At 36.4% G+C, this 122240-nt stretch overlaps 9 protein-coding genes and 2 long non-coding RNA genes across 25 annotated transcripts; 7 read left to right on the top strand and 4 right to left on the bottom strand.

The window, feature by feature from the left end:
• Positions 1 to 4332: 4332 nt before the first annotated feature.
• LOC105183092 (uncharacterized) lies at positions 4333 to 8455 on the top strand. The gene has a single exon (XM_011140959.3). The coding sequence runs from the start codon at positions 5352 to 5354 to the stop codon at positions 7110 to 7112; it is 1761 nt and encodes a 586-aa protein (XP_011139261.1). The 5' UTR covers positions 4333 to 5351; the 3' UTR covers positions 7113 to 8455.
• Positions 8456 to 8698: 243 nt separating this feature from the next.
• LOC105183093 (uncharacterized) lies at positions 8699 to 31371 on the top strand. 2 transcript variants are annotated; one of them, XM_011140961.3, is made up of 3 exons: positions 8699 to 10726; positions 28332 to 28516; positions 29946 to 31371. In XM_011140961.3, exons 2-3 carry the CDS (start codon positions 28367 to 28369, stop codon positions 30162 to 30164), a joined length of 369 nt encoding a protein of 122 aa, XP_011139263.1. In that variant the 5' UTR covers positions 8699 to 10726; positions 28332 to 28366; the 3' UTR covers positions 30165 to 31371. The 2 variants fall into 2 exon arrangements, with proteins under 2 accessions (XP_011139263.1, XP_011139262.1); XM_011140960.2 differs by lacking the exon at positions 8699 to 10726 and having other exon boundaries at positions 27934 to 28516.
• Positions 31372 to 49930: 18559 nt separating this feature from the next.
• Root (ciliary rootlet coiled-coil, rootletin) lies at positions 49931 to 62914 on the top strand. 3 transcript variants are annotated; one of them, XM_025306840.1, is made up of 15 exons: positions 49931 to 50028; positions 51812 to 52033; positions 52123 to 52328; positions 52442 to 52826; positions 52929 to 53084; positions 53158 to 53460; positions 53537 to 53773; positions 53997 to 54133; positions 54211 to 54371; positions 54430 to 54560; positions 54625 to 54987; positions 55093 to 55452; positions 55547 to 55739; positions 55842 to 58531; positions 61078 to 62914. In XM_025306840.1, the coding sequence occupies exons 1-15, from the start codon at positions 49978 to 49980 to the stop codon at positions 61357 to 61359; spliced, it is 5877 nt and encodes a 1958-aa protein (XP_025162625.1). In that variant the 5' UTR covers positions 49931 to 49977; the 3' UTR covers positions 61360 to 62914. The 3 variants fall into 3 exon arrangements, with proteins under 3 accessions (XP_025162625.1, XP_019696930.1, XP_011139266.1); XM_019841371.2 differs by lacking the exon at positions 49931 to 50028 and adding an exon at positions 51314 to 51708; XM_011140964.3 differs by lacking the exon at positions 49931 to 50028 and adding an exon at positions 51315 to 51598.
• A 1134-nt stretch (positions 62915 to 64048) lies between these two features.
• On the top strand, positions 64049 to 75600 carry LOC105183095 (kinesin-related protein 4). The gene is made up of 10 exons (XM_025306839.1): positions 64049 to 64505; positions 64861 to 65095; positions 65236 to 65467; positions 65593 to 65924; positions 66012 to 66129; positions 67100 to 67433; positions 67524 to 67740; positions 67820 to 73868; positions 73959 to 74129; positions 74310 to 75600. The coding sequence occupies exons 1-10, from the start codon at positions 64352 to 64354 to the stop codon at positions 74439 to 74441; spliced, it is 7974 nt and encodes a 2657-aa protein (XP_025162624.1). The 5' UTR covers positions 64049 to 64351; the 3' UTR covers positions 74442 to 75600.
• ppan (Brix domain-containing protein peter pan) lies at positions 74629 to 77740 on the bottom strand. Its single transcript, XM_011140967.3, has 7 exons — positions 77661 to 77740; positions 77482 to 77538; positions 76992 to 77272; positions 76628 to 76838; positions 76233 to 76559; positions 75811 to 76141; positions 74629 to 75695 (listed from the first exon to the last, which is right to left on the bottom strand). The coding sequence occupies exons 2-7, from the start codon at positions 77497 to 77499 to the stop codon at positions 75607 to 75609; spliced, it is 1257 nt and encodes a 418-aa protein (XP_011139269.1). The 5' UTR covers positions 77500 to 77538; positions 77661 to 77740; the 3' UTR covers positions 74629 to 75606.
• A 2001-nt stretch (positions 77741 to 79741) lies between these two features.
• On the top strand, positions 79742 to 81941 carry LOC105183098 (uncharacterized). Of its 5 annotated transcripts, none has more exons than XR_003114209.1 (6): positions 79742 to 79854; positions 80113 to 80284; positions 80369 to 80599; positions 80943 to 81098; positions 81558 to 81770; positions 81851 to 81941. It is a non-coding gene; the product is annotated as an uncharacterized LOC105183098 (long non-coding RNA). The 5 variants fall into 5 exon arrangements; XR_003114207.1 differs by having other exon boundaries at positions 80938 to 81098; XR_003114208.1 differs by adding an exon at positions 81289 to 81348 and having other exon boundaries at positions 80369 to 81098.
• A 15031-nt stretch (positions 81942 to 96972) lies between these two features.
• On the bottom strand, positions 96973 to 99826 carry LOC105183102 (uncharacterized). Of its 6 annotated transcripts, none has more exons than XR_003114201.1 (4): positions 98599 to 99826; positions 98043 to 98466; positions 97697 to 97883; positions 96973 to 97587 (listed from the first exon to the last, which is right to left on the bottom strand). It is a non-coding gene; the product is annotated as an uncharacterized LOC105183102 (long non-coding RNA). The 6 variants fall into 6 exon arrangements; XR_003114200.1 differs by having other exon boundaries at positions 98043 to 98452; positions 98599 to 99825; XR_003114203.1 differs by having other exon boundaries at positions 96975 to 97587; positions 98081 to 98452; positions 98599 to 99503.
• A 1023-nt stretch (positions 99827 to 100849) lies between these two features.
• On the bottom strand, positions 100850 to 102668 carry LOC105183103 (uncharacterized). The gene is made up of 4 exons (XM_025306848.1): positions 102453 to 102668; positions 102185 to 102348; positions 101363 to 101507; positions 100850 to 101216 (listed from the first exon to the last, which is right to left on the bottom strand). The coding sequence occupies exons 1-3, from the start codon at positions 102599 to 102601 to the stop codon at positions 101389 to 101391; spliced, it is 432 nt and encodes a 143-aa protein (XP_025162633.1). The 5' UTR covers positions 102602 to 102668; the 3' UTR covers positions 100850 to 101216; positions 101363 to 101388.
• Positions 102669 to 106067: 3399 nt separating this feature from the next.
• Positions 106068 to 114321, top strand: LOC105183104 (double-stranded RNA-specific editase 1). 3 transcript variants are annotated; one of them, XM_011140975.2, is made up of 7 exons: positions 106068 to 106479; positions 107153 to 107199; positions 111145 to 111550; positions 111632 to 111745; positions 112346 to 112515; positions 113570 to 114110; positions 114194 to 114321. In XM_011140975.2, exons 1-7 carry the CDS (start codon positions 106377 to 106379, stop codon positions 114301 to 114303), a joined length of 1491 nt encoding a protein of 496 aa, XP_011139277.1. In that variant the 5' UTR covers positions 106068 to 106376; the 3' UTR covers positions 114304 to 114321. The 3 variants fall into 3 exon arrangements, with proteins under 3 accessions (XP_011139277.1, XP_011139275.1, XP_011139276.1); XM_011140973.3 differs by having other exon boundaries at positions 111145 to 111745; XM_011140974.3 differs by lacking the exon at positions 106068 to 106479 and adding an exon at positions 106499 to 106702 and having other exon boundaries at positions 111145 to 111745.
• Positions 114322 to 115873: 1552 nt separating this feature from the next.
• Positions 115874 to 117182, top strand: LOC105183105 (intraflagellar transport protein 22 homolog). The gene is made up of 4 exons (XM_011140976.3): positions 115874 to 116092; positions 116218 to 116387; positions 116476 to 116675; positions 116809 to 117182. Exons 1-4 carry the CDS (start codon positions 116009 to 116011, stop codon positions 116970 to 116972), a joined length of 618 nt encoding a protein of 205 aa, XP_011139278.2. The 5' UTR covers positions 115874 to 116008; the 3' UTR covers positions 116973 to 117182.
• A 2067-nt stretch (positions 117183 to 119249) lies between these two features.
• Positions 119250 to 122036, bottom strand: Ppat-Dpck (Bifunctional Phosphopantetheine adenylyltransferase - Dephospho-CoA kinase). The gene is made up of 5 exons (XM_011140977.3): positions 121125 to 122036; positions 120641 to 120984; positions 120262 to 120516; positions 119992 to 120174; positions 119250 to 119767 (listed from the first exon to the last, which is right to left on the bottom strand). The coding sequence occupies exons 1-5, from the start codon at positions 121714 to 121716 to the stop codon at positions 119561 to 119563; spliced, it is 1581 nt and encodes a 526-aa protein (XP_011139279.1). The 5' UTR covers positions 121717 to 122036; the 3' UTR covers positions 119250 to 119560.
• Between the last annotated feature and the right edge of the window lie 204 nt (positions 122037 to 122240).

Genomic DNA, 122240 nt, shown 5'->3' with positions numbered 1-122240 from the left:
CATTAGCAGTGACATAAATGTGAAATACAAGTGATTGTTTACAAGTTAATGTATCGTGAACCTTATGTATAGAACTAATTATGCGATTTATTTTCATGATGAATTATATATACATATATACATACACATGTATGTATATATATGTATATATAAGTCCTCGTACGGACTTAATAAATTTACGAAGTTCACTATATTCGACGCTTATAAGTATAGACACCTTCTATATAAAAGTTTAAGTTTCTTATGATACGAAAAAAAAGCAGATTAACAAAAGGAAGAGACAAAGAAAGAGAGAGAGAAAGAGAGTGTGTGTATTTTGGAGAGTTTTATAAATATCTGGGCCGACTTTGAAACATCAAATGTGAAATTTATATTGTCATTCGAAATAATTAACATTACTGTTTGTATTCTCTATTAATACATCTCCACTTCCTTGAAAGCACAAATTTTATAGCGAACATAAATTGAGGTGAAAACGATATAATTACAAGCCGCATGCAAATGCGTATCTCGATCGGATTATTTTTAGCATCATTTTATGTTAATAGATTGATATATCAAAAGCACAATGCTGTCAAGTGTGAGCAACAAATGTACACACACGAGACAAAGGAATCGAAATAGCCAATGTACATGGTATACAATCCGAAGAAATATTAGGATTCTAACATGTGAATTGTGCATACGCGTCTGAGGGTTACCATTTATCGTGCATGAATAATCACATTCGTGTTTACCATGCGCGTCAATTCAAATTTATAGACCGTCAATTTACATATTCTACTTCTCACTTGAAAAGAAAATGTATCAAAAATATAGCGAGAAACTAAACGAGGTATATAATTTAATGACATATTTTCTCAATGACGGAGGGCTTTGAGAATAATTAAGTGAGTCAATATTCGTTACTGTAAAGATAAAATTTATGCCAAAGGGATTGTGAAAACGTTTTTGATAAAACGAATTAGGTGATTACGTTGCAAATGATTGTGAGAATATATTATTTCGTTATTTTGTAACAATATATGTATAATTTAAAGCAGAAATCACTATGGCATTATCAGATTTATCTGATTTCTAGTCATATATACACACACACACAAAATATAGATAATTTTATTTCCACTCGAGGAAATTTTACTTTATTATTTTATTATAAGAAAAATATTATTTTTAATTACAAATCGAGTACATAACTGCGTTTGGATATTTCATGGATTTTGGACACAGTTGAACATAGTTGATTACATAGTTTACCTGAAGAATAAAAGTAAAATGTTCTCGTGAGACATTCTACATTGTACTGTTGTTATGCAACAATACAAATTATTTACTCATGCAATGCGTTTTGGCGTTATTATACGTAAAAATGTATGACTTATAGTTTATTACACGAACAAAAATATTCCGACAAAATAATATATTTATGATTTCATTTATGTGAAACTGCATTCTCTTTTAATCTCTCGATATATTTCGTATATGCATATATATACATATATATATGCATATATATACACATATGTATATATATTTATGTATATGTATGTATATATGTATGATATACCGTTATAGTATAACAACCGTACAATTTTTTCGTAGAATAACATCCGCGAGGAGAGATTGTTTCATTGCGATATTGTATTAGCAAATTATATTTTCTCAATATTTTTTTAAACAGCGTATATATACAGAGGAAATTTTCACGATGCAACGTCACTTCATTCGAACGATTGCTATCCACCGAGATGGATTTGATAGAATAATAAGAAAACTGTGCATTATACAGTTAGACCTCAAATTGTATATAAGTAGAAAACGAAAAGAGAAGCATATAAAAATATTTATTGCTTAAAAATGTATGATAAAATATAGATCATAGAGAGCGATATATATATATATATATATATATATATATATAAAAGAAAATATTGTAATACCCGATACACGTGTGTGTGCATGCGCGACGAATGTATGTGAATCTTTATGAATGTGTTTGTGCGCATGTATGTAGGTATACATTTGCCACCCCTGCGTATAGAAATTATATACATGTATACATACCAATCATTATATATATATAATGATTGAAACATACTATATATATACATATATATATATACATATATATATATATACATATATATATATGTATGTATATATAATATGTAGTTAGAGCGACTGTACTGTTAGATGATATTCGAATAATGTTGTATAGTAGATTTTGATTGCTATAATTATATTGAATGGGCCAAAGTTGTAACAAATTGTCTTTATTTGACTAATCAATTGAGATAAGTGAAATATAATAATTTATCAAACGTCGCATATATATGTGTGTGTGTATATACATATGCATATATATATATATATATATGCATATATATAAAGCAGAATTTACGATAATTCATGCTGAATTGCAAGACCACTGATTTTTAGTACAACTGCCGTCACTTATTTTGTAGTTCGAAATTATATGCATTCTCCAAAATAAATAACAATGCGAATTTTTCTTTTTTGTTTGTTATCGTTATAACGATCAGCGCACGCGCAAATAATGGAGTAATATATGAAAAAAAAGTGAATGTACATTTAATATTAAGAAAGTCAATTCAATGTCTTGCCTTTCGACGGACTCTCCTCGAGGAAAAGTGTAATCTTCTAACTGAAATTTTGGATAAACGTGAAAATTCTACAGGATTGGTACTTTCGTTTACATAGAACAGTGGACGAGACTATATTTACTGGCTTAAATGCCGTAACAGCAAAAAGAAGATAAACAAATTCTAAAGATAACAAATTATTGTATTTCATTAAGCCAAATAAGACCATAACGTATTATACAATTTACAAGATAAGTATATTCTAAATGTATGAAATAAAGTTGTATTCAAAACGAACGTCATTCCTTAAGAATCTCGGATCTTGTAGGGGGGGATCTTTCTTTTCCTCTCAGTTTTGTAGTGCAGTAATAAAGAACCAGTTGGTATATATATATATATATATATATATGCTGTTGATAATAATATTATTACAATAATATTAAACATATTAATTCAAGTGGCAGCAAATAAGATCGAAAGCTTCATCACTTTTTTCATTATAAATAATTGTTGAAACATGTGTGTGAGATTCACTTCGATTGGATGATAATATATCGACGAATGCAGGCCTTCAGGCTTTTCGATTAATACCGACGCATCACTTTTAGTAATATACAGGGTGTTCCATTTTAAAGGACCCACTGAAATATCTCAGAAACACTGCGTTAAATCGAAAAATGCTTAAGACGAAAGTTGTTTAGCTTGAAGGGAGACATAGGACAGCGATAGCATTTTGTTTATAGATGGCGCCACTTTCGAGATATTCACTGATCATCAATTTTCTTAAATGGAAATCCAGTTTTTTATTATATCACCTTTTCCTACCAATTAATTTAAACAACTTTTGTCTGAAACATTTTTCTATTTGCTTAATATATTTTGAGATATTTAAGGAAAACTTGGTAACTTTTCCAACATTTACCTTACGATATCTCACTAACTATTCGTCGAAAGAAAAAATAGTATTAGACTTTTTTACTTTATTTACTATCAAGAATATATTACTATAATAGTGCCCTAACTTTTATTAATTTAATAATTTTGAAATTTCCAAAGGTCGATAAGTTAATAAAAGTTAGGGCACTATTATAGTAATATATTCTTGATAGTAAATAAAGTAAAAAAGTCTAATACTATTTTTTCTTTCGACGAATAGTTAATGAGATATCGTAAAGTAAACGTTGGAAAAGTTATTAAGTTTTTCTTAAATATCTCAATAAATATTAGACAAAAAAAATATTTCAGACGAAAGTTGTTTAAATTAATTGGTAGGAAAAGGTGATATGATAAAAATTTGGGATTTCCATTTAAGAAAATTGATGATCAGTGAATATCTCGAAAGTGGCGCCATCTATAAAATGCTATCGCTGTCCCCTATGTCCCCCTTCAAGCTAAACAACTTTTGTCTTAAGCATTTTTCGATTTAACGAAGTGTTTCTGAGATATATATTTCAGTGGGTCCTTTAAAATGGGACACCCTGTATATTGACTAATTTTATATCGTTAATTTGACAGATGACGCCAGAGGCGATAAATTATTGCGTGCCAGCATTATTTCGTGCCAGCATCTGAGATCTCCTCTGGAAGACTCTACAGCTGCTAGAAAGCGCATGATGTCGTGCCTTTGACAGTTTATTTCTCGTATAATTGTAAATTATTGTTTCATCTTGATTTTTCGTTTTTTATCAAAGATAACTGTTGTACTATTTATCGAAATAATCATTGCAATTGCTTGGTGGAAAGTCAAAATTTTTCAGATTAGATCCAATATTAATATCGAAGACAATCTTGTGAAAACGAATCCAACAAAATTCAAATTTGTGGACAACTTGAAGATCCGGAAATGTATTTTCGTTACCGTAAATTGTACGATTGTCTCAACTGACTATAATAAATACAACGGAAGAAAATGACCATACTCGACGACTTTTAACGGCGCATGATTCTCGCGACGCTCGAGTCGATCGAGTTGTTTGTCGGAAAATAAGCGGGGCTCAACGAACGAGTAGCTTTTCGGGCTAGTGAATTCGACGTTTCTCGGGAAACCCTTGTGAAAAAACGGCGAATAAAGCAAACGAGAGGAAACGACGAGACCAGACGACATATTTTGCGACTCCTTCTTTCTTTCCGTCGCGATGTCTGAAGCGTAACGATTAGATAAGGCCTCCGGTTCATAGTGCGTCCGAGATGCAACCTCATAAGAGACCGAGATGCCTGTGGATCGGCCTCAGTTAAAGCTGCGTGTGCAAACCGGCAATTATTAAGCGGACGGTGGTCGTCCGCGAGTCACTTCTTCTCCCCGAGCTGTCGTCGTCGCCGATCCCTGCATGCGGTGCGCGCCGCCACTACGATTTCTCGTCTCTCCTCACATCCGCCTCTGCTACCGCGGAGATCCGCGATAATCCATCCGATCCGGAAAGAAGAAGCGATCGATAGCGCGCCACGCGACCAAGAGCGCGAGAAAAACAAGAAGAAGAAGAAGAAGAAGAAGAAGAAGAAGAAGAAGAAGAAGAAGAAGAAGAAGAAGAAGAAGAAGAAGAAGAAGAAGCCGAGAAAAGCCGCGTCGTTTCTTCTGGCTGCTTCTTTGCCGCGGAGTTCACGTAACTTCGTCCTCGCAATTCCGTCCGTCCTCGAGAGATCGAAGTATGATTCCTGAGCAGAAAGATTTCCACAAATCGACTCGGCCTCGCGACTCGTGAACCAAGGCTCACCGCTGGACCGTCTCGGAGACGCGGCAAGGAGAGCAAGATGCCCGCCTGCTCCAGCGAGAATACCTCGAGATGGTCATCCAGTCCGCCGATGTCGCGGAGCAACAGCGTGTCGCCGCCGCTACCCAGCTCACCGTTGTCCACGTCGCCGCTCAGGATGTCGCCGGTGGCCACGTTAAAGCGCTCGACATCGTCGAACGTGTTCGCCTCGACGTCGCACGCACCACCGATCAGCCTGTTATCACGGGCATCATCCGCTTCGAACATGCCGATGCCGGTGATATTGTCGCAGAGACGGCAGCAGCAGTCGCACCAGCACCAGAATCATCATCAGCAGAGGACACAGACCGCAACGACGGATCGTCGCAATGTCGTGCAGGGCAACGGCTCCCCGCTGACGTGGATCTTCTCCTGGTACTTCGGCTTGCTGGCCGGCCTTTTCCGAGGTATCCTCAACGTCATCAGCTACGCCATTTGGGCACCAGCCCTTTGGGCCTCGGCCTGGGTATGCCTGTTCTGGGTGATCCTGCAGCTGCCACTGACCGCCCTCAAGTGGTTCATCACGGTGCTGCACACCCCGGCATACGAGCGCTCCCGTAACAAGCGCTGCGTGCTCATCAGCGGTGGTAGCACGGTGCAGGCGGTGCACCTGGCGCGGAACTTCTACAGGGCTGGCGCCCGCGTGGTCGTGTGCGAGCACGAGGGCCTCTTCGGCCTGGCCAGATTCTCCACAGCCTGCTCCAAGTTCTACACGATTCCGCAGCCGGGCGCCCGGAACGTCGTCGAGTACATCAAGGCGCTGCGCGACATCGTGCAGCGCGAGAAGGTCGCTTACTACATACCGGTGAGTGCCGCCAACACTGCCTATTACGACGCCTTGGCGAAGCCGCACCTCGAGATCATGGGCTGCGAATGCTTCGTGCCGGACGCCAGCGAGGTCACCGCGCTGGATGACCCGTTGGAGCTGCTGCGACGCTGCCGACTGCTCGGCTTGGCGAATCCTCAGCACTTCCTCCTGCGCTCCATGCAGGACCTGTCCACGTTGTACGATCAGAACACCTTCCGCACCGGCCGCTACGTCATGCTGGCCGCCGGCCCCGCCGGGATGCGCGATCGCGCCAAGGTCCTGCTACCACCGACCGCGCGCGAGTTCCGCAATCAGCAACACGAGATCAGCGAGATCCGGCCATGGGTGGTGATCCGTGACCCCGGCGGGGATCACTTCATCACATGCACCACCTTGAAGGAATCCCGCATTGTTGCGAACGTCACCTGCCGCGTAGATGAGGCGCGAGGGCTCATACCTGAGGAACGCCCGGAGGTGACGTGCTGGCTCGAACGCTTCTTCGCCCGCTCCTTCGGCAGTCGCGTCAACGGCCACGTGAGTTTCCGCCTGGCGGTGTCAGAGCAGACGGGCGAGCTGGTGTCCATCGGCTGCCGCGTCGGCGTCAGTTTACCGTACATCTGCCACACTGGCATACACCCTCGTCTGGTCTGGAAGCCCTGCAGACACTTCTCCAGGCAGAACTCAGCGGTGCTGGCGGCCACCGGCGGCGGTGGCGGCCCAGACAGGCATCCGCTGCTGTCGGACGCCGTGGCGAGCGTGTTCAAGCGGCAGAACAGCGAGGTGGCGAGCCACTTGCTGGGCACGGTGCTGGACAAGCGGGAGGCGCTCTTCGTCTATTGGGACCCGTTGCCCTATTGCGCTTATTATCACCTGCAGTTGCCCTTCGGCCGCATCGCCGCGATCATCAGAGCGCAACCCGCGCAGCACAATCCGCTGCTGACGGTGGTGCAGTAAAGAAGAGAGATTGTCACCCTTGGCTGGAGCCTCCGTAACCTCTTGGGAATATCCGCGCTTTCACGGACTGAGCGAGAGACCGTCTTCGTGAACTGGAAGTCAGGACACTGTCACGAGGGGATTCCGAGTGTGTACAGCTGGCTGACTGGCTGGCTGGCTGGCCGGCAGCCATTTGGCTGTCCGTAATCTCATCGACTTAGACAGTTTCGCGCATCGTCGTTGAGAGCAACGTAACCAAACGTGCCAAGAAGGTGATGATCTGAAAACGCTACTCGAGAGATGAGAGTTCGTACTTATTTTTTCATTGTGAGTAATTGTGCGGAGAGTGTGACGTTTATTTATTAGAGAGACGCTGTCACCTCACAGCGCGGCACCTCTTGCCGAGGCAGTCATCGGCAGAGAGTTATGTGCGACACGAGCGAATGTAAGAGACTTTTAGACGACTTAGTCGAAGTGTGAAGGGTGTGAGAGGAGCAGAAAGATAGAAGGAAAGAGAATGAGAGAGAAAGGGAGAGCATGTATATATGTGTACACGTACGCAAGTATGCTAATCCTACTTTACTAATTAACTACATACTAGTTGATAATCGTTAATATCTCATCCATGGGGATCGCGTTGAGATTCGAAGAGCGAGAAGTATATCCAGACGTCTTCCGACTCGTGCATAAGGAAAAAGGACAACGTTCAAAGTCGCAAAGTGAAACATTACGATCGCAGAGCAGATGATCGCGGTCGCTCGTAAAAGTCTCGAATGAAACTTAAATGACACCGCGAGAGTGAATGAAAAATAAGTGCAAAGGTCAAGTTCAACTGTATCGCGTTAAAAATACGCTGCTCTTCTCGGCGCCTCATCATCGTTGCGCTCGCTCCGGTCCGGTTCGGATTAGTCGGGGCAACCTGTCACGATCGCGCAAAAGCGACATGCACGGATAAAGGAGAAATAAAAAAAAGCATACGTGTGGATCGCGCATCAAATAAACGATTAGATATACGTTATAAAATAAACGATTAAGTAAGAGCGGAGACTTTATTTGCGCGTGGAAATGTTTTTGTAATAGGCTAAAACACGTCTAGCGGCCGGCGCTCTTCTGCTTCTCGACATTCCTGCGCGAACTTTAACCGACCATTAAGATATACGGGTATTGACAAAATGAGTAATTGAAAAATGATCAATAAATAATTAATGAGTCCCCATACACCTTATATTTTAATAAAAAGTGATAGAACGCCGGCTACCTGTCTCCTTCTTGAAATTGTTTAAGGGGGGAGTTACATGCGAAGCAAGCCGTTTTCAAGGGTATGTTTATGAATTTTTTTAACACAAACAGTAGGATCAATGGATTTGAAATTTTCACAATGTATTCATTAATGTTCAAAGTATAAAATAAATTTGTTACCATCTGTATAGAAAGTACACATAAAACTTTAAACACGTTTATCTGGAAACACCATTTTCTTAAACTGTCGACACGATTACGCAAAAGCTATTGAACCGAATAACTTGAAATTTTTATACACAATATACAGTAGACATGTAATTTTCGCCCCTATCTCGAACACAGTTATATTTTATTTTATTCATTTTTTTAAACATGATTACAAGTTGAGAAAAGTTTTATTTTCGATACCTTTTTTTGTACAGTCATTATTTTTTCAAACTTGGCTTCACTGTCATTTTAGTGCGGGCTATAATGTGGTAACCGTATATTTTCAAAATCTTTTTTAGTTTTTCGGTTTTAGAGTAGTGAGAGGCCCGGAATTGTGTGGACAGCAAACATAGAGCTCGCAAACGGATAACTGCATTTTTATCTGTAATTACAAATTGGATCGGTTCTTGTGATTCAATAAAATTTATTTTATACTTTGAACACATTAATGAATACACTGTGAAAATTTCAAATCTATTGATCTTACCCGTTTCTGTTAAAAAAATTCATAAAAATAGCCTTGAAAACAGCCTTCCGCATGTAATTCCTCTCTTAAGGAGCAGAATCGCAAAGGCTGTTTGTGATCGGCCACTGTGCGTTTTACCATATTCTTCGATCGGTTGCACATATTTCCGAGCAACGAACGTTTTCATAAGTATTCGTGAACAAATACAGCCGGTTGAAGTCGATTCTGCGACGATCAGTGACTCAATCAAGATCGCCGGATGTGAAAGAAAGACCAAAGTTAGTAGAGATCGAAATAGTACTCGATGAATCAGACTGGAAGAATTTGCACGAATGACACCTGCGACTTCTTTGCCTCTCTGTTTCCATTTTCTTTCCTTTTTCTTATTTTCTTTTTAGAGCAGAGTACAGAAGGATAATTTTGTGGTTGCACGACATCCAAGTTGCCCGTTGCATCATCGAGTTCCGGATTGCGTTCTAAAAGAGCAATGACCAACATATGTCATTATGCGATCGTATCGTCGATCAGGTCGGGATTCGTTCGAGAAATCGCATTGTTTGCTCCTCGCTTACGCACGCATTAGCGAGCACGCGCTGGGTGCAGACAAATGCGTTTCACGAGTGTGTGAGACGCTGGTTGGCTGACGGAATTCATAATCTCCTTGCGATGCGAGATGTACGCGTGCGAGGCTGTAAATAATACCCGTTATAGATAGAATGACCCGGGGGCAACACTGGCTGACGGACTTTGACAGCTTGGGGTCGCTAGTTCGCGGAGAGAGAGAGAGAGAGAGAGAGAGGGTGAGAGCAAGGGTGAGGACGAGAAAGAGATGCCAGCTCGTTGCCGGTATCATCTGCCTTTCTTCTCCTTTTTTCACCACTTCTCTCCCTTCGACCTCTCTCCTCCCAGATGCATTTCACTCTCGTCGGCCACTTCTTTCCACAAGGAGATAGACACTCGCGCCGACGTTGTCGAGAACAATCGATTCAGCAACGTCAAATTGCAACCCCCCGTTGCTAACTGTCCGTGGTTCGAGTAATTAATCTCGAGTAGAGATAGCACCGGTCTCTCATCACGATTCTGTGTTGCGTTCGCGCTGCGTTGCAGATATAAACCAAAGGAAAAATCGTGAATGAACTCTCGCCGATGCTTTGGTTTAACTTTTATTTAAATCTGGTGTAATTAAAAGAAACACTATGTAGTTATGAGCAACTTTGTTTTCCTATTCTCGGCGCCTCGCGTACTTCGCCTTCGGAATAGTTTTCGGTGATCGTAGGAACAGTCGAGGGATTGTGGCAAGCGAGTGGAAATGCCAGCGGCAGTGGAAAACTCCGGTCTGATAAGACGCGAAAACTGTTTGGCAATAATTTTATCTCGTCGTCACGTGGCTATGTGTGGTGTCAAAAATTACGCTAACTCAGACGGAACAGCCGGGCAGCGCCGGCAGTTCCAGATACGAAGATCGTATTGACGGCTGCGACTCGTCGCTAAGCATCGTGTAAAACACGAAGCGTGTGAATCAAAGTTATTTTTAAATAGGGAAGATTATCAAGTACGAACGAACCGTTCCAAATTAACGCGAAGCACCGGTCCGTTCTTCGTCTCGAAGGGGTGACAGATGAAATTAAACTCGCTTTGCGAGTCTTGTTTGAGCAAGCTGCGTTCTATTAACGCGACGAGCGAGATTTATGGCATTTTACAGCTGTTTCAATATTTCTACGTAAGTATAATTTTGATTAATTATAATTAATACACGTACACACTCACACAAATATGTGACGAGAGAGGCTTGTTCGATTGTCCTGCGATCTTTCTCGAGATTGGAATCTCCTTCCGCCTACATGTTAATTAATACAAACGATTCTCGATAAATCCATGCAACATCGCTGTGCGATCAATGAAAATAGAAACACGAGCAACGCATTTTTTTCTCTCTCCTTCCTCTTCGAGACAGGAAGCCGGAGATTCGGACAACGGCGGCAATAAAGTGTGTAACGCAATCTTATCATGCGATAATATTGAAATGCAGTTCCTTGACGACGGCCGGTGAAATAAATCGATATGCCGTTTCCCTTCCCTCATTTTTTACTCTCTTTCAAGAGAAACATGCGATAAAGACGTCTATCTTTCTCATGGGCATACACGAGCTCTCATTCACGCGGCTCTCACGTTCGCCTTGCTGCCATCTGGTTTTAGTTGAGAAACCAGCTCAGCGCTCGCTCAAAGATCCACCTTAAGGAGGTTAACCCTTTAATGATTGATGTTCTATTTTTATAATAAAAATTATAAGATTGAGAAATCACTTCGATGGCAATATAAGAAGCACTCTAGCAAAATCAGACAGAATGATAATAATAATTTATTAATAATATTGATCCCTTTGACTTACGTAGCGGCCGCAAGCGATGGAGATTGAAAGAGCACTAGTGTGCAAAGAATTTTCACATGCTACGTCTTCTGATGAAGCAATTATATAAAAAATAAACTGAACAGGACACAGAAGATCGACGAACTTCTGCTTGCTGTCATGGAACAGTGAGAATTCAGCCATAGTTGACGCTTCTATCGAAAATATTAATCTTTCAGAGAACAAAGTCCCGATCGTCAGGTGTTCTATTTATTATTATGATTCGTTAAAGTTAAGTTCTCGTACCGATTGGTCGATTGAATTCTTAGAGTTGGAACTTGAAGGAAACCACAACTGCGGCTTGAAACGGCGGAACGTAAAACACAAAAGTTACGTATATCCTCGCGCTTCACCAGACCGATTCGGGACAAGGCCTCGAACGAGATCCTCGCGCGACTCTTTGCCACTTCGATAAAGTAACGATAGTTTCGGCTTTTCTTCCGTGGATTTCGCTGTAACAAAGCCCACGATCCGTAAAAGGACTCGCTAAAAGCCACTAACTCGGCTTAGCGGTGTGGAATGAGAAGTAAAGTCATTTCCTTGGGCAAGGCGCGCGCCGCGTGGTTCCAGGCACGGCATTGTGTGGGAACGGATTCACCTGGCTGGCTGGCATACCTACGATGTCCGCTTACTGCCAACCAGCTACTTATTATTTACCGCCCATGGGAAAAATTTTTATTGAATATATATACCACATTGTGTACCGCATAACTGAGATATATTCATGCCAAAGTCCAAACTTATATATCATCTCGCGTAGAAAAATTAATAGGGCTCTGGTAAGGGCCTAATTATTTTTCTCTAACATCAATCAGGTCCTAGTAGGGATAGAAAGACAAGGGCCCTACAAGATGTGTAACATAAATGGATTAACGAGTTCTTACAAGGCAATATTATAAAGGCTTTATAAGACAATATCAACAAGCCTTTATAAGACAACATTAATAGGGCCTTGTAAGGAAATATTTTTATTATTGCTGTAGTAAAAATATTCGTTCTTTTCATTCCAAAAAATTTAAACTATAATTTCTTTATTTTTTTATAATCTTGTTAGTATACAATAAGAATTTTTTATTTTAAAAATATACATTACAATACATACTTTACAATAAAATATAGCATTCTTTACACATAAAAATCCTGCTACTGTTTTTATTAAAGTTTTCTACATTTCAAAACGAAGGCAATATTAGAAAAATTCTTGGAAGAGACTAATGAATATGGCAGCTAATAGAATTAATAAAATTTGTTTTTAATTGCGGTATAATTAAAAATATTTAAAAGAACCAGACAGAGCGTACCTACTAAAACAATACTAAACTATGACAATTTTATTACACGCTTCAAATCTTATTAATTTTCTATAACAATACTTGATTTTGTATATCTAAAGCATCCTTAAAAGATCCTTCTAAGGCCTACATCAGTTTTCCATGTTAAAGCGTTATTTCATAAAATCTAAGGCATCCTTAGAAAATTCTTCTAAGGCTCTTATCAATTTTCCCTCTATCAAAGTCTTATTTATTCGATCTAAGGCATCCTTAAAAAATCCTTCTAAGATCCTTCTCAGATTTCCCTACCAAAGCTTCATTTATTAAATATAAGGCATCCCTGAAAGATCCTTCTAAGGTTTTTATCAGTTTTCTTATCAAAGCCTTATTTATTAAATCTACACTGAGAAAAATATCCGAAATATCCGATTGTTAATTTCGTTATCCGGTCAAATATCCAGTGTATTTAATCGGATATTTGATCGGATAACAAAATTAACAGTCGGATATTTCTGATATTTTTCTCCGTGTAAGGTATTCCTAAAAGATCCATCTCAGAGCCTGATATGGTGCGAGGCACTTTTTTAGGGTATCCTATTTTTAGCCTAATTGGGACCTTATGCTTCATGAGGATGACCCTAACAATTTTTTGCTCGGAATGTAGTTTCTCATATTACTCTCATAAATTTCGAATAATATGAGTATATCTTAGTTGGACAAGGTAGTATGATATTCTTCAATATGTATATATATGTTGATATCTTCTAGAAAATTTCTCTTCGTATACTGTGTAGGTTGATGATAATACGAGATTCAGTGTCATATCTTCTTCTTTTCTCTCTCCACTCCTGGCGCCGCACTTTTCGCGTCGACACAACCTGGAGGAGATACTTATACTTCGCCAGAGAGACATAGAAATATCACGCACAATGTTTATCGTCAATTAATCCACGTACAATAAATCGCAATTGCGAAGATTATCGTAATTTTATGTAATTATTGTGCAGGATATAGAGAGAGGCACACAAGTCGAAATATTGCAAGCCTTTTGCGACTCGATTCGAGTTTCGCTGCGTGCTCTCGCTTATTGCTAGGAGATTGTTGTCGAGAGAGAATTGCTAAAATTGTCGGCAACGTGGCGACGAGCAATTTCCAACAAAGACTGCACCCTCTCTCTCTCGCTTTGACTTGTCATAAACTTCTGCCCCTATACCGGCTCCTCCTCATTTCCTGCGGCAAACGTCCTGAATCACCCTTACGCGGCTGCATGAACTAAAATCACGATCGTTGGGGTATGGAATAATTGTGTATACGCGTGTCCGTAGGATATACAGCAATACAGTCGATTTAACATCGAATTTGCAAGTTCCTTACTTACCTTCCGGTATATCAATTCGACGATTAAGTTACACGGAAAAAAAAACGGTTAAATTAACGTGACAATACATGAAACAAAATTCAGAGAAATCGGATTTCTGCTTCTTGTGAAACAAGTTTGGTCCCAAAATCCCAAGTAGAAAAAGACAAGTAGAAAAATTACTAGGGCTCTGATAAGGGCTTGATTATTTTTCCCTAGTATTAATCGGGCCCTAGTAGGGATAGAAAGACAAGGACCCTACAAGATAGGTAACAAATAGCTTAACGGGTCCTTACAAGACAATATTATGAGGGCTTTATAAGGCAATATTAACAGAGCCTTATAAGGCAATATTAAGAGAGCCTTATAAGGAAATATTTTTATTATTACTTGAGTAAAAATATTCGTTCTTTTTATTCCAAGAAATTTAGATTGTAATTTCTTTATTTGTTTATAACCTTGTTAGTACACAACAAGAATTTTTTATTTTAAAAATATAAAGTAATTTACAATAAAATATAGCATTCTTTACACATGTTACGTCCTGGAGGAGGAACGCAACTTGACGCTTGCTTTCACAAGTTCCGACGTACTCACAAATCTGCGGTGCAGATCAAGAATCGGAATGATTCCTTTATCTGGCGCGAACGTACGTCAGTGGTCCTTTATTTACCAGGTATGTCGGTAATTACTTTCCGGTAACAGATATCACTAGCCATAAGTATGCAATGTTATGATTTGATACATATGTCATTTTATTCTACTGACATTAACCTCAAAACTACACAAATTACGTTCCGCCAAAATAACAGCGTTATAGATTAATAATTTTTTGAAAATGTCGAGTTTTGTACCTGAAAAGTAATGCGTGCATTTGCGGCACGCATTACTTTTCTTGCTTAATCAAAAGAAAGAAGCCGCTGAAAGTCATCGTTTGCTGGTAGAGACTTACGGTGAGCATGCTCCAACCATAAGAACATGTGAAACGTGGTTTCGACAATTCAAATGTGGTGATTTCAACGTTCAAGACAAAAAACGTCCTGGTAGGCCGAAAACGTTTGAAGATGCGGAATTGCAGGAGTTATTGGATGAAGACCCAACACAAACTCAAAAACAATTGGCAGAAAAGTTGAATGTGAGCCGAGTAGCAATTTGTGAACGATTACAAGCGATGGGAAAGATCCAAAAGATGGGAAGATGGGTGCCACATGAATTGAATGACAGGCAATTGGAAAATCCAAAAATCGTCAGTGAAGCTGCTTCAAAGGTATGAAAGGAAGTCATTTCTGCATCGAATAGTAATGGGTGATGAAAAATGGATTTATTTCGAAAATCCCAAGCGAAAAAAATCATGGTTATCACCTGGCGAAGGCGGCCCATCGACTGCAAGGCCAAATCGCTTTGGTCGCAAGACCATGCTCTGTGTCTGGTGGGACCAGGTTGGTGTCGTATATTATGAACTGTTGAAACCTGGAGAAACAGTTAATATTGATCGCTACCAACAACAAATGATCAATTTGAACTGTGCATTGATCGAAAAACGTTCACAATACGCTCAAAGACATGATAAGGTGATTTTGCAGCATGACAACGCGCCGTCTCATACAGCAAAACCAGTCAAAGAAGTGTTGAAATCACTTGGATGGGAAGTTTTATCGCACCCGCCGTACTCTCCAGACCTGGCTCCATCCGACTACCACCTTTTCGCATCGATGGGGCACACGCTTGCAGAGCAGTACTTCGCCGATTTCGAAGAAGTTAAAAAATGGCTCGATGAATGGTTTAGCTCAAAGGAGAAACAGTTCTTTTGGAATGGCATCCATAAATTGCCTGAGAGATGGGCAAAATGTATAGAATCAAATGGCCAATACTTTGAATAAATATATTTTAACTATCCATTGTAAATAACGTGTTTTCTTTAGCGAAAAACCGGAAAGGAATTACCGACACACCTGGTAGTCCTATCAAGGAACTGAATTCTTTTACCTGGGATAGGATCGTGAGCGACAGTTGAGGGAGGGGAGAATTTTTATTGTGAATAATTAGTTGGAAAACGTGATTGACTTACAATTACAAATAACTTGTTTCATTAATGATTAGACGGAAGTTCACAATGAAATAAAATTTGTAAGATTTTATAATGTATACGTATACATATATGTATAAATAATCGCGGTCTGAGCAAAATTCGTTATGTCGTATTGTATATTCGTATTGTTCGTTATGTCCGATTGAGATCGACAATATTGGGCCACTGACACCGGATTTCACAATTAACCCCTTCCGTGGCACGGACGCACCGGTGCGTCCAGCCAAAACCGTGCCGTAAGTGACACGGTTAAACATTTAGTGAATTTCTATATTTTGACCTCAAATTCGGCTTCAGCGACCGAAAAACTGAAGTATACAAATTATTGAAAAAATCCGCCCCGTCATTTTTTTTGGGGCGGTTTCAATGCATTTTACTGAATTTTGCTCTGCCACGGAAGGGGTTAAGGAGGAATGCCAAGGGGGATAGAAAAAAGGAAGAAAAAAGAAAGGAAAAGAAAAGAGAGAGAAGAAAAGAAGAAAAATGAAAAGAAAGGGGTCACTCAGGCAAAAGAAAGTATAAATAATTTACTGCTGGTTCTATGCTATTTGTCGAAAATGAAGAGTGTAATTGCTGCGTGTCGGTGAGGGCGGATGACTCAAGTTCTGCGCCAAGAATAGGAAGCTAGTTTCGGCTGGATTGCTCACAATGGTCCAAAAATGTGCACGAGGTCGTTGCACAGAATAATTAACTGGAGAAACACTGATCTGTCTAAGCCACTTAGGCTAGATTGTTAGGAGACTCTGAAGGGGTGCTGAAGAGAAGCTTCTGTCCTGGCTGCGAGTCGGTCGAGAAGTGTCTTGGCCTTTTAGCTTTTCTCAAAACTCGGTTTAGCTCGGTTGAAAGAGTGGGGTTTTAGGAAAATGTTTCGGAAATCTAATTTTTATGCCCAGATATGGTCATAGGACTGTGCTTCGAATGTTTTTTAGAGGTGGGGGTCAAGAGTTGCGTTGCAATATCTCTAAGATAATTATTATAAAGGATGGGGTATCTATGGCGATAAGAGATTTCATCATTTCGTTAGGTTTAGTGAGAGTTATTGGGTAACATACTTTATAAAGGGACGTGGAAAAGCTGTGAGTTCTTGGAGATTAACAAAATCAGATATCGACTGGTCAGTCCGAGAAGTGACTCAGCGGATCTTCCTGACAAACAACTAGAGGACTTTGGTCTAGGGGGAGATAAAAAAAGAGAAATCGGTATGTGGCGTCATCGTGCTCGAAGGGTCGCGGAACATGTTCGTTGAATATAACATTTGAACTATAGCGAACAACATAAAATCAATTCGCTCTATTTATAAAATAATCTAGAATACGCGGAGTCCGCAGGACGTAACACACATAAAAATCCTGCTACTGGTTTTATTAAAGTTTGCTGCATTTCAAAACGAAGGTAATACTAGAAAAATTCTTGGAAGAGACTAATGAATATGGCAACTAATAAAACTAATAAAATTTGTTTTTAATTGCGGTATAATTAAAAATCTTTAAAAGAGCCAAATAAATCATACCTTCTAAAACAATACTAAACTATAACAATTTTATTATACGCTTCATATCGTATTAATTTTCTATAGCAAAATTTGATTTTATATTAGGTGTACAAATTTGTTTCCACCGTTTTTTTCCGAAATCCGAGGCTTTATTGTAAAAAACTGGTTATACATTTATGATTCAAAATATTGTCCATCGCTGGCCACTACTTTCTCTCATCTTTCGGGCAGCGTACGAATCCCGCGTTGAAAAAACTGATCATCTTTTGAAGCGATCCACGAATCGATCCAATTTCTTACTTCTTCATAAGACCGGAAGTGCTGGTCAACCAGGCCGTGTGCCATTGATTGAAACAAGTGATAGTCAGAGGGAGCAACGTCTGGAGAATACGGCGGGTGGGGTAGGACTTCCCATTTCAACGTTTCCAAGTATGTCCACTTTCGCAACATGGGGTCGAGCATTGTCATGCTGCAAAATCACTTTATCGTGTCTCTCGTTGTATTACGGCCGTTTGTCTTTCAATGCTCGGCTCAAACGCATTAATTGCGTTCGATAATGATCGCCTGTGATTGTTTCAATCGGTTTTAACAGCTCATAATACACTACGCCGAGCTGGTCCCACCAAATACAAAGCATGACCTTGGAGCCGTGAATATTCGGTTTGGCCGTCGACATGGAAGCATGGCTGGGATATGCCCATGATTTTCTGCGCTTGGGGTTATCGTAATGAACCCATTTCTCGTCCCCAGTCACAATGCGATGCAGAAATCCCTTCCGTCTTTGCCTTTCAAGCAACTATTCACAAGCAAACTAACGCCGTTCAACATCTCTCGGTTTCAACTCGTACGGCACCCAATTTCCTTACTTCTGAATCATTCCCATGTCTTTGAGGCGTTTTGAAATTGCTTGTTGAGTCACTCCCAATGATCGTGCCAATTCTTCTTGACTTTGACACGAGTCTTCATTAAGTAATGCCTTCAATTCTGTATCTTCGAAAACCTTCTCTCTTCCACCGCTATGCCGGTCTTCGACATGAAAATCACCGTTCTTGAAGCGTTGAAACCACTCACGACAAGTTCTTTCACTAATAGCGGCCTCACCATAAGTATTTGAGAGCATTCGACGAGCCTCAGCCGCAGATTTCTTCATATTAAAGCAGAAAATTAAAACCTCTCGCAAATGACGAGAATTTGGCTCGTAAGCTGACATTTTCAATCGAGAATAACTTTATGATGCAGACACAAAGCAACTGATGTTTCTATGGGGTTATGTTGACAGATGCCCAAGTTTATTGCATGACGTCTATGATCTATTTCTTTCGACCACTACTTACCGCTAAAGCCATCTATAGAAAAACGGCGGAAGCAAAGTTGTACACCTAATATATCTAAAGCATCCTTAAAGATCCTTCTAGCTCACATCAGTTTTCCATGTTAAAGCGTTATTTCATAAAATCTAAGGTATCCCTAATAAATCCTTCTAAGACCCTTCTCACAAAAGAATGGCACACCTTTATAAATTCAGATTGCCTTCAAATTGATATGTATCGATAGAGCATGGTCCCAAGAGTTCTGCTATTAAGCCGTTTGCATCGGTTTTTCCCGGAACCCGAGAAAAAAGTCGTTTTTTAATATATACATATATGTATAATATAGCATATCGGCGGCTTCTGAATTAAAATAAACCGCGCAAAATGACAGACTCCCTAAGGCAGTTCTGTTATCAGTCTCCGTGATACTCTATGATCCCCTCTTACCCCCACCTCCCATCCCTCACCTCCACATTCTCAGAAAAATTAACTAAATGGCGCGAAGCGTCAGCCGATCAGTTCACCTGAGTAGAATACCAACTCGCTTCTGATAGTTTCGTATCCAATCGTAATCCTTAATTCTTCACATGAAGACGCCACCGAAGTTCAAATAGACCGCGCAAATTTGTGCTTTTCAAATAGCGCCGAACAATTCTTATTGTTATTCGCTTATTTTCTTTCTGTGCTCGTCGAGATAGTTTGCACACAACTCTGATTTTCTAAATTGCCCAATTCAAATGACTTAATTGTCTAGTTTTGGTCATCAATCTTTCCCGAATGTTTTGACAACTCTATTTCCAAACTGTTTGTTGTCGCGTTTTCCACTACGAATTGCTGTTCCGTCGAAGTAATTTGTATTGTCTCTGTTTTGAACAACACTCTCGTGCCATTCACTATTTTTTTCTAGAAACTGTTCTAGCTCATTATAAAAAGTAGCCACCTTCAACGAAACTCATACCATTGGAATCATCAACGTGATTGCCCTCCTCTGCCGCAAGCACTCTGTGTCTCTGGCTACTCTCGATACCATCATCAAGGATGAGTCGTATGAGTTCAACTTTGCCGAACTTGCGATGGCAGAGAAGTTGAACAATCAGCTAGTTGAGGAAGAAACTCTTGTCGAGATGGAATCCTTCGATTTTCTCAATATTGACCAAGCGATCAATCCTTCCATTTCCGAGCCTGACGATGACTTCAAAGATGCAGACGATAACCATCAGCCAAGGCCAAAATAGCGAGCCCGGCTTGGCTCAAGTCGATGTAGTTATGATTTCAAACGATGATCCAGATTACAAGGATGAAGTCATTCAAGTAAAACGTCGATTCTCTGAAGATATCCCACGCGAAAGGTGGGAATCTACCTTTCACTACTGGACGAGGCAAGATGATCGGTCAAAACCGATCGAAATCTCAAAAGAAATGCTCGATAAACCAGTTAAAAGAAGCGCAAAGAATGTCATAAGTAAATGTGGCTTGTTTGTGGGTACTAACTTGCAGAATTTTCGCAACTGGGCCAGCAAAATCACCGCTGGTCGAATCGGATCTGTTTAACTAATTAATAAGCGCGTAATGGAGCTCTTTTGTGAAAGGCGGAGCCGAAATGAAATCGTCCATGATATGATACTCCACAAATGGGCGATCGATGTAAAGAATCAGATTGATCCGACTATGAAATTCAAAGCATCATCGAGATGGGCGACTAAATTCAAGCGTAAATATAACATTGTCTCCCGCAATATCATCCACAAGGTCGGCAAGGAGTACTGGAAACGGGAACTCGATATGAAAGCGAAAGCAACTGAATTCGTGAATGAAGTGAAACTAACAAGGGACATTCGGCAACGCGGAAATTCAAAAAAATCTGAAACTCTGCATAATTGTAGAGCAGATATACCTAATAACAAAACAATTTTTCGTTGGTGCCCAAAAACGGTTTTAAGGGTGGAAACAACCCCTTGAACAAAGTTGATTTTTGTCTTTCTAAGCGAATATTATCGAAACTATTAAAGATATGAAAAAATGTTTTAGACAAAAGTTTTATGGTTTTAAAAGTACTTTATTATGCTATATTTAGATTTTTAAAAAATGTAAAATTGTGTATAAAATACCCCCCCTCCTTCTCTTTTTTCAAATTGTTAAAATCAATTGTCCAACCAAAATAAAACTTATTTTATGACAAATTCAACCATATATAATAACATTATGTTTGGAGAAGGTAATATTGAAAAAAAAATTAAACATGCTCTTATATGTATGCTACGCGTACCAAACTTAAGGATTCGCTACTTGACGATGGCATTTCTTTCTTCCTCAAATCTTCCTCATAATTGCAAACTGTAAAAGATAAGGAAGGAAGAAAATAGAAAATCTAAAAAAGCAATAAAGTTGATGTTAAGAAGTAAGTAGGAGAAAAATAGCATGATAAGGATACAGTCACTAATATTTAAAAATGTTATAAATTATAAAATTTCACGTAATAGACGTTTATTTTGCCAACATTGCGGCTACCTTTTTCATTAATTTAAACGACACGCGTAAATATAAATAAATATGTGTGTGTGTGTATGTGTGTTTTTGTACGTGCGCACGTGTGTGTACATCATGGCAACATGCAAAACACTTGTCACAAGTTTTATGACTGTGCGACCAAAATAGCACTCTTTATCAAGTACAGTGCAATCAAGGTTCATTATATTGACATATGTTATCTTCATTCATTTGCATATAAAAGCTGTCCATTTTGGAATACATTTCAGTGTTATTGAAGCAGTTATTGAAGCAGTACGTATATTATTATTGCTGTGAGAAATGTTTAATTAAAATATCCTTAAGATTTGTATCATAATGTCAGTAATAAATCCAGCTAATGTTATTAATTTATTAATTGCGACATTTCATTTCACAAATATTACAATAACTCCTGTTAATCATCAAGAGGTGGAACTCCATGATACAATTACTGATTTAATAAAGAGTGCTATACATCACGATATTACGATCGAACATGAGTGGGGACTTGATTTTGACGATCCATCAGAACCGCATGACGTACAATTTGTAGATGTGTACGATATTGATGCTGAAGAAGATAATTATGGAAATGAAGTTTGCACTGTGGATGATGAAGGTGGAAATGTAAACTTAAATTATAAGAAAAAGGCAATCGAATTTTGGAAGAGTGGAAAGAAAGGACATTTATCTCTTACTTCTGTACAACAGTTTTAGAAAAGTAAAGTTTAATTAAAAAATAAGAAGAATAATATATAGTAAAATACTTGAGGCTTTTACGGTGTACAGTGACTGGCAGTGATTCGTTCCGCGACAGAGAGAACTCTATTTCCCCTCTCGCGGAACGCATCATTGTCGGTCATTGTACATACAGCTTTGACTATAAGTATAAAGCATCCCAAAAAATTTATTTAAATTGTGTAACAAAAACATACTATATGAATATATGGAGAACATAATATAGTATACGAGTATATGGAAAAATAATATAATAAAAAAATATAATATAAGAATATGTGGAAAATAATATTTATTTTACAATATTTATTGTAATATAATATAATATTAATATAATATAAATTATAATATAAATATAATATACATAAATATAATATACACATTATATTATAAAATATTAATATAATATTTATTGTAAAGAGATTATATATTTACTATGAGTATATGCATTGATTTCTAGGAAAATACAATGAGTTAGAGATGCTTTATACTTATGACCAAAGCTGTAAATTATATAGTTAGAGTCGCGTTGTTTTTTATTTTAAGTTTTACAATTTGATGTTTCGTGAACATTTAATTCGTATATAACTTCTTTTATTTTTGAATTCGAATTGTTTAATATTGAAATTTGTTTTCTTCTAGGTAAAATCTATTCAACAATTGCACAGATGGCAAGAACATGTAATGCGTGGGGGTTCAAATACAGACAAACTTGTAGTTATTGCTGAATATGTTCTTATAAAATTCCAAGAAGCTGTTAATAGAGGACTTATTATTCATGATATAAATCTGCGAAAATGGGCACTAAAAGCAAAGGAACAAGTGGATTTTTCTTCATTTAAAGCAGGAAATTGGTGGATATGGAATTTTAAAAAGGCACATCGTATTACATCACGTAAAATAACTGCATTTAAAACGCGGTCTTCTCATTTAACTGATCTAACTATACGTCAAAACGCTGAGGAATTTGTAAATACAGTAAAGCCACATATTAATGTAATCGGTGCTGAATCAACTTATAATGCGGACGAAAGTGGCTTTAATTTAGAAATACATGCAGGAAGAACATTAGCTAATGTAGGAGTGAAGACAGTTGGAGCTACTATCCAATCTTTATCTGCTATGACTCATAGCTACACCATTATGCCTATTATATCTGCAGATGGACATCTCCTTTCGCCTTTGTATATAGTATTAAAAGAATCTACTGGTGTTTTTGGACCACAAGTAGAACAAACTCTTTTTAGACCAGTGAATATTTACATTGCGGCTTCAAAATCAGGGAAATTGACAACTGAACATTTCAAAAATTGGTTCCAAGAAGTGTATCTACCAAACACTGGAGAGAAAAGTATACTACTGCTTGATTCATGGACAGGACATTGCCCGAACCAATTGGAAGAACTTGTACCAAAAGACAAACATGTAAATATTCTAACAATACCAAAAGAAACAACTGCTTTTATACAGCCATTAGATGTTTTTGGTTTCAGAATCTGGAAAAATTTTGTTCGAAGCTTTTCTGATAGTGTTATTATAAATAATTATGACATAAATTTACATTTACGTAATAACATAATAAAATTGCAATCTTTAACACACAATCAACTGTCTTCTCCAAGATTTCGAAATTTATTTAGATATAGCTGGTATAAAAGTGGTTATTTATCAACACGGCCTGAAAAATTTTATAATCCAATCGATTATTGTTATTTTAAAGAAGAAAAACGTATACCAAAATGTAGCATTTGTGGTAAAATGGCTTTTATACGTTGTGCATGGTGCAAGCAATATTTTTGTTTTGAACATTTCTTTGAGCAATATCATTATTGTAATAATTATATAGAATAAATAATATTTTACTGTCCTCAATTCCTGTAAAATTTGTATATATTATAATCCATACCAAAATATAAGATATCTTTCACTCGAATATCTATATCGACTACTTAATTAATAAAACCTATATACTGAATGAAGCAAAACACATACACACAAATGTACACTGAATAAATTTATAAATTATATTTTTCATTATTAAATCCGTGTGTGTTCTCCTTTTTTCTTCATATCATTCATTTCCTTATTTGTTCTTTACAATTGAATTTAAAAGATTATCTATATTAGGGTTATATACACTCTCTCTGCGTCCTCCTTATCATGCTGTTCTTCTTCAACTTACTTCTTAACATCAACTTTATTCTTTTCTTAGATTACCTGTTTTTATTCCTTCCTTACCTTTTACAGTCAGTAATTATGAGGGAGAAAGAAATGCCATTGTCAAGCAGCGAACCCATAAGTTTGGTACGCGTAGCATATATATAAGAGCATTTTTAATTTTTTTTTCAATATTGCCTTTTCCAAACATAATGTTATTATATATGGTTGAATTTGTCATAAAATAAGTTTTATTTTGGTTGGACAATTGATTTTAACAATTTGAAAAAAGAGAAGGAGGGGGGGTATTTTATACACAATTTTACATTTTTTAAAAATCTAAATATAGCATAATAAAGTACTTTTAAAACCATAAAACTTTTGTCTAAAACATTTTTTCATATCTTTAATAGTTTCGATAATATTCGCTTAGAAAGACAAAAATCAACTTTGTTCAAGGGGTTGTTTCCACCCTTAAAACCGTTTTTGGGCACCAACGAAAAATTGTTTTGTTATTAGGTATATCTGCTCTACAATTATGCAGAGTTTCAGATTTTTTTGAATTTCCGCGTTGCCGAATGTCCCTTGTAAGTCATTCAGGAGAAAGGCTACCAGACTCGCGAAATTATAAACTTCCATCAATCAAGCTTCAACAAAGAAATACACAGCTTCCGGACTCTCACCCATAAAAGAGAGAAACAAGTTTATGTTACCGTAGGCTTCAAAAATGCCATAACTCACTCTTATATGATCATGCCGTTCATCGATGCTGCAGATGGACTTTCACCAATCCTCTACTTGAAAATTCAAGAAACTACTGGTAAGTTTCCGATAGCTCGCCCTCCTGTCATTCCAGATAACATCAAAGCATATCCTGGAACATCAGCCATGATGAACACCAATGACTTGAAGATTTTCACGGAATGGCTCGTCGAAAACCTCATTTTTCGCGACTATGCAAAGGCGTTATTTCTAGCCAACAGCTGGAGTTCGAACAAGAACGAGGAAGTATGAAACAAACTCGTGAGGAAATACAAAGATCAAATCCAACTTGAGAAGATGATAATTCCGGCTGGAACGACTGGTAAGATTCAGCTCTGTGACGTTTTCTTCTTTCGTCAATGGAAGCAATTCACGCGCCACATCTCGGATTCTCTTGAAATTACCAATAAGATTTGGCAACGCGATAACATCTTTGCTCTGCAAGCAGTCATACATTTCCAATTTCATGGCACCCATCTTCTGCGACATGATCAAATATATCTTTCACAAAGTAGGTTATTACGATAAACGACCAAATCATTTCAAAACGCCATATAAAATGTGTTTCTCCTTCGACCAGTTAACCATGTGTTCGCATCCAAATTATGACTCTGTGGCCGATGTGCGGTGTGCTCACTGTTTGCACTGTCTTTGTTTCAACTATTCGTTTCTAAAGTTTTTACATATTAATTGCACGCAAAACTAATGAGATTGAGTTTGTCCCATTATCGAGTTTGTTTCATTCCCAGTTCGTCTGACTTCCGATTTGTTTTACTTTTTTCGATTAGTTTCACTTTTGGGCCCGTCCCAAAAGATGCGTGGTCTTGCTTTGATTGGCCGGTACACTTTGAATAATGCTAATGCCGGCACATATTGTAATATTCAATCCTCATAAATCGAAAAGTTCTTAATGAAAAATGCTTTATCATAGTGTTTTGGAAAGCTCTCTAGGTAAGCTACAATAATATGTAATAATATATAGGGTATTCTGTTTAAGAAATTCAAGGTAACTTTTATACGACCTTCAAACAATTATTTAAAGTTAAATCATTAGCGCCATCTTATGTCCCTCTTGAAACCATACAATTTTTCTCCGAAACATTTTTTCATATTTTCCATATTTTTCGAGATATTTGTCTGGGGGTGATTAAAATGAAATACTCTGTATATCAAAACTTTACCGGCTTTTTTCTCGGGTTCCGGGAAAAACCGATGCAAACGGCTTAATAGCAGAACTCTTGGGACCATGCTCTATCGATACATATCAATTTGAAGGCAATCTGAATTTATAAAGATGTGCCGTTTCCTTGTCAGCCCGAGTAGAAATTAAATACGGCAATTTTTTATGCCTGATATGGTATGACTATCATCTTTAAAAGATCCATCTCAAGACCTAATAATGGTAATAATGAGGCATTCTTTTTTAGGGCATCCTATTTTCCGCCTTATCGGAGCAGCCTTATGCTTTATGAGGATGGCCCTAATAATTTCTTGCTCGGATTAGAGATTCTATTTCCTTGAACTAAAACGCGCTTTTCTCTGAACGCGCTGATTCTCTCATTATCGCGTTAATTCAACCAATCCTTTTTGCTTTTATTCGTTTTAGCAATGACGTTATTTCTTTTTCTCGTTGATAACGAAAATGACAATGCAATGGCATTTTTCGGGCAACGGTAATAAACATAACTGTCGCTCCAAGAAGCCTTTAAAAAAATTAATGAGGAAGGTAAGGATGGTTATAATGACTCGTTGCTCCTTGGATAACGATAACGGTAATGAGTTATTTTTCAAAGTATTCAACGGAGTAACGTAAACGATTTACTTTTGAAAGACAACTTTTTCTCTCGATCCTATTAATAATATTAATGATATCGAGACGAGTTATACGCACGCGGTTATCAGCAACAACTGAAGCAGACGTGCGCTCGGGCGCACCGCTTTCGCGAATTCGTGCGTCGAACAGATGATGATAAGCGTGCTTCGTGTTTTACACAAACAGAATAAATATAACCAGGAGGTGAGATACGCAGAATGCAGAAATGATACCGCCCACAGGGTCAGGGATGACGAGATTGATTCTGTGCGTGCGATGCCGATTAATGATGCTCGTGATTTATTGCTTTGCGGTATCGAGCTATTTCTGGAAATGCCAAAATTCGGTCAAAAATATTTTCGATTGATGATCGCGACGATGTTGCGGCAATTTTCGGTGAATTCTTCAGCGACTCGTTCGGAAATTCGGCAATTTCTTCGCCGAATATTTATGCGTTTACACGCAAGAAAAGGAGAAGCAGAAGGAGAAGAAGAAAAAGGAGAGCTCGAGTATATCTCGACGTTGTGATATAAAAGAAAAAGCGAAAACATAAAACTAATTATATTATCCTTGTATTATTTCTCGTAGTCTTCTTAACGATCAAAGCCAGGTCCAGATTGAGTCGCCGAATATCTTTCGATCCGCAGAATTTCCTACACGATTTATCTATGACTCGTTCTTTCGAGAACTACCGTTCCCAGTTATTTCCCAGTTATCAAATCAAATGTCTATCGCGCGACACTTTGTGTAACCGATCTATTTAATAGTCTCGAGAAAGCTGACGAACGAGTCTACGTCGTTCCAACGTAGGCGATTGCCCAACTCATGGAACAGGCAGCCGGTGCGTTTGTATACACGCTCTTCGCCGCCCCTCGAGTTTAATCATTTCGAGCGCTCGTCACGAAATCCACGCTGCATACGTCCAATTTGGACGAGTGTGTTGTAATTTCGAGGAGGAGGAGGAGGAGAAAAAGAGGAGACCTTCCCTCGTCGATACGGTCTCTCTCTCTCTCTCTCTCTCTCTCTCTCTCTCTCTTTGAAATAATACCGCGGGTGAGAGAGCATGCGAGAGAGCGGCCGATGCACGATACAGTTGTATCTAATCTCCCTCGGAGGAGCGTATGTGCAGCGCGAGTATAGCGAGTAAATATTATGGCAAAAGGGAGTACTTTCGGTGTAGTCGGTGTATCGGCTATTGAATGTCGTTTAGTACTCGCTCCCGACCGCCTCTCCTTTTGACCTGCTACCAACGATAAACGCGCACGTCGGACTCACTCACTGTCTGGCGCGAGTGAAGTCGCGAGTAGATAAATCGTGAAGAACGACGAAGCGTTTCATTGTGCATCGACGTCGTCCGTTGACAGTTGACGGGCCTTCTTCTCCTTCTTCTCTTTCTTCTTCTTCTTCTTCTCTTTCGTTAGTGCTGTCGAGAACATCCCGTGAACGTCAGAATACGATGCGCTTCCGCTCGCCGGTGTTCCTGCTTATCGTCTGCATCGTCTCGACAACGGCACGGAGGCTACCAGAGGAGTGCGATCAGGTTCTCGGCGACGGGCTAATCTGGCAATATGACGTCAGGAGGCCGTATCGGAGCGATGGTTATCAAGTGCGTGTTACCAATTACGTTCGAGAAATAGTAATCCCTCCCTCCCTCTCTCGCTTTCTCTCTCTTTCTCTCCCTCTATTTTCCTCCCTCTCTCTCTCTCTCTCTCTCTCTCTCTCTCTCTCTCTCTCTCTCTCTCTCTCTTCCCCCCTTCTCTCTCGCTCTTGATCACTTTTGAGCTCTTGCAACATATACCGATCTATTCTTTATAAGGCAGATTGCTCTAATTCCTTGGTAAATTAACTGATAGTTAAATCATATGTCAGTCTTTGTCTAAATTAAAGGAAAAACAAAGACAAACGTATTAATTTAACAATCAGTTAACTTACCAAGAAATTGGAACTTACCCTTAGTTCTATAGATCCATAGATATAATATATTTTTTTTACCTTCAGTCGTGCATTATTAACCCCCATACATGCTTAACCCTCGTATATGTTTAACCCCCCTGCGCAAGAGTTTCCTGACTTGAACGTTACCAAAATACACGAATTTTTTTAGAAAGTGTTACAAAGTAAACGGTCATTTCTAAGGCTTTTAGGGTCGTAGATTACGAATCTGAAGTTAGAATTTCAAAATTTTAAATAGTGAATCCAATATGGCGGTCACGTGCCCAAAATTCAATAAATTTTTAATTTTCTTGCTACGATTGACCTGAAAACTATTACTCGGGGGTTTTTGAGATCACTGAAAATGGTGGATCTAAAGTCAGATTTTGAGATGACGGGTCCAATATGGCGGCCATATGTACGTTTTCCCGTAAAAATTAGGAGATTCTCGTCTGGTAAACTTGAAAACTACTACTCCAAAGTTTGAGAAATTACTACGAATTTGATTACAAATCTGAACTCAACAATTGAAGATACAAAAAAATGAGAAAAAAACAAAAAATAAAAGGAATATAAAATCTGACTTGGAGTCTCCACGTGGCGCATCCTGAGTACATTTTATCAAACGGAAACTATAGCAAATCCTAGTCCTAGTATGAATGTTAACGCAATTGAATCCGCCATTTTGAATTTTAAAATACTGACCTCAGATTTGTAGTCAGCAACCTCTGAAACCCCCCAGTAAGAATTTCCAGACCGATTTATGTACTTTTAGGGCACTTTTGTAAGGACGAAAAATTGGAAAATTATTACATAAATTTTCTCTTTTTTTTTCAATTTTCAATCCAAGTTTTTATAATAATATGTGCAAAATTCGATACCGCAAGTCGATCTATCTTAAAATGCTAGTCTCAAGCTTTAATTTGCGAGGTCACAGGCCTCTCTAAGTGATTTCGTTCAGGAGTTTTAAAAGAAAATGTTTGGGCGAGTATACTCATCATCGCGCATACGGGAACAACTCGACGAGGGACGAGTATATTCGGAATAATGCGCAGGGGGGTTAAGCGTGAACATTTTTCCTCAAACTTATCTACCAATCGTAGGAGGTCGAAGCGGAGTACGGGCCAACGGATGCGAATATCACCGGCATAAGGATCGACTCATTATCGAAGAGGGACAATGACGCCGCGTGGGTGACGTCTGGTGGGATTGGTCACAACTACGTGAAGCTCAAGTTCCGCTCCAAGAGATCGCGGGGTCTTCACTACAGGGTCTGTCTCTACGGCTTGCGTCTGTCTACTCTGATGCAAGCTCCTGCGTAGCACCTTTGATAAAGACCTCAACAATCTTACCGGATCACCACCTCTCGTACGCGAGCATCTCGTTCTGTCTGTTTCCACCTTTAGATATTTCATCATCTCCTGACATGAACTAAGTTGAAACGAGTCTCAAAACTATTATGTGAAAAGAAAGACGTTTATACATATCTTAATATGTTCTTACTATATTTTTTTACATTATTACAACTTACTATATGTGTGTGTGTGTGTATGTATGTGTGTGCGTGTGGATAATTGGGTTTATTTCTACATGTGATGATCCATAGAATGATGATAGAGATGATCGTAGAAAAAAGAATCCTGTTAAAGTGTTGGAATTTTCTGTTGCTGAGAGTCAGACGATAACTCGATCGTAAGAACAAAAAGATGCTTACAAAAGATTTTTAGTCATTAAACTTGCTCTTATCTCAACAGAGTTTTAATACAACTGAATGTTTTCGGCCACAGTCGCAGAGGTATTGTTCTTCATCATTGAGTTCTCGTCCGGTCATCAACTGACAAGGAATATCCGCGAAGTATGTGTCTCTAATTTCGACGAAACTTGACATATTCGTAGAGTAGCCAAAAATAAGAGACATATCTTTTTATCGGCAATAGTTCAGATCTAAAAGGTAAAACTGTCCCTCAAAGTTTTATTCCTTTTATCTCGATAATTGCTAATTAAAAAATGGGAAAAAACTTTTTAAACAAAAATTGTACAGCATAAAAAACTGTACAATTTTTGCTTGAAAAGTTTTTTCTATCTGCAATAATTATCGAGATAAAAGGGATGAAACTTTGAGAGGCTGTTTCATCCTTTAAACTTAAACTATTACCGATAAAAAAATATACATATGTCTCTTATTTTTGGCGACTCTGTAAATATGCCAAGTTCCGTCAAAATCGCAAATACACACTTCGCGGATATTCCTTGTGAGATCTTTTTCTCATGTACTACAATTTATTGAATTTATATCCTAAACTCCAATGAAGTTTGCGATTGTAACGTTCCATTTTCACCGACGAAGAAGCTTTTAAGCTAGAATTGTAGTAACAGGCGCAATAGTTACGTGGAAAAGAAATCTGTAAGCGCATATAGACATGTTTATGTATGCTCAGCAGAAATGAATGGATTAAATAATAATAATAACGTGCTTTCACGTAAGGTTAATTGAGATAATTATCTGTGTAATAAATTCGAACGAAAGGAAGCAGAGAGAAAGAGTTCATCTATTTAAATAAACTCATAATTTATGTGGTCTCGTTAATTTTTCCCAGTTGACGAAGCGCCAGCGACGCGTCGCACGAATCCTCGCGATCGACGCTGTCGTCCGCGTAATAAATCTGCGGATTTATCGCCCGTCTAATTTAGGACGTTCACCCTTCGCGTGCCCCGATAATACAGACAGAGGAACGGAAACGCCTCGCAACAGGAAACAACGGATCTTCCTCGGAATTCGCCTACGACGAATTCGAAATAACGATATGTTCGACGTGACGATTCGAAGACTCGATTTTGCGCTCGAAGAATAACAAAAAAAAAGAGGGAAAAAACAGGAAGAGGGAAGGTGAGTTTAATTTTCGAATGCGGCTGGACGTAACTGACATCTTATTGGGTTGTTCGGAAAGAAATTTCGATTTTTTTTATATAATTACTTTTATTAATTTTTTATAATTTTTCATATAATTATAATAGATGGTGTTAATTGCCTTTTTAAGCAGTTAACTTCTAAACCAGAAAATCATTTTACATTTTTACAACGCACATTTCAAACTTCATTTGAAGAAAAAGTTGTTGCGGAGTCTGTCAAGTTGTTTTTATTTGGCGTCGGATCAAAAATGAAAAACGTGAGCATTTTCGTCACATTTTGCTTTTTTATTACTGTAAAGGCAAAAATGCAACGTAAGCAAGAAAAAAATTGTGTGCCGTGTGTGAGGAGGATTTGTTGACTGAATGCCAGAATGTCAGAATTGGCTTTCGAAATTTCGTTCTGGAAATTTCGACCTTAAAGATTCCACCATGTTCTGGAAGATCAGTTGAGGCTGATAAAGAGCAAACAAAGGCATTGGTGGACGCAAACCGTCATTTAACAACACGAAAAATTGCTGAGAGATTGAATTTATCGAATTCGACCGTGCATGAGTATTTGAAACAACTTGGTTTCATTTCAAAATTCATTTAAAAAAAAAATATTTGGGTTCCACACGTTCTCAAAGAAAGAGATTTGATTCGTCGCATTACCATCTGCGATTTGCCGTTGAAACGTGAAGAAAACGATCCATTTCTGAAGCAACTCATAATTAGAGATAAAAATGGAATATGTACAACAATATTAAACACAAAAGATTATGGAGCAGACGTGATGAACCAACTCAAAGCACATCGAAAGCTAATATCCATCAAAAGAAGGTGATGCTCTCTGTTTGGTGGGATTCAAAAGGAATGGTTTCTTTGAGCTGCTACCAAACAACCAAACGATTGATTCGAACGTGTATTGTCATCAATTGGACAAACTGGATTCCATCAAGCAGAAGAGACCAGAATTGGCGAACAGAAAAGGTGTTGTGTTTTATCATGACAACGCTAGACCTGACACAAGTTTAATAACTCGCCAGGAGCTGTTAGCGCTTGGATGGAATTTGCTACCGCATCCACCATGTTCACCACCTGATCTGGCATTATCCGATTATCATTTATTTCGGTCACTGCAAAATTCCTTGGATGGTAAAAATTTCGATTCAAAAGATGTGAAAAACCACGTAATTCAGTCCTTTGCCAATAAGGACCAGAAGTTCAACGAGTGGAATCATGTTATTACCTCAAAGATGACAAAAGATGTTAGAACAAAGTGGTCAATACTTAACAGAACAAAACTTTTCTTCCTATTAAAAATATCGTCTTTCAGTTTCATGCAAAAAACCGAAATTACTTTCCAAACAACCCGATATATTCGCTCTCGAATCGGGCCGAATTCTGAAACTAAACTGACGTGACCACGGCGATAAGCTCGCGGAGAACGGATAAAAGCGTCGAATTCCACGTGCAAAGGCGCGGGGACCCTCGAGATTGGAAAAGCATAACATGAGCGGATCACTAGCGGGAGGGAGGGGGCGGAGAGTAGGTACCATCCGCGGATTGCCTCCGCATCGAATACGAATCTGGACGAAAGAAATATATTTTCCCTGCGTGCAGGAAATAATTACGTAGTCGAACATGCGAAGCGATATCCGCTGTTCCTTCGGGCAATTACACGAAAAGAAAGTTTGATCGGCTTTCGGGAGAGCGGGCGAGCGGTTTCCATTCGGAAAGTGGAAGAATTTCCTGTTCGTCACTTTATCGATTACAAGAGGACAATTTCGATGTCGAGATTGACTTCACATTGAACGTGATATCTAGCGGCGAAAAAATATATCAGGGCAACTGTTTCTTATTTCCTTCGCTGTCATTCACTTTCATCTCGTTATTTTCAATGCAGAATCTTGTGCAGTATTCTTCAAATTTCTTGAACTGAACTCTCACTCGAAACGTGCGAAAATTCACTGGAAGCGAATTTTGAATTTCATAATTGTATATAGCTTAACCCTTTAACGCCCGACTTTTTTATAAGTGTCTTAAGAATAAAATTTGAGTTTTTTTGAACTGAGACTATAAGTAGTGATAACCAAAAAAAATATCAGAATTTTATATTGATTTTTTTTATCGTTCGTATTTTGTTTATTGGTAAATATGACTTGGATCCTAAAAGCATATACGAAATAAGCAACCTATACAGAGAAAAGTGAAGGGTAACCTATACGACATAACTGATAGTCAGCTTGACATTTTTGAGCTGAAACTTTGCTATATTTGTGAGTGAAGTTTATTATTCAGAACGTCAAGCTTATTATTTCAGAAGAATATCTTATAGATCATCATTTAGATAGTCAATCATCCCTTAATTTTTCGCCGCATAAAAATTGTAGGTCACCAGGTTTCACGAAAATAGGTTGATTTCTTGATCTTCGTGTCCATCATATTGGATTCGCCATTTTGAATTTCTGTATTCTTTTAATTTCACATTTTGCATCTGAGAAAGCTTCCAAATATATAAAATTATAACAGATACCAATCTTCATTCAAATACCAATTCATTTATAGTGCACTTCTAGATGTCAGTAACAATGTTAACTATGCCTACTTGGAATTTGACAAAACATGTTATTATTAAAACTGAGCTAAAAACAAACTAAACCGAATCTACATACAATCTATATACCATTTTTTAAAAGAAGAATTCACCTTAACAATGGTGCAAAGAAAACGAAAATATCTCCTTTTTTAACTAAGTTATGGATTCTTAAATGCGTTTCTGGTAATCCTAGTTATCAGTAGACGTTAAAGGATTAAGCAGATATACAGCCAGGAGTCGATGTCTGTATCCTAAGCGAGTAAGGGTTGAAACGTATCGGGTTTGATTCATTTCTCTTCTCTCATATTATTTATTGCGCATTCCCGAGTAGAAAAATTAATAGGACTGTGGTAAGGGCCTGATTATTTTTTTCTAACTTTATTATTTTTCTCTTAATTGGGCCCTAGTAGCGATAGAAAGACAAGAGCCCTACAAGATGTGTAACAAATGGTTTGACGGATTCTTATAAGGCAATATTATAACGGCCTTATAAGGCAATATAGGGCCTTATAAGATAATATAGGGCCTTATAAAGAAATATTTTTATTACTGCTTGAGTAAAATTATTCGTTCTTTTCATTCCAAGAAATTTAGACTGTAATTTCTTTATTTCCTTGTAACCTTGTTAGTATACAACAAGAATTTTTTATTTTAAAAATATAGCGTACTTTATAATAAAATATAGCATTCTTTACACATAAAAATCCTGCTACTTACTTTTTATCGAAGTTTGCTACATTTCGAAACGAAGGCAATATTAGAAAAGAATATGGCAATTAATAACACTAATAAAATTTAAATACTTAATTATTAAATAATTATTAAATGCTTAATTTAAATACTTAATTAATAAAACTTGTTTTTAATTGCAATATAATTAAAAAATCTTTAAAAGAACCAGATAGGGCGTACCTACTATAACAATACTAAACTATGACAATTGTATTATATGCTTCAGATCATATTAATTTTCTAAAGCATCCTTAAAGATCCTTTTAAGACTCACAGTTTTCTATTAGGTGTGTGAATTAATTCGGTCCATCTGGCGGTCAATTGCTGTACTATGTAATTTTCTAACCTCTAATGTCTGCAAAAGGCTTTATTTTTTAGTTTTGATATCTGGCAATAATATTCAGTTGATAAACGTTTGGGTTTGTAACAATAACATCGTGTTTATCTGATTCGAAAATGTCGAAATTCGAGCCAAAAAAGCATCATTTCCGGAAGTTCTTATTTTCTGTTTTCATTTGAAGAAAACAGCCGCTGAAACTCATCGAATACTCGTAGAAGCTTATGTAAAATGTAAAAGGTAAAAGTAAGGTAAAAGTGCTCTCACCGATAAATCATGCAGAGAATGGTTTTGACGTTTCAAAAGTGATGATTTCAGTGTCGATGACAAATCTCATCCAGGTCAGCCGAAGAAGTTCGAGGACGAGGAATTACAGGCGCTAATCGATGAAGATCCGTGTCAATTAACATGAGCTCGCGCAATTGTTGAATGTTGATCGATCAACAATTTCTGTACGTTTGGCAGCCATGGGAAAGATTTACAAAGAAGGAAGATGGGTGCCATACGGACTGAAAGAAAGAGACATCGAGAGGCGAAAAGCCATGTCTGAAATCTTGCTTGCCAGGCAAAAAAGAAAAGGTTTTTTGCATCGTATTGTGACTGGAGACGAAAAGTGGATATTTCGGTAATCCCAAACGAAGGAAATCCATTAGCGACCAGGAAAACCATTCACATCGATACCAAAGCGGAATATTCACGGCAAGAAAGTAATGCTCTGTATATGATGGGACCAGAAGGGTGCAGTATATCATGAACTATTAAAACAGAGCCAAACCATCACTGCCAAACTTTACCAACAACAATTGATCCGTTTAAACAACGCATTGAAAAATAAGCGGCCGGACTATGCAAAGAGACACGACAAAATGACCTTCCAGCACGATAACGCTCGGCCACATGTTGGAAAGATTATGAAGGCCGCCTTGGAAGCACTTGGCTGGGACGTTTTATCTCACCTGCCGTATTCACCAGACATTGCTCCATTCGATTATCATTTGTTCAGATCGATGGCACATGGTCTTTCGGACCAGCACTTCAACAATTATGAAGAGATAGAGAAATGGCTCAATGAATGGATCGCTTCGAAGGACGAGTCATTTTTCCGTCACGGAATGCAACAACTACCAGACAGATGGGAAAAAATAATAGCAAGCGATGGCAAATACTTTGATTAGTGTACTTTTTCATGTTTTTCATACTAAAGTCTTTTTTGGAAGAAAAAAATGGACCGAATTAATTCCACGCCTAATATATTAAAGCGTTATTTCGTAAAATCTAAGGTGTCCCTAAAAAATTCTTCTAAAGTCCTTCTCAGCTTTCCCTATCAAAGCTTTATTCATTAGATCTAAGGTATCACTAAAAAATCCTTTTAAGGCTCTTCTCAGCCTTTCCTATCAAAACCTTATTTCGTAAAATCTAAAGCATTCCTAAAAGATCCTTCTAAGCTTTTTATCAGTTTTCCCTATCAAAGTCTTATTTATTAAATCTAAGGCACCCATAATAAATCCTTCTAAGGCCCTGATTAATTTTCCTTATGAAAGCCTTATTTCGTAAAATCTAAGATATATCCCTAAAAGGTCCATCTCGGGGTTTGATGTGGTAATAATGAAGCATCCCATTTTTGGGCATCCTATTTTCAGCCGTATCGGAACCTTATGCTTCATGAGGATAGCACTAACAATCTTTTGTTTGGGTTATTATTTATTTTCTTATTTATCTCTATTTTCTACACATGAAGACATGCACGTGACGCACTCGATCCAGAATTTCCATCGCTAAATATCGCCTTGCTATCCTCATAGGGGATGTGTTTGGGGCGCTTCCGTGGTAAGGCGCACCCTTCAGCACCCCCCGGCCGTGGGGACCGCGCTTAGGCGCCGCGGTGGCACGCGATCGCGGAATCAACGGCGGCAGAAACGTCGCGATACCGGCGTCGCCGGCGCTTTAGTGGAGACCGGCCGCTCGTGGTGAAAGCAACCCCAGCTGTAGCACCCTCGTTCTCGTCGGGCTGTGCTGAGTCGAGAAGCCCTGAGGAAAGAGAATCGCCGCCAGCCATCCTCCTCGCCCTCCTCATCCATCGCCGAAGAAAATATTCGCAGCCTTTACTTCCCCAAAGGAACGAAAATTTTGGACGTCGGGACGAAATATGCCGCGGGTGAGTTACACTGATTTCTCTTTTAACTTTTCTTTCGTTTTATACGTTTTATATACGTATGCTTTAAGCATCTCGCGTTTTACATATTTGAAATGACCACATCTTTATTCAGGACAATAGATAAGTAATATTTAATAATGTTGACGTTTTCAATATTAGTCGGATGTTGATCTGAATATTTAGCTGAGATCTGGACGTCTGGCAACCCCATTTAGACTGGATTCTCGCTATCCGCCTAAACGATGGCAGACAGGATTCCACGTGAAACTCTTTTTATTTTGAGTAATCGAGATGTGACGGTGATGTGGATACTGTAAATATTCCAAACAGAGGCATAGAAAAATGTTTCGGGCAGACAACCGACGGACTTCTCTCTACCGTTGCTTGTTATTCGTTGATTGATTCCCGAATTCAACTAGATTTCTAATGGACCGAATCTATCAACGCGGCATCGATTCTCGATGTCTAATCGCGCGCTACGCTCTTATCGTGTAATTGATCAGTGGGATGTTCCAGCAAGAGGGGTGGTTCCCGCACGGTTTCGTTAACACGCGGTGTAGAAATGAAATCGTTAGCAATATCGGTTAACTAGTTCCGCGCTGAGCGAGAGTTGATTGACTCCTTCCATTAAGTGGGAACTATACTGCAACGCTGACACGTACGAGGAGAAATGCCTGTAGTTTACCACTGTTTCTGTCACGATCGTGGAATCGCAGGTCGTAAAAGTTAATAGGCGTTTGTATTTTACATCCTTCGAAATCGCAAGCGATAGTAATTTGTCGCGTGACGCATATGTCTATTCAAGTATACAGTTTAATTTACGTATCACTGCGTATGTATGATTTCGCGCGATCTAGATTGTCGAAAAATGCGCACAGTCATCGAATCGAGAACGACCACTGGACTGGCTCACCAAGTATGACGCATTCCTCGCGGCGATATGAAATCATAATAATCTATTCACGAGCCGAGGGTGACCCTGTCACGTATCGCGACTTCCTTCGTCGGCCGCGCGCTGCGTCCACTCCATCACACTTATTTCTTTATTTGTTTAAACGGGAAAGATGTCCTTTTGGTATACTAGATAATAATAAACAAATACAAAGTAACACAAAAGAGGGAAAAAGAAAGGCATAAAATGCGAATGAAGAAAAGCTCGTTTTCTACAAAAAGAAGTCTTCTATCCAAGTAGAAAAATTAATAGGGCTCTGGTAAGGGTCTGGTTATTTTTCCCTAACATTAATCGGGTCCTAGTAAGGACAGAAAGACAAAGAGCCCTATAAGATGTGTAACAAATGGTTTAACGTAATGACCTTCATAATATTGCCTTATAAGGCAATATCAACAGGGCCTTATAAAGCAATATTAATAGGGACTTATAAAGAAATATTTTTATTATTGCTTGAGTAAAAATATTCGTTCTTTTTATTCCAAGAAATTTAGACTATAATTGTTTTATTTTTTTATAACCTTGTTACTATACAACAAGAATTTCTTTATTTTAAAGTATGCTATTTATAGCATACTTTACAATAAAATATAGCATTCTGTACACATAAAAATCCTGTTACTGTTTTTATTAAAGTTTGCTGCATTTCAAAACGAAGGCAATACTAGAAAAATCCTTGGAAGAGACTAATGAATATCGCAACTAATAAAACTAATAAAATTTGTTTTTAATTGCGATATGATTAAGAAATCTTTAAAAGAGCCAAAACATACTTACTAAAATAATATTAAACTATGATAATTTTATTACACGCTTTAGATCTTATTAATTTTTCTATAACAATACTTGATTTTGTATATCTAAACTCTAAAGCATCCTTAAAAGATCCTTCCAAGCCCCACATCAGTTTTCTATTAAAGCGTTAATTGTTTCGTAAAATCTAAGGCACCCTTAATAAATCTTCCTAAGGCCCTTGTCAGCTTTCCTTATCAAAGCCTTATTTCGTAAAATCTTAGATATCCCTAAAAGATCCCATCTCGGGGCCTGATGTGGTAATAATGAGATATTCCTTTTTAGAGCATCCTATTTTCAGCCTTATCGGGGCCTTCTTCATGAGGATGGCTCTAACAATCTTTTGCTCAGATATTTCGCGTGCGTAGACGACTTCCGAGTTCGCAAAACGTACGCGATTGAGAAAAGGAAAAAAGCGTAATGTGTCTCTTACATTTCCCCATACATAGATTGTGCTCGAAATACAGATCTCCCGAACATAACATTCAGAAATTGCACGTTTCACGAGAAAGAAAGACAGAGGGGGATTGGCGGTGGTGAGGCAAGCATACAACATATGCCGCAAACGTACTGCGTGCGTAATAACACGCGTACTTACTTCACATGCGTGCATTTGCATAAAACGCATCCGCGATGGTGCGCACTTTAACACGTGCACCGACACATTCGCCACCGTGAAGTCACACGACTCACACGATCGATACAACGACGCGAGCACTCCCCAGCGTGGTTTCTCCTAAGACCGATTTCTCTCACCTTCCAAGAAGATCCGGTGATTCGGAACTTCCCGAGCTGCTCCACGATCGGGATAACCTTCGCGCGTGACAAAATCACGTATCCACGTATTTATCAGCGCGAAAAAAAACCAAGACGAACGCTATCTAGACGTGATTCTGAAAATACTGCGATTTGCAATTTCACGGGCACAATGTCCATCACAATTATATAATCGGGTCAGAGCATATGCTGATGCAATGTTACGATTGATATTCAACTTTTGACGGCAAATATATATGTATACATATATATATAGATATATATATATGAGTATATTGAACTTTGAATCCTGAATCTTGAACCTGTCGCTGGGCACAATAGCTGTCATATAATTGCATATAATTGCAGGCATTTTGAATATAAAAGTCCCTTACCGTTTTGCAAATTACGCAAATTTTCAAGTTATCAATTAAAAGAGCTTCCAGATATGGTCATTTTCAGTCATAATTTGATAATTATTGCGATTTTTGCAGAATGTTACCTGACTTTTCTTCAGTTTGATCTGATTAATCTTCACAATTTTTCGTTTCCATAAGATCCCGGACATCCTACACACACACACACGTGCGCGCGCGCGCGCACGTACGCACGCACGCATATATATATATATATATATTATTCCTTTTATTAAATTATATACATAAATATATGTGTGTGTGTATGCACATATATATATATATATATATATATATGTATTTATGTATACATATGTGACCGACAATAAATATTTGCGAGATTCCCCGTTATCAGAAAAAGAAAGATGTTTAACAACATAATATTTATGTGTGTACGATGTCGCACCGTATGTTGGTGTAATTCGTTACTTTCTCTTTGTATTCATCGGCTATTTCTATATGATGTTGCGTCTCAGCATGAGCGATTATAACGCCGTGACTTGTGTGACTTGCGTGACATTTCAACTACAGCGCTAGACTTCGGATCTTAGCCAAACTTAATCATTGGACATTGATCACGGGTGGTTTCCGTGTGCAAGAGGCGGCTGTTTTTTTTCCTCTCGCTCTTACGAGATTACAATCATCACATGAAACTGAGCTGAAATTGTTGTGAAATTGAACTGATAACGTAACAATTTCAAAATCTCTGCCGGAGATATAATCGAAGAATTACATTTTTTTTATAAACGGATGCAGTTAATTAGCTGTAAACGTCCGATAAAAATCGCAGGCGTTCATATGGCGCTTCGCGGGATCTATCTCGCAACCGAGAGGAGAGAGAGAAGAGAGAGAGAGAGAGAGAGAGAGAGAGAAAGGGAAAAAGGAGAGAGGGGGAGGGATACAAAGGTTGATATGTTAGAAAAATATGTGACATGCAACAAAATCATCGTTCAGTGCGTAATAATCTAACAGCATATAAGCGCCACCCGGACTCATAATCTTCGATACGAGCGATTTTTTCGCATAGCGCGTATGATAGCGATGTCATCTCGCGGGACACATAATCGCGCAAAACAGGTCGAAACGGTATCATTCATTTTTTCGACAGTGGGTGTTAATTTTATGATAGTTAATCTTAATAAAGTTCACGACACGCCTGATAACGCTTGGGACGAGAAAATTGCGAATCCGAATTCATAATGGCATGGACTCGCGAGAAGAATCGACAGAAAAAGTCACCTTCTCGAAGCAATGTTGGGCGTTGATCAATTAAAAAACATCGGTTGACTAAAATAAACAGCAAATCAATAATCAATACTAGTCAATTGTCATAAATGTAATAGTGAATAATTTAATTAACTCAATTAACTTTATTAACTTAATTAATTTAATTTAATTAATAAATTAATTACTAATCGGTGTATATATACAATGAATGAAATTCACCATGTAATCATGATTTATTCAATTTGTCTGTTTTTATTTTCAGCTAGAGAATTTTTGAAATAAAATAGAATTTTTTGATCGATTATTGTTCGACATTGTTCCCGTAAAATAACTCGTTACCGATAACAGTAACGCTGTTGCAACCAAGACGTTACTTTCCAAATCTGCGAATCGAGATGCACTTTGCGAGTATATGACGTCTTTCTTCAGTCGTACACGTTTGTATTATTATTACGAATTAATAATTAAAAATTTGAAATTTGAAATTAAAATGTAAAACTTAATTAAAACGAAATGTAGACTCTGTCGTTATCTCGAATTTTCGAGTACATTATGCATATTCAGTTGATAAAGTCTGCACGTAGTCGAGAGCGAGGCTGAGTGTTCTTCGTGAAGGACCACGTGGCCACGTGGCCGTCGCGTTGACGCGAATTCCCTCACTCCACAAGCTGGTGGACTGCGATCGGCCGCATTTCTTATCGCACGTTTATATGTTCCTTACAAACGTTACATATCCGTGACCACCGAAATCCGCATAACATTTAGATCGTAAATTTTGTACGACGCAATAGGCTACGTGACTTTCGCAGCGTCGACCTCTCTCGACGTCGCCCCCGTCGTGCGAAACTTCTCGGAACAACGTATTACAGTATCGTAATCTGCATATATTTCGACTTTGTCCTGTCTGCTGCTAGGCAGAGAAGGAAGGGGCAGGGAGTGAAAAGAAAAAATAAATTAATACAGACTCCCCTACAAAGCCGGTTAAAAAGCCGCGCGCACGCGTGCGATTCTCCACGACTAGTGGTGCCGGTCTTTTTCCTTATCGTCGTCAAGATGAAGCGAGAAAGCCGAGAGAAAGAGGGTAAAGGAGATATGGTCTCGTTGACCCACGAAGCCATAGTCTGCAAAAACTTATACACTTAGATATCGACACAGACGAGTCCGATCCGGCCTGATCACCCGCTCGCCTGTCGCGAAACGCGGGGAGGTTTACGATGGAAATTCCACAGCCGTCTGATTAAGAGACGACGAGCCAAAGGGAAAGTAACGAAGGGTTGCAACTGACGAGTATCTTTCCTTCCCGAGCGATCTCGCATGCGTTTCGATCTTTACTCTTCTGACTCGCTCGCGCGGCTACGCGGACTTCCGTTCCTTCGGAGAAACTGAGATCGAATTGGCGTTTTGTTTATGTTTATTAGAAACGGTGAAAAAGGGACCGCAAAAAATATCCTTTATAATGAAAAATATAATTTATAATAAAAAATTTATAATAAAAATGTCCTTTTTAATAAAAATATAATAAAAAATATATTAAAAATAATAAAAAAAAAAGAGAAATGTCCGATTTCTTTTAATAGTCGAATCAATCCTCGAGCACCTCGAAATTTTAATATATATTAATATGTGTTAATATATTTTCCGTTACGAGTGAATAAATTCACTTGAACCTTGAATAGCAACAGTGGAATTAATTAGATCGTATATAATTTTAATCAGCCGCTTAATAATAGCTATAACGTAATAGACATTATTTTTAAATAGTTCCCCTTAATAATAGCTATAAAAAAATTAATAAACTTATGTGACTAAATTATTAGTTAAAGTGAAACTTTCCACAGGGAGGAGAGGTTGCGTGATACGATATGCTACTTTACGTAACAAAACTAATTTTTATTGATAAAATTATTGAAAACGAACATATAGACGAACGAGATAAAATCTATGCAAACACAATTTTCTGTCATTTTCTTACGAAATCACGTAATTTCGCGAAAGTTGCAATAATGTCGACCATGTAAGCCCAATAATCTTGCAGACAACCAGCTACGACAAAAAAAACTCTTCCCAGAGCAACTTTTCTAACTCTTCTTTTCGACTTTGAATTTCACACCAAAATTTTAATTATGTCGTTTATTACACGAATTCTGTTGATTTTTCGCGCTTGAAAATGTATGCGGGAAATAACCGGTACATTGTCGTGTCTGATACGTAGGAAGTATATGTTAAAGAAACAACATTTATGTTGTGTCTGGGGACGACCTTCCATCGCGACTATCAGTTAACACGAAAACTGCATACGATGGACTTTAAAACCGGATATTTTTATTCGTCAGTTGTAAAAAATGCTATTACCTACAAGATATACGCTATCGTGTGAGGATGCGTAATAATGAAGACGCTCTTTCTCTCTTTCTGTCTGGGTCGCCGTTGATACCGAAACATGAAGATTTGTACTTTGAGTTTGACATTTCCACACTTCATTTGTCACTTCTGACAAATGCAAATTATCTGAAGTCTCTCTCATTGTCGATCTCAAAGTCCAGCGTTAAACTACGCGCTACGCGCGACGCGTCTGCGGCGGGAATAAACGGTCGAGCTTGCGTTTGTTATTGTGTTTACTTTTAATATTGGGTAACATATCTGTAATCCTGGACTTTAAACATGGACACTAACAAATGAGTTGATAGTCGAAAAAAGATCATTTACGCTAATGACATCGAATATCAGTGACATGTCGATCGACTGCGACGCGAGAGTCGAGTAACAATGTAGACCGCGCGTTTCCGACTCTAGAAATAGTCTAATTGATCGTCGGACAGCGACAATGAAATTAATTAGCTCATATATGATTTTAATTAGCCACCCGATGACTTAGCTATAGCATAACAGTTGTAATTTTTAATTAATCTGTCTAATAAACAAGAACTAAAGGCGGCAACAAGATTCCAATCAGGGAATTCTACAGAGGATCGGCTGATCGATTCTCTACATCATGTTCATTAAGCTTATTAATATCACGACGTCGATAATGAGTTAATATAAACCTTGGCTCTGGCGTGTCAAACGGCGCAACAATTTCTCAACTCGCTTCGTAAAGAAGCGAACGCTCCGATGCCCCTTATGCAAGGAGAACTTTTTTATCGAAGTGATATTCCGAGGAAAATTTCAGATTCCGAGATATCGCGCTGACAGCAGCATTAAATATAGCAGAATTAAATATAGTAGTTACGCGAATCGCGGGAGAGAGAGAGAGAGAGAGAGAAGTCCGGACGATCTAATGCCGCCTCACCGTTCCCGCCGTCCACTCCTGAAGGATCTTCCCTCCCTTTTTTCCATCCTCTCGCGGAAATCGGATCCCGCTCATCGCAAGTGGTGTGTTCGCTCGAGCCCTGAGGAGGAACGGCCGGTGTCTAATTTCTGTCTTCCCTACGAAGGGCTTCCGGTATCTGACATCTGAGGGCGAATGGAAGTAGAAGAAGCTCGGAGTCACACTACCAGGCACTGAATGGCACCAATCGATATATGCCCAGTCTGGTAGCCTGGTATCCGCCAGGATATCACCGCCGAATATACCCGCGGCTTGACTTTCGCCTACGAAAACCTCTTTCTCTTCCGTCATCGTGAGACTCCAAGTCGTCCACGATGACTCGACGTGCCGCCGTGAATCGCGGCGACACGCCACCGCACTCTTTGCGCCGTCCGGGACGTCAGCCAGCCCTACGGGGGCGAACTTTGCCCTACTGGCAGTTTAATAAAATTCGCGTGTTAACTGTACAATCGCAATTTTCACCGCGGAACTCTCTCTGCGGTCTTTTATCAATATCGCCTGCTCCTCCTCCATCTCATTGTCGCTCTGTCTCTCGCTTCTATCACAAGCTAAATGCACGAAACGCCATTGAGAGACTTTCAATTTGCAATTTGTCGAGGCTTCTTTCACAGAGTGAATGAATGAGTGCTGTGTAGAACGAGAATTAAAAGCTGCGCGGGAAGCCGTGATGCAGCGAAAGTTGCTTGTGTCGAGCTTGGAGTCGTTGCAGTGCTCACAAAGAGAACCGCGATTCAACGCTGTGAAGGCAATTTAAGATGAGAATTACATTGGATTTTTATTTATGGGGACATCTTAAGAGACTCTCTTTATGATATTCCTGTTGCTACTGTGGAAATACTCCGAAATAGTATTGTCGCTTCGTGTGACAAAATACGAAATACTCCGGGAACTTTTGAACGTCTTCGACAATCTATGCGACGTCGACACGAGGCATGCATCAATGCGGAAAGAAATCATTGCCAGCAATTTATGTAATGAAATGTTCTTGCGGTTCAAATGTTGTTAAAATCTGTAAGTAAAGTAAACAAGAAATGTTTATAACTTGGAAAGGAAGCCATGTTTATATAACTTTTTTTCATCCTTACAATGAGTGGAATATGCTCTTAAAGTTTGGTCAACTATTTCTGAAGCATCCTGTATAAGTTATTTATTCCGAAGAATTATGTCATTTACGCATACATTACGTGTATCATCTATCTTTTCTATTAAGCTTTGTTGACTACATTATGTTTTTTTTATTCGGGTGTATATATCGTTATATATCATTATTATATTAATTATATTTATAGCATTATATTTGTTTAATTAAATTTTTATTAAAATATAATAATATACTAATGCACTGTTATTTAGCAATTTACTTGATTATATATACATACAGAATATTTCTTCTCACTTTACTTTAATTTTACCCAGAAGTTTTCTAAGCAAATTGAGGGCAATTGCTCTTCATCTAAAATCGAAGAAAATCGTTATTCATTTTTCAATTTTTAGCATATCTTTGTAACCAAGTCCTAAAATAAAATTTTGTTGACGTGGGAATTACATGCGGAGCAGGCCGTTTTCAAAACTACTTTTACGAATTTTTTTAACAGAAACGGTAGGATCAATGGACTTGAAATTTTTACAGTGCATTAATGTATCATTAATATTCAAAGCATAAAATAAATTTTATTGAATCACAAGAACAATTTAATTTGTAATTACAGATAAAAATACAGTCATCCATTTGCGAGTTCTATGTTGGCTGTCGACGTAATTCCAAGCCTCTCATTACTCTGAAACCAAAAACTGAGAAAGATTTTTAAAATATACGATTGCCATTATAGCTCGTACTAAAATGAAGGCAGTGAAGCCAAGTTTGAAAAAATAATGACTATGAAAAAAAAAGTATCAAAAATGAAACTTTTCTCAACTTGTAATCATGTTTAAAAAAATGAGTAAAATAAAATATAACTGTGTTCGAGGAGCGAAAATTACATGTCTACTATATATTGTGTAAAAATTTCAAGTTATTCGGTTCAATAGTTTTCGCGTAATCGAGTCGACAGTTTAAAAAAATGGTGTTTCCAGATAAACACGTTTAAAGTTTTATGTGTACTTCCCATGTAGATAATAACAAATTTTCATCGATTGTATGAAAATGTGATTGCTGATCGAATCATTAACTCTTTCGATACAAGCGTCAACTATAATCGACAGCCGCTCAGCATTCACTTTTTTATTTTATTGTTAATAGTGATTTACGTCTCAAAATGATCTCTCATCTTTTTCCAGCAACAATTTCTATATTGTTTCATCAGAAGATGAAACACATGAAAATGCTTCACAGACATAACCTAATCAGAAAAAAAATATTTAAAAAACATTTAAAAGACATTTTTGAAACGGAAAAAATAATTTTAAACATATTATTAATGTAAAATAAATATTAAATAATCGTTAAATAAATATTTTTTCTTCATCATTATTTTAAATAAAAAATTAATATAAAATAAACGTTAAATAAATGTTGAATAAACGTTAAACAAATATTTTTTGTACAATGAATAGAAGAAACCATAAAAAAGAATATAAAATAAATATTTGAAAAACGTTAAAAAATATTGCCCGCTGAGTGGGAAGTGCTCTCGCGTTTTCGATGCGTTGGCTAACTTGTGTCATAAAAACCCACCGTATCGAAAAAGTTTTAAAGATACGATAAAGGAATATAATTTGCATAGACGCATCATTGCGAGATTTACGACGCGATTGAACCGTGGCGACCGTTCATTCTCGCGACCGATTGCGTGCAGTTACCGAAGTCGACCCATGAGAATCCCGCAGCTGGACTAACAGTCGTCACGAGGTGAACCGCAGGTGCGAGCCGGCGATTTCAACGCTTCGATACGCGCAACATTCGAGCGAATAATTAGCGATCTTTGCCGGAGCGATGAACGTATTTCATCGAATTATCACACGTTATCATAATGTAACGCATCGTTACATTAACGCGAACATTAAATGGCGCATGATCCATTTTGCTACCAATCGTCGCGAGACGATGAAATCAAGCTGTTTGATTTGAGAATCGTATTGATTTGCCATTAACAATTTCCTTCTTGTCTCATGCGAGACATTCGTCGCGAACGAGGAGCGCGAACATTTTTCTCATCTTATTACGTTTATTATCCGCGAGGGATATTATCTCGCGATGTTTGCACCCTGAAAACGATACGGTCAAGATGAAGAAGTAATAATGGCGGCCGATTATGCACGGTACATGTATATGTATGTTTACCGGCGAGATCCTGCGCACATCAGCACATAGTCATAATTTAATTATGATAACCCGTCCATATACACTTTTTTCGAAAGACGCAATGAAAGAGAAAGAAGACGATGTGTTTTTCTTCCCTCGCGAGGAGCATTGTGACGATTGCGCTTATCGTTCCTCGATAAACAACAGTCGCCAGCACGGCTAATTATTTAACAGCAAAATCGGTACGACTGCACGACTTGTAATTCGTAGCTCGCGCGAGTTTAAACCGCGCTTGCTGATAAGACTCTATAAGTTTGGACTCTATAAGCGGTTGGAGATACACCGGTGCCGCTTGCCGATGATAACGCTCTGTGGTAATGACCGAATGTTTCATTCGCCCGTAATTATATCAGCTTTCCACGTGATTCGGCAACGTGAATTTGCTCGCATTAATCGCGGATCGATTATCACCGCGTTAAGAAGTTTCTACTCCCGTGAATCCTTGACGTCGCGTCGCGCGCGATTACAATCGTTAATTGATGTTTTTATTTTACAGATTATTAACAGATCATGCGTGACGCGAGACAAAACACCGCGAGCGTGTTTAGAATCCTATTACGCGAATTTGTTTTGTCTTCGCGCGACGGCGATGATAGCGGCGATATTTTAGTGTTACATACAGAGATGTCGAAGAGTCCTCATGCCATAATTAACGAATACGCTGACCTATCGTAACTGTCGAACATGTTGAAACGCTCATCGGGGGCCACGAGTTCAGCTATTACGACGATAAAGATCTACGAAAGAAAGAAAAAGCCGAGCGCGCGCGCGCTTAATATAGATTAGTAACGTCGTGGTTGTTTTACCGCTTAATGGGTTTTAATCTCTGCTCGTAAATTATTTCCGACAAAAACAGATTATTGTCCCTGTAAATAATTCGTGCTTATTAACACGATGGTGACTCTTTGGAAATTGGACAAGACAATTAATTGTGCATATAATATAATACAGAGAGATACTGCGTAAAAATACACCAAATCTTAAAGTAATATTTCTGCAAAGATAGAATTCATGACTAAAAAAGTTATTTGATAATGAAAAAATTAAGTTCGACTTCAAGAAAAAATTATATTTAACTCCATTTTTGGAACGTTATTAAAAATCCAAAAGCAACTTTGCGTACAAATATCACGATTGTTGATATGTTTGACTCCTGTTTTTGTGTTAATCTTTTAAAATCTCTTTACCGTTTAATGGGTTTTAATCTTTGTTCGTAAATTATTTTCAACAAAAACAGATTATTATCCCTGTAAATAATTGTGCTTATTAGCACGATGGTGACTCGTTGGAAATTGGACAAGACAATTAATTGTATTATATAATATAATACAGAGAGATACTGCGTAAAAATACGCCGAATCCTAAAGTAATATTTCTGCAAAGATAGAATTCATGACTGAAAAAGTTATTTGATAATAAAAAAAATTAAGTGCGACTTCGGGAAAAAATTATATTCAACTCCATTTTTGAAGCGTTATTAAAAATACAGCAACTTTACGTGCAAATATCACGATTGTTGATATGTTTGACTCCTGTTTTTGCGTCAATCTCTTAAAATCTCTTAAAATGTTATATACGTTAAATTTAAATGGGGATTACATATGCGTTGCAGCCAGTTTCTAAAGGAACTCTGCAATTATCGGCACGAGGACAGATGGAAAGGCGGCGGCCACCGTTTCTCAGAGCTTCCAGCAAAGCCAAGGAGGTAAGAAACAATTATTGTTATAATTGTAAGTTATATAGATTAAGATTAAGATATAGATTAAGATATAGATTAAGATTATATAGAATAACTATGATAGTACAGAGAAGATTAACGAAATGTAAATCTTAAAATGTAAATCTCAAAATTTCAATCGCCTAATTACGTTTGAAAGATCACAATATTTGAAAATAATATAATTCCAAATTAGCTAAGAAATTTGCAGATCAAAGAAATTACAATCGATCTTATACATTCTGTGTGTTGAAACACTTGAATAGAAAGCAATGACGCTTACTTGTAATTTTTCGAAAAAGGAAAAAGAGAGAGAATGGACTGATGAGATCAGAAAGCAAATCTCGAAAAATTATTGTCCGTTTCTGTGAAAAAAAATTATAAAACATATGTAATAATTATGAAAATATATATGAATGAATACTATGGCCCATATTCAGAACGTGCTTATAACTATGTTAGCGCGCTATTAACCAATGAAACCAATGAAAAGCCACGTAATATGCCTTCTGATTGGTTAACAGCGCACTAACATAGTTATAAGCACGTTTTGAATATGGGTCTATAAATTTTATATTAAATACGATTAACTTTAAATGTTTAACGTACTTAATATATGCTTATGTATTTTATTATTTGGATATTTACAGAATCGCAAACGATATTAAATGAAAATTTAATTTCATTATATACGTTCGTTTATGTACTATCGTAATATATATTGCTATTTTAGATAGCAGATTAGAAATAAGTGATTTGTTATTGAAAAGGCAAGGTTAGAACAATCAAGATTAGAACCAACAAGATTAACTAATAAGGTTAACTAACAAGCTTATAAGGCTTGTAATATTCCGTTCCTTTATTTTATTTAATGAACTATCAACATTGTTCATGGCTCGTTGATTAGCCGCTCTCTTTATACAAGTTACCTGATAATTTTATTAAGTTCGTTATTTATTATTAATACTTACCACAATTATCCAATTATCAAAGTTGCCTCGTACATAATATTCAAAGATACGTCCCATAATGCAATGGTTTGTTCCTCCCAAATGTACTATGTTACACTTTTGGTACTTACCAGCTTGGTACACAGCTGACAGACCTATGGTCTGTTCTTTTCAGCTGCACTACGGAACTAGTGCAATAAGTTAGAATGAGACAACTATATTTTTTCTCACTTTAACTTATTGCACCAGTTCAGTAGTGCAGCTAAAAAGAACAGACCATATATATTCACGGAACAAATCGTACATTACTACGTTCATCGATGTCATAGCAACTGGCGATAAACAATAAACAGAAACCTAACCAAATTAAAAATGCGCAACGTGTTCTTAACGATATTAACGATCTTCCTCTACACTTGTCGTATATTTGCATTCTATATCAATATGATATTTATACATACCATTATGTATATTTCTAAAGTAATACTGTAATATGAATTATATACATATGCAGAGAATATATGGAATCATATCAATGATATGAAACATGACTAGCGATTTAGAAGTAGACGATGAAAGCATTACTATAACGTAAAAATGATTTCTTGGTAAGAACTATATATCACTTGTACTTTTTACTTACAACTTCATATGTGAGAGGTTGTCCTAAAACATTGAATTAGAAAAATGAAATTTGGCAGTACCTTAGACTTAGAAGGTAGAATAATTGTTTAAGTACATGATTGTGCAACAATGACGTGCACAGTCATAATGTAAAAAAGAAATTAATTATATTTCAAGAAAATTATGCATTTTTGTAGACAGAACGAGGTAGCGGAACTAAGATGGATTCTGCACGCAGTGGGGGTGTTATAGAGGAGCAAGGCAGTGATGAAGATCTATCACCTGATGCATTGGTTAGACAAAATTATGAACTCCGTCACCGGTTGGAAGAAGAGGCTGCAAGTTACAAAAGACGTTTGGACACATATCGACAGGCCCAGCAACATCAAGCAGCTCTTGTTTCACGTTTACAAGCTAAAGTAAACATTATGAATATTTCTCATCACATATATTAGTATAAGCTGCAGGTACCTGTAATAAAACAAGTAGTAATTGAGTGATTTTGTAGGTTTTGCAATATAAACAGAGATGTTCAGAACTGGAAAATCAAATGGCAGAAACTATTCCGTGTGACACTACTAGCAAATTAACAGCTGCTACTGTATCTTCTACTTCTGTGTTAGATGCTGCCCATCAGACACTCCGGGACTTACGTGAGGAACAAATTCATGACTTGGATACTGCTTTAAAAAAACTTGGAGAAGAACAGCGAAAGTATGTAGAAATACAATTTAAATTGACATTGAATATCTTTTAATTAATAACAATTATTGATCAATAAGTGTGAAAGATGTGCTGTAGTGGAAATACATTTTTTTCTATTGCAGGTGTGAAAAGCTTTTGCAGTTGAATGCATCCTTGAAAGACCAGCTAGAAGAATCTCACCAAACGAACGAGACGTTAACTAATGACCTGCAAAAACTAAGCAACGACTGGGATATATTGCGCGAGGAATTGGCAATTAAGGAGGATGAGTGGAAAGAAGAAGAACAGGCATTCAACGAATATTACACTTCTGAGCATAACAGACTACTGAATCTTTGGCGTGATGTTGTGTCTGTTAAAAGATTGTTTGCGGAAATGAAATCTGCTACTGAAAGAGACTTGTCTAAACTACGCAATAAAATCATCACATCATCTAATGAGATTACATCGGCATGCAATACTACAAGCTTTGCCATAAAACTGCAAGCAAATACAATGCAACCTATGGTAAATTATTACATAATTACAAACTGTCAGTACATTGAACTCAATTTATTTCTGCTTTTAATGATATTCTTTTATATCATGTTTGCTCTCTTTTATTTTCAGCCGTATCAGAAGATACAACAACAAGAAGAAGGACAAACTACGTCTGATTTGAAAATAGAAATTGCGGCACTTAAACAACAATATGATACTGCTCAACATGAAATTCGTACGAAGGAAGACCGAATAAATCAACTCATTCGAGAAATCCATAATTTAGTAAATATCGCTTTTACTTCATGTCCTAATCTTGGCTAAACCTATATGGTAGTATCAATTTTGATATATACAGGAAGAAAGATGCGGTGTTTCGGAAGCAGCAGTGACCCAAACTGCGCGAATGCAGGAAGACATCGAAGTTCTGCAAACAGCATTAAGAGATATAGCGCATGCCGTGATTCAGGATGCCGAATCTCGGGATATCGATGCCAAACAGGCACCTCCACACATTCACCTATCACCTAGTGGGCCAATCCCGCAGAGATCGCCGAAGAGAGGTGCAAGAAGTAGTACCATACCTGCATTTGCTGAAAGTACCATAAGCGCGGTACAAGCAGCTCTGCACAAGTATCAATTGACTATACACGAGTTACAAGTAAACATACATTCACTATATATCCTATCAAAAGAAAGATCGGTGAATTGGTTATTTACGAGTTTTTTCGCATTAGGTAAAACTGCAAATGAACAAGGAGCAGCTTTTAGCAATGCGCAAACAGTGCGACACGGCGGAGGAGAACGCTAAATCTCTAAACGTAAAAGTTGCAGAGCTGATCTCTCAATTGGATACATGTCGTTCGCAATGTACTCAGCTGAATCAAGAGAAAGAAATGTTGCAGAAGGGTCTTGACACAATAAGATTGGAGAAGAACGCGTTGGATAAAAATAGGGTGGAACTTAATAGTATGGTAAGACTTAAGCTCGGTTGCACCAACATTATTTTGATTTTAAGCGACACTTGAACGTGCGTCTATTTCTTTATCTTTCTTTTTAAATAAATAAAGACATGCATGTTCAAATCTCGCTTAAAGCCAAACTAACATTGGTGTAATCGAGCCTTAAAACATCAATATACTGTTTTGATTATTCTAACAGTGAATATGATGGCGACAATACATGTTTATGTTATAGGTAGAAGCCCTTAATAACGATTATGATAAACTTCAGAAGACAAACAATAAATTGCAGAAAATGTGCGACAGTTTGGAAGATGAGAAATTGTATCTGCAAAATGAGCTTAGTAGAGTATCAAAGGATGCTGACTTAAGGTAAACAAACTAACGACGATCTATTCTCTCTTTCTCCTCTTGCACAATAAGTATTGTTTGCAAAATGATATCTCCAGGGAATTAAGTTTACGGTCAGAGGAAGATAGATGCAGTAAAATGAGAGAGGAACTACTGACATTGCGAGAAGATTTAAGTAAGGCTTATCTTGCCAAGGATATGTTGGAACAGCAAAAATTGGAAACTGACGGATTAATTTCTCAGATAGAAAAAAGCAAAGGTATTGTAACTTATAGATCATAAATAGAAGCGTCATTAATGTCATGTAAATAATTTAGGTGATCTTGAATTGGAACTGGAGCGGATATTGCTCGAAAAGTCGGACGTACAGGAAATTCTGATAAAAATAGAAACAATGTGCTCTAATCACGAGCAGGATAAGCAAAGATTGCAAGAAGAATTAAAAAAGGTAACGTCTTGCATTATCCATGCGATAATGAACATTTGATACTAATTATAGATATTTGCTGTAGATGACAGACGAAAAAAATAAGCTCGCGAGTCAGTGTATCGACCAACAGGGCGATTTGAATTCATTGAGAAAAGAGTTGCTACAAGCAGAGCAAACTCGGCTTGATATAGAATCTGAGAAAGTCACATTGAACGAAAAGATTAAATTTCTCGAGATAGAAAAAGAAAAGGTCGAGATAGAGCTGGGTCAAGTGACCCGCGAACGTGGGGATTTGAGTAATCAATTGTCAGTTTTGGCGCGAAAAAAGGAAACGTTAAATGAAGAGCTTATGAGAATTAGGCAAAGACTAGAACAATCCAACGAGATGAATGCGCGAATAAATAGAAATTTGGAGGATCTCGTGAAAGATAACGAGGAAAAACAGGCAAGGGCAATTATTTATATATATATTGAATATTATTTTACCGTATGTTTCTCCGCTAGTATGTATTAATGTCGTGAAAGACGATCATCTGTTTCATCTTTACAGGTGCTTCTGGAGACAAATGAGAAGGAATTTCAAAGGTTGCAGGAGCAACTTGCATCAATGCGCACCGAGAAGGAAACATTAGAAGGGGTATTGTTTGACACCCAAACCAACTTGGAAGCTACACACGTGAGGAAGACGCAATTGGAGAAAGAACAAAAGGAGTTGTTGATAAAACAGGAAAGTTTGAAGGGACAAATCGCACGATTAACGAAAGAATTAGAAAACAGCGAGAAACGTGCGCAGGATATCAAACAATCGCTCACGCAACAGAGTGGCGATCAGGTTGCAGAATTTCAACAAATTATATCCAATATGAAGAAGCAATCTGAAGACAATATCAAAAAAGTGAACGACGAAAAGGTATTTCTTTATATAATCCTCTATAGAAATCATTATTCTAGAACTGCTTTTGAACACATTTCTATTCTCAATTTGTCACTCTTATCTTCACAAGGAACAAGTAAGGATGAGCTTGGAAAAACGTCTGCAGCAGTCTTTGTTGCAACTCGAGGGAGAGAAGAACGAAGAGATTAATCAGTTGCAACAGAGAATCGAGGAGTTGCAACAACACATAGAGAATTTATGCAAACAACACGAAGAAGTGCTCCTTAGAGCCGAAAATGATAAGCAACAAGCGCTCCTTATAGGTACGTGAACGTTCTTTATTAACTTTCGTAAGACTAACATCTGTAACAGATATCAAGTATAATCCCTGCAACAGATATCAGTTATATTTTAATCTGTTCCAGCTCATCATGATCAGCAGGCTTTGCTAGAAAAACTGGAAACTATCATACGTGAATTAGAGGAAGAGAAGAGCAACTTGGATCGTGTTAAAAGGGATGCCGCGTCGCGTGCCGAGCAAGAACGTAATAATACAAATCAACTGCGTGACGAGTTAAATCGCCTCAGGACGAAATTAGACGAGACGAAGTTGAGAGCAGATGAGGAGAAGATGAAACTCGATCTGAAGATAGAGGAGCTTTGGAAAGAGCGCGAATCCATACAGAGAGAAGCCGAAGAGCTGCAAGTTCAGTTGCACATGGCGGAGGATAAAGTAGATGGACTGCAAAATCAGTTGCACGACACCATCAGAAAACTGAAAGACGCCGATAATATCAACGAAACGCTACGTAAGGAGCTGGTGGATATAAGAAGGCAATTGGCAGACACCACGTATGAAAAGGAGAAATACAACAACAGCAATAAGGAGTTGCGGGAACACGTGAAACGAATCGAGAGCGAAAAAAGAGAACAGGGGAGAACGTTGGAGGAACTATACCAGAAGATATCGGCGCTGGAGGACGCGAGAACAAACATGGACGTCGAGAGGACGCGTCTGCAGACGCAAGTGCGCGACATGGAACGCGACGCGCTGCAGTTGCAGCAACAACTTCGCTTCACGCAGGATGAATTGCAGAAGTGCCACGAGAACAACGCTCAGGCTCAAAACGAGGAAAAAGAGTTGCAATCGAGATTGGCCAACGAGACCGAGGAAAGGGAGCGAATACAGCTGCAGCTGCATCAAGTGAAGAAACAGGTGGTTGACTTGGACAACAGTTTGGAGGTCACACGGCAAGAACTGGGACGATTGCGCACACGAGCAGACGAGGAAGACGAGAGGTGGCACGCCCGTGAACAAGAGTTGTTGGTGCGCCTCGAAGATAGCCGTTGTCGCGAGAGGAAGCTGGAAGATCAAAAGCACAATCTGGAAGTATGTCTAGCCGACGCGACGCAGCAACTACAAGAGCTGAAGGCACGTCTTGGCGGGTCCGAAGGCAGAGTAAGAGCTCTCGACGCTCAATTGTCGCAGTTGGAAAGCTCGAAGAAGGAGGTGGAGCAGAAGTTGAGCAGCGTGGGCTCCACGTTGCGTCGTATCGCTGGCATTCAGATGGATGGGAGTGTGAACATGCCGTTCAAGCTGATGAGTCCTTCGCGGCGATGGAGCCCGGCACGCGCGCAGGATCATGGTGACACCAGCAGGGATGTCATAGTGGACGTTGATCCTGAAGCCGTCAGGAAAGGCGTACGGTCGCTGATGCAGCAAGTCGCCCAGATCGAGCGTGAGAGGGATGACTATAAGACGGAATTATGCAGCATGAAAAAGCAACTGACGGAATCGCAGGAGAATCAAAGCAACACAGACATTAAAGTGAACAGTCTTCTGGCTAACATCCGTACGCTCCAGGAGGAGAAGAACTCCTTGGAGGCGAAACTGACTCAGAAGCAAACCGGTTATCAAGCCCAACTCGAAGTGCTCCAACAGAAAACAGAAGAATGTGAACAGTTATATGAGAAACTTACAACTCTCGAATTAAAGATCAGCACGGAAACAGAAGAGAAATCTCAGTATGAGGACAAGCTAGAAAAGATGAAACAAGCGTTAAGCAGATTGGAAACGGAAAAACGCGCTCTTCAGGAAGAGGTTGGCCGCAGCGAGTCCCGCGCGACCAAATTGGAGTTACAGAGAATGTCCATGGAGGGGGATCTCCAGAGGTTGCAGATGATGCTGCAGGAGAAAGACGTGCAAGTCCAGAAACTGCAGGATCGCACGGATGCACAAAGCCGCACCATGGCGAGTTTGGAAGAGCGCTGCGTGTCCTTGAAATCCACCATAGAGCAACTGAATCTGGCATTGGAGAAAGCGTCGGCGACGGAAAGCGAACTTAAGGGTGAGATCAATCTACTGCAACGTAATATCATGGAAATCACCACTTCCTCGCAGAACAACAACGAAAGGCTGAAGCAGCTGCAGAAACAACTCTCGAACACGGAGAACGATCGCAGAGTATTATCCGAGCGTTTGGAGACCGCTCAACAAACCCTGAGCGACTTGAGACACACGAACCAATCGTTGACTGATCAGAACGCCCGATTGCAGAACGAGTTGGCGAACAACGAAGTACAACGATCAGCTTTGGAGTCGCAGTTAAGGTTATCCAGCTGGCCGCAAGAAGGCAGCGTGAGTAAAGATGAAGAGCTGCTGCGCCAGTTGCAAACTGCTCAGAGGGAGAGAAGCGAGATGAGAGGAAAGGTGGATGCTCTAAGCGATAAGGTGAAGCTGCTGGAAGCTGACAAGCGTAACTTGGAGCGCCAAATCGCCTCAGCCAAGACCAACATCATCCGCAGTAAGAGCTACGAACGTCCTGAAAAAGCGCATGTGGAGCTTCTGGGTACAAGTTACAGCCTCGACAACTTGGAACATGAGAATAGAGAGCTGAGATTGAAGGTACGCAGACTGGAGACCCAACTGGCGGAGAAGGAAGCCGAACTGATACGAGTGAAATCGACGCACGTCCACTCGCACTCGCTGTTAGACAGTAGTCGAGACAGAAGCGGCGAGTTGGAGCGAATCAGAGCCGCGCAGTTGCAGGCAGAAAAACTGCTGGAAGCGAGAGAACAGAGCCACCGTCAGCAGGTGTTGCGTTTGGAGAATCAGGCATGTATTTTATATATGTTATATATGATATCTTCTCCTTTTTCGACTTACTTTAGGACTCAGTCCTGTATCCTATCCACTATGCCTTTCCTTCTGTCATGTTGACGTCCAGCTCTCATACCATCGCTTTGGCAGTCGTCCCGGAAGTCTAAAGGATCTCACTTTTCCGTTTTTGGCAATCTTTGCAAGCCGATCAACGTGCATCCTCTCCACATGGTCCCTCCATGCTCATCTTCTGACGAGCAGGGCGCTACCGATAATACATCTCAGGATTCTCATTTCTGTTGTTCTTAAGAGACGTTTAGTAGCGGTAGTCTCTGCTCTTGTTTCTATGGCGTATGTCATTACCGGCAGTACGCAAGTTTTGTATATTCTAATCTTGCTTTTCAGTCTCATGTGTTTACTTCTCCATATTAAGTCAAATAGGTAGCCTGATATCATGGCGGCTTTGGTCACTTGCTTTTGTACTTCCTCGTTCAGGTTCCTGTTGCTTGTGATGTGCGCTCAGAGATACCTGAAAGTCATGTTTGTTCCACACCCTTGTCATATATTACCAATTTGCATCGCCTCGGTTCTAAAGATGTGCGAATCAAAAATTTTTATATCGAATCGAATCTCATTTTTTAAATTCGAATTGAATCGAATCTATGAAATTTCATTCGAATTCGAATCGAATCATTAAAAAATTTAATATGACTATTAAACATGCAAATAATGATCGAAGATTTTTATATGAAAGGGAATATTGATATTGTAATATCATCTTAAAGTAAAATATATGTACTTAAATATATACTTAAATATTTAAAGTAATAATATATACTTAAATATTTAAAGTAATTTATAATTAAGTTATTAATTAATTAAATAATATTATAATTAATTAATATAATTAGTATTGGATAAGATAATATAATGAATTAAGGAATAATTAATTTTCGTTTAAAGAAAAATTTTAAATATAATTAATTAAGGAATTAAGGAATAAGATAATATCATTAATTAAATAATATTAAATTAAATAAGTTAAGTTAATTACAAAAGTTAAGGGTTCAAACATATAGGCCCAGATGGCCCGTTTTGTAGCTGATGCATGCAAACGATAATATTTGATTCCTATTCGAATTATTCGGATTCGAATAGTTCGCACGTCTCTACTCGGTTCTTTGGCTACCACGGGCGACTGGGTTTTTGGGATTGATATAGACATATTATATTTTTTGCTGTCAATTCGAATTGGTGTAAGAGCCTTTGGAGATTATCTTCATCCTCGAATGTTATCACGGCATCATCCGCGTGACAGATTATCTTTATTTCTTTGTTTTCTATCCTGTATCCCAGTCGTCTTCACTTCCTTAATAATCTCATCCATAATAACATTGAACAGCGCCGGACCTAGGCTGTCCCCCTGTCTGACTCCTGCTGAGACTGGTATCTTCTTAGTAAAGCTGTTTCCCATCTTTATGAAAGTATTATTGTCGTTATTGTACAGTTTGTTCAATAAGAAAGTGTTGGTGATAATCTAACAACAATAAAAGATAAAATCAAGTTGTTTTCTTTAAACGAAAATAGAAGATTTTTAGTAATGCGCAATTATCTAATATTTGATCCAGTTGCTTCCATTATCAATTATTGCTTGGCATCATTTTTGCATATTTTCGACCAGATTTTCGGCGTATTTTGGTAAAGAATGCCATATTGTTTTTATTTTTATGCACAGCTGCTTAAAAATAAAGACACGCTTCCCTTTAAGTTTTATCTTAAGGTATGACCACATATTTTCGATGGGATTTGCGTCTGGAGAGAATGCCGACCAATCCATCATAGTTATGCCATTTTTGAGCTTTTCTGACAGCAGCGGTTTTTTCATAGTGGACCGAAATGTGATGATACCACGTCATTTTCATGCAGGCGGCTTCTGATGGTATTAAGTGAAATATGTTGATCTTTTCGGCGGAGTTTTACTTGGGCCTAATGCAGGGTAAAACTGGGATTCGTCTGAAAGAGACACAAGATCGCTTTGTCCTGCTTCGGAGTCGTTGCATGAGACAGCCCTCTTTCTGGCAGGTCGTTAACATTTCCAGCGATTTTAAATCTATTTACTATATCTCACTTTCTTACGGAAGCCTCTAACTTTTTAATTGCTCTAGCAGTTGCTACGATTGTTAATTTTGGTCTTTTAGAATGGTTAATAAGAAACACTGTCTCCTAACGCTTTAAATATTTTACACTCATTTTTAAAAATAATGTTTACTTCTACCGACTACTCAACGCAACTTTTTGATGTACACTGTGCAAAAGAAATTAGTTCAAGATTCAAACAGTATAAGGAAGACGGTACTACTGATTTTCTACAAAAATATCATCCACACTTTCTTGTTGAACAGACTGTATGTTATTCTTATAACGAAACACATGATAAAAAAATTCCGCAATTTTCTTTAAGTTATTTCATTTTTCTGGAATACTGTGTAACATACTGATCAAATTTTTATCATTCAAACTGTGTAAACTAGATCGTAAGAGAGCAATATATACACTTGCAGATACAACTGTTACGAGAACAACTGAATCAAGAGATAAAGCGCAGACAGTTGTATGTTTTACGGAGCTCGCGAGCCGGCAGAGAGATGCAGCAGCTGCGACAAGCACTGGGTGACTCGTTGAGGACCGTGGCGCAGGATCCGTCGTTGGACGCGGTGCTGTTGGAGCATGAGGCGCGGAAATTGGACTCTACTTTGGCGAGTACCGCCAGTTTACCGCCGTCATTAGCACTACCTGCTCCACCGTCTTATGACAGATCCAGCACTCCGTCGCAGCTCAAATAACGCAAGAAATAGATCATCGACTGAATTTTCTGCGATAACTGCCAATGTATATCGAGTGATACTTATGTATTCGCTCGTAAGTTATACCTTTTTGAGAATATGTAATGCAATAATGCGCCGCAGCGTATTTGGGAATATAATTCGGTGTGTACGCTCGTCGAGGGGATTGCATATCAAGTTATTAGAAAGAGAGCATGTAGTGTCATTGATTGTATCACACGATGAACTCTACGAATTAATAGTGCTTCTTGACATTTTACGATTATAAGAAACAAAACCTGCAGATTTTTCGATGATGTTACTTCGTTTGATATATAATCTTTATATCAGACATATTAAATTTGTACCGAATTTTTTTATACAAATTTTTATGCTTCCAATGATCAGGAGATGTTGGGTCTGTAAGTATTTCCTGTATTTCATTGATGCGCATGAGATACGTAGCAGTTTCTGTGACATATGTGAATTTTGTGAGACATACTTGGCCAAATCAATAATTTTTACAATTTTCTTTCATCACATGAATTCTTATTTGTTGACCATTATGTAAAAGCAAACTTAATCAGTGATTAATGCGCATGGAAATCTCATCTCATTCACGAATATGATCCATAACATTTACTAAAGCGTACATACATATATACATATGTAATCATTTAACGTTTGAACAACGAAATTGTTAAAACAAATTATATACATATGTACTAGTCTATAATCCGTCCATTAGTGTTGTTACTAGTCAATTTAAATTTACAAATTTATTTATTTTAAGAAGAGAGAAATATGTTGAACAATATCATATCTCATTTTGTCTGGAAGACAATTAAGAGAAAAAAGAAGAGATGTATTAAAAGAGTAAGGCTTGTATGCTTGTGATTTGTGTAACGAGAAGTATGCTTATAATGTAGGCGGCAACAGAAAAGAAAACGAAAAAAAATGCTATGTTTAGTCTCGTCCCGAGACCAAAGAAAATCAGCAAACAAGAGCATTGTAGAGATATGCTTCCGATTAACTGGTAGACACAGAGCCATTGTTGAGCCATTTTATGTAAAGTGTAGAGAACGGTATGCTGCTAACAGAACATTAAAAACTGCTGGTGAGCATTAAAAGTACAGACATAGATGACAAAGGGTGGACTGTGTCTGTTCTTTATTATTAAGAATATAGACATCCAGTCCTATGCACTATATGTAGCCTGCCTCGGTTGAGCTGTCCAGCTTATGATACAAGAAGATGGTTGAGAGTAATAAAAGAAATATCGTTTATTCGTACATCTGCAATACGAGGTTTATCGATCGTAAAATCTGAATGTTAGAAACTAATCGCTGAAAACTTTTTTTAGTTGGTCTATTTGTATCTTTGTGACTGAAAGAATATCTTATTAGGTTTTCTTGGAGAAAAAACTGTATTTTCAATCAGTCATCTATCATATGCAGCTCATGAGTCGAGCATCGTTTCAGCAATACATTGACTTTATACATGTATTTTAATGACGTTCAAAAATTAAACTATTGAAATTTATAAAGCAAAATGGAGCTTTTAAATTTGAAATTATATAAGAAAATTACGTTGTGTATATTGTAATATCATATCGTTAAATCGTATGTTTTATTAATGTTCACACATTTGTAGAAATATATACATATATATAATATATGCATTGCAAATCTCGGAAAGATACCATTGTTAAAAAAAAAAATACCATCCCTGTCCTATTGAGTTATGCGAAACAACGTATGAAATTAAATATCACTCACCGTTATTTCTGCGCGCTCGTATTGTGTATTTCTTCTGCAAAGTGACTTCTTTTTCTCACCATTTTTTTTTTTCATATACATAGCTTGTCTTCAATCGAACCATCCAATGACATCCGTAATCCATTTTTATCATAACTGATATAAAATAAAAACAATAAACAAATAAGCGATACATTTGCGGCGAACTTCACGTCAAATAACATTCAAAGATGATTCGTGGAAAATGGATTGATAAAAAATGAAACATTCTGACTTTATCTTAACTTCATCCTAAGATTTTAACTGATAGGAGATATCTTTCATATTTTTGCGAAGTCGCGCTCTTTCGGCGTTGAACCGTCCAATTGCAAAAAACTTTGATCAGTTTGAATCAATTTTCTCTCAGTGCAATTCTGTGAGATTGGCTGACAGCGGGCACCACTGCCTGTGCTTACGGCACTCCCACATGTCGAGATTTGCCAGGGGCGGCAAGCGAAGCGAGAAACCTGTGTAAAAACCGAAAGGGTTGAGACAGAAAAACGAATAAATAGTCGAATAGAGAAAAAGTCGAGACAGAGAGACAGAAAGAAGATAGTTAAGAAGATTTTTGTCGAGCTTTAGAAGAAAAAATTGGGATTCAGAGAATCGAGAACGAAAGCGATAAAAGGCGAGCGAAAGGTAAAGTCAGGCTGGGCGAGAGAAAATCTTATTGCAGCGGTCGAGCGTGGATCGCTAGAGATAAAACATTGTATAAGATTGTCAGATAATTTGTCGAGCAAATTAAACGTCGGATCTTTCTGTATAATCGTTTATTGAAAATACGAGCGTGTTTTATGTTTTGTAATGGTTAAATAATATACATATGTGATCGTGGTAAATATTGATATGAGGATTTTTTTTATTGACCTTTATTGACCTTACGAATGAATTTGAAAAGACATTTATTAGGTCGGCGAAAGAATGGTTGAACGAGAGCTATTCAGACAATCAATTTTATTCCTTATCAGAAATAGGAGTTAAACAAAAAGTTATGGTTATTACGATTAATTATCTTACAATCTGAAGGTAGATCTGATCAGCGACAATCTCGACGCACGCGCAGCGACACGTGATTTGAATTTGAACATGCAACGAGCGTCAGTCCAGCGCCGACTGTTGCGGACATGATGGTTTGTGTGTCGTTTAAGTGCGACAGTAGGGTTTGTTTTAGCTTCGATTAAATTGAACGAACCGGCGAAGTACAAAATTCATTCGCGATGTCTGATAGTATTAAGGTAGCTATCAAAGTTAGGCCTCTTATCAAGCGAGAGAAAGACGAAAATTTGCCGATACAATGGGTTAGTCAAGGAAACGCTATCGTGGCCGTTGACACGGAGATAAAGAAACGAGGCGATGGAGGATTCCAATTCGGTAAGATGCGAATGTGAATTTCAATATTATACTTGACAACATCTACGATTTCATGTTCGGAATGTCTCTCTCAAGAATAACTACAGTTCCAGTGAAATTAAATTTATTCCTCTGAGCTGCATGTTTTCAATTATTATTTCATATTTTTTCTTTTAATTCTTAAGTGCATATTGTTCTAGCATTTTATTTGACAATATAATACTATGAAAACATCCGTTATTTACAGCACTTTTGCTTGATTCATATTATATACAATGTTGGAGGTTATAATTCTCCTGAATAAATATTTACTATACATCATCTTTTGCACATTGGTGACATGTTATCTGTATTAATATGTTTATTTCATTTGCAGATCATATTTTTGATATGGATGCTAGCAACAACGATGTGTTCTGCAGCATTGTTAGTCCTATTGTTGATGCTGCTGTGAGTGGATTTAATGGTACAGTTTTTGCTTATGGACAAACCAGTTCTGGCAAAACATATACTATGATGGGTACAGAAGAAGAAAATGGAATAATACCATTGGCTATCAAACGAATGTTTGATGCTATAGCTAATACTCCAAGACGCGAGTTTCTATTAAGGTTGGTATATTTCTCATAATCATAAGATAGCTTTTCACAGCTTTCTATTTTCTTTCTTTTTGAAAAGAATTTATCCATGCAATAACAATGATACAAATTCTTTGTTAGCTTAACAATTTAACAATCTGTTGATCTTTTAGGGTGTCTTATTTAGAAATTTATAATGAAAAAATTAATGATCTGTTGAGTAAACAGATAGATTTAAAAATACATGAAGATATAAATGGTCAAGTGTTCGTAAGATGCAAGGAAGAGGTTACGAATAGCCCAGAAAATATATTTTCATTAATGAGTAAGGGTAATAAAAATAGAAGAATAGGAGAAACAAATATGAATGAACGAAGTAGCAGGAGTCATACAATATTTAGAATTGTAAGAATGCTCTCTTTATTAATTTCTTTTTTTAACCTTATATATGAAATGTTATATATGAAATGTTTGGTAAAACGGTTTACACATGTCGTAAATCTTAAACATGACGAAATTGTTTATTGTAGACAATTGAGAGTCGAGAAGCTGATGCTGGTTCGGATGGTGCAATACAAGTATCGCAATTGAATATGGTGGACCTTGCAGGTTCGGAAAGAGCACGACAAACTGGTGCTACTGGGGAGCGTTTTAAAGAAGGACGCCATATTAATTTATCCCTTTCCACATTAGCATTAGTTATTAAGCAATTGAGCGAATCACAAGATTCGCAGAAATATATTAACTTTCGAGATAGCAAATTGACAAGGTTGCTTCAGACATCTTTAGGTGGCAATGCAATGACAGCAATCATTTGCGCGGTAACACCTGCCGCACTAGACGAGACTCAATGCACATTGTCGTTAGTATTTTGTCTCAGAAATAATTTATATATTGTATATATATTATAACGTCTATCAGATATATAAGTTTGTTGGTTAACAAACAGGTTTGCATCCAGAGCCAGAAGCATAAAGAACAAGCCTGAACTTAACGAAGTTATGTCCGACGGTGTTCTCTTGAAACGATATGCAAAACAAATAGATAAATTGCAGATGGAATTGGAAGTAAGCATAACAAAGTGTTGTAAATATGTGGAAATTTTTTAGGAAAAAATCATGAAAAGAGTAATATGAGTCCGCTCATCTTTTTCTTTTTTAGTTAGCTGTAAATATAATTTATTCCTATCATTATAGAACTGCAAAGTCTGTTCAGTTAATTTTTTTCTTTTTTCTCATATGTAAACAATGTACATAGTCATCGACTAACAACATTTCATCCTTAACCCATATTGCTACCATTAGCTAACTAGAGATATTTCCATCGAGATATTCTAGATTAATTGTTCGCATGTATCATTATTATAGCTAATTACTAAAATAATGAATTTTTATATTTATTCAAAAGGCTTCACTCTCTTAAGCTTCCTAACAATGTTACTCTGATCAAGCAATTTAATTACCTGAGTGTTTGCATGCCTAAGCAATCTTTCCTTATGTTTCCCTGTAAATTTTTATCTCTTTACTGATTGTTTCAACTCTGAGATCCTTATGCAGATCTTCATTACGAACGTACCATGGAGCATTAACAATGCACCTAAGCACTTCGTTTTGAAACCTCTGAATGCACATTATGTTTGACAGTTTGGTCCAGTCCTAAAACTGTATACCATAGATTCATACAGGCTTCAATATCTGTTTATATAATAACAATTTATTTGGTATCGTCAATTGCGAATTTCTGCCCAATAGCCAATATATTTTTCTAAATTTGGTTCTTCTTCATATTTCTTTTTATCTATATGTTCTTTCCATCTAAGTTTAGTATCCAGATTCATCCCCAGGTATTTCACTACATTAGCATGCGGTATAGGGACTCCATTTAGATTGATTGGCAAATAATCTATATTTCTATTAATATAATTAATATGGACGGATTTACTTTCATTTAGTTTTATGCACCGTTTCCTTGTCCAGGCATTGGCTTCATTTATTGCTGCTTATTCAGTTAATATATGTGATAAATTTACCTTTTCAGAGGGTAAAACAACAAAATTGGTGTGTTGAAGTGCAAGAGATGGAATCTAAGATGCAGGAAAAAGATCGTATCAATGAAGAATTGGAAGAGCGAATCAGATTATTACAGACGCGAATAGTCGCTGGTGATAATCGTTCAACACAACACAACGTTCAAGAGTCGTTTAAAGCTAAAGCGAAACGAAGAAGGACATGGTGCGGTAACACACAAGCTGGTGCACACAAGCTGAATACATCTACGTTTCAAACGTCTGCAAACTTGTCGCCGATCAAAGAAATGTCACCTCTGCGTAATAAGAGTAGCTCAATCGAATCGTCTGGTATTATGGATTCATGTAAGTTTAATTAATTTTTATTTGAAACAATTTGGATATTTTGATAGGTCCAACTATGTGTGTTAAAACTTTTCTACACGACTGTTATAGCTTTCCAAATAGCTTATGCAGATTTTGAGTTGGAACTTATGAAAAGCGAGGCGGATCGTGACGAGGAGATAAGTGACGATGATACATTTGTAACGTATCGCAGGAACAACCGCGTAAAATTTAAAGATGACATAATCGTCCACAAATCGCCCTACAGTCGTGACAATTCTACCGTAACTCCTGAGAAGACTGACACATGCACTCAGACTCACTCAGGGTAAGTAACAGAAAGATGGATATTTTATTGTCGATCTTTTTTACGATTAATCTTATCGCTTGTCATTATTTATAAGCAGCAGATCTCCTGGCACACCAAAGGAGAAGTTGCGAGAAAAGATGCACGAGTTGAAGAAAGAAATAAAGGAGCTTCGGGAATTTACGATTTTGGAGAAACAAATGTATTGCGAGGATCATAATCTCAAACTGGAAGAGACCCTCATCAAGTTAGCTGCGTTGGAAAAGCAGGTGGAAAACTTAGTGTCCGATAGAGATGCTTTCGAACATATAGCGTCCGAGCTTCGTAAAAAATTGACAACAGCTGAGCTACGTTGCGCCTCCGCGGAGGATAAACTGAACATACAAATGATGGAGTTGCAGAAGATACCCGAGTTACAGGAAAGACTCGCGCAATTGTCCGCGCAGGAAATCGAGGCACAACACATTCCCGAGCTACAGGAACGGATAAAAATTCTCGCAGCTGAAAAGGACGGATACGAACATGTCGCGGCTGAATTACGAAAGAAGCTCAATGAAGCCGAGCAACGCAACATTCTGTTGGACGATAAATTAGCAGCGCAGATTGCGGAGGAAGAACCACTCATACGGTTTTCGATTGGAAACGAGTCTGTAGAGCAAACAGAAGTAAAAACTCTGATGTCCGAAAAGGACGAATTGCAACGTAAAGTATCTGCTCTTCAAAGTAAGCTGGCCGAAGCTGAGGCATGTAACAACTCGTTGAACAATCAATTGAAGGAACAGCAATCAATACACTATCAAAATGTTCGGGATATGGAGGAACGATTTAATAATCTCGCGTCTGGGAAGAGTGAACTGGAGAATATCGTTCAGAAACTGCAGGATACATTGAGAGATATGGAACAAAGTAATGAATCACTAACATGTAAATTGTACGAACAGGAGATGGAAAAGTTGCAATATCAGGAAGAACGAACTCAACAACTCATATCTGAGAGGAAAGAGGTCAAACTCATCGTCGGTGAGCTTCGGGGCAAATTGGATGAAATGGAAATAACGACTACCTCAATGAAGGGTGAAATAGATGAGCATCAGCATTGCGCGCAGAGATTTGTGCAGCTGGAGAAACAGATTCAGGACATCACAGCGGAAAAGATGGAATGCGAACAGATTAACGATGAATTGAAGAACAAATCGAAAGAAACGGAACTGGCGAATGACTTTCTGAAGAGCAAACTGGACGAACAACAACAGATTTATGGTTTAGAAAAGCAGATAGAGGACTTGGTGACTGAGAAGAAAGAACTCGACGGTACGGTCACGGAATTTAAGGACAAATTGGAAGAGACGGAGCTGACGAACAATATATTGCAGAAGAGGTTAAATGAACATACGACGACCACATCAGAACTCGATGATCTATTGTACGTATCTTCAACCGATACTCTTACGTTGGAAAATAGCGGATCCGAGCACACTGTTGCCAAGACGCAAATAGAATTAAAAGAAAAGGAACCATATGATAGTTTGAGCGAAGAGAAGCTAAGCGAAGCGCCGATTAGTATCGACAGTATCGAACAAGAAGAAGCTAAATCATGCAGCGGTTCAACGAAAGATCATGTAGACAACGTGTCGGAATTCACGATACGTGAGTCGCGAGTTGAGCTGGCTGAGGTTGAACATCGCAGCTCCGTTCGACATGACTTGAACAGGGAACAATCGTACTTGCAAAGAATTCAGGAACTAGAGGCACAAGTCGCGAAATTGACGTCTGAGAAAGACAAGCAGGAACAGATACCTGCAGAGCTGCATGAACAATCGTTAAAGAGCTTCTCAGAGAAGGAGGAGAAGTCAGCGGTCGGTGAAAAAGACGAGGTTGATGAGGTTGCTCGCCTGAGAAGCCGTGTAAGAGACCTGCAGATCATCGTCCAGGATATCCAGAACGAGAACGCACATCTGAAGGAGCATATGTCGTCAAGATCGATGATGTCAGAGCACGAAGATGACTTGTACACCAGCGACTTGTCTAAGATCGACTTGTCGAGCACGAGAATGTCTGTCGAGGAGGACAGCGCCAAGTTGTCCGCCGACCTCGTCACGAAGACGCAGGAATTGGACGAAATTAAGCACGACGTGCGAAGCTTGAAGGAAGATATCGAAAATCTACAGAAAACAATCTTGCTGTTGACCACCGAGAACACTGAGTTGGCGAACAAACTGTCAGCAGAGAAGGCGTGTGCCGACAAGTCCACCGCACATTTACAAAAAACGATCGACGAGCTATACGTGCGGAACTCGAAGATCACGGACGAGAAAATCGAACTAGAGAACAACGTGGTGACGCTCAACGAGCAGATACAGACACTTCGTTCGAAGATACCGGAGATCAACTTGGATGAAGAACAGAAGATGCTCAAGTACAAGGAGCAGATTGACGCGTTGACCGCCAAGAACACAGAACTGCTATGCAACGTCGCAGACAGGATAAAAGAACTTGAGACGTTGAAGGAGAGTAAATCTCTCCTGTACGAACATGATTGTATGTATAAGGATAAGCTGATGGATCTTATGCAGAAGCACGAATATTTGATGAACGAGAACAACGAGCTCTCGACTGATCTGATGGATAAGATCGAAGAAAACGACAGTCTCAGGCAAGAGTACGATATCTTAAAAAATAAACTGGAGTTGTCTCTGAAGAATAAGGAAGACGTGAGCGACAACGATATGGATCAATTGAAGACTGAGAACACATTGCTGAAGACCGAGCTGATGGAACTGAAAGCCAACGTGAAAACGTTAACGGAAGAAAATACGAAGATGTCCACTCAACTGGTAGAAACAATAGAGGACTTGGATAACGCGCGGATAGCTAATTCGCACAACAATAGTCTGCATCTGTCGACGATATTTAATACTACAACGACGAACGATACGATGAACAAGTCCGTGTCAGACGGCAAAAACACCGAGACGAGAATCTTGAATCTGCAAGAGGAAGTCAGCCAACTCACGCATCTTAACAGGAAGCTTAGTGATCTCAAGTTGAGCACCTGCACTCAGTGCACACACTTGAAAGAGCTGATTGAGAATCGAAGAATGCTAAAACTCGAGGTAAAATCCCTCAGTCACAAACTGATGGATCTGCAGAAGAAGTTCGACCGCAAATCCGCGAGAACAGACGCGCTCATCATGAAGGCAAAGGAGGATATTAACAGCAGTCTTTGCAATTCATCTATCAACGCCAGTTTCTCAGAAACTATGAACGTCACCTACTTTGAAGAGCAGCTAGAATGCATAAGCAACGACATACAATCTCTGAAGGAAGACGACAATAAACTCTCGGATCTGTGTAAGGAGAAGTGCGACGAAGTCGAGGAACTTCATATCAGTAGCATCACGGACTCTGCGTTTACTGACGACGAGAGTTCCAACGTGAAGAAGCTTCCAAGCAAAACCACATTGAGATTGGACAATATCGAGAAAGTTATGAGCAGTTTGCAGAACGAGTTGCAAGATTTAAAGAGGAATAACCTGAGCGTCAAGATGGATCTCGGTAAATTCGCCAGCGAGAAAGAATCTCTGCTGGACGAAATTAATTCGTTGAGAATCGCCAACGAACAGTTGCTGCAGAAGCTATCGGAAAACGAATTATCACTTACTACCACGTCGGAAAAGGCGAATATCCTCGAAAATGAGATGACTGATATGACTAATCGGCTGCAAGAACGTACCACGAGGTGTACCGAGATCGAGAATGCAAAACTAGTTCTCGAAGTTGAGGTAGAGATGCTTCAAGAAAATAAAGTAATGAAAGAACAGACGATAGACGAATTACGTCAGAATCTTTCTTGTCTGCAGCATGAACTGGATCTGGTAAAGGAACAGAAAGAAGAAATAGTCAGTAGCAACAACTTCTTGGAGCAAGAATATGAAAAAAAGCTAAAGTTGCTCATGACGACAAACGAGGAGTTAGCCAATTCCAAGACAATTGCTGCGCAAGAATTCGACAGTTACTCCAAAGAATCGGAAAGCAGACTGCTGGAACTGACGGAGAAAATAAGCAAGTGCACTTCCGAGAACGAGTATCTGAAGCAGGAATTGATCAGGCTGCGCGACATCGAAGATAAACTTGAAAAGATAAAAAGCGAATACCAATCCAAGTTTCAGCAAGATAAGGAACTAACCGAGGACAACAAGAAGCTTAAGGAGGTATTGAACACTACCTCTCAGAATATCATCAAAGAAATTCAGTCGCTGAAACCGAAAGTCGAGACCTACGAATTCTCGGATAAGTCGGTAAACGAGTTGTTTCAGATGTTCTTGCAGACAATTCTGACGAAGGAGAAGGAGATCGTGAAGAGCATGCAGCAACATTTTGACAAGGAGAAGCACAAGCTCGAAGATCAGAAACAGCAGAGCGTGGACGCGGAGAAACGCACCACGCTGTGGGCGAAGGAACTGGAAAGCGAGATAGAGAAGCTCCAGGGTGACCTATCTAAGCGAGAGAGCATATCTGACGGACTGCAGAAGGAGGTCGCGCGACTGCAACAGCTTCTGGATGAAAACGGTCAGGATAGGAACGCATTGAAAGAGAAGATCAGCCTGCTCGAGACGGACCTCAGCAACCTGCAGGTCGAGTTCGACAAGTATTCAAAGAATGGCACTATGAAGGAGGAGGCTATCATCAATGCGCAGAAGCGAGAGAAACAGGCGCAAGAAACGGTCAAGAATAAAGAAGCCGAGTTCGAGATGAAGTTGAAATCAGAAAAGGAGGCATACAACAGACGCGTGGAAGATCTCGCCTGCACAATAGAGTCGTTCAAGACGAAAAATCTAGAGTTGACAGGCAGCATCGAGGGTCTCACGGCTAATCAAACGCAACTGAAGAATATCATTGACCTGAAGACCAACGAGCTCATAAAGAGCAATCAGATTATTCAGAAGATGCAGTCAGAATCGGAGCAGCTGACGGACGCCTACAACGATTTGAATCAGGAGTTGGAGGCGACAAAGTCGCGTGTCGCGGAAATCATGAATCTCCTGAAGACCAAGTGCGACGAGCTGACAGAGTATAAAAACAATATCGAGACGCTCATGCACGAGAATAAGTTCCTCAAGCAACAGATCAGCGAACGAAAAGCCAATGTGGATCAATACAAAACCGAGATGGAGGCTCTGAAGTTGGCTAACGAGAAAGCGGTCGACGTGATCAAGGACAAGCTGAACTTGGCGGAGCTGAAGAACGCTGAGCTGAATAAACAAATAGCCGAATTGAGTAGCAAGAACGCTATCTTGACGGAGGAGCTGAAGAACTTGAACAGCGATCATGAGACCTTACGATCCAAGTGCATCATGTTGGAAAAGAGAGTTCGCAACAGTACTAGTAAGATCCAGGCGGAGGAACAAATGGAAGAACTAAAAGATTTGAACAGATCGCTGCGAAACAACCTTGATGGCGCCAGCAATCGTATAACGGAGCTGCAGACGGCCAAGACTGATCTCATGAAACAACTGGTCGTGCTAAATAGCCAATATGAGTCAATGTGTAAGGAAAACGAAAAGCTGAAAGACACGCTGTCGTCCTATAAGTCCAAGTACAACGATGCGAACGCGTCCAGTGAGAAGTACGATACTTTGTTGCGGGAGAAGAATCAAGTCGCCTTGGAATTGGAGGCGATGAAGGTGCAGTTGAACCAACGAGACCGAGATATCGAAAAACAAGCGAGCAAGATAAAGGAGTTAACAAAAAGGAACATGGAACTCGACCAGGAGTCGGAGGACTTGGCGGAGGTGATCCGTCAGAATGACGCGGAGCATGCAAGAGTGGAAGATCGATACTACTCGTGCTGTCTCGAAGTAGATACGCTGAAAGAAAAGATCGAGATACTCGAGAAGAAAAATCAGAATCTCCTTTTATCGCAAACCGCGCAGAATACCAATCCGATGCTCACCGACAAAACTGAGAAGTGCCACGACGATATGTGCAGCTGTGCCATGTTGAAGGACAAGATATGCGAACTACAGTCAGACGTAGTATGGAAGAATGGGAAAATCGCGACATTGGAGCTGCAGATACGCAGCGGCAGTTTCCCGTATCAAACTAAGTGCAAAGAGTTACAGGAACACTTATCGATCTATAGTAACAAGGTATTTTTCATTGAGTTTCCACGCTGTTCCCCACGAGAACGCTCGATTTCGGCATCTATTTACTAACGCGAATGTGTTCTATTTTTACAGAACAGCGAGCTGAAAGCGGAGGTCAAACGGCTCCAGCTAGCGATGCTGCGCACCAGTGCGAAGGAATGTGACGCGTGTAAGGAGAGGCTTGTAAATAGGAGAAATCAGGCGTGTCAGACAATTGCGGACAATGTAGTGCGATTCTGCAGCACGAGTAGCGGCATTATCGACGTAAGTATCATCTAATAACCAATGGAACTGTATGAATAAAGGAAAGAGGCATATGTAAAGACGGAAACGCAAGCGTGGTGTTTCCTCTGTTTTTTGTCGGTTGTTGCAGTATTTTTATGTTTCTATTATATAGTCTTCATTATATATTTCTAAATGTTTCGTGTATATCATCTTGTACAGGAGGAATTAAGAATAGTGAAATTGGAGAAGGAGAAGAAAATTATGAAGGATGTATGTCGTTCTCGATCGAAAACCATAAAAGAGCTTCAGAAACGATTAGAGGAATACGAAACGTTGTGGCAATCCAAATAACCGACCTGCGAGACCGTTTCTTCTTTTGGTATCAGCGCATATCATCGACCAAATTTTATATTTTAGTATTACGTAAACCCGATATACTGCTTTATCACGCGCGATTTGATAAAAATTAGATTTAATATGAGTAAGCAAGAGAGTGTAACGTACAATGTAAATATAATCAAGAAGTTACACGAGATGAGGACAACGTAGTTTTATATATTTTTGTAATATGATATTGTATGAATTCAACTATTTTGTATACACCAATTTTTCATATAATAACAATATATTTTTCGCCAGTTTTACACTTTTCGAAGACAATAGAAGATCTGTGATATAAAGTAATTAGATTTTTAACTTTTGTCGGGATATAGGATTGTATATATGGAAGGTATTACGACTGAATTCTCGACAAATCAGTAGTTACGAACTTCAATTTTATAGCCATTTGACTACTACTAGATGTGCCTACTCGCGCATATTTGATATGAAGAATATCTCTGTACTATTTTTTATACCTGAATAATTTGAGAATAATGCTATAGTCTACTGATGCAGAACTGCATATTTACCCATGTACTGAACTTATGTCAGTTTGTATAACATAATGAAGAGTATGAGAGATAAAATCGTCTGAATTGTAAAAAAAGTTCGTAAACAAGAAAAACATGATAAAATGTATTGTCATTCCAAGTTATAAACAATTAAATATATAATAATGATATACGTGATAATAATGAAATAAGTGATTTTAGCAAAATGCTTTACTCGAGGAAAACATAATATAGGGATAGTTTACTTTATAGCTAACGCCTCAATATAGAAAAAAAAATATATATGCAAATATAATTTTATTTTTAAATTTTGCTAATTACTTTATACATACCAACATAATTGAAAAAAAAATGGAAATAATTGTAATTAATGTAACAAAAGAATTTTGTGCAAAACGCTTTTTGCGCAAGTTATATAAGTTAGAACATTAGTAATAGCCGCGTCATGCTTCTCAGACTGATTTTTTTTTTTTTATGTGAACGATTAATTTCTTGTGTGAAACATCATTAATACTCTCGCTTATATATTTGAAACATTTTGCTAAAATAATTTTATAAACAGTTTTGGATATTCAAATGTAACATTTTATTTCGGAAATATACTATTTTTACAATTATATATTCTAAGATTTGTCGATTTTCAATTTCTTCGGTTTGTATCTCATTGCATGCTTACGTATTCTCTTCGTACCGACTTTTGTTTTGAACAGATCTGAAATAAAAAAAAAAATGTTACATAAAAATCAAGTGGACTCAAATCTATTTGAACGTAGAAAATAACAGTGATAAGTATATTTAGAATTAACAAATGTCCACGTTTTAGTCACCTTCATCAGGTTCCTCGCCAACTTCGTCACGATAATGTTGCGCATCGTCATCCTCCACTTCGTTATTTTCGGTAGATTCTTTTGCGATTTTTTCTAAGAGCATCTCGCTTTCTCTTTTCTTTTGGATACCTTTGAGCGATTTTTCCTTGTGTTCCTGCTTTTGCTCTTCTTTCTTTTTCTTGTTGTCTTCTTGAATCTTTTTTCTTTTTTCTTTCAATTTCCTTTTCTTCTCTCTCCTCTTCTTTATCGCAAGTTTCTCCTCGTCCGTTTTGTGTATAAGTTCATGGAAAAGTATTTCACCATCAAGAAGACCATTTTCTATTTTTATTAACTGAAAAACATAATATTATACATATATCATGGACATCATATAGATGTCCATGTAAATCTTTCAAAATATCAATTTCGATTAATTCACCAACCTGTAACGTTATTTTCGGTCCCAGTTCGAATAATTTAATCGCACTTGTAGAGTTAGCATGATTCCCCCTTGAAGACAAGTCTTGTGATAATTTAACGTGACTGACCTCATCGTCCTCTGCCTCACTTTCAGACATAGTTGATTTTGTCAAGAAATCCGAAATGTCTTGACATCTAGACAAATCTGGTATTTTTGCTTGCACTAATTTTTTAACACCCCTTGATAAACCCACAGGCACAACCTTAATAACATAATGCCTGAAGTCAATGGTTTTTGATATAGTGTTATAATTTAAGCACACGCAACGGCGAATTGTGCTTAGATTAACCTGCAATGTTATCAATTTATCAAAATTATATGTTTATTGATAAACTGATTATAATTTGTAGAACTTACAGTAGTCAGATTTATAGTTGGGAACATATTCTGGAATGTAGTAGCTATAAGCTTCAAATGCATACCTTCCCCACTGAAATTATTTAAAACAACTAAAGGGAAAGTTTTGAAAGCTTCTTCATACACCAATTGCTTCTTCAACATGGATACCACATCTCTTGCCAAAGAGAAGTTATGTATTTTGAAAGTAAGAGTTGGTCCTCTGGGCAGTCTGTCATAATAATTAAGAGTCATTATTTCATAGGTAGAACTAAAGAATTCTTAGATGTCTTTCTGAAGAAAAAAAAGAAACAAAGTTTCAATGCAATCTGATGTGACTAAAATGAATAAATCTTTTGATATATTTTCCTAAAAAATATTATACCTAGAAAGCTTGAGATACATTCCCAATTCTGTTTTTGTAAATATACACATATGGCTAACATGAAGTACACTTGCGACAGAAACAAAATCTTTTATGGTGTTTTTCTTGCGAGCTTTCAAGGATGAAGCTGTAAAAGGATCCATAACTCTGCGAAAATCTTTAGTAAGTTCAACAATATGTTCTCCTGGCAAACCACGATGAAATACAAAAGAATGTGGTGCTTGTTTTAATTCCTCCTTTTCTTCCAAGTTTATATGCTTATTTCGCTTGACACATCGGCCCTGAGAGAGAGAAAATAGTCATACTGTCATGTGAAATTTTTAAAATTCTGTGATAAGCTGACAATTTACTTATAAATACATCGATATTGTACACGCGAATAAACTGCACGTAAATGTTTAATGATTCTTTTATTAACATTAGGTAAATATTCTTAACACTTTTATTAAATTATTTATATGTATTTTATTCAAAATAAATAATAAAATACCTTTTTGTGACGTCCCATCTTCTTCTTAGGTTAGATTCTTTACCACGTGTTTAATATCTGATAATTATGAAGAAAGTTAGAATAAAAGATCAAGATTCAAGAATAAATTAGTTATACACAATAATTAACAAAATAAAAAAAATAATTTTATTCGATAACTCTTTCGAACAATAACTTACAACACGTTATAAACAAAATAATACGATCACGATGCACAAAAATGTAGATATGCGACTCCAGTGATCCTAAAGCTCGTATCCCACTACAGGTTGTGTTGGGATTACAGTTGGATGTTGAAAATCTAACCGAACAGAGCGTAGCAATTCGCCGGCCAGGTTGCAAGTCATAGGCCGCCTTCAGTAGAAAAAGTTGCTTACTAAGGCCCAGTTCCACAAAATCAAGTTTAAACCGTGATTATCTGAACTGACGTTATACTTAACGGCATGGTTAAACTTATATCGCGTTCCACATCATGTTTTTAACCGTAGTTTACTTAAACCTATAGTCTGTATGAAGAAACTGTCAAAGACTTCTCTTTCTTTTCAAACGTAGAGTATGATTGGTTGTTGCTAATAGTGAAAAGAGGGAAAATTGAAATAAGTTGGATGCTATGACATCTAGTAGAGAACAATATATCTGTTTCGTATGAAGTAAACACTAACCAACATTAACATTTGCTGTATTTGTATATAAGTATTAATTTATTAAAAGGTGGAAGTCCAGTGTTAATAATAATCAATTGGTTTATATTATTGATTTGATTGCATTTATCATATAATAATTGACTTTTATATATAGTTTTATACTCTGTTTTAGAATATAATCTATCGAAGCAAAAAACCGAATATTTTAAATTAAATTTATATACTTACTGTTCTGTTTTATGAGAAATTTCATGCTCGATTTCAGCTAGAACTGCAATAACAGATTCTTTTGATAATCTAAATCGTGCATGAAAATTGACATTATCAAATTCTTCCAAATATGATGGTCGTCTTATTCTTATATTTCTTGTCCGTTGATAAATTAGGTTTTCAAAATCTTCATCTTTAGATGAAGATAATATGTATTCTAAAGCCATATCTCTTTGGTGTTCAAACGTTCAAAATATTTGTCAACTGAACTCCAAAACCGGGATAGTCATACATTTTTTCCTCAAATTGATGGTACTGCAGTGTTAAACTTCGTTTAAATTCATTAAACGCCCAAAGTTTTGGGTTTAACTTTAACTGTGAGAAATCAACGTTAACCATGGTTTAAGGCAGTTGTGGAATGCAATTTTTCGTCTAAACTAGGGTTAACGAGTTAAGCTAAGACACCATGCATGCGGTGAACTGCGGCAAACGGTTGCGGTGACCAATCAGGAGACAGACGCATGCCGGAGCTTGCCGCAACCGGACTTGCGCCTCCCTCCTGATTGGTCACCGCAGCATTTGCCGCAGCTCACCGCATGCATGGAGTCTTAGCTTAAGACTCCATGCATGCGGTGAACTGCGGCAAACGGTTGCGGTGACCAATCAGGAGGGAGGCGCAAGTCCGGTTGCGGCAAGCTCCGGCATGCGTCTGTCTCCTGATTGGTCACCGCAACCGTTTGCCGCAGCTCACCGCATGCATGGAGTCTTAGCTTTAGCTTAAAACTTCGTTTACAGTAAAGGCTCGTCTACATTAGTTGTAAGAGTAAGGCTGTAAGGTTGCAAGGCACGAAATAAAATATTTTCATTCGCTGACAGCTTACGTTACAGCCTTACAGCCTTACTCTTACAGCTAATGTAGACGAGCCTTAAGTTGTGGAACCGGGCCTTAAGGCTCGTCTACATTAGCTGTAAGAGTAAGGCTGTAAGTTGCAAGACACGAAATGAAACATTTTCATTCGCTGACAGCTTACGTTACAACCTTACAGCCTTACTCTTAAGGCTCGTCTACAATAGCTGTAAGAGTAAGGCTATAAAGCTAAGACTCCATGCATGCGGTGAGCTCCGGCAAACGGCTGCGGTGACCAATCAGGAGACAGACGCATGCCGGAGCTTGCCGCAACCGGACTTGCGCCTCCCTCCTGATTGGTCACCGCAGCCGTTTGCCGGAGCTCACCGCATGCATGGAGTCTTAGCTTTAGGCTGTAACGTAAGTTGTCAGCGAATGAAAATATTTCATTTCGTGTCTTGCAACCTTACTCTTACAGCTAATGTAGACGAGCCTTTACTCTTACAGCTAATGTAGACGAGCCTTTACTCTTACAGCTAATGTAGACGAGCCTTTATTCTTACAGCTAATGTAGACGAGCCTTTACAGCTAATGTAGATGAGTCTTTAGAGGGTTAAACAAACTAAAAATGAGGTTATGTCAACAGCTACGATCTGTCATATTTAGTTGAATGTAGGTTGGTCAACAATATGAACATAAAAATAATTAATTCAAAAATATCAATACACCGTTTTCTAGTGCCATCTAAACCTAATTTACAAAATTTATGCATAGATCTAATATTATATACAGCTGGCAAGATTTTGCAGTTAGATTTTTGTTACCTATATTTTGTTTTGTTTACTTACTATTATATTATTATATTAATATACATATATATATATGTGTATATATATATTATTATATATGTCTTGTTTTGTTTACTTATAGAACCTGTGAATGCTGATGTAGATGATAATATGACTATTAATGTAGTTGCTGATGTAGTTCCACAGAATACAAATAACGATAAAAAAGATACAAGTATTGCGTCAAATTCAGTATGTTGTGAACACTACTAGAAGAGATAGAACGACATCTCTTATCCCTGGATGTGGTTATTGTAAGGAATATTTACCTTTATTTAGTTCTATGTATGCTGATTTTAAACAATTAAAATCCTTGACACATATTTAAACTGTTGTAGTTGTGAATCACTCAAAAAGTATTTCACCAAAGATATTTGACTCTCTGGAAAAGAAACGTTTGCGGAAGAAACTGCAGGACATAAGCGAGGTGTATGAAAAAAAAATAAAAGTTTTGCAACAAAAAGTTCGACGAAAGGAATCACGAATTATTTCCTTAAAAGCAATTCTGGACTCATTGAAGAATAAAAACTTAATAACGGGTGAAGAAAAAGAAATGTTACGAGACGTAGGTGGGTCAAATTGTAAAATATTGGGAAAACAACTACGTAAAAATAGAGGCAACTTCATAAATAAACAATCAGATAATTAACTTAAATCATTTACTCTAACATTGCATTATTAATATTTTAATGTATATTGATTTATAAATTAAATATTTTACTCCAAATATACCACACATGTACAATTGTTAATATAATATTTCTTACCTGTACATTTCGCGCATTTATGATTTATAACCAGTCATTGGTTTATAAGTACTTTATAGCCAATCATCTGTGCGGCACCAAATGTACTACATGACCATTTCCCTTGCCCTGCGCAATGGTTTCATCCCACTTACCCATAGTTCAGGTTCAGGTTCAAGCAGTGAAATATATACTATACTGGAACGAGAACGGCCCTCTAGAAGAAAACGGGACGAGAGAGATAGAAAATTGTAACCAGTCCGTCTTTTTCTATCACTGTACTTTTCGAGCTGAAAACATTCGCTGTATTCAGTACACAAATGTGAGTAAATATCGGATAATATATAGGCGTGTATGGTAAGCTTTATAAATCTTAATAATATGGAATAGTAATATATATATATTTATTTATATTATAATATATAAATCGCAAATGAGTTTTACTTAATATAAAATTATATAAATCATAGGTTTTATGATTATTGATTGTTTTATAATACATATAATTATAGGTTATTAAATGTGGCAAAATTGGAAATAGGAAAAGCAGGCAATAAAAATGGGCAAAAAATGTATTATTCAAGATTGTGTTAATTATCATCAATGTTTTTCAAATATTAGCTTTTAATAAGTATTTGTGTTCACTTTTGCATCTAACTATTTATATGTCTGAGCAATTATCCAAATTCTTTCACTATATTTATATACATATATATGCATAAGATATTTATAAACACAAAATAATAATAATTTACAAAATAATAATAATTTTAAATTATAGATTGCTAAGTAACGAGAAAGCACGCACAAAATGGCTTACTATAATTTCTTCATATATACCACAAATAGATATATCAAAAGAAGTATTTATTTGTGGTGCATATTTTACTGATGACAATTTTCAACCAGCATCAATGGAATTAATGAAAAGAATGTTAAAAAGAACTGCTGTTCCTACTATTTTTAAGAATTATAACATTTTGATCACAAAAAGGTAATTACATAGCTTTTAACAAAATATATAAGTATAAAATAAAAAATACAAATATTCTTCTAATTTATAAATTATTATAGGATCGTGAAGAACATAAAAATAGAATATTGAAAGATTTGAATGTTACATATAATTAAAACATAAATTTTAGTACATGTTCTGAACAGAAAATTGTAAGTAGCAATGTATTTAATCATTATTTATATCGTGTATATATGTATTTATATACAAGATTTGGTATTTTTTAAGGAAATGATTGACAGTGAAGTACAGTTGCAATTAAGAAGCAGTGTGGATGCTGAAGTTCAAGTTTCTCCAAAACGTTTAAGACGATCCGACAGGGAATTAGAATTAGAACGAGAAAATCGAAAGTTAAAGAAACGTTTATGTCGTCGAGAAGAACGCATAACATCTATGAAACACCTTATTAAATATCTAAAAGACAATAAACATGATACTGAAGGTGTGATAGAAGTCCTACAAAATAATTTTAATGGTTTCTCACTTGAAGTTATGTAAAATGAGGTAAAAAACAGCGCAGTACCACCATGTAATAGAAGATACTCTACCTCAATAAAACAATTTGCATTTACATTATTTTTTTATTCTCCACGTGCATATGAATTTGTACGCAAGCAATTATGTTTACCGTATAATAGTGTATTTCGCAAATGGCTAAGTAATACAAACATCCAACCTGGTTTTCTTAGTGAAGTGTTTATATATTTGAAAAATGAAGTATATACAAAAAATTATTTAACAGATGTTTCATTAATATTTGATTCTATGAGATGATTAGAAAAAGAATAATATATGATAAAACAATAGATAAGATACGTGGATATGTAGATTTTAGAGGTATTCCTACAGAAGATTCGGAAGAAATAGCTACCGAAGTGTTGGTATTATTAATTGTTTCTTTTACGGTGAAATTTAAGTGTCCAATTGCAATTTTTTTTACAAATAAAATGCCCTCAGTTGTACAAAGTGAAATTATGTAGCAAGCAATAGTTAAACTAGCAGAGATAGACATCACTGTTCGTTCAATTATGTGTGATGGTGCAAAAAGCAATTTAAAAACGTTACAATTGTTAGGCTGTAATTTTAATTTGAATAAACTGTTTATAATTTTGCTAGCATATACTGAAAATAAAAAATATATTACTATATTTCTGTTCATCTAATACTTAGACACTTGTTATTGTTGTCCTTAAAGAAAATTAATGAGATATATGTACAGTTACTGTGTTTTTTAATTTTAATTTGTAGCATTTTCCAAATAAAAGTTTTAAGTACAATATTGATTTTATTTTGTTATAAAAAATATGATTTTATTTTGTTGATTGCTAAAGCATTTTATCTACATCAAGCCATGCAAATACTTAACACACTCTATACAATGTCTATTTTCTATTATTTTTTATACATATGAAATAATACACATATATATAGGGCAATAAATGAACAAAACATTGCCTAAGTAATTAATTTTATTTATTAAAATGCAGCATCAATATACATATCTTATACTATTTTTCATTAACGAGAATGAAAACACGAAAACACTTTTTTTGGGCGACTACGTAAAACACAACATTTTTATATATCACATTTGATAATAAAATAATTCTGATTATATTATGATTAATAAGTTGTGGCACTTGACAGCTATTGACTAGTCTGTTGAGCCAAAAAGGTTAGTAGAACTGATGTTTGTAGAAAAGAACATAGAAACCACAGACCAATCAAAATTCGCTAGACAGAGATAAGGATGATACCAAATCAACCTATCTCCTTTTTTTAGTGGCCGGTTTTCTCAAGAGGGCCGTTCTCGTTCCAGTATAGTATATAGATCACTGGGTTCAAGTTACTGCTCCGTCGTCTTAAGCCGTAATCACATTAGCGATTGCTGATTAGATTACGATTGCGATTGGCGATTAAAATAGAGCATTGTCTAAACGGCAATTATCAATCTCAATCCGTGCCTGTTTTGCCCTGATTGGTTGAAAAGTAATCGTCAGTCGTAATTGCAATCCAATCGGCAATCTCTAGTGTGATTACGGCTTTAAGCCCGGTCCAGAATAGGTTGCAAACACTCAGTTGCGAGTTGCGAAGGATGGCAACTACTAGTTACAAAGTGCTATTTTCGGTTGTAAGAGACACTTACGATTGCCGGTTGCCGTCGCCAAGAAGTTAAAAATTGGATATTTCTCCTTTAGCAATCACAACTGTCTCTTACGACCGAAAATAACATTTTGTAACTAGTAGTTGCCATCCTTTGCAACTCTCGCAACTGAGTGTTTGCAACCTATTCTGGACCGGGCTAAAGAGAGTTGCTCAACTTTTAACTTGGCGACGGACAATCGGACAATCGCAACTATCTCTTAAGCCCGTTCTACATTAGTCGCAAGACACCACAGATGTCTATACTATACTAGATTGCTAACTTCGATCTTTGACCTGTACAAGAGCTGTGTCCCGCCTATTTTCCGGTTCGGCCATGAAGACCGCCAAAACATGGCGGCAGTGTGTGTTTGTAGTGCGTACGTGAGTATCCGATGCGTGTGTAGTAGTGCTGTACTGTATGTGATACCTGATGTGTCTACACTGATGTGTCGTATCTACTGCTATTTATATTAGTAAAACTGCAAATATATAAACGAGATAATGTCAAGTACATGTTGCATTGTTAATTGCAATAATACGAATAAAAAAGGATATCACTTATTTAAGTAAGTAGAATACATTTATATATAATAAATGTTCGAGGTTTGTAATATGTGAGGGTTATCTTGCAATTAAACATTGTTAATATTATTAATATTATTAATATTATTAATATTAGAATGTATTCACTTACAAAAACAACGAAAGATAGAAATCCTGCAAGTAACAGACACAAATTTACAAAATTAATATTATTTAATAACACATAAGTTGCATTTTATTCTTTATATGTATGTAAAAAATATTAATACAAATACTTTGACATATTTTGAACTGTATATATTCAATTTAATTTTAACCTTTACCAAACACTTAGATTAGCAACACCTTATTAATACACACATCTTTAAATGATATTCTTTCTTGTTCGTATTTTTGAAATTTACAATACTTATTCGGCATTATCTCGTTTGTAGATTTGCAGTTTTACTAACATAAATAGTAGTAGACACATCAGGTGTCACATACGCACTATCACGCACTACTACATACGCATCGGGTATTCACATACACACTACAAACACACACCGCCGCCATGGCTTGGCGGTCTTCATGGCCGAACCGGAAAATGGGCGGAACACAGCTCTTTTGAGAAGTTAGCAATCTAGTATAGTATAGACATATGTGCAAGACACAGAACTCAAGTCGTAAGTTATAGGAATTCACCAATCACAGTCGAATATTCTCTTAACATTCGACTATGATTGGTGGATTTCTACGACTTGCGACTTGCGTTCTGTGTCTTGCAATTAGTGTAGAACGGACTTTACAACCAGAAATAGCACTTTGCAATTAGTAGTTGCCATCCTTCGCAATTGGCAACTGAGTGTTTGCAACCTATTCTGGACCAGCCTTAACACTTGCCACGCGATAGAAGTTGGCTAGGAAATATTGCAGTAGCCATTCAGTATCTTACTTGCCCGGAAATATTTTATGAGCACGCGGCATTTGGGAAGATGATTGGCCTATTGCAATATTTTTTAACCAACATCCGCCACGCAACAAGCATGCCGCGTCCAGTATGCAACCGGCCTAAAGGCCGATTGTTCCAATTCCTTGGTAAATTAACTGATAGTTAAGTCGTATGTCTGTCTTCGTTTAAATTGAAGGAAAAACAAAAATAAACATATGATTTAACTATCAGTTAACTTACCAAGAAGTTGGAACAACTGGCCTCAAGAAGTTGGAACAACCGGACCTAAGTAACTAATAAACTCTCTGATAAAATTTATTGGTTAAGTGCCTCGTCCAATGTTGGGGCATTTATTCCTTTCGAACCTCCTGCGTATGCGTCAACTATGTCACAAGCTTTGATAGACTAGTACTTAGATATACAATAGGACGCTTTTGGGGCGAAACCAATGGCCGCGTTCAGTAGAACAAAGTGATCAGAGAGCGCTTAATGATTATTGTCTGTGATTGGAGCATTCTTTTAGATTCTTTATAGATCCAGAAGTATTTACAGGAGCGAGATTCAGTGGAAAATCTAGTAATGTTGTTCAACTGTTGAGTCTGCTGAATGCAGCCAATGGGCGCATTCAGTACTACAACCGCTCACTGAGCGCTAAGTGAGCTCTTGCATCTGATTAGTGTATATTTTTAAATCTGAAGGAATATACCAATCAAATGTAAAAGCTCATTGAGTGCTCAGTGAGCGATTGTAGTACTGAATGCACCCATTGGCTGCGTTCGGAAAACACAACGGTTGAGTAATTCGTCAACGTTATTGGTCTGAATGTAAGGATCTAACAGTAAGGATCAATAGTTACTAAACGCCCAGTGAGCGCTTTGTTTTTTGAACGCAACCATTGTAGCAATGTAGGATTATGGCTACGTTCCAATATTCACTGCCACTACTGAAAATACATAATTATAGATTTTTACGTATATTATAGATTTTTACTGCTGACAATGAATATCGGAACGCAACCTATATAGGAAAAGAAAAATAGAAAGAAATATAGTTTAGGCTCCACAAATACCCCCAATATTTCATTTAGACGAGTATGTTAAGCAGCTACATACGTGACGTAAATTGACGCGTATGCAGGAAATTTGGAGGGAAAATAAATACCTGAACTCATCGAGTAAAGAACCACTATGGGCAGTAATAGATGTCTCTTATGTTACTTGAACTCTAAACATTTCCCACTAAAATTCAATCAGACGCCATCCTTAGTTCGCACAAGTATTTTTCTATAACCGAATCAAAATGGAACGCGATAAATTGTTTTTTCGATGTGTGCTTCTACACTGTTTTGAATTAAAAAAAAGTCCAGCTGAAGCTCATCGATTGCTTGTGAAAACTTATGATGAACTTACTGCTCCATCGGAAGCAGTATGTGGAAACTGGTATCGACGATTCAAAAGTGGTGATTGTAATGTTTACGACAAACAACGGTCAGGTCAACCGAAAAGGTTCAAAAATGAACAACTGCGAGCTCTATTGGAAAAAAACCCTGCTCAAACACTCAAAAAATTGGCTCAACAACTCGAAGTCGATGTATCAACCATTTCACGACGTTTACAAGCCATGGGAAAGATCCAGGTAGAAAGGAGATGGCTACCACATGAATTAACTGAAAATGCCATTATTAATCGTTTAAACATCTCGATTTCTTTGCTTGTAAGGCATAAAAAAAAAAGTTTCTTGCAGTGTATTGTTACCGGCGATGAAAAATGGATCTATTTCGACTTAAAACGCAAGAAAGCATGGATTGATTTCGGCCAGCCATCAACATCGATACCAAAGCGAAACATCCATGGTCGCAAAGCAGTGCTCTCTATTTGGTGGGATATTGAAGGAATCGTATATTATGAGCTGTTGAAACCGAACAAAACAGTCATCGCCGAACATTATCGACAACAATTGGAGCGTTTGAATGATAATTTGATGCAAAAACGACCATCAATTGCATCAAATCGCCGAAAAGTGATTCTTCTCCATAACAACGCTCGGCCTCATGTTGCTACAGCCGTGAAACAAACACTGATGCAGCTCGAATGGGAGGTTCTCCCGCACTCAGCGTATTCTCCGGATCTGGCCCCAAGCGATTACTATCTGTTCCGATTGATGCAATACGCTTTGGAAGATATACCTTTCCATAATTACAGAGAAGTCAAAAATTGGATTACTGAATGGATTGGCTCAAAAAACAGACGTTTCTTTCGTCGCGGAATTCAACTTCTGCCAAAAAAGTGGGAAAAAATCATAGCTTTCGAGGGCAAATACCTTGATTGATGTATTCACACATTTTGTTATTGAAATAAATGCTCAGAAAACACAAAAAACAGCGGCTTTCAATGCAACTTCCTAATACTACATGTTAAATCAATAGTCAACCTACACGTGACTTTTTCTCGTAACCTTATTAAGACTGCGTTCCGATAATCATTGCCAGTACTGAAAATCTATAGTATACATGACACAAACTATATATTTTCAATACTGAATATCGAAACGCAGCCTAAAGCCCGTATTAAGCCCGTATCAGACTATGGATTGGGATTGAGATTAGATTGAAATTTGACCAATTGAAAAAGAGAAAATAATCTCAAGTATAGTAAACTTACTCCTGATTGGTTAAATTTCAATCCAATACTCAATCCCAATCCGTAGTCTGATACGGGCTTTAGACTATGGATTGGGATTGAGATTGGATTGAAATTTGACCAATTGGAAAAAAGAAAATAATCTCAAATATAGTAAACTTAGCGCTGATTGGTTAAATTTCAATCCAATACTCAATCCCAATAATCTTATACGGGCTTTAATGATTATTATCTATGATTGGAGAATACTTTTAGATCTTTAACAAATCCAGGGGAATGAACCAATCAGATACAATAATTACTAAGGGCTAAGGCCCGGTTCCACAACTTACAGTAAACGAAGTTTAACTCGTTAACCCTAGTTTAGACGAAAAATTGCGTTCCACAACTGCCTTAAACCATGGTTAACGTTGATTTCTCACAGTTAAAGTTAAACCCAAAACTTTGGGCGTTTAATGAATTTAAACGAAGTTTAACACTGCAGTACCATCAATTTGAGGAAAAAATGTATGACTATCCCGGTTTTGGAGTTCAGTTGACAAATATTTTGAACGTTTGAACACCAAAGAGATATGGCTTTAGAATACATATTATCTTCATCTAAAGATGAAGATTTTGAAAATCTAATTTATCAACGGACAAGAAATATAAGAATAAGACGACCATCATATTTGGAAGAATTTGATAATGTCAATTTTCATGCACGATTTAGATTATCAAAAGAATCTGTTATTGCAGTTCTAGCAGAAATCGAGCATGAAATTTCTCATAAAACAGAACAGTAAGTATATAAATTTAATTTAAAATATTCGGTTTTTTGCTTCGATAGATTATATTCTAAAACAGAGTATAAAACTATATATAAAAGTCAATTATTATATGATAAATGCAATCAAATCAATAATATAAACCAATTGATTATTATTAACACTGGACTTCCACCTTTTAATAAATTAATACTTATATACAAATACAGCAAATGTTAATGTTGGTTAGTGTTTACTTCATACGAAACAGATATATTGTTCTCTACTAGATGTCATAGCATCCAACTTATTTCAATTTTCCCTCTTTTCACTATTAGCAACAACCAATCATACTCTACGTTTGAAAAGAAAGAGAAGTCTTTGACAGTTTCTTCATACAGACTATAGGTTTAAATAAACTACGGTTAAAAACATGATGTGGAACGCGATATAAGTTTAACCATGCCGTTAAGTGTAACGTCAGTTCAGATAATCACGGTTTAAACTTGATTTTGTGGAACTGGGCCTTAAGGCTCGTCTACAATAGCTGTAAGAGTAAGGCTGTAAGGCTGTAACGTAAGCTGTCAGCGAATGAAAATATTTCATTTCGTGTCTTGCAACCTTACAGTCTTACTCTTACAGCTAATGTAGACGAGCCTTAACACCACATTAGGTTAGCGTAGAGTCCCTATAAGGTAGAGTCTGGCTAATGAGTCTAGTTTTGTAAAAACATGGCGACGGTGGTGTAAATATGTGCTGTTTATGTGTATCGTGGTGCAGTACGTTGTTTGGCAGCAAATTGATACTAAAAGTAAGCAAGTAAGCAATAAAGTACAATTATTCAATAATTTAAAAATAAAGCAAAATAATAGTAAAAAGTATAACATTATAGAAAATAATGTGGTTAAAACAATGGTCATTGTAACCTAACATTTTAGCAGGATCTCTGAAAAAGAATCTTGTTAAATAATACTATAAAATATGAATTTGCAGATTTCAACATGCCATCCTGTTGCGTCCCAGAATGCAAAAATTATTATCAGAAAGGTTTTTCTATGTACTCCCTTCCGCAGAACCTAGCAGAAAAGCAATATGGATTGCAAATATCGGCAAACAAGATTGGAATTGTGCGAAAAAATGGTTTATATGTGAGGTAAGTTATCTTATTTCTTATGAGAAAATACTATTTGTTATAAAATATTCCTATTAGAAACAAATAATTCTTGTTCCATTTATGTATAGGCACATTTGCTGATGACATGTGGGAAAAACCTCGCATGGATGGGAAGCGCAAACTGAAGTACAATGCGGTGCCAACAATTTTTAATAATATACCTGCGTGCAATGTAAGTATATTTTGTATCGCCTATTATCTTAAAGTCAAATATTTACTTGTATAAATCACTAATGAAATTTCTACTTGCAGGTAGATACACATGTTGCAAATGCCAGGGCATCTCCGAAGATAGATAATGAATGTGACACGGTTTATAACTCGACCAGCTCAGATCTTCCTATGCAAGTATCAAAGTCATCTGAAGATAACCCTATAACATGTGTCACTCCAGCAGATCAATCATTTGAAGATGTATCAGTGCCACTCGCAATATATACAAAAAGTGAGTTTGATAATTTGGAACAAAGACTTCAAGATGAATTGACAGCAAAAGAGGCTACATCGAAATTAGAACAGGCAAACATAATTATTAATAGGCTGGAAAAATCAAGGCAACTGTTAAAAAGACATGTGAGACGATTAACAGATGAAAAGAAGAAACTTGCTCAAGATAATCTAAAGACAAAATTAAAACGAATGTTTAACGACGATCAAATACAGCTTCTTCTTGGTAAACATTCACGTGCCTCGAAATGGTCTAATAATACAATTCTTGAGGCATTACAACTAAAGTTTTCGTGTGGCAGCAATGGATATAAGGCATTATTAGCTCAACAGCACCCTTTGCCATCAGAGCGAACTTTACGAAGGAAGAAAGGAGTTAATTTTTAAGAAGGAATATTAGAGGACGTATTTGATATTTTAAAGAAGCAAATATCTCTATTCAAAGATGATCGAGAAAAAGACGCTATGATTGCTATTGATGAAATGAGTTTAGTATCTGGAAAACAGTTTGATCCTTCCACTCTTTCACATATTGGTGATGCTAGTATGCCTGACTGTTCTGGTACCTTTCTTTCTTAGAAATCCATATGCAATTCTCAGTTCCTTTTTCTTTGTAGTCATATAAAAAATGCACAATTGTATTTTGAATTTGCATAATAATCTGCTTCTTACAGGACAAATACAAAAAGCATCGCATGCGTTAGTTATTATGCTTGCTGGTATTTTTTCTCGATGGAAGCAAGTTGTTGCATACTATTATACACCTAATGGATTTAATGGTGCTAATTTGAAACCTATAGTCGAAACAGTTATTAGAAAAGCTGAATCCATTGGTATATATGTCCATAGTATAACTTCCGACATGGGATCAGTGAATCAAGCTATGTGGAAAGCATTTGACATTTCAAGTGGAAAGTTGTCTGTAATTAAAAATTCCATACCTCATCCCATAGACAACCAACGAAACTTGTATTTTTTCGCTGATGCACATCTCTTAAAAAATTTTAGATCGTGTCTAGAAAATAATAAAATAATAGAATTACCACAGACATTTGTCCATGCACATAAATTATCGTCTTCTACAATAGAATGCAAGCATTTGAGCGAATTAGTTGCAATACAAGAAAATTTATGTCTTACACTAACTCCTAAACTTCAACACAATGATATTACTCCGGGTAAATTTAACAAAATGAAAATTAATAAGGCGAAAAATGTCATGAATACAGATGTTAGTAGTGCACTAACTTTTCTAGCTGAAGAACTACATAAAATAGAATATAAGACGACTGCATCATTTATAGAAGTTGTTTCCAAATGGTTTACACTCGTAATGTCACGGTCTCGAGTAGCATTGGGTATAACGCCAGGTAATGAAAAGAGTGAAAATACATATAATCAAAGTATTGAGTTTTTGAGTCAGTTATAGAACTTTTCAAAAATATTGGAATAGGTCACACTCACAAATTTAAACCCGTTCAATGTGGTATCATGATGACTACTAAATCTGTTATTGAGTTAACAAAATATCTGATTAATGTTAAAGGTTATATGTATGTTTTAACAAGCCGGTTTACACAGGATTGTGTAGAAAATTTATTTTCTGTAATAAGAGCAAAACATGAAATACCCAATACTGTACAATTTAAGCAAGACTTGAAAGAACTTTGCATATCTCGCTATATTAGGCCATCCAAATATTCAAGTTATGATCAAGATGACAGAGAATTTCTATGCAATTTCTTCAACAAACCGAAAACAGAAAAGGTAGAACAGTTCCCAACTATCTCTGTTGACAGTATTGCAAACAATATCTATTTTAATAACATACAGTTAAACGTATTGTATAATGTAGCTGGATATATAGTTCATAGTATTGCTAAAGGCAAAAGTGCAATATGCACAACTTGTTTAAATTCGGCAGGTTCAACTAAATATAACGCAAATGTTAAATACGCAAACTTTGTTCATCTCAAATATTACCGGAATAACACATTATTTTTTGTAACCCAAGATGTTTTTGAATATTTTATGGACATGGAATTTATAATTAGACAATATCTTTCTCATGTAAGCAATTCTAAATGTAATTTAATTACCTTTTTTATGGAAAAAATGGAACATATTTCTTGTGTAAGCCTGAAAAATTGTCATAAATTAAATGTGAAAATTATGAAACGCTTTATTGCATTTCGGATGAAAATTGCGTGTCTAAAAGGCCGACTGGTAAAACCAACATATAACAGTAAAACAATGGCTATGCATTCTGTTGTTACTTAATGATACAAACTGTTAATATGTTTATGTACAATGTATGTGTTTTGTTTTGTTGAATTTTATATTGTATGAAATCGAGAAATATATATTTGTCGCAAGTATCTTATTTCCTTCAGTTTCATACTTATCCTGCTTCCCGCAACACTTTCTATTGGTGCCGCCATGTTTTTACAAACTTTGTTTCGACCATTGAAAAGTAACACGTACTTGGCCAGACTCTACCTTATAGGGACTCTAGATTAGCGTAACCCAGACTGATTTTAAAAAGCGCACCCTTTAGAAATGAGTAGTGGTGGGGGGTTCGGATCTGAGGGGAAAAAAACTTCGAGGTCTCCTCTCTTGATTCCTCATTGTTTGAGGTTATGTTGCTATGCTGCAGTTGAGGCAGAAGCGGTGCCGACCGAGAAGGCGTCGCAGAAGACGACGCCAGGGTTGGCGCTCCCCGGGGGGGGGGGGATGGAATCGGAAGCGGGCCGGAGGTAGCGTCGGCCGAGGAGGGACCACCGATTCGTAGGGATCGGGGATCCCCCTGGCCGTCTCGGGCCCGCTTCCGTCAGCAGGGGGAGGGGAGTAGTGGGCATAGAACCCCTACATCCTCCCTCTGAACTGCACGGACAGGTAAAGTAAGGGGGGAGTGGTACCCCAGTCGGGGCTGGGCCCACTCCCCCAAAAAATCCTCCCCCTCGACAAACGAGGGGAGGTACGGAGGGGGACGGATGCCCCCTCTCTGGGTGACACCAGAAGGCCAACCGGCCAGGAAACTGGCTGGGGACCGTACCCCCACTAATTTTTCCCTGGTAGGGGGAAAAGGGGGTGCGGTATACGAGGCGGGGGGCTCCAGGAGAGCCCTGAGACCGGGGTGTTGGGGAGGGAATGCGGAAGCAGTTCCCCTAACTCCCCACGCAACGGTCCGACAGGTAGGCATCCCGCAGGGGTTTTAGCCGGTAAGAGTTCAGCATAACTCCCGACCCCCCTCCGAAGGGGGTATCCATGATGGATTTCCCCTGTATGAACAAAAAAAGCTGAGGCAGAAGCGTTCAAAGTTACACCATGGGTAAACGTAACCTAGTGTGATGTGAACATGACAAAAGTGAGCAAAAATAAAATACTCAATGTAAGTAAAAGTTATTGTTATATTATTTTATATATAAATTGTTATATATATATATTACATTGTTATATTATATATATTATTTCGTTTATAATTAGCTTTTATGCCTGCAGTACTTGCAGAAATGAATTTTTAACGATATTTTTGTTTAGATGATGACACGCGGTGAAAACCGTAGAATCGAGCAGCTCGATTCTTTGTTTATAGAAAACGAGCATTCCGACAAAGAGTTGGAAGCTGAGAGTGAAGGTTCGTCTACAATAACTGTAAGAGTAAGGCTGTAAGGCTGTAACGTAAGCTGCCAGCGAATGAAATATTTCATTTCGTGTCTTGCAACCTTACAACCTTATACCTCGTCTACAATAGAAGTCGTAGAAATTGACCAATCATAGTCCGGTAAGAGAAAAATAATCGACCGCGATTGGTCAATTTGTACGACTTACGACTCTATGACTTCTATTGTAGACGAAGTATTAAGGTCATTTTACAATGAAGTTGTAGTAGTATGCAGTAGGCAAATTGACCAATCACAGTCGATTATTCTTCGATCGCAAAGAGAACAATCGATCGTGATTGGTCAATTTGCCTACTGCATACTACTACAACCTCACTGTAGAATGACCTTTACTCTTACAGCTAATGTAGACCAGCCTTAAGCGCGTCTACAATGGCAGTAAGCAGTAAAAAGTAAGCGTAAACGGTAAGAAATAAACCAATCACAGTCGATTATGACAAAAATAATCAACTGTGGTTGGTCCATTTCTTACTTCACCTCTGTTCACGCTTACTTCTTACTGCTTACTGCCATTGTAGACGACGCTTTAAAAGCCCATCTACAATGGCTGCAAGAATAAGGTTGTAAGCGTAAGCAGTAAGAAATGGACCAACCATAATCGATTATTCTTATAATAATCGATTGTGGTTGGTCTATTTCTTACTGCTTACGCTTAGAACCTTATTCTTGCAGCCATTGTAGATGGGCCTTGAGACGGATGCGATGGAAGAAGATAGTTCGCATGAATCAGAGACAAACACCGAAGAAGAGGACGAAGAAGAGGCAGCTGCAGGACAAAATCTACGAACATCTACTGAGCCTGCACGAAAACGAGGTCGCCCGATGTACTTGCGTTCTAAAAGTGAATTTCCATGGTTAATAAACGCTTCCGAAATGAGAGATAGACAGTCACGTTCGGCGGCTGACTACGTCCCTGCCATAAAAGGTGAAGCTTTGAACGCGAATACACCTATGTCCGCTTGGAATCTTCTATTTAGTGACGACTTACTAAATATTGTTCATCATATGAATCAAGAAATTGATAAACAAATTCAAATTTTGAGAGATCAAAACAAAAATATTCAGTCTTATCAGAAGCAAATTGACCTTGACAAGATGAAAGCTGTAATTGGTTTATTATATTATGCCGGCGTACATAAACTGTTTAAAGGACAAGCGAACGAGTAGTGGGGCATTCATGACATGCTTTTATTTAAATTGGTGATGAATAAACAGTGTTTTAATTTTTTGATGAACTGTATTCGTTTTGATGACAAAAACACGCGCCTCGAAAGGAGAACACTTAATCGTTTCACTCATGTACGGTCACGGACATAAAGGTTGTCACTTTTTTTTTAATGACTTTCGGGACGCATCCCATCTTGAAAAAGATGAGAGCTGCTGCTCCGCCTGCGGAGCACGCCTGTGCTGCGATTCTGTAACTCGTTATTGTAGTGGAGTTAACGACAGTTTCGTTATCGTTGCGCAGCTTTTGTATACCGTAGAAAAGCTGCGCAACAATAACGAAACTGTCGTTAACTCCAATAACGAGTTACAGAATCGCAGCACTGCGCAGTAACTCACAACGAAAGGCGAGAAATGAAATATACGTGGTATGACATAAGTATGTCAACAATCATTGCGTTCAGCGGAGAAAACTGCTCAGTGAGCGATTAGTGACTAAATAAATACGATTTCACTTAAAATTTAATATACATACTAGTTCAATACCTTGCAAAAGACGCATTCCCATTTGAATGACTTGCACTATGTATCTATCCCTCCGCTACTGATTTTTCAAAATGTAAGAATTGGGTGCGGTCATGACACTCAACGGTTGAACAACTGTTGAATAATTTGTTAACGTTATTGGTCTGAATGTAAGGATCTAACAGTAAGGACCAATAGTCACTAATCGCTCATTGAGCGGTTTTCTCCGCTAAACGCAATGATTGTTGACATACTTATGTCATACCACGTATATTTCATTTCTTTCGTTGTAAGTTACTGCGCAGGCGTACTCCGCAGGCGGAGCAGCAGCTCTCATCTTCCTCGAGTCGGGATGCGTCCCGAAAGTCATTAAAAAAAAAAGTGACAACCTTTATGTCCGCGACCGTACATGAAATCTGGGATTTGTTCGTTCAAAATTATATTAAATATTATGAACCTGATACAAAATGCACAATTGACGAATAACTGCTTTCTTTTCGGGGACGCTGTCGATTTAAAATGTATATTCCACAGAAACCAGATAAGTACGGTTTAAAGATTGTTTTTTTGAACGATGCTCATTGGGTGCTTTCAGAACTACAACCGCTCACTGAGTGCTCAATGAGCTTTTACATTTGATTGGTATATTCTTTTAGATCTAAAAATATACACCAATCAGATGCAAGAGCTCACTTAGCGCTCAGTGAGCGGTTGTAGTACTGAATGCACCCATTGGGGGCGTTCAGCAGATTACAACAGTTGCAAATCGGTGAGCGAATAATCAGTGAGCGCTTAGTGATACTAAAGAGCCTGAAATCAAAGAGCCGCAAACTGTCTGCTAGGCAGGGGAATCTTTTTCCTCGCAAACATGGCGTCCCTTCGCGCGAAGTTCGAAACTAATATCTGAATCTCGTAAATGTATTAGTGTGATTATTCAAATAAAATTGAAATAAATTTACATAATCGTTTGAGAACGAACATAAGTTTTATTGAAAACAGTTATAATAATTATATATTATAACAATTATATTATATATTATAATAATTGTATTGAACATAATTATCTTTTAATAATTACATTATATTATTATTGCTGTTACTAAAATGTAGGTTCCCAGACAGCACATAATATTTACAAAATATTTTAGAAATATAGATCAAATATTTTATAGTTATTGTAATGTTCAACATTCTCTGCTATGAAAACAATTATAATAAATATGTAAAAATATGTCTGCAAAATATGTTTCATAAATCGATTTATAAGTCATAAGTTGTTTCATAAAAATATTAATGAAAAATGGTTTTCTTAAATATTTTTAGATATTTATTATAATCTTTTTCATATCTGAGAATCTCGAACATTACAATATTTATATAATATTTCACATCTATATCTCTAAAATATTTTGCTAACACTGTGTTCTATCTGGGTTATTGCATTCAATAGAAATTTCTTGTGACAACAATTAGACTAACATACTAAAAATAAAAACAGAATTACTTTACTCAATATCGTTGGAAGTCTCTGCTGACTAATAATAAAGTTTTATTTCATGCTTTTGCCTAACAAACGCGAGCCCATGCTGAAACTACCAAATTCTGAACCGGATTCTTTTCGTTCTTCATGACCAGTGAAAATTTTTAGTCGCATTTGAATGAATCTCTTCAGAATAGCTGTTGCAAGATTGTGACAAGCTGTTGCAAGATTGTGACCTACAAGTATTTGAGCAGTTGCAAAAAATTATAGGAATAAGGCTTCGAGTATTTGTTTGTAAATCTTCTCTGCTGAAATGTTCCTACAATATAAGATAAGAACCATAAAACAAAATCTTATGACATAACATCTAAACATATATATTTTCTAAAGGAAACAACTATTTTATAATTTTATAATTGCATTCATACCTCAGAAAGATAAAATTCATTTCCCATAGTACTTCTGTTTAATTTTTCTAACCATTGTTGCTGCAGATGAGGAATACAAGGGCACCTCCTGAACTTTATCCCAGTACTTATTTGAACAATTATTTGCACTACATACTCGTACCATGATGCAAATCAATATTTAAACACCGCAACATAACTACAAATACTGCAAAAATAATAAAGTAATTACATAATTTGAAATTATTCTTATAAATGTTTCATGCGACAGTAAATAGCCATCAAATCTCTTTAAGGAAATACAATAAAACAAGTTTGTAAAAGGTTATGTTCAAATTCCAGCAAGTTTTTTAGACAATGTATTTACATTAGAAACATGTTTCAAAAGATTTAATGTAAAATAACCTCGCAACCTTCTTATCTAGCAGACAGCTAGCGAACTGTACGATTTTTCCTCGCAAACATGACGTATTCTGACGTCATATAGTACAGCCAATCAAAAACGTGGAGGCAGTTTGCGGCTCTTTGATTTCAGGCTCTTTAAGTGATACGGATCGTGTCTGCTGAACGGGGATTTTAGCCTCAGAATACAGCGTGTCACGTGATCTTGCATTATTTTTCTAACCTTTTATACGATTTGTCAATTCGATTGAACTGATTAAATTTAACCATCAGGTGAAGAAAGAGCCGAAAGAAATTAAGCATTAGTGTGTTTAATAATTGGAAAAAATGGACGATTTGGATATTATAGCGTTATTTGCAGTGGATGATGGTTTTCTATAACATTTATTCTATAATAATATCAAAATAGTTAAACAAAGCTTAACACATGTAAAAATATTATTAAATGAAAAAAGAAGAAAAAGTTACTTGCAAGTACACTTTAAGAAACAAACAATATGTAATATATATTCAGTATTTACCTGATCGTAGTCTTGAGTGTACCTCGTTTGTGTCTGTTATACTATATTCGGCACCATTAAATGTATAGTTAACACTATACATATCATTATTACTAATGCGACAATTCATTATTTTTTCTTTTACATTTAATAAGTTTTATAAGTTCAGCTAATACATCCAAACACATGGGCGCCGCCATATTGTTTTCCAACATGTTGAGCTTAGGTAGCGAAGAAAATCTTTGGTGGAAAAAATGACGTCCGCTCCCTAAACATGTTGAGGAGCAGCAACTGATCAAAGTGCGTTCAGCAGACATCCACCCAACAGTTGTACAACAGTTTTACAACAGTTGTGTCTGCTGAACGCGGCCATTATATGTATAATGCGATATCTTACGTCGGAAGTGTAGACAAAGAACCAAATGAGGCTGTTCTTTCATACTATGTTAGAAAATTGTGCGAGCCTATTTATCATATCACATATGAGAAATATCACATGTGATAACTGGTTTACTTCTGTCCCAATTTGTGATAAATTAAAAAAAGAGTTCAATTTAACACTTGTAGGGACGATTAAAAAAATAAGCGCGAAATCCCTGCATCATTTAAGAAAATTCCAGAAGACGGTTCAAGCGCACAATTTTGTTATGTTGATGGCAAAATACTCATGTCATATAATCCAAAAAAGGAAAAAATTGTATTATTATTATCATCGCTACATACTAATGGTGTTATTGATAGTCGAAAAAACCCAAGATCGTATTGTTTTATAACAAAACCAAAGGAGGAACAGATACGTTCGATCAAAAGTGCCATCAATATAGTGTAGTTAGAAAAACGCTACGTTGGCCGATGCACATTTTTTATGATATGCTCGGTCAGGCCAACGTCAATTCATTTATTTTATATACTTTAAATGAAAATAATAAAAAATTAAAGAGAATACATTTTATTTATGATTTATGTTTAGTACTCGTTAAACCACTTTTGATCAAACGTTTATGTCTACCAACGCTACGCTTGAATTTACGACTTCAAATTGAAGTTTGTAAATACAAAGGATCTGCCAGAAGATCAAGATATCAGAGATCTTCTGGCAGAAAATAAAATGTCGAACCAAAGGCGCTGTAATTTGTGTCCACCAGCTTTGGACCGGAAAACTTTTTATAAATGCCTAAAATGTAAAAAAGCAATGTGTAGAGAACACGTAGCTAAAATTTGTATCAATTGCAGCCTAATTCAATAAAATTTGAAATTTCATTAATTTTTCTCATTTATTTTTTATAATTAATAAATTATCCAAAAAACATATTTTTACTGTTTATTTATTAACATTAAGCAATTATTCTAATAAAAAAATCAAGTTATTCACATTCGCATCATTTAGTCGCTACATAAAAAAATAGCAATTTCAACTGCTTGAAAAAATATACTTTTTGAAACTTTTTGAATATACTTTTTGAAGGTAAAAAAATTAATCTAAGGCTGGTATTCATAGTCAGGTCTTATATTTAAGACAGTCTTAAGTTCACTTTCAGATACTCTATAGCCAATGAAATGCTTTGTACAAAGTTTGAAGATAAACTTAAGACGGTCTTAAATATAAGATCCGACTATGAATACCGGCCATAGTTTCTTCAAGAACAACTCTTTAGCTTTCCAACGACCACCTATAAAAATATTTTATCTTTTTTTTTTCATGAAAATTCAGTTGTTTGAAAAAAAGTGATTTTCTAAGAAATTGTTTAATGCTTTCTTTCATTTTTCCATCATATTTTTTTTTCTTTTAAATATAACTATTTCTGACTAAAATTTTCAAAATTGTGAGTCTTTTTTCTTTCGATCGAAAAATCGTTGAAATTGCTTTTATAGAACCGGACATAATAAGTAACAAATTTCTCCGGGTTACGCTAACCCACGGTGGTGTGAATGGGAGAAAAATATAGTGTGGTGTCAGAGGATTAATAATGGAGCACGAAAAGTTGCATATCCGATATTGCTTACTTTTTCTGTTTAATCAACACAAAACCGCCGCAGAAGCAAAAAGAATGGTTTGTGCGACATATGGAGATAGCGTTGTGACCGATCGCGTTTGTCAATACTGGTTCAATAGATTCAAAACTGGTGATTTCGACGTTAACGACAAGCACCGCTCAGGACGGCCTGAGAAGATGGAAAATGATGAACTGCAAGTACTACTTGATGAAAACTCTGGCCAAACGTAACAACAGCTTGCAGAACAACTAGGAGTTAATCAAACAACAGTTTCTAGGCGATTACATGCACAGGGAATGATTCTGAAGGAACGAAGATAGAGTCCGCATGAACTCTCCGAAGGCGCCTTTAGGAACCGGCTGAACATTTGTCTCTCATTGCTTGTGCGACAAAAAAAGAAAAGTTTCTTGTGGAAAATAATAACGGGCGATGAAAAGTGGATTTATTACGACAATCCTAAATGGAAAAATGTAAACCCCGGCCAAGCGATACCTTCGACGCCAAAACGAAACATTTATGGACATAAAGTTCTGCTCTGTATCTGGTAGGACGAGAAGGGCGTACTATACTATGAGCTCCTGAGACTGGGCGAAACTGTCACTGCGGAGCGTTATAGTCAACAGTTGATCCGTTTGAACGATAATCTGGAGCAAAGAAGACCATTTACTGGCACAGGACGTCGTCCGATTATTCTGCTTCATGACAACGCTAAGACCCCATGTCGCTGCGGCGACCCAGCAAACTTTATTCGAGCTCGAATGGGAAATCCTACCTCACCCAGCATACTTGCCTGACATTGCGCCTTCTGATTATCATTTATTCCAGTCGATGCCGCACGGTCTCTCTGGCATACGCTTTCGAAATGAGGCCGATGTCCGAAAATGGGTCGATGAATTCATCGCATCCAAAGATGCCGCGTTCTTCCCATGAGGAATCTATTTTTTGCCCGAAAGATGGCAAAAGGTTGTAGAAAACGGAGGAAAATATTTTCATTAAAAAATAATGTATACATTTCATTTGGTGAATAAAATAATTCAGCCCAAAAACCTACAAAACTTATGCATAGACCTAATATGTTAACCAGGGAAAAAATTGCTTTGTAAAAATAACGTAAGTAAATCATTAATAAAAAAATACCTTATAATAACAGCATTATAAATCAAATATACCAATCATAAATAACACTTCTTAATATTATATCTAAATAGCCAAATATGCAAAAGCAGATTTTGCACAATATCTGCAGCAAATTTTGCTAGCAACTTGCCAATAGAAATACTATAGAATCTAATAACAGAGTATAATAACAGTCTGCTCGATATCAGTAGATCTCGTTCTAAGTTTGTCGTTCTAAGGTTCTAGGTTGTTATATTTTTTAGGTCGTTCTAGGTTGTCGTTCTAAGTTTATAAATGAAAATACTACAGATACTACATGCATTCTACCACCAATCTGTTAGCAGAGTCTATCAGCAGACTTTACCGACAGACAGAATAACAGTAGATTTGAAATACAAATAGCATCTATCTGTCGATAGATTCTGCTCAAATTTGCTGTTAATTTGTTGTCAAACTGCTAATAGATTGTTTACTAGGTACTCGATATGATACATACTGTCTGGTAGTACGTTTGGTCGAAGTCTTCTTTTCCCAGTTGAAATATCAAAAGCATCTTGATCAAAATGTGCTGAACAAACCCTTCCTCCAACTGGGACTGACTCCACAGTTAGTCCCAGTATATCGCACCACAGCTTCTTTATTTTTTCATTCTTTGGAAATCTATAAAATAATTACTTAGACGTGCTACTTTGTTATATTATTAATGTTTCACATTAATGACAGAATATAGTTATTATATAAGTAAATAGAATGTTCTTTCTTACCGGTAATATGATATATCGTGAGTTCTCTTTGGTTTTATTTGTCCTAACACTGAACGGCTTATAGTACGATTTTTGCACTGTTTTACAATACACAGCGGCATTATTTGTGTACAAAATTCGATATTTTTGATATTTTTCTTGTTTAACATTGGGCACTCTAACCTTTAAAGACCACAGCCAATCATCATTGCGGCCATTACATCAAAAATACCACGTGGTTAGGTTATCTGTTCTTTTTAACTGCACTACTGAACTTATAGATTTCTATATAAAGGCTCGTCTACAATAGCTGTAATACCTCGTCTAAAATAGAAGTCATAGAGTCGTAAGTCGTATAAATTGACCAATCGTGGTTGATTATTTTTTTCTTACAGGATTATGATTGGTCAATTTCTACGACTTACAACTCTACAGGCTCGTCTACATTAGCTGTAAGAGTAAGGCTGTAAGGTTGCAAGACACGAAATGAAATATTTTCATTCGTCGACAGCTTACGTTACAGCCTTACAGCCTTACTCTTACAGCTATTGTAGACGAGCCTTAAGACTTCTATTGTAGACGAGGTATAAGAAGTAAGCGTAAACGGTAAGAAATAAACCAATCACAGTCGATTATGACAAAAATAATCAATTGTGATTGGTCCATTTCTTACTGTTCACGCTTTCTTCTTAAGGCTCGTTTACATTAGCTGTAAAGGCTCGTCTACATTAGCTGTAAGAGTAAGGCTGTAAGGTTGCAAGACACGAAATGAAATATTTTCATTCGCTGACAGCTTACGTTACAGCCTTACAGCCTTACTCTTACAGCTATTGTAGACGAGCCTTTATACACAACGCATAAGAGAATCAACCAATCAGAGTTCTTCATTTCTATCCTGAGGAGGGAAATGAAGAAAACTAATTAGTTTATTCTCTTATGCGTTATGTATTATGTGTTATGTAAAAGCCTGTACTCTTGCCCATAGGGCCGTATTTATAGTCAGGACTAAAGCTAGCGGCACACAGTGCTTGTTTTCGTGCTGGATTGCTTGCTGGATGAAAATACTGCGTTCTGATTGGTGCATTTCCACCCATCTTCGAAAATGTACCAATCAAAACGCAGTATTTTCAGCAAGCAATCCAGCACGAAAACAAGCACCGTGTGCCGCTGGCTTTATTTATAAGATCATCTTAAGACAGACAGAGGGCAAGAATACAGGCTTTTGCATAACACATAATATATAACACATAAAAAAATAAATCAATTAGTTTTCTTCATTTCCCTCCTCAGAGCAGAAATGAAGAACTCTGATTGGTTGATTCCCTTATGCGTTGTGTATTATGCGTTATGCAGAAGTCTGTGCTCTGGCCCTTAAGACGCGCTCTAGTTTCATAGGCTGCGTTCCGAAATTCACTGCCAGTACTGAAAATATATAATTTGTGTCACGTATACTATAGATTTTCAGTACTGGCAGTGAATTTTGGAATGCAGCCATAGTCGACGAATAAGCAAACACTTGGGCAAATTCTCAAGTTGTGACTTGATCAAGACAATCTTATTGTAGAACGCCTTATTATGTTTCATAAACGTTTCTTATTTGACATAAGTACAGACTTGAGGTGTTCTTATTGCTTGTTATTTCATAATCGTTTAAGAACATCTTATATGACGTATATATCGGCAAATAAGACGGTCTTCGTCAAGTCGTGTCGAAAGATGACTTAAGATACTAACCTCATTATTTTACCCATTTAAATACAGCAGTATAATTGTATTGAAGTGGCTTGTAATTTTTTATCCATGATGAATCTTGAAGAACCACAAAATATTGAAATTCCAACTTATTGTACCAGTTCAGCAGTGCAACTAAAAAGAATAGACCCAGAAATAAAGCCCCTTGCACAATGCCAGGCAACAAGCAATAAGAATAAAAATAGACCAATCACAATCGACTATTACAAGAATAATCTATTGTGATTAGTGTATTTTTATTCTTATTGCCTGTTGCCTGGCATTGTGCAAGGGGCTTTAGGGGACGGTGCAATAACCCGAACTTTAAGGCCGATATTCATAGTCGGATCTTATATTTAAGACCGTCTTAAGTTTATCTTCAAACTCTGTACAAAGTATTTTATTAGCTATACAGTATCTGAAAGTGAACTTAAGACGGTCTTAAATATAAGACCTGACAATGAATACCAGCCTAGTTGAGGGGAGTGAAGCTACTGCGCGACGGAAGAACTATAGTCACGTGGTACATTTGGTGCCACACAGATGATTGGCTATAAAATACTTATAAAGCAATGATTAGTTATAAACCATAAATGCGCGAAATGCAACAAGTAAGAAATATTGTATTAACAATTGTATATGTGTGGTAGGATATATCTGTGTGGTAGGAATAAAATGTTTTACTTATAAATCAATATATATTAAAATATTAATAGTGTTATATAAATATATGTCATTAGATGTCATTAGATGTCAGAAATAAATAGTAAAAGGTTGTGTATAAATTTGAGAACTATGGAATGTTTTTAAATGTATTTAATTTTACAAGTATACAATGAATATAATAGGTTTTGCAATAATACTATTAAAGAAATTTGTAAATAAATAAAATGCTATGTAGAAATAACTGGAAAAGTACTTTTATTTCGTTACACATAAAAATTGTGATTTAATTAGTTTTGTAATTGCATATAATTTGCCAGAGGAAATATATATTCACGGTTTTTATATCAAATAATCAAAATTTTTTCATAAAGCTTAATTCAGAATAGCACAATATTGCTAATTCATATTAACCCATGTAAAATGTTATAAAGGATGTTCCAAAAGTAACGGACCATCCTAATAACTCTTCAGTATTGAAGTTTCAAGGGAAATGATCTGAATAAAAGTTGTAGGGATTTAAGTGAGCTACTTTATGATGACCTTGACTTTGACCTTTACCTTTATTTTCAAGGTCATTTGAAGATCAACTTGCGTTTTTTAAATAGAAACCCTTATTTTTTATTACACTGTTTTTTCTACTAGTTAATTTGAACAACTTTTATCTAAAACATTTTTTTATTTGTCTAATATTTTTTGAGATATTCGAGGAAAATTTGATAACTTTTTCAATATTTAACTTACAATATCTCATTACCTATTTGTCAGAAGAAAAAGTGGTACTAAACTTTCTTGCTTTATTTAGTCTCAAAAATATATTGTTAAAATAGCGCCTGATTTTTGTTAATTTGATGATTTTGAAATTTCTAAAAGTCAGTAAATAAAATTTAACAACTTATTGTTTTTTAATGTAATTATTTAATATTTTACAAAACTTTATTATCTGATAAAATATTGTTGATTGTCTCGCACAAACACTGTTAAGTCAGCCTATTCTACTCTACTCGATTTATCGGACAGCATTGAGTCGTCATAAATCATGAAGATAGTAGATGGTCATGTTTATCATATCTTTCAGTCCTAGTGGAACTAACTCGAACTCGATTTATCGTAAACACCCTCTACAAACTTACCAAGGAGCACGATTTTGTTGATTTCGCGCTTGCGCTTTTTCTATGTTCATTTGAAGCAACATTTCTATAGGCTCGGGTTGGTGAACTCGGCCGTTTGCCATTGTGGAAGGAAGAAGCAACAGTGGAACACTTGCTTACATGTGTCAATTAACACTTCTGAAGCGGACTGGCTTTGCATCAAATTAGCTCGCACGGGATCATCGCTCCCGCTTTCCAGTTTGAAGTTGGAATACATCATATTTTGTGAGAATCGGATTGGAGGCTCTTGGAGCAATTCTGTAGAAGAATTGGGGTAAATCCTTAACGGGAGAACTCGCCTGATAAGGCGGTGTGCCGTTGGCACACCTGAGGGTTTGATTTCTGCGCAGCTGCGAATTGGCAGCTAGGACAGAACGGCGTATGCTGTAAAGACTGGCCAATGGCATTTTGCCGGCGCTATAAAGAAGAAGAAGAAGAACAGATCCCTAGTATCTCCACCAATGAAGTCATGTCCCTCTCCAGTGTCGGGAACAATTATGCCAGTGAGTTTCGGTTCAGTATTTATTATTCTTGTTTAAGGACGGATGTGAAGCATCTTAAGAATTGATCTTGCTGCATGGAATTTTCCTGAACTTTATTGTCGTTCACGCTGTGAATCAAGAACGTATCGCGCCGATTCTTATAACGGAATTTAGCCAACGAATTAATAACAGATCAGTGACAAAATGTATACAAGGAACAGGCAAAACCAAAACTACGGCAGTGGTGAGATTATTCATTGGAAATGCAAAGACCTCATAGTCGTCATGTCATTATCGACGCGCATCGCGAGTACAACAACGTCCTGTTAAGTGTACTCGAGCAAAACTAATATATAAATATATATATATATATACACATATATATATATATATTTATGATATTTTTATGCCTGTGATGATAAATAAATTTGACCGCTATGAATTTTGTATTAATAATTACAAGCGATATGGCACAGCTAGTTCATTTTTATAATCTAGACGCCGGATTAATAAGAAGATTCTTAGTGATTACCGCCGAATACATAGTTCGATCGATATCGCTCTTGGGCATTTTTGTTTCTCGGTTGATAGAGTTGGCTATACGATTTCATGTTAATATATTTTTGATTATATTTCATATTAATATATTTTTGCTTTATATATTTGTAAATATTTTTTTTATTTTTTGTTGTAGCACGGAATTCGAATTCCCAAATGTCAGGATCTGGTCCACCTTCTACTGTAAGTTTCTTATGTACTTACTCTCTTTTCGAGTTTATTCCATATTTCTACATATGATTATCGACACAATTGGGTGGGAAATAAATAAAAGTAAATACTGAGCAATAATTTATGATCATGAATAATATTTCATCAATAACTACGTTTACACAGCAACGTTAATCCGGATTAATACCAACTGTAGTTAGTGAATTCTTTGATCCGATTAGTATATTCTTTTAGATCTAAAAATATACTCAAATTAGATTCCAGACTACATTAACTATGGTAGTTACTAATCCGAATTAACATTGCCATGTAAACATAGTTTATGTTGAAAAAATACATATAGAGTGCAGAGTGATATATTTAGCAAATATACTTTTAACTAATTTACATGTTGATTTCTACTGCCAAAGTGCTAATTTACAATAAAAAGGAATAAATAAATTACAAAAATTAATAAAGGTTTGAACAAAATAATTTGTATTAAATTCAGGAAGATTTATTTAGAAGTTAGAGTCAAAGTGTGTCTGTAAAAGTATCAAAACTGGTTCACTACAGCAAAATATGAAACATTAATCTTCAATCATGATTCTTATATATATATATATATATATATAAAAGATATATATATATATATAATGATTCTATTATAAAGCAGATTTTATAATAGAAGTTATAAGGTAATAAGAATATTGACTAATTGCAATTAATTATTCTCCTTACAGCCAAAGAATAATAAATTGTGATTGATCAATTTTTTGTTACAACCTTACAACTTAGAACTTTGCAACTTCTATTATAGACCTTGCTTATGGTTTATTATTTAATTAAAATAAGTTATGCTATAAGTAATTTATTTTGGAATACAGTAAATAAAATTATTATGAATGGGTTAATTTATTATTATTTATTATTAAATATTTATAACTTTTTAACTGTATGAAAAAATAAAGGTAATTATGCATATTAAGGGATATCTTCCCAATAATCTTGAATTTCATATATATTGTCAAGGACATTTCTCTGAGTAATTCGCAAAAAATTTTAGGGAGTGGTCATTGTTTATTAAAAAGTTATTAACAAAAGAATTTTCATAAATGACAGTCTCTTCTCCATATTTATTTGTTTATGCATGCAAAATATGTATATGACAAAAAATATGTAGTTGACAAAAGAGAAACAGAATTCTTCCTTTTGCACTTTCCATCTTCAAAAAATAATTTGACCCTAATTGATCCTAACCTAACCTGACCTAATGACTTAATTCAACTTAAATTGCTGTTATTTTTGGTATTAGGAAATAAAGTCAAATAAAATTGTTATATTGTAAGATATTGCACATTTATCTACTTTTTAATTTATTTTATTATTAAATATAGAACAATCTGTTTTATAAATAACAATGCACTCAAAAATATATAAAGAATATTTATGTTCAAACAAAAATTCAACAAATAAATTCAGAAATATATAATGGTATTTTTGTAAAAAGAAAGTAGTCAAATGAAATGGCGATGTTATAAGTTGTTGTACATACTAACATAACTGAAGAAATGCAATAACATAATCTCTCTTTGATTATCATTTATATTTATACTTCTTTCGACTATAATGTACGATATTGTCACTTACTATATATTGTTGTTTTGCATAGTATTACTTTTCGATGAAATAATTATAGATTAATTAGATATGTTTGTAATATGTTCCATCTTGCGTAGAGGCCTTGCTAATCTTTTCAATATATTACATATGATGGAAAGATTATTAATATTATCATTAGGCAAACAGGTTGATTCACAGGTTGGTTTTGTATATAGATTTAATTTTTATTATATAGAAATTATATAGAAATTTGCAAACTTCAGTGAAATAGACTATTATATATTTAATTTTGCGGTAAAATTATTGGTTAATATAAAACTTATATTTTCGGATCTTTTCCTATAAAAAACTTATCACTTCTCCTTCCCTTAAAACCTTATATATATGCTTTTTCATAACTAATTCTATTATAATTATTGCAAAAAATCACGATGTTTAGTGCAGTAATACTTCTGAATATTTACTAAAACTTTTTTTATTAATAATTTTTTAATAAACAATGACCGCTAACTGAAACTTTTTGTAAGTTACTCAGAGACATATCTTTGATAACATATATGAAGTTCAAGATCATTAGTGAGGTGTCATTTAATGTATAATTACCAAAATAAATAGTTTTTATTTTGGAAGAAAGTAAATACCATTAAAATAATTTTGTCATATTTTGACAAAATTGATCTATGATGTAAGAGGCAGGAAAGAAAGTAAAAGGAATCTAAATATTATTACATGCAATTAATTCTTAAATATAAATATATTTATAGATAATCACTCGTCACTTCTTTTATAGATTATATTAATATTTCTCATTAATATTGTATGATATTCTTACAGAATATCATATGAAATTCTTACACAATATATCATACTAATTTCATATTATAATTTGCTTCTAATAATCATATAATATACTATTGATATTAAAAACTATCCCTTAAAAATTTTCAGTTTAAGTAAACTTTTACCTTTCATATTCTATTGCCAAAAATACATTGCTGTTGCATCATTTTTCACACAATGATACATATCTTTTTAAATAAATCTATATTTGTGTTATTTTACTAAACATATCTTATATATACACATTCTATATTAATTATATATTTCATTATATTTGATATTGTACAAATATATAAGTAGTTTTACAAATATTATATTTTTATATTTACTCATATAATTTACTTGCTTCCCTAAAAAGAATTTTACTTCAGAGGTAAAATGATCAAAAGACAGAAAACTGTTCAGTTATAAGCTTAGATATTTATATACATAGAAATTTATATAACATTATATTCTGAAAAATGAAATGGTTTAAGAAGATAAAGTTTTTGCATCTAAATGACTTGTAAATAATAAGTATTTTTTTTTTCTTTTTTTACAAGTTAATAATTTCAAGCATTTATTATGCAGAGTAACAACTGGAGAAGGATTATTTTCAATTATATAATGCAGTAGCAAAGTTACTATAGTTATTCCAAATATGAATTCCGTTTCCTGTCAGAATACTATTCCACTTGCATGTACTAATTAGTGGTTCCTACTTTCCCCTCCCCTGCAACGCAGGTTCTAGTAGCTATACAACAATACCGAGGAGGTGCATTCGACCAGGGACTAGGTCGTCAGTTGCCCACATAGCATACCCTACATAGGCCGTTTTCTTGGTAGTTCGTACTGAACTCGTGAACTAAGCAAGTTCTTATGCTGCAGAAATGATCTAAGCGTCCCACTTGCGGCATTAATTGTGTGATGCGTTTTCGGACACTTGGACATTTTATCCAAATTAAAACATCAGTTTTCATCATTGTCCAGATCCTATAATATTCTATAATAATGATAATTAACGCATTTACTAGTATCGATGCTTTTTACTCTCGAAGGTGGTTTAATTTTTGCAGTAAAAAAGAACACAGTTGCAACATAAACATAAACAGATATAAACAATCGCAATTTTCTATTAGTAATCGTAGGCAGATGGATAAGTGAATTTAACCCAAAAGCATGAGCCGACTATCCACCTACGATCATTTCTGGACCTTTTATTTATGTTACACTTCATAAAGTGGTCCAAACGTTCGAGATCCACAACAAAAGAGGAGTAAAATCTCATTATTCTTATCTTTAAAAATGTTTATTACGTCGAACACCATTTATTGGTGGTACACATCATCAGTTCTGAACAAACTCGGCTCAGTCATGAGTAAAGAGACGTTGGCCACAGTAAAGGTGACCTGGTTGGTATAAGCTATGGGGGTAGCGTTTAATTGCTTTAAAGTGCACGTACGATGCTAGACCTTGGTGGGGTAGCACAACCGTAGAGGTTCCTTGTGTAGCGGCGACCCACCCTATGTTTTGCAGTATAATACAAAGGGAAGTTACCAATCGTCGCAATCTGCATCCCATCAGCAAAGCAATTACAAACAAGGAAGCGCACAACAAAATTTACCCAGCGTCAAATCACAGCAGCAGCCGCAACAACAGCAGCAGCAATCGCAGCAGCAGCAGCAACCACAACAACAATCGATGCAAATGACATCAGCCTCTGCACCGACACGGCCATTACCGCAAGTAAAACAGCAAGTAACATCTCAGCAACAATTACAGCAACAAGGACAGCAGCAGCAGCCGCCGCCGCAGCAGCAGCAGCAGCAGCAGCAGCAGCAATCACCGCAGCATCAGCAGGGTCAACAACAATCGGTGCAACAGCAGCAGTCGTCGCCTCAGGCTCCACTGCCTCAACGATTGAAGCCGATCTTGAAGCAAAGTGTGTTGCAACCGACCGTGTGTCTCACTGCTACTCCACAATCCAAGACCTCTCAGCCTAATGTACCTCCACCGCTTTCAGCTGCGTCAACCTCTAGTAATGTCAAAACTGAAAGTGTAGACAAGGGAGATATGTCTGAGAATATGAACATCGATCTGCAGGAGCAACCGAGGTGGCGAAGGAAGACACCTGGATGTAAGTGTTTTTAGAATGCAATTTGTATACTTTAACATCGACATATATTTGTTGCTTCTAGAATTAATGTAATTCGCATACTTGAAACGGTCGCACCTTCTCGCTCTTTATTGCAGACGTCTATTAATTTGTTTTATTTAATAAGTACATGAATATAATTATATTACCGTTACTTACAACACTTACCTCGATGAGCTTCGGAATACATCCCGTGTATCCAAGAGGAAAATTTAGTTTCTGAGAATAACTTAGAATAGAAGAAAATTATTGAATACGGATGCATTGTGAAACTCGTGGAAAAGAAAAAGTGTTGCTGTCTTTTCGTCACTGTCTGAACAATGTAACTTGAAGTCTGCAAACGTAAAAACAAGAAACACGCACGTTAGTCACTGATATCGAAACTACACATTAATGATGACAATTCACTGCGCAAATTTGAAGATCTAGGAGACGCGTCGAACGCTCCGGTGAATGTTGCATCCACCGTTAGACTTTGACCCTCCGGCAGTCGGTGTGAACTTTTGTTTGCTGATACGCATGATAAATCACAATTGCTTGCATTGTCACATGTATACGCATCTAATATTATTATCTGTGTAGTTAAAGTGAACAAAAAGCTGAAGCGACTTCGTATGAATCAACGTTTGAGGAAGACCCTGCAGCCTAAGAACGCGATCATGGTATTAAACGAGATGAAAGCTGGATGTCAATTTACATTCCCCGAAACACCAGGCCACGTGTCAAATTCGCTCTATCTCGTTCACGCGGAGGTAAGGCTGCGGGATAATCTTTACATGATGCGCTACTTTTTAGACATCACCTTGGAAGCTTCAATGTGTTCTGTTAACCCATTAATACTGGCTGGGACAGAAATTTCACGTTAATTTCAATGTTATGAATTTTTATGAAAATGCTCGAAAATTTTAATCCAAAGTACATTACTAGGGGTTTTCGAGGTCGCTCTTTCCGAATCCGCTGCGAAAATCATAAAAAAATGAGTGTTTGTATTGATTTGTAACAATTTTTTCTAAAAAATGCGATTTTTTCTCGTCAATTTTTTTTTTAAATCATAGATTTCATCTTGATAAAAATGTTGAATATTATTGAAAAGTACTCCAATCGTGTTCTCGAGACTTGTAATTTCAAAAATATATATCTGGACGTAAAATTTTCTGTACTTTTCAAATCTGTAATAAAAAATATAAGTTTTACCAAAAAAATCAACGTTGGACTCCGTTAGGCCCAAAAAGTACATCGGACCCAAATTTGGGGCCTACCACGTAAAAGAACTCGATCAACAGGACAACTTTTATTTTGGATAATTTTTCATAAAAATACACTCATAACGAGTTATTCAACCGAGTTCCCAAGGATCCGACGATATCTATAGTGATATATGCATATGGTCGCCATATTGAAATTACTAAATTGCAAAAAATTTCAGAACCACATATATTTTAAGTACAAGTCTCGAGGACACGAATGGAATACTTTTCAGTAATATTCAATATTTTTATCAAGATAAAATCCATGATTTAAAAAAAAAATTGACGAGAAAAAATTGCATTTTTTCGCATTGGAAAAAAACCGTTACAAATCAATACAAACACTCATTTTTTTATGATTTTCGCAGCGGATTCGGAAAAAGTGACCTCGAAAATCCCTAGTAATGTACTTCAGATTAAAATTTTCGAGCATTTTCGTAAAAATTCATAACATTAAAATCAACGCGAAATTTCTGCCCCAGTTGGCATTAACTTAAATAATTTGCGTATTCTTACCTTTAATATAATGCTTCCTCAATGCTAATATATATAATTATAGCTCGATGGTAAAACTTATGTTGGACAAGGCTTGTCGAAGCCACTTGCTCGTCAAGCCGCAGCAGAGAATGCTTTAAAAGCGTTGTTATTAGAAAAAATGACAGCTGCATCTATGAAAGCGCGTATAGATGCCGAATCAGATGGACAAGCCAATTCATCTTCGGATACTATGAAGGATGAAAGCAACGAAGATGTGTCAATGGATAACAATTCCGCTGAGGATGAGATCCCATGGAGCTCATTAGCCAGTTTCGCACTTTATAAGCTTTTCCTCGAATGGCACAATCAGGGCACGTCAGTCCCGGTCACACGTCCTGGTTTGCCAGCTGCAAAAGGAGTTAAGAAAGAGAGTGCTGGTGGCTCTCCCAGGGCTCCTACTCAGAAGGAACTACCACCGAATCCTACGAACATACATCCGGTTATGTTGCTGAATCAAATGAGACCCGGGTTAACGTACGTAGAAGTTAACCGTCTTGGTAATCCACCAAACACGACGTTCACTCTATCTGTTGAAGTTAACGGAGTCAGCTATTCAGGAACAGGTATGTATGTTTCGTAAAATGATTGTATCGTGAAATGTTGAAACTATTGATATGTATTTACGTGAAAATTATTATCGTTTTAGCCAAGAACAAGAAAGATGCTAAAAAAGCAGCGGCCAAGGCAGCGTTATTATCATTATACAGCTTAACTTATCCTGATGAAATTGCTAAAGAACCTATGCAAATAGATTAAAGCAAATGAAACGCCCGATATTTTAAGTCTCTGTACTGTCTTTTTTTTCCTATGTTTGCCTTGACAGACCTATGAATTATAACATTACATTAATAATTGTCAAATTATTACGCATAAACATTCATATTATTTGCATGAAAAAATTAGAAATTTTGAGATATTCTCATGATTACTATATAGTGTAATAGTATATCTCTATTTAATAATATGAAAAACGCGTTATGATCACTTTTTATGATATCGTCATGAACGCAATCACTAAAGATTTAATTGATCAAAAATTATCCTCCAATTTGCTGAAAATTCTTCATATGTCTAAGGATGGAATAAATTTTAGAGAAGTATAATTTATAAATGGCATTACGTAAAAATGATTATCTAAACTTTTACAAATTGAATAATTGCTGAAACACAAAAATTAAATAGTAAGGATGACGTATGAGTATATGTATGTATATATGTATTATATATGTATTATATATGTATATAATATATATGTACATGATTATTATATATGCTAATTGTAAATTATACTTCTGTAAAATTGATTCCATCTTTACACGTATGAAAAATTTTCAACAAATTGAAGAATAATTTTTGGTCAATTAAATCTTCAGTGATTACACATTTATAACAATTGATATATATATATATATATGTATATGTATGTATGGTGTGTGTGTGTGTGTGTGTGTACACACACACACGCACATACACATATACATGTGTGTGTATGTGTATAATTCAATTTATAAGAGAATATCTATTGATTCATGATTTATATGAATTCTCAATGACACTTTATATCGATGCTATATGGTATAAACTCGATTATAATAAAAGTTCTGCAATTAAATTTGATAAATAATTTTTCAAAATATTTCTTGATTCAAGCCATTGAATGGAGTAAGATTCATGAATATTTGTTAAACTTGGTCTCATCCATACGTATACCACCATTACTATGTCAATAATATGTCTAAAAAAATAATATTCAATATATTTTCGTTAGTATTATGAATATTCTAAAGGAATTATCACATATTTGCAACATGTACTCACTGATAAACATGTTTTCTCCATCACTACAAAAAAGTGTACTTCATAATATAGCAATATATCTACATAGTAGCAACAAACAAATTGAATTTCTCATAGAACTACAAAGGCATATATTATAATTATAACGAATTTATATTGATGCATTGTATGTTTTTCGCTATAATAATGTTACTCTGACAGCAAAAAATAATTCATTATGTTGTTATTAAAAATAGACAGATACTGCAATGTATGTGTAAGAATACTAATGTAATGAATAAAATCATGATTTTACTGAGTGGGCAGTTTTATATGCTATAAAGAACTGTGTTGACCAACTGTGCGTCCTGTAGTAAAACAAATTAAGCTGCAACAACAAATCAAAGATATTTTACTATATTTTACTTCTTATTCCCTAATGAGAAACTCATGAAATACTCATGAATCTTAAAATTATATACAAGGGTAAGACACACATTTTATATATACATATGTATGTATAATTTGTGTAATCGATATGACATCAAGCGCTGGTTCAGCGAATCATGTGTATACGTTTGATTCTTTTATAAAATCGATTGTATCATATACACAGGTGACAATCACTATAGCAACAATTGCCAAACAGTAATGCGCTCCGTATTGTTGTGTATACTCATGTTAGATGCGATGGTACTCTTGCGATGATCATTGTAACCATTATCAAATAATGCACGCGTTGAAATTAGTAATGATAGGACCAGCTGGGGTAAGATAATTCTCGCTTTTCTGCGTAAATGTTTCAAACGAACATTTTAAAGCGTTTTAACACAAAATGTTTTATTATCGAGTAATGTGAAAGCAGAAACAATTATCGAGCGTGTGTCCATTTAGAGTGGGAAAACCACGATAGCGAATTTTTTGGCTGATGCCACGGAAATCCCATACGATTATTATCCTACTGAAGGAGTCCGGATACTTGAGTTTGAAGCAAACAATATTGAAGTAAACAACGAACTCATCTTGAGGGACATTGAACTGTGGGACTGTAGCGGAGATTATAAGTAGAGAACACACGACGTTTATTCGCAAGATTGGAATCTTCGAATATGAACGACAAAAAAACGGAATATTTTGGTGAACATTTTGCAGATTCAAAAATTGTTGGTCGGCTATGCGCAAAGGTGTACACGGCGTAATACTCGTATATAGCGCGCAAATGCAAGATTCCTCGAAGGAGTTGAAGGAATTTTACGATTACTTCGTTGCTGGTTCGAAATTGGGTCCGAATAGTTGCGTAATACTTTACTTTGATCCCGATAACGTTACACCAAGTACGTCGAAGATAATTTGTAAGTATTCAAGTATCGACAATGTCAAAGAATCATACTTCAATAGTTAATGAAACTTTATTAAAATATGAGATAGATGAAAATGCTTTTTATCTAATTAATTAACTTTTAAACTTTCATCTGATGATTAAAGCATCTAGCTTCTTAAGCGTCTCTCATGTCAAGTGTAACGTGGATGATGGTGGTGATAAATTGAAGACTGATTTTCGCTTGTTCTTAAGCGCCTTGATGACAAAAATGCAAGAGGACAAGGAAGAGAAACTGATATTGAGCGATAACATATTATTTGCTAAATAATATATTAAAGGAGCGAAAGGAAAATATTCAGATTATTTTACAGATTACAAATATCACAACCGATTATAATCGATTACAAGTATCATTTTGTGAATATTTTTTCATTTGAGCGTATTTTATAAGAATTTTTAGGGTGTATTTTTTCACTTCTGACGCCATCAATCAGAAATTGCGCACCCAGTAACCAGAATATATTTTAATATATTTTTATCACTTCCCATTTCTATATATACATATATTTTATATATTTTTTTTTATATGTCCTAGTAAATATCTTCAACGTGTTCTGTGTCAGATTAATTTTTATGTGACTTGCTCGCGCCACATCGGTAACCTATAGACATATTATAAGCCACATTTTGTCAAGTAACCAGGATTAGGTAAGTTAATTTTTCTTTAAATTAAGTTAATTTCAAAATTAATGACCCATAAATTAACCAAATTTCAAAATTACTTAAACAACTAATTCGATTAAAAGTTAAATTAAAAAGTTAAATTAACTTATTAAAGTTAAAAGTTAATTATGCTAAGCTATATACAGGGTGATCCGAAATTCCCGCATTCGGAATACAGGATATCATATGCTAAAATAAACAACTTTTTCCTTTAGCAAAATTACATCCAACAAGTAGTTTTTGCAGGAGAACGTGTTAAAGTTAATAAATAAGCGCTCTTGTCTATGTAGTGCTCAGGACCGGCGCGCGCGCCTCATTTACGTGTACCTAGTCAGTGACTAGTATAGATAAGTAATATCTTTTAAGACGCTCATACGGCTATGTTCTAATTAGTTTACATCTTAAAACTGTACTTAAGACAATCTTAAATAATAAGAATTAACTATAAACAATACCGGGATTTGAGTTTCTTCCGTATTGTATTGCTCAAATAATGAAAAGTTAATAAAATAAGTACTGCCTTTATTTCTTACGCAATAAATAAATAAAAAATTGTTTGATTGCACAATATCATCTGAAAATAAAAACAAATGTAAATAATAATACGCTCTGCGAGTTGTGAAATCCCGGTATTGTTTATAGTTAATTCTTATTATTTAAGATTGTCTTAAGTACAGTCTTAAGATATAAACTAATCATAACAGAGCCGTATGAGCATCTTGAAAGACTATTTATGAATACTAGTCACTGACTAGGTACACGCGAATGAGCCGCACGCGCCGCCCCTGAGCGCTACATAGACAAGAGCGCCTATTCGTTAACTTTAACACGCTCTTCTGCAAAAACTACTTGTCGGACGCAATTTTGCTAAAGGACAAAGTTGTTCGTTTTAGTATAAAATATGTCCTATATTCCGAATACGGGAATTTCGGATCACCCTGTATATATTTTACCTTTTAATTGTATATTAAATTGTACATTAAATTTAGAGGAAGCAATAAAAAGATAGATTATATAAGAGAGGTAATGTATATTTTTTCTTTATTAATAATATATATTATTTAAAAAGTACAATAATATATTGCAGTAGTAATAGTTATAAATTGGAATGTTTAAAAACAAAACGTTCAATTAAGGCCAATTAAAAACTTTTGAAAGAAAAATGCTTGTGTGCAGGTAGAGCAAACCAAATTGAACAGGAAAATATTGCACCATTTTACAAATTATAAAATACTTATTAAAGAATTAATTGAACAATGTTAGCGAATAAGTACGCAGAAGCGAGAGAACGCTCTATAGACAAGAGCTCACTCAAAATGACTTGAATTTGACGATTTGTTGGCAACAGCAGGTGATGCATAATATTAACTGCACAATTCCAATATCTATTATCATGAACTATCCACCTTTGTCAGGAAATCATCAACAAATTTGAGTCATTTTAAATTTGTAGAGATTTAATATTTGTAGAGATCTTCCCACATCATGCGCATACGTTCGCTAATACTGTTTAATTAATTCCTTAATAACTATTGTGAACCACGACTCTAATGCTGATAAATTATTTTAATCTGTGATTTAAAAGGGGTTAATAAGTTAATGTTAATGTATTTAAAAATAATTATCTCAAATTAAAGTTAACAAGTTTAAAATGAACTAAATTAAATTAAAAATTATTAACTTTTTAACTTTACTTTTAGCTAGTTAATTGGTTATTGTCCAACCTTGTAAATAACATGTCATTCATAATAATTAATTTCACAATAAGTAATGTACAATTAACTTTACGTTATAATTATAAAGCAACTTTATGTTACAATTATAAAAAATACTTCACAATTGTTTCATTTTAGAATAAAAATATCAAGTAGCTTGAAAAGAAAATTTTAATGTAAAAAAATTTACTATTAGTAATCTACACAGCATGAAACGTGTTAAACAGCAGTAAATACATTATTTATGTTGATAATTCTTATATACAAAACTTTATCACAGAGTAATAATTGAACATCATTTTCATATAAAGCTGAAATTTTGCACATTAGAAGTAAGAAAGCTACTTTTCAAAAACAATTTGTTAGTTGTCATAGTTATATAAGAAAGTAATTCTACTCTATATAAATACAATATTATTTGCATTTATTTATATATCTATTATTAAAAAATAATGTGAATCTCCTATCTATATAGAATTTATTCGTTTCGCGATTCTTTGAATAATATAGTTGTCAGTTCCTTCCATGCTCTTTCCACTTGCTTTTGTGTAATGTCATGACTCCACGAAGTACATATGACAACATTCGCTTCTCTAACTTGCTCTGTATTACTTGGTTGTATTTGAATTCGCGATTTCGCTGCTTCTTCAGATAATCTATTTCTATCCATTATCCGTTTTATAGCCTATAATATAAATATAACCTATATATAAATACATTTAATGATAATAAAATAAAACAAATTGATATTATGTGAATATTGTTCAATGTAAGAAATCTTCATTATTAACGTTATTATATTCAATATTTTATGTAAAAATATAGGTGGAAAGGCATAGTTTATGACTGTAAAATACATAAATGAATGTCTATTGTTGAATAGAAGCACTAACATAATTATCTAGTTACCTCTTTTTGTGGAATTATACAAGTCCAAATCTCATGACAAACATTCTGCCATTTGGCTTGAATTAAAACTGCTGCTTCCATTACAACGATATCATGACCTTTAGAATGAAGAGTAGTTATCTCCTTTTTAGCTTCATGCAGAATCAAAGGCCAGATCAGTTTATTTAGTTTTTCTAATTGTGCCTATCAAATGCACATATGATACAAACACATATATAATCTATTATATCAAATAATGATCTTTGGACAATTATGGACATATATACATACCTTATCATTAAACACTATATTGCTAAGTGCCTTTCTATCAATATATCCATCTGAATTGAGAATAGAAGAACCAAAATATTCTACTATTTTATCAAAACATACTTTTCCAGGTAAATATAAATCGTGAGCTAACTTATCACAGTTTACAAGACTAGCACCAAGTTTTTGCAATTTCTCAGCAACTGAAGATTTTCCACTTGCGATACCACCCGTTAAGCCAATAATATATGGCTTCAGAGGCTTATCATTCAGTCTCTAATAAACCAAACAGATTATTAATCTTCTAATGTTTAGATGAAAGTTGTATAAAAAGTCTTAGATTTCAAAAAATATTAATTGGATTTTATAACATATTATAAATATAGGAAGAATGATTTACAGGAGGATGAAGTCTTGTGCCGAGTAATCGTATCCTATGATTGCTTGAGCTGATTTTGGCCTCCTCATGTTCATCATAATGTTCATCATTTGCTAATTTTACTGTATGAATATCTAATTTACTTAAATTCTTTTGCAAACGCAATTCATTAACTTTATCACCACCACGTTTTGTCTCCTGACTCACAACTATCATTTCAAGTGTTGAGTCCTCTTTGGTAGGCCCATACATGTCATCGATAGAAACAACATTGTATGTTATTGAAGAATCTATATCCTCTAAAAATTCCTTAACTTGGTTTATTCTGTATGTACATGGTTCTATAAGTTCCCATAGTATTTTATCTGAAAACATTTTTTTTTACTATATTATTAAATCACTTTATAATAATATATCATATCTCATCTTTGTGAATTTATTAGAATTATTGTTATTATATGCTTAAATTGAATAAGACTGAGTAATATAAACAATATAATCGTACTAGAAATCATGTTTGTATCAGTTACACCAACAGTAAGCTTCTCTGTGCAACGTAGAACAGCTTCACTTAATAATATCTTATGACCATTGTGTAATCGATCAAATGTGCCACCCAGTACTACATTCCTATAAGTCTTTGCATTCTGAACAGGACATTCTTCATGTTTATGGTCAATCTGATCTTGATTATCATTACAAGTAACAAAACTGTAGTCTATTGAAGTATTTACTAAACAGTCTTGTATGAATGTGTCAGCTTCTTTTTTACTATATGTTCGATCAAAAATAACTATTTCTACAGGTTTTTTTGTGTTTATGACAGATCTGTCAGGATACTTGGTGATAGTGAGTAAAACACGAACATCAAGCCTAGAAGCAATCGTGGAAGTATTCACGTAAATGTCCACGATATTCTGGGAACACTGCAAACTACTTCGCTGTGATGTCCTATTATTGTATTTTCCTGAGGCGAAGATATTTTTTTCCGGAAGATATTGTATGTATAATGTCTTTAAAACATGTTTGTTGATTACAGGCAGAAGCATTTTCACTTTTGCAGGATTTGTTAAAATTAGTAAACCAGTGTTTGCCATGTCACCGCAATTTAAAAATATATGTCTAGTTTTTACAATACACTTTCTTATTATTTTTTCAGTAAATTTTTAAAAAATTCGCGTTATTTACTACAGAGATCGTTAGAGTCTATAGGTTATAAATAATTCAAATTATTATTTTCAGAGTTTCTACGCGCTTTCCATTTCTCTTAGAAATTACTCAATATTGTAAATAAATTTATTTGAATTAATAAAGTAACAAAGTATAAATCGTAATTGATAAACAAATATAACCACTGCCGTGACGCAGCATCATGTAGTACCTGCTAGTAGCACAGAGAAACCTGAGAGCGGCCACGGCCGCGTTTTGCTTGAGGCGTTTTTTCGCGACTGTTTGATACCGCCCTCTGCATCCATTTTTAGCCGGGAACTATTTGCTGCATCCATTTTCTGGCGCGCCGGTAAAGTCTCCACTTGGTGCGAGTCCGTGCTACGTCCACTTTCAGTCGCACGGCAGCGATGGAAAATCGGTGACGGGTTTGCCAGCGAATTTCCCCCACCAC

The sequence above is a fragment of the Harpegnathos saltator genome, unplaced genomic scaffold (assembly GCF_003227715.2).
Source record: "Harpegnathos saltator strain DR-91 unplaced genomic scaffold, Hsal_v8.6 scaffold806, whole genome shotgun sequence".
Lineage (NCBI taxonomy): Eukaryota > Metazoa > Arthropoda > Insecta > Hymenoptera > Formicidae > Harpegnathos > Harpegnathos saltator.
The sequence above is the reverse complement of the archived record's forward strand: the minus strand, read 5'-3'. Positions and strand labels throughout refer to the sequence as shown.

Coding starts and splice junctions, on each gene's coding strand:
- LOC105183092 (XM_011140959.3), top strand. CDS start 5,352: ATGCCCGCCTGCTCCAGCGAGAATACCTCGAGATGGTCATCCAGTCCG.
- LOC105183093 (XM_011140961.3), top strand. CDS start 28,367: ATGCGCTTCCGCTCGCCGGTGTTCCTGCTTATCGTCTGCATCGTCTCG. Junction 28,517..29,945: donor ATCGGAGCGATGGTTATCAA/GTGCGTGTTACC, acceptor TACCAATCGTAG/GAGGTCGAAGCGGAGTACGG.
- Root (XM_025306840.1), top strand. CDS start 49,978: ATGGAAAGGCGGCGGCCACCGTTTCTCAGAGCTTCCAGCAAAGCCAAG. Junction 52,034..52,122: donor TTTCACGTTTACAAGCTAAA/GTAAACATTATG, acceptor GTGATTTTGTAG/GTTTTGCAATATAAACAGAG. Junction 53,774..53,996: donor GGGTGGAACTTAATAGTATG/GTAAGACTTAAG, acceptor TTTATGTTATAG/GTAGAAGCCCTTAATAACGA.
- LOC105183095 (XM_025306839.1), top strand. CDS start 64,352: ATGTCTGATAGTATTAAGGTAGCTATCAAAGTTAGGCCTCTTATCAAG. Junction 65,096..65,235: donor AGACGCGAGTTTCTATTAAG/GTTGGTATATTT, acceptor TTGATCTTTTAG/GGTGTCTTATTTAGAAATTT. Junction 66,130..67,099: donor AATTGCAGATGGAATTGGAA/GTAAGCATAACA, acceptor TTACCTTTTCAG/AGGGTAAAACAACAAAATTG.
- ppan (XM_011140967.3), bottom strand. Junction 76,560..76,627: donor CAACTATAAATCTGACTACT/GTAAGTTCTACA, acceptor ATAACATTGCAG/GTTAATCTAAGCACAATTCG. Junction 76,142..76,232: donor GACCGAAAATAACGTTACAG/GTTGGTGAATTA, acceptor TATGTTTTTCAG/TTAATAAAAATAGAAAATGG.
- LOC105183103 (XM_025306848.1), bottom strand. CDS start 102,601: ATGTTAAACAAGAAAAATATCAAAAATATCGAATTTTGTACACAAATA. Junction 102,349..102,452: donor CACGATATATCATATTACCG/GTAAGAAAGAAC, acceptor ATTATTTTATAG/ATTTCCAAAGAATGAAAAAA. Junction 101,508..102,184: donor ACCAAACGTACTACCAGACA/GTATGTATCATA, acceptor GGCAAAAAATAG/ATTCCTCATGGGAAGAACGC.
- LOC105183104 (XM_011140973.3), top strand. CDS start 106,377: ATGGCATTTTGCCGGCGCTATAAAGAAGAAGAAGAAGAACAGATCCCT. Junction 106,480..107,152: donor TGTCGGGAACAATTATGCCA/GTGAGTTTCGGT, acceptor TTTTTGTTGTAG/CACGGAATTCGAATTCCCAA. Junction 112,516..113,569: donor TCTATCTCGTTCACGCGGAG/GTAAGGCTGCGG, acceptor ATATAATTATAG/CTCGATGGTAAAACTTATGT.
- LOC105183105 (XM_011140976.3), top strand. CDS start 116,009: ATGCGATGGTACTCTTGCGATGATCATTGTAACCATTATCAAATAATG. Junction 116,093..116,217: donor TAATGATAGGACCAGCTGGG/GTAAGATAATTC, acceptor GTGTCCATTTAG/AGTGGGAAAACCACGATAGC. Junction 116,388..116,475: donor GACTGTAGCGGAGATTATAA/GTAGAGAACACA, acceptor AACATTTTGCAG/ATTCAAAAATTGTTGGTCGG.
- Ppat-Dpck (XM_011140977.3), bottom strand. CDS start 121,716: ATGGCAAACACTGGTTTACTAATTTTAACAAATCCTGCAAAAGTGAAA. Junction 120,175..120,261: donor ATATAGTGTTTAATGATAAG/GTATGTATATAT, acceptor TGCATTTGATAG/GCACAATTAGAAAAACTAAA. Junction 119,768..119,991: donor GTATAATTCCACAAAAAGAG/GTAACTAGATAA, acceptor TTTATATTATAG/GCTATAAAACGGATAATGGA.